Raw genomic sequence first — 144,179 nt, 5'->3', positions numbered from 1 at the left:
TAATTTTGATAGTACACCAATTTTCGGACACCCAGTGGCTGTATTGCCGTTTTGCTACCCGAGCTTATTGGTCTCCCTACTTTTCTCATACATTGCCAATCCACTGAGCGAGATTATTCTTAATACCTCTCCTATCTAGAGTGCTGTTTATGGCTTCCTGTGAAGAATTTTCAACCGCGCCTTCTATATCCAAAAAGGCACATATGGAGTTATGATTTCCCTCTTCTATACTATCTCGAAGCACATTGGTTAGTTGATACAGAGCAGTCTCCCGTTGTCACTTCAGTCATGGTGTCGTACATATTTCATTGGCAATAATCCAGTAGAGTAGCCTGGAAGAAGTGTTTAATGAAGTAGTCTAACTTCTTCACATTCACTTTCGGTGAAAGTGCCGTCTACTTTTTTGAGGTTGGCTGAGGATATATTATTCCTCTTAGCAGACATTTTATACAGTCTAGAAATCTTGTTTTCGCAAAAACTTATGAAGCTATTACGTTTCGCTTTCCTAATCCCCTCATTGTAAATAGTTAGAGGATGTTTGTCTCTGATTCTTTTAGACCTATTTTGAAGCCTGCGAACAGTGGTTTTCTGTTCATCTAGATCACTAATTTGTCAAGCAACTTCCTTGGCAAAATTTAATTTGCTTGTTGATCAACGCTCACGAGGGCGTTAGTTTTGACTTTATTATTATTCAAAACCTAAAGTGATCAAAGTTTTCAGCCTATATTCGCTCAATGTGGAGGGTAAGCAAATGTTTACCCCTTACACAAATGAAATTAAAAGTTCTGCGGCAACAGCAAAGCTGCGCTTATGGCCTTAGACAGCCCTCCAACCACTTCAGGGGTGGTTGAGTCCTGTAAATCCAGGCCGAACAATGTTGGTAGACATAATATCCTAATACTAACATGGGTCGCGAGGCTCGTGGGTATCGCGGGTAACGAAATCTCTGACTCTTTAGCTAGGATGGGCTCTGAGACCAACTTCTGTGGTCCGGGGCCTGTTCTGCCACTTCCTTCTGCGGCTATAAAAGTCGTGGTTAGGAAACGAGTTACACTAACCCACAACCGAGATTGGTGGGCTGAGAGAGGCTGCAGATGGACAAAACTCCGGTAACATCAATCCGATCGACTATTGCAGATCCCCCCGTTATTAAGCAGAAGGGACTATAGCCAGCTGGTTGAACTAATGACAGGCCATTTTCTATGGGCGAAGTACATGCGAAAGGTAAGCGTCTTAGACAGTGTACTCTGCCCTGTATGTGGGGAGAAGTATGAGACGGCGGACCACTTTCTGTGCGTCTGCCCGGCCTTCGGTCCATTCAGGTTCGAGGTCTTTGGCACTGATGTGTTAAGTAGCGACTACCTTTGCACCTTGGCACCAGAAAATCTACCCAGATCGTTTTTAAGAAAATTAAAAAGGGAGCCCGAGAGCAGTCCTAGTTGTCCCGGCAAAAAAAAACTCTCTCAACAAATTATAATCAACGATATCAAATATAGTAAATAATTTATTTATAACCTACAAAATTACTTTCAATTTGCATCTTTCAACCTCATTTTCGTCTCATAAAACTGAGGATTACCTATTTATTTATTATTATTTAATACATACGCCCTATCAAACTGAAGTACTCAGCTTTGAACAGTTGTAAAACAAGAATGATAGATTACAAGATTGCAAAATCCCCGAGAATACAACAAGAAAGAGAGCGGGGTAGTATGAGAAATTCTCTCGCTAATAAAATAAATAAAGCGGGATAGTAGTTCGCAAAGACCGCCACCTTCTTTATTCTTTCTACCGAGGCTGACCTGTGATAAATCTAATTTGTATTTAAACGTTTTTCGGGAACCAGCATGCCCAGTCTAATTCCACTTTACATGAAATACCATTAAATCATGTCAAAATTAGCTGCTCGTGATGTTTCTGGTACATGGAGAGCTTTTAGAAACTTTAGCTCTACATAATAATCCCAGCGACCGATTTTCCATAGGATTTGGATGGTTTACTTCTTGGGTGCCTTTTTTGTTTTTTTGCTGTAAACTATTGTTATCAATAATCAAAATTCAATAGCCTGCTTCTCACCAATTCATTTTAATTATAAATACTTTGGTATCATTACCTTTAATCCCATTTTAGATAAAATCAGAGTCACAAATAAAACCTTTCGCATTCATTTTATATACATTGTTTCACTCTCAGCTACTTAATTCCTCAATAAGTTTTTATTGAAGTTATTGCTGAACATTTACTTATCTTCATTGTTTTTGCTGGCATTGCGCGCCTCAACAACATCAACGCTGTCAGTTAGAACAAAACCACAACACAAATAATGATGCGTTGCTATATATTACGCATAAATCATACAGACAACACCTTCACAAAGCATTTGGCGAATGCAAATGTGCTGCAACATATACAATAATAACAACAGTAACAACAACAACGTCAATATCGTTGACAACAAACGCCACACGCTGCATGCTGATGATGATGATCAAAAGGCGTAGAGTCAGATGGACGGACAGCAAGCAGAAGGACGGCGATCATCAGAATCAAATCAAAATGCTGGCGCGCGACAAGTGCTGCCGAGAGTCAGTCACAGTGGCAGCGCAACAAACTCTCATCCAGTGGATAAGTCGGTCGGTGGGTCGGTCAGTTTTAGTAGCCAACTCCCGCTACCCCTAGTTGCCTTTATTGTTCCCATATTAAAGCGGGACCGCATTTTTATCGCGAAAAGCATTCAACGCATAATTAAAATTCATCACTGCAACTACGCGCGTATGTACTCGTACGTAGGCTGTCTCAGCCTCAAGGTGAGTGAATTGCTGGTGATGAAGCAAATACAAAAAAAGAGAATATCGAGAATTCTTGTAACGAAAAAGTCAACAAAATATGTATCCATCCATAATTCACTCAACCAACCAGTCCGTGTGGAAAATAATATTGTGCGCATTTGATTGCAAAATATTTTTTTATGAATTTTTATTTTTCTTTGTGGTGTTTTTGTTTTACACTCATACTGTTGACGACAATGATTATGTTGGTGATGAGTTGTCTCATCAAGCCGAGCGCACGTGGCAGGCTTCCTTCCATCATATTACGTACATGAAGCTGCTGAATTTACGCGATCGCCATCTCATCACATTAAATCTCATTGCGATGCATAAACACTTTGCATTTTGTGTGTAATTTTAAATCACTTAGAATGGCGAATTAAAGATCAAAAGACTTTGTGCAAAGACATTAACGAAATTCTCTGAAGTGACAACTGTCAGCAATATAACGGCATATTCGTCAGGAAGGGGAAATAAAGCAACACTTTGTGCTTTCGAATGAATTAGATAATGCAGTTTGAATTTGGGTCAATTACTCATACAAAATGAAGCATAACAGGGAAAAATTATTTGCCTATTTGCCCAAAATGTTATCACAACTTTTGGCCGATGAGAAGGTGCATTATCGAGCAAACGTAACCAGTTGTCAACTTATCGAAATGCCATACAAAGTTGCCTGAGGAACTCCCAGTCCCATTTCAATGATTTCCACAGACGACTGACTACTTCGATGTTTTTTGGGAATAATCCTGTTTGTGGGATTTGGTTATTAATATACCATAAATATAACTGGCGCTTACACCCTTTATTGGGTGTTGGGTCGAGCTCCTACTCCAATTTGTGGTGCGCGTCTTAATGCTTTCCCACAAATGGATGGACCTGAAGTTTTATGTCGCGTCCGAACGGCAGATAGTTTTTTTATGACGAGCTTTTTGCATGGCAGGATTCTGGGTTTGGTACAAACTTTGAAAGTGTGATTTGTATATGGGTTTAGTTAAGGTATGAACAATTTTTTTTTTAATTACAAGAAAAATTTTAACTCGACAACATTGAATCAATGAAAATGAGGTTTGCACTTCGCTCTCATAGCATTTTATCCCCTCTACTCGTCACAGTACCACATCCAAACCCAGTTCATCTCTTAAACTTAAGATAAAGCTGGTTACGGCTGAGTGTACGAGCCTTTCTTTAGGTCGTATTCGCCCAAAGTATCCCAACCTTCTTTGCCCTATAGCATCACATTTGAGAATAAAATACACTGGGGTCACCGGGGACTGGCCCCATAAGCGAATGCAATTAGTGGACCGTATCCTAATCCTGTGCAGATGAATCCGCAATTCGCAATGGCCTGTTATAATGTCCGTGAGGATTCTCAGTTTATCCTTAGGGGGGTTATGAATTGCCTAAACCTCCTTTGATTATAACCCTCGAATAAGGGCTTCGCTTGACGTATCCCGATAATTTGGTTCCAGCTTACATTTCGTAGTCTTAGCTTTTCGCTTCTAAGCTCTATCTTGAGGGTGTGTAGCTTCTCGTAGCCTTAGCTTTTCGCTTCTAAGTTCTATCTTGATGGTGTGTAGCCTCTCGTAGCCTTCGCTTTTCGCTTTTAAGTTCTAACTTAATGATGTGCAGTCTCTCTAGCCAAGGTTTCCGCTACGTGGTTCCATTTATACCCCAGTATTCTGGGACCCAAGTGAGTCGGATGCGATTGTGCATTCTCAGCAAGTTCAGTTTCTCAATACACCCAAGGACTAATGAGAACTTAACCTCAAAGGATGAATGCGACCTGACTGTCGCTCAAAAGTCCAATCCACTCATCCCGAGATTTCCGTCTAAATTGATATCTGCACATAGACAGATAGCAAAGACTTCCGTTGGGAAGATCATGAGAAAACTACCCATAGGCACATTCTGCTTTGTTTTGTGGCCATATATAATATTCTGGCGTGACTTGTAGCGCTTAGATGTGGATGTGGTAATGTCCCACTCTTCCCAAGATATGCCACGCCCAGCACCCTGCGTGATTTTTTCTTTCAACCATAGCAATGCTCTGCAAAATCCAAAACCCTTCAGCCGATTTTTATCCAAAGGAAATTCAAATACTTGTACTATCAACTATATTAAAAAGAGGGTGGACTGTGGATCAGCAGTATTTTTAAGATAAATTTCAAAGAGTGATCCAAATGTATAACGCCAGTTCTTTACCTTCACGTGTCCATGTACCTTTATGTTCAGCACAAAATTATACTTACGCTTATTAATTTTATGAATATTCAATTTGGAGGCAATAACAAATTTTTTCATATTGGGATATGCCCTTCGCACCAGAAAATCCACTGCATTTGCGCACAAGTTCGTATATATTCAATCCACGAAAGCTTCTGTGGGCCCCACAAATTAATGCAAATTAATTAAATATTTAATTTATTGTATTTTTCACAAGCAAAAATGGCAACGTAGCTTGCTTTTAGATGCAGTAAGAGTTAAAAAAAATATCTACAAGTTCTGTCTCAACAAAAGAGTAGTAATAAAATACTAAATATGCACTTTGCTATCGGAATGTTTAATGTGTGTCGTTTATGAAAACAATATAAATTTTGCATAAATTCATAAACATTCAAGGCCTTAGAGTGCATGCATCCAGTACTCAAAAGATTATTTATTGAAAAGTATTCATTTAAGTTAGCACAAAAGTTTTGATTCCATTTCATTACAAAAGTAGAGAGAATGAAATATGTAAATGTTATTTAGTTTAAAACTTTGACTACCACCTCAACTGATTCAAATTTTTCCCCTGATGGATGGGCCTTTTCGCAATATGCGGTGTGCAATATGTTAGTTTTGTGAGAAATTTCGAAAGCGTACGTTGTGTTTCTCACCCTAAAGGTGCAAAAATGTCACTTGCATTTGTAGCAAAATATTTGAAGTCAAAGGCGTTCATAAATTAATGGGTGGAATGATATACCAAAATTAACAACATTGACGAATTCCTTGTCGCCTCTCCAAAGCAAGAACTCATGGATTTGCTTGCAACAAGGCCGAGCTTATCGTTAGGTTAGGTTAAATGGCTGCCCTTGCGAGGGGCCCACTTGGACAACAATTTAAAATTTGCCCGTTGTGATACCATTCAGCGGGAGTGGAGCGGAACAGAAGAGGGGAGGAACCAGAGAGGTGGAAAAAAGAAAGAAGGGACTAGGATTAGAGAATGGCGACCAACAGTGGCGATTTACGTTCGTATTAACCGCTTCAAGCTACTGATGAATTTCACCAGATGTGTGATATTTAAACCCGCAATACCCGCCGCGGTAGCGAAAAAGTGAGAGCCCAGATGTTTAAACCTGAGATCGACAAGAGCAGGGCAGCTAAGAAGAAGGTACTGAGATAATTCCACATCGTTGTCCAGACAGCTTCTGCAGAAAGTGCCTGAAGCAATGCAAGCAATCACTGCATGGACATCTAACCGACAATGTCCGGTGAGGATATCTCCCAAATTCGCTGTGGCTTTGTTAGCCTTAGAAGTGCTAGCCGGCAGTGAAGAAACACTAGAATTACTAATGCAGACGCACTTTCCAGGTTGTCTCTGCAACGAAGACAGTAGAACCCACCCTATAGTTCATTACGAGAATCCCCCAACAGATTTTATAACGGAGGACAACATAAAATTTGCCATTGGCAGCTTCAAACCTTACAAATCACCGGGACCTGATGGAATCATTCCTGCTGATTTGCAACACACAAAAGATATGATTGCACCTACACTCGCCTTAATTTATGAGGCCCCAAGAAATGGGCAGAAGTAAAAGTGGTATTCATTCTCAAAGGAGGGAAAACCACACATACGAAACCGAAGGGCTTCAGGTCAATTAGCCTATCATCCTTTTTGTTAAAATCTTTAGAGCGTTTGCTAGATGTGCATATCAAAGGAAGGATTAGCGACAAACTATCACCTTCCCAACATGCATACAGCAAAGGCAAATCAGTGGAAACAGCTCTCCATGAGCTAGTTCACACAGTCGAGAAATCACTTCACTACAAAGAATTTACCCTCGCTGCCTTTCTAGACATCGAGGGTGCTTTGAATAACATATATCCGGATGCAATTACCACTTCGCTAACGGAAATGGGAGTAAGCAATGCAATAGTCAGGTTTACTATTCTGGGTAGACAATTTTTTAATGAGCTAGAAGACCTCAGTACTATAGAAATCAGAGATATTTTAAAATTTTTGAAAAACACACACTGGTTTTGGGAGAGATAGGGACAAGCTCCCCACGCGGCATCACAATGGGCTATGAGCCTGAGTGTGTCCCACAGGACAACCGCTTCAACCTAACCTAGCCTAGCCTTAGAAGTTCTTTCGAGCGTCCCTGATCTACACGTTGGCAAAAGAATCTCTTTCAAGTAGCAGAACACAGCTTCTCAAGCGAACTCCAATCCTCTCATATACGTTGCGTGACGCTGAATTCAGAACGGCATTGGACAAACGTAATATTCACGGGCGTAATATTCATTTTGAGCGAATAGTTGCATACGCCGGTCTTGGCGTACTGCTGATAATCGAAAACTTCAACGAACTGTTAACCACCCAGTTAAGGTTTATGCTTGCGGCTGCTTCTCCGAAAAGGAGTATTCCGTTTATTTGTGTTTACCGCCCATTAGAATTTCTTCTCACAATGACCTTAAGCATATATTTTTGATGGGCCTTATTCATGTCTCTCCACGAGGTTGTTGAAATAATTTAAATTTCCCGGAAAAGAAGGCGCGATCTTTTCATGGTTGATGTGAAATGTGTTGCGAGTGTTAAGCTTCAAATTACTTCCAGGTACATGCCGCCAAACTTAATAGAGGTGGGTTAAAAGTGGTGGCGTACGTTGATGACGTGGTGCTAATGGTGTCCGGACTGTGTCTCAATACGATTAGTGGGATCATCCAAAGGGCGTTAGGCGAGCTTAACTCTTGGGCCACAGGATGTGGCTTAAGTTTAAACCCACGTAAAACAGAACTTATGCTTTTTAGCACCAGATACAAGGTACCAACTTTTACCCTACCAAATATCAACGGACAAACTCTTTCACTTTCACCCAGTGCAAAGTACTTAGGGTAATTTTGGACTCCAAACTTAGCTGGAAATTAAACATCAAAGAACGGGTAAGGAAAGCAGAAATTGCTTTATATGCCTGTAACCGCATGCTTGGAAGAAGATAGGGTATTCAACCTAAGCACACATTATGGCTGTATAAGGCGGTTATACGACCTATTTTATCGTATGGTTCTCAAGTTTGGTGGAAAGCTCTAGGGAGAGAGTACAATACCAAATTACTCGGCAGAATACAAAGGTCAGCCTGTGCAATAACAGTCGGTGCAATCAGATCATGTCCTAGACAGGCTCTCAGTGCACTGACACACGTTATTCAATATACCTACATATTAAGACGGCAACCATTGGGTGCATTTAGGTTAAATGAAGTGAAAAGAAAACACTTATAGTCACGCTAGTCTATTATTGCGACAAACTCAGTTAATCTCGGTGAGGACCGACTACATCGTCGGTAGTCGGTAATATTCAATAGGAATTTTGCCACTCTCTGTCCATCTAAGGAAAAATGGGAAAGGGATTCTCTCTAAACAACTTCGTCACTACAGTCTATACAGATGGCAGTAAAATGGATTGTGGTGTTCGAGCTGGTATATATTCTCATAGACTTGGAATTCAAAAATCTGTGCGTCTTCCTAATACCAGCAGTGTCTTCCAGGCGGAAGTACTAGCAATTGGGGAAGCTTGTAGGTTACTAATCGCAGATTTCTCTTTTAAGGGCAATATCGCTATTCTTTCGGATAGCCAAGCTGCAATCCAGGCACTGGACGCGGCTATAACAACGTCTAAAGTGGTGGAGCAAAGTAGGAACAACCTCACCACCTTGAGGGAAGACCATTAAGTAACCTTAGTTTGGGTCCCGGGACACCGGAACATAGAAAGTAACGAAAAGGCAGATGAACTGGCAAGAGGGGGATCTGCCATGAGTAGCGTTCTTGCAGTACCAGTATACACACCATTAGGTGCGGTTAAAAATGCAATTTCCCTAAAATACCATTGAATCGCAAATTGTAGATAGAGAGACCAGACGAAGTGCAAAATCAGCAGGACGTTATGGCCCACCTACAACTTCAAGCAATCGTCGGCATTGATAAACATGAAACGACGGGACGCCTGTAGACTAACGGCAGTCATAACTGGCTTTTGGTCTATCGGAGAACAAGCCGCCAAAATGGGCATCCCTCACCACACATACTGTCATAGTTGTAAACAACTTGAGAAAAAGGAAGCAATCTTCCATTTCCTCTGCGAATGCCCTGCCTTATGGAAAGATAAAATGTTAACCCTGGGCACACCGCTATTCGAGAGTCTCGAGTAACTGTCTGGCTTAGACGTCAACAGCCTAATAAGGTTCCTGAACCGCACAAACTGGATATAATCTTGCTGTAAATAACTGTTAAACAAGTTGGTAACGCCGATCTGGCAATAAAATGGTGCGGAAGCGCTAGTTGGATTCTGGATGAATCACCACTCTAACCAACCAACTAACTAACATGCCAATGGACTCGAAATCCAAGTTCAAATAAAATGTGAGAACACACGAATTTGCTTATGCGTGAATTTCCATAATTAATTTTGGTGAAAAATTTCACTGCAGTTGAGGTTTTTGTAGTTTAATTGTTGTGCGTATGTTTCTGATACTTATGCATGTGTGTGTGTGTGTGAGTATACATACATATATGTTCATGTTGCGTAGGTGTTTTATGTAGTCAAATGTATGTAGTTGCTTGTTCCTTGTTGCGGCGTATACAAAAATACAAAAATCAAGGCAAAAAAATTAAAAGCGCAACAAAGCACTTACAAAAACTACGTCCCTATTTTATCAGAACGACAAATCGAAAATTGCTGCAAAATCGCTGACGACGGCACACTTTCGGTTGCACAATTTTGGCAGTGCAAACGGGTTCATAACGGCTATTAGCGGTGGGTCAGTTATATTTTTTCCCTCAGTTCCCCTGAATGTTTCTTGTAAGTAGGTTTTTGTAATTTTTTTCCAACTTTTTTTTCCTTTTTTTCAGGTAATTCACTTTTGCACTTATCGCAATTATTGTTAAGTTTTACGACACACCAGCAGTGAATAAAAGAAAGCCAGCGATTTTGTAGTCAACCGACGAAATATCCAGTTTTTTTGTGGCTTAATTTCCATTTCCATTCACTAATTGCTGCGATCATTGCGGTCGCGCTAAATTTTGCGCTTTTCAATTGCCATTTTCATTCATTCATGCATTTCTGCCAATCTGCTACTTTCTTGTGACTGCGTGAAGTGTTGTTGCTTTTGCTTACTTTTTTCTTGGTTTTTCTGTTTTTTGTAACTAGCACTTTTTCGTGTGTTTCCGGTCGCTGACATCGAAAGACACAGGAAAACACGTTTCCACGTTGCTTTTTCGCTTGCAATAACTTTTAATATTCTGTTTTACTGAAGGCAACAACTACAAAAAGCATTTATTATGCACACTTTTCCCTCCCGTTGCTCCCTCCTTGCCGTTTATCAGCACCAGCAGCAGCAGTAGCAATTGCTTACTATGCATTCAACCTTCCGTTCACCAGTTTGTGCTGCGCTTACTCACCTCATTACAGTTTCATAAATTTTTATGTAATAATATTGTTGCCGATTGATTGTCAATTTGTGTCAATATTGTGTGGCAATATATTGCAGCCAAACATAGCACACTCGTCATACACCAAACTGCCCAACGACTTCGGTTGATTTGACAGTCAGCAGTCAGCGCTAACAACTCACTTGGCTGTTGTTGTTGGCGTTGCTAGTGCTGGTACTGTGCCTATTGTGCCGCTAAGGAGCAAAGACGATCAGCAAGGCTTGCATGGAGTTGTCGAAGCTGCTGCTAAATGCCGCTCTCTGCTTTCCACATGTACATATGTACAACGACATATATGATAATCAGCGCACATTACATACACACACATATATATGTATATACCTATGTTGATGCGTGCTTCTTACAAGATTACAGCCACAACATTCGAAGCCGCTCTTTTCCCATTAGTCCCATGGTATCCCTGTACTGCCACTTTGAACAGGAATGATTTATGCAAGCTTATGCGTGTTGTTACTGTCCATCAGGCAAGCTGGTTTCGGCCTCCAATTGACTAGCGCGCTAGAACTGATCGCTTTATGTCCCAATTAATGTCAAAATCGAATAAATACTACAATTGCAATTACCGTTTTAAGTTATTTTGCTTTGAATTTGTTGATGCTTCTGAAACGGATTGTTCGGCTTTTTTTCTCTGTTCCTGCAGAAAGTAAATGTAACGGCTGCTGCATCTGCGAGTGGATTAGTGCAGGGTGTGGGCTAGTATTTACTTTGCTGGCCATAGCTACTAAGGACATGAAATATCAAAATGGGAATAAACCAATTTTCCAATACTCGTAGTGGTGGCCCCTCAGCAGGCAATCGCTAACATTTGTTCCAAATGCGTTTCTACCATGAACGGGTTTCTCATAAAAGGCACTTGTTTTTGGTAGGCATCGTAAAATTATAGTAGACCCCATAAAGCAAGAACCCAAGTCTTACTCTACAGCATGCGAGAAAGAAAATGCTGCTTGGGCGCAAAGCTAATCTATTATCAGGTTGATGTCAGTAGAACAGCAGTTTTTTTTTCGCCGTGCATATTAGGATGTCGAAAGAGATACACAAAAGGATGCCTGGAACTGACATGTTAATAGTCATGCATACCGTGCATTTCACCGTAAATTACTGAAACGAACAAAGAATAATACGAATTGTCGGCAAGTCGTGCCTTATACCGGAAATATATAGAAAGGGTTGAAAAATGGTTTCTCTATGCCCAATGTGCAAGAAGATGAAGATGAGAAGAACCTACATATTTGCAAGGAAATGATATAGCAGAGCTAAAGGGAAGCTCGCCAAGGCCAGCAACCCGACTAAAAATTTTGGTAAGGCGGTGATTAGGCGAAAATAAGGCAGACCGCATTCCAAATTTGCGCCTCATAAGACAGCCAAACTAGGCCCAAGTCACGAAAGGTATCGCCACACATCTGCCTCATTGGGCGCAGGTTCGAAAAACCGAACTTCGGTAATACTCCGGATGCCCTTCTACAAATCAGTTAGGGATTCCAATTTATGCCTAAGTGAGACACTGCCACAGATTTTCGTGACCACAACCAAATTTTGTATTGTTCTGGCATGCCAATCTTTGCTTTGCCTAACGTGGGCCTGGTAAGGTAATAGAGAGGCGTGTCTCAGTAAGGCCTGCCTAATTCGGGCCGAACGATTCTTCGGCATGCCTCACTGTAATTATAGCCGGGAAACTTTGATCAAAATAAGACCAGTTCGAAGCGAACATGAGATAGAATTTTAACTAAATAAATAAATAAATAATTGGAACGTATATTCCTGTTAGGTGTTTGGACGAGCTCCTCCTCCTATTCGTCGTGTGCGTCTTGATGTTGTTCCTTAATTGGAGGTGGCTGTAGTTGTAAGCCGACGAACGGCAAATTGTTTTTATGAGGAGCTTTTTTATGACAGAAATACATTCGGAGGTTTGCTAGTGCCTGTCGAGGGGCGGCCGTTATTAAAGAACACATTTTCTATTGTTTGATGAACAACTTGCAGTAGAATTGCAAAATACACTAGCAATGAAGAGGTAAGAATAAGTGAGCGGAAGAAGCGCAGCAACAAGCAGCGTATCAATCTAAACCAATGAACTGTGAACGGGCGCGAGCGTTTGAGCAGTAAAGCTAGAACTTCACACCAATCCTTGTCGAAACTGTGGCTTTCGAAGATGTTCAGACATTGCAGGCATTAGAAGTAGACAACTCCATATGATAATTTGCAGGCGTGCCATTTACTCACAATATTTATGTCCTAGATGACTAGATGCAATCCTCTCTCATTTTATGTGGAGGCGCGCTTAGGAACTCGTTCCAGTACGGCCAATACCTGGGCAAATAAACAAGGCGGGTTGGTAGAAATAAGACACCAAAAAAAGTGACTAAGACTAAGTTAAAGTAGCGATATTCATATTTTGCAGGAATTTATATTCAAATAAGAGGGAAAAATGAGCACGAAGAAGGTAGTTAGGCAAAGTTAGTGCAAGGTTGATGCTCTAAATTATTAAATTATATTGTAATACAGTTCTTTTCAGCAAGAAAATGTCAAAAATAAAGAGTAAGTGAATATGAGTTTTGAACTTCTCAAGCCAGGAGAAGAGGCTAATTGAATTGTGATCTATCGAATTTGTGGTATTTTACAAAAGAAATAATTTTTTTTTTAATTTTTTTGTTGTTTAGCAAACTAGTTTTTATTATTAACTTTTTATTTTAAAATTATATAAAATATAAAATTATATACAATATTAAAATATTACAATATTTTTTAACCCTAGACGGACATTCTTCGTCGTTTCGACGACGCTCGATTGCATTTAACTGCTTATCTTATTATCTTCCGTTCATTGTTTTTCTTTAATTTTTCGTACAGCTTTAGTCGTTGCTGAGCTTTAGTTGTGAGCGTACGTTCATCTGTGCTAGTTGCTTGTAAGTACCATTTTAAAAAAATTGCGTCGTCGAAACGACGAAGAATGTCTTTTGTGTGACTTTTGCAACAAAATAATATATCGCTTTTAGGATTTTTTTTTTGTCTTAAAAACTTTTATACATATAATTCAATTCGACATGACAAAACAAGCCTTTTTAAATGACAAGGAAATTGAAAAGTTTCTTGCTGAAGACGATGACTTAATAGATTCGGATGAAGATGATTATGCCATTGGCGAGCTTGAGACAGACTTGGGAGAGCTAAGGGACGAAGAAAATTCTTCTGAAGAGGTTCCTGCAGACGAAGACGGTGTCCCGTTGAATCTGTTGCTTGAAGAGACTGATATAATTACTTTCTCAAAAACCATATTACGTGGAAAAAAAGTCATAAGTGGTCGTCTCATAGATATGGACAAAATATTGTACATCAAGTACGTGGTCCCGCTCGCTTGTGCAAAAATATTGTGGATCCACTAAAAGTTTTCAGACTTTTTATAACATACGCCATAATCGAAGAAATTGTTGAGTGGACCAACGTCGAAATCAGCGCACGATCGTGTATTAATTCCACTGAATCGGTGGGAAGAAAAGAAACAAACAGTGAGGAAATTGAAGCTGTGATCGGTATGTTGCAGAGTTATTTGATCTGTCCTACTCTGGATCAAAATACCTATCCACAATGACTCACAACCGATTCAAATTTCTAATGTCCTGCTTGCGGTTTGATGTTAAGGCAGTACGCGTAGGTCTGATAGCAGACAAATTTGTTCCGATAAGAAAGGTATAGGATATTTTTATTCAAAAATGTCGAGAGAATTACACTCCAGGGTCCTATATGACCATTGAGGAGCAGTTAGTTCCATTCAGAGGTAGATGTGGTTTTAAAATGTACATACCGAACAAGCCTGCGAAAAATGGGCTCAAAATAGTAATGATGTGTGGCAGTGGAACAAAATACGTGGTAGACGCTAAGCCATATTTAGGAAAAGGATCAAGCGATTATAATTTACCTCTTGCAGAAAACTTTGTTAAAGAGCTAACGAAAAGCATCTACGGCACAAATCGAAATGTAACCATGGATAATTGGTTCACTTCAGTCTTCTGGGCTAAATCTCTTTTTAAAAGAACCATATAAATTAACATTGGTTGAAACATTCCGATCGAACAAAAGAGAGATACCTCCAGAGATGAAAGTCAGCAAAGGTCGAAAATGTAGCACTTCAAAACCGAATAAAATAATTTACTTGTTGTCGACGCCACATATGATCGAGTTCTACAATTCAACAAAAGGTGGTGTAGACACCTTCGACCAAATGTGCAGCGTAATGAGTTGCGCTCGAAAAACCAACCGCTGGCCAATGGCAGTATTTTTTGGTATACTCAATATGGCTTATATAAATAGTTATGTTATATACACCCATAATATGTTCCAATTAGGACAGAAACCACTTAGTCGCAGAAAATTTATGAAAGGTTTACACTCTGCTCTCATTCAAAAACACTTATATAAAAGACTTAATGTGTTAACTTTAAAAACGGCAGCTCGGCAAAATATACAAAGCGGACTAGTTCAACATGATGAGAATGCAGAAAACAGTGGAGAGGTATCAGCAAGCAAAAAAAGAAATATTTGGGCGATTTGTCCATCATCCAAACGTCGAATGACCAAATCTTCATGCGCCAAATGCCAAAAAAGCTTGTGTGGGGAGCATACAATTGATCTCTGTGCCTCATTTGCAAAATAAAGTTAAAGTCCTAAAACAGAGTTTTATTTTTAGTTTTAAGCATAAAATGTACCTTTTTAAAGTATTAATGAATTTTGATTTGATTAATATTACTTTTTTGTTGAAGTTTGTCAGAGGCTATGAGCTAAAAAAAATTTTTTTATTGAATATGAATATTTTTAATTTTAAGTTTTATATTATATTAAAATAAATAAACAAGCGTTAAAACTAATATATTAAATAAATATTTAGAGTAAAATACTGCATTTATATTTTATTCTTTTCGGGTGTAGGTGCAATCTGAAGAAAGCTTAAAAACAGTGGTCGTCGTTTCGACGAAGAATGTCTTTAGTGTACTAAAAATATGAATGTCCTTCTAGGGTTAAATATCTTTATAAGCATGGTTTTCATTTTCATTTTCAAAAAGGTAGTCTGGCTGGAGATATCCAATAAGTTTAGTCTCCAAAGCTGAGACCAAGAATGTTTCTACTGTATAGTGAAATCCAATGAAATTTTCTTTTACAATATATAAGTCTAGTTAAGTTATGTAAATCTAGATTGAATTTAATTTTATTTAGATCCGTAACTTTGCTTACCGTACACCAATTCGAAGTAGGAAATTTGAGGAATGATAAGCGCTTTCACTTATTTGAACTTGGTACTGATTGGTAGGTAATAACAAGTGCGCCATAGATTTTGTAATGTATCTGGTCAGTCCATAAGTTCGTGCGTTTTTTAAAGGTAGTTTTAATTTTAATAAAAAAGATGTTTAAAGTATTTATTAATCAATAATATATTTTCCTTCATTATTTACAATGTCTTCCCAACGTTAGGCAAATTTTTAATTCCCTACTCAAAAAATTGTTTGTCCTTGGAGCCAAAATATGCTTCGATATCCCTTTTTATAGCTTCTTTTGAGGAGTAGGTAATAATCACAAGGTGCAATATCCGGAGAGTATAGTGGCTGCGGCATTACCTCCCATCCGAGCTCGGTCAGCTTGCATAATGTTTGCCTTGCGGTATGCGGTCTTGCGTTGCCGTGGTAAAACAAAACTTTCACTAAAGACGGTCGATTTTTATTAAGTGCCTCATTCAGGTTTGATAGCTGATGGGAATAATAATCAGCAGTTATCGTCTGGTTTGGTTCAAGAAGTTCATAACAAACAATACCGGCCATATCCCACCAAATAGACAGGAGAATCCTGGGTGAAGGCCATCTCTAGGGGTCGGTTCTGGTGTTTCATATTTATCTAACCATTGGCGTTTGCGAACAAGATTATTGTAAAGGACCCATTTTTCATCACCAGTAACGATACGGTTCAAAAAACTTTCATTTTCAAGCCGTTGCAGCAGCTGAGAACACATTTTACATTTACATACGTTTACAGTCTGTGTCAGAGGAAAAGAACCGGTTTTTTCTTGTAACTTCTCCTTCAAGGGCTACGGCGCCAGTGCTAACTCAGGCTAGTGTCGTTCGAAACTTTTCCGTAAGTGCAACCAAACAGAAATTAGTGAGAAGTACGCGAAGCGTTTCGAGACGGTATTTTTTTGCAGGCATTCGAAAAAGCCGAAATTATCTTACGCCGCGGCTGCAAAAGTGATTAAAAATCAAAAAAGTTGGTTGTGATAGCGCTGAAAGTGTATGAAAATGTTGATGGCTTTTCCGAGCGTGGCTTGAAGCGAGTGACGACGAAAAAGCAGGATAAAGTGATGGTCCAACTTTTTAAACGGAACTCTTCGTCAATTCTTGCCAAAAAGGAAATAGTTGTGAGTCTCAACATCATCGAACGGCGACTGTAGGAGGCGAACATATTCTACCGTCCCACATCATCAAATCCACTGCTCTCAGAAAAACACATTGAAAAACAACAAAACAAGAAAATGGTGTCACAGTAATGGACTGACCTTCGCAGTCGCCAGACGCCAGCCCCATTGAAAATGTGTGGGGAATTATGAACGCGCATTTGGCCGGAAAACCAGTCCATTATTTAAAGCAACTCAAGTTCACAAAATCTGGTGCTCTTTGTCGACGAGCTACGCATGAAAGCTTGTTCAAGCATGCCGAGAAGATGCCAGGGTATACTCTAACGATAGACTCTACACGATTTATTGAGTAACTGCGACTCGTAGTTTTGTACATACTTTCAGGTAAAAAAATTTATATAATATATATAATATATTTTATACTTCATGAATAATCGCCGTTCTTTTTTTCAGAAATAGACTGTAATTGGATTTATCAAAAAATTGGGAGCCTGGGTGTCTCACGAGCTGAAAACAAAGAAAGTCGCCTTCAAATTGGTGCATTGGGAAAAGCTCGAACAGAATGCCACGGTCAATGAGGAGCTTTACATGGCCCAGCTATACCACGTGAATGACGCTATTCGACTGAAAAGACCTGATCGACATGGTCAAACCATACTCCTTCACGACAACGCCAGGCCCCATGTTGCACAAGTCGTGAAATTCGCACTCCAAGAGCTTTAACGGGAAGTCCTTCAGCATCCGCCGTGTTCTCCGGAGCTTGCACCGACCGATTACCATCTTTTCGGCTCCCTGTCAAACCATATGAAGGGCGTTACCTTCGAAAACAAAGAGGTCCTTAAAAACTGGCTCAAAAACTTCTTTGACACCATTCCAGGCGATTTTTGGTAGAACGGCACTAACGAATTGCTCGAGAAGTGGGAAGAAGTTGTGAACAGCAACGGCATATATATAAATTAATTGCTTCCAGACTAAATATTTGATGGAATGGGATGGACAAATGGAGAGCAGGAAATTTTTTCGCGTCAAAATCCCATATTTCTGTGCGATGGCTCCGATACTTATTCTGCGAATAAATCTATAGCAATCAAACTTTGGTAGCCTCAATACTTTATTGTTGTTTTGCTGTAAGTCGCTCTTGCGGTTGCTCTTATATTTGCTCTTACTCAATTACTAGCTTCAGTTTCACATTATTAACGTCAGAAATTTTTGCAGTTTCCATTTTCTCTTTAAGTGAATTATAATCGTTCGTTTGTGCAGCTGAAATGTTGGAGCTGGATCGGAGCTTAACAAGTTTATTAAAAGAATTACTATTAACCTGATGTTGTTATTAATGTTTGCTATGTTGCAATATGTTGTTGTACGCACGCAAAAGGACATGAAATGTTACATGTCATACACGCACAATTACCAGCACATTCATATTCAAGCACAATAAACACATACATTGAAGCTGCATATTAATGCACGCACGAACTGTCTTAGCCGCCCAACCTCCTACTTACCTCCAATCGCCTAGCCGCAATGGCCAGCGCCAACAAGTCGAAACAAGCGCAAACATACTGCAAAACAACCTGGGAACAAGCAATGACAAGACAACATACATCGAATGTTTTTCTGTCATAAACGTGACTTTGGCATGTCGTACCTATTGGCAACTTCATCTACGCCAAAGTTGGCCTGCTGGCTGGTTGCCCCTCATGCGGTCCGATCGTTGGCCGAACGTTCAAACGCGTATTCTCACACTGCCATAGCTCGAGATGAAGATAGAAGCCACCCACCGAAGTTGCTGAGAAAAAGCCGAAAGCAGAAAAAAGCCACCTTTATATGCTGAAAACCACAATCAACCCATTGCCTTTCGATTCTTTAAGTCATCTTCAACATCCGATCCTCGCGTCAGTGTCATCTGGTCATATCAGCGCATCAATTGCGCCATGAAATATGACAATTACAATCGTTCGTGCTGATGCGGAGTGACGAGCGTCTGTCAAACATTCCGGCGGGCATTAGCTCATGAACTGTGCGCGCTTTCTACAAGGCGATCTTCATAAATCAAAACATGCTGCAGAGTTACTTGTGTTCACTCTGCAATTTTATTAGTGTTTTTATAGTTGTTGGCCTTTTGAAAATTTCGCGTCATGTTTCTCTGTAGCATTCGGATATTCCCAACGCGATCTCCTGATATTCGATTCTGTCGCTTTCGTCTTTTTGTGAATTTGCTAAGTTTTTTTTTTTTTTTTTTGTCATTTGATGTTATCTTGTTCATGTCATTTGTTCGGAGCAAGTACCATGTTGCTCATTGGTTTCGATTAATAGTAAATATGAGTTGACTTTTGTCATAACATGTACGAGTACGTATGTAGAACTTCGCGAGGTATAAAATATGGGGAATATGAAATATGAGGAAACGGCAGAAAGTCGAATAGTTGTGCATTTGGAGAATTTATTCGAAGGACAAAGTCTCTTGGGAGTCAATATCAGCTGTTTTAATTACATATATATATATATACGAGGAGGATGGTTCCATGTGTAGAAGTCCACGCAAGTGGGGAAAGTTACTGATCGCCATTCACTTGGGAGTGGCCAGGACGATCCTTCTACATATGGTTCAAGCAGCTCACAACGTCCGGGATTAGCCCACGTATCCTCTGGTTAGCTTCCGAACACCCGTTCGGGAGTGAGCTAACGTGAGAAGGCGAAGCATCCCAGCATAGCTGGTTGTGCGCTGGGTTTGGGACCCGCCACTTAAAAAGCCCCCCCAATGAAAATAGCAACAAAGCCTCGGATGAGAACTTCCAACACTGATGACGACCCCTGCAAACGAAATAAGGAATACGATTTGAGGGCATGCACCTGGAATGTCCGGTCCCTTAATGGGGAAGGTGCCCCTGCCCGGCTGGTTGATGTCCTCGTGAGAGTAAAGGCTGACATCACTGCCATCCAAGAGATGCGATGGACGGGGCAAGGTAAGAAAAACATAGGACCTTGCGACGTCTACTACAGCTGCCATGTAAAGGAGCGCAAATTCGGTGTCGGATTTGTTGTGGGAGAGAGACTTCGTCGCCAAGTACTGTCGTTCACTCCGGTGGACGAGCGTCTTGCAATAATCCGCATCAAAGCGCGATTTTTTAACATATCGCTAATTTGCGCCCACGCCCCGACGGAAGAGAAGGACGATGCGACCAAGGATTGCTTTTATGAGCGCTTGGAACGTTCCTATGAGCGCTGCCCCCGCCACGACATAAAAATCGTGCTTGGCGACTTCAACGCCAGGGTGGGCAAGGAGGGAATTTTTGGTCCCACAGTCGGAAAATTCAGCCTGCACAACGAAACATCCGGTAACGGACAGAGGCTGATTGACTTCGCCGGGGCCCGAAACATGGTAGTCTGCAGCACCAGATTCCAGCATAAAAAGATACACCAAGCAACCTGGCTGTCTCCTGATCGAAAAACGCGAAACCAGATCGATCATGTTGTGATAGATGGAAGACACGCTTCTAGTGTATTAGATGTAATGGAGCAACATTTCTCGTTCCCTACGTACTGCCGCCGAAGAAGAAATCGGATTCCGGCGAGCCCGAAAAAACAATTGGTACGACGAGGAATGTCATGCTGCCGCCGAAAGAAAAGATGCCGCCTATAGAGCCACGCTGCGATCGGGCGCAACGCGAGCCATGTGGGATCGCTACAGAGAGCTGAAAAAGGAAGAGAGACGTATTATCCGACAGAAGAAACGAGAGGCCGAAATACGTGAGTGCGAGGAGCTTGAGACGCTGGCTAATAGGAACAACGCCCGAAAATTCTACCAGAAAGTTCGGCGGCTTACAGAAGGTTTTAAGACCGGGGCGTTTTCCTGTAAGAACAAAGACGGCGATCTGGTGACTGACGTACAGAGCAATCTTAAATTATGGAGGGAACACCTCTCGAACCTGTTAAACAGTGACAGCTGCGCATGTCATAGAGAATGTGAAGATCCCGATACCCCAATCGTTGACGACGGAATTATCGTTCCGTTACCCGACCATGACGAGGTGAGAATAGCAATATCACGGCTAAAGAACAACAAAGCCGCGGGCGCCGACGGACTGCCGGTTGAGCTATTCAAACATGGCGGCGAGGAGCTGGTAAGGTGCATGCATCAGCTCCTATGCAAAATATGGTCGGATGAAAGCATGCCTGCCGATTGGAATTTAAGTGTGCTCTGCCCAATCCATAAGAAGGGCGATCCTGCAATTTGTGCCAATTACCGTGGGATTAGTCTTCTAAATATCGCCTATAAGGTTTTTTGTGTGAAAGGCTGAAGCCCACCGTCAACCAACTGATTGGACCTTATCAGTGTGGCTTCAGACCTGGAAAGTCTACCATCGACCAAATATTCACAATACGCCAAATCTTGGAAAAGACCCATGAAAGGAGAATCGACACACACCATCTTTTCGTCGACTTCAAAGCTGCATTCGACAGTACGGAAAGGAGTTACCTGTATGCCGCGATGTCTGAATTTGGTATCCCCGCAAAACTAATACGGCTATGTAAGATGACGTTGCTCAACACCAGCAGCGCCGTCAGAATTGGGAAGGACCTCTCCGAGCCGTTTGATACCAAACGAGGTTTCAGACAGGGTGACTCGCTGTCGTGTGACTTCTTTAACCTGATGTTGGAGAGCATCGTACGAGCCGCAGAACTTAATCGCTCAGGCACAATATTTTATAAGAGCGTACAATTGTTGGCGTATGCCGATGATATTGATATCATCGGCCTTAACAACCGCGCTGTTAGTTCTGCCTTCTCCAAACTGGATAAAGAGGCAAAGCGAATGGGTTTGGTGGTGAACGAGGACAAAACGAAGTACCTCCTGCCTTCAAACAAACAGTCGGCGCACTCGCGTATCGGCACTCACGTCACTGTAGACAGTTATAATTTCGAGGTTGTAAAAGACTTTGTTTATTTAGTAACCAGCATTAACACCGATAACAATGTCAGCCTTGAAATCCAACGTAGAATCTCTCTTGCCAACAAGTGCTACTTTGGACTAAGTAGGCAACTGAGCAGTAAAGTCCTCTCTCGACGAACAAAACTAACACTTTACAAGACTCTCATCATGCCCGTCCTAACGTATGGCGCAGAAGCTTGGACGATGACAACATCCCATGAAGCGACGCTTGGAGTGTTCGAGAGAAAGATTCTGCGTAAGATTTTTGGACCTTTGCACGTTGGCAACGGCGAATATCGCAGACGATGGAACGATGAGCTGTATGAGCTTTACGGCGACATAGACATAGCGCAGCGAATAAAGATCCAGCGGCTTCGTTGGCTGGGTCATGTCGTCCGAATGGATACAAACGCTCCGGCTTTGAAAGTATTCGATGCGGTACCAGCTGGTGGTAGCAGAGGAAGAGGAAGGCCTCCTCTGCGTTGGAAAGATCAGGTGGAGAAGGACTTGGCTTCACTTGGTGTGTCCAATTGGCGCCGGTTAGCACGAGAAAGAAACGACTGGCGCGCTTTGTTAAGCTCGGCCAAAATCGCGTAAGCGGTTATCGCGCCAATTAAGAAGAAGATATATACGAGGGGTGCCTTTTATATTTCGGGATTTGGCAACCCTGGTGTTGCAATCTGGCAACTGACAGCTGTATCGCAAAGTTTGACATTTTTTGGCTTTTACGTACTCAGAACGTTTTGAAATACCAGCGCTATTTATGTTGTTTACAGTAACTTAAAAGATTCATCTAGGTCCAAAAATGGAATTAAATCGTGAACATTTTCGTGCGATTATTTTTTACAACTTTCGACGTGGATTAACTCAGCAACATTGCATGGATGAACTTAATTCATTCTTTGGCGATGAAGATCCATCAAAGACCAGTGTTTATCGATGGTATGGTGAATTCAATCATGGTCGTAGTTCACTCCAAGACGAATTTCGTGAAGGTCGTTCAAAATCAGCCGTTGTTCCGAAAACCATGGATGCTGTGCGCGAACTGATATTGCAAGATCGTCATGTGACCTATCGTGAGATTGAGACAATCTTAGGCATTAGTGGGACCAGCATACATTCAATATTGCATAAACATTTGACTGTCAATTTGTTCGCGTTGGATAGCACACAATTTGTCAATTGCTCAAAAAAAGGCTCGTGTCGATTGGTGGAAGGAAATGCTCAAAAAATACGATCGCTGGGCTTCGAAATACGTCTATGGCATCGTGACAGGTGACGAATCATGAATTTATGCGTATGAGCCCGAAAGTAAACAGCAGTCGACTGTAGGGGTGTTTCAAGATGAGCCAAATCCAACAAAAGTTGTTCGCGCACGAAGCACTTCCAAGCAAATGGTCGCCTGTTTTTTCGGAAAAACTGGACATGTCGCAACCGTACCACTAGAACAACGCAGAACAGTGAATTCTGAGTGGTACACAACCATTTGTTTGCCAGTTGTCTTCCTAGAAATTAGGAAAACCAATCGCCAAAGACGGATCACTCTTCACCAGGACAATGCGAGCTCTCACACATCGGCTCAAACAACTGCATTTTTGAGTACCCAAAACATCGAATTAAAGAGTCATCCGCCGTATAGTCCTGACTTGGCACCGAATGACTTCTTTTTATTCCAGTGCGTAAAAAACAAACTGAGAGGTCAACGTTTTTCGACACCTGAAGAAGCGGTTGCGGTATTCAGAATGCATGTTTTGGAGGTACCTCATTCAGAGCGGCCAAAGTGCTTCGACAATTGGTTCAAACGCATGCAAAAGTGTATAGATCTTCATTTGAATATTTTGAAAAACAATAAAGTGATTTTCGATTATTAAAATTTGTTTTTGTTCTCTAATCCCGACATATAAAAGGCACCCCTCGTATTTGATCCTTTTATTCCGGTTTTTAGTATATGGCCTCACTAGCGGAGGTTGACATAATGTTGAATACAAGGCAGGCAGGTTATTGGCTTACCGCACCCGAGTCTATGCATCCTCTATGCGTTTATAAGTTATACCACCTAGTCTCGGTCGTCAGAGCCTCGTTTGCCTTAGCAGGATGCACCATGTGCAAGTGAGGTTGACAGTTGCAAAGTGGTGGCTGTGTTCTACGCATATCATTGCCATTGACACTCTCATTTAAATTACGTCTTACACAGCAAAACATTTTTATCAATTCTTTATACGTTAGGGTATTTTTAGGGTGTATAGGGATTTTCGAATTAGTTTTGGTGTGATTATCATTCACCACATTCTTAGTTTGATGTCCACTGGAGATGTGAAACTTTTATATAAAGGGTAGAAGTTTTTTCAAATAAAATATGCAAAAATTTAAATTCTTTCTGGTTTCACTAGTTTTATTCAAAATAAGGCTTTTGAGAGTTGTGTGAAAAGTTACATCATTTAAATGCCCACCGTAAGTACGTCTACAGGCAAAATTCGCCAAACAGTCAAATCATGAATGCTTAACTGTTGAGAACGTCGAGATATCGATGTTGAAGGTTCTTCAGCAACACTTTGCGCTACAGCAACAACACTCTCAGCAGAACGTACAGTTTTTGGTCTGCCTGTCCTTTTTCTATCCTGCATAGAACCAGTCCTTGAAATTTGTTTACCAACCTTTGAATAGTCGACTCATTCGGCCGTTTATTTACGCCAAAAAATTTTGAAAATTTTGCGATATGCTCTTCTTGGTTCTTGTGAAATAGTCGATTTCCATAAAAATTTTAATGATTTCAAAGTGTTGTTGTATCGTGTAAAACTGAGTCATCTAGTGTACAAATGTCAAAGATGACATAAAAAAAGTTACCGTCTAAGAATTATTTACTACTGAAATCTAGGAGTCACTCTTGAAAGACGCTCTTTAATAATGAGAGAATTAAAATGAACAATACAATAATAATAAAATTGAAATATCAAATACAACATTAAAATTAAAAGAATTGTCCAATTATTACGTCAGCAAATCAGCTGATTCTGTCGAATTCACTGAGAGCCTGAGAGCAGTTGGCAGATTTCGCTACCTTCTGTATTCTCTCTACCATGGCAGTAAAGCATAGCGTCCGCCCAATCTGTCAGTTCGTTTACCCGAGGTGGCCTACCGGTGCCCAAAAATGTCTATTTTGTGTTTTTTTTATCTTTAATGTTTTCGGTTCTCGGTCTGTTCATAGCTACTTTGAGAGAATAGTTTGAGAAAAATCCGTATGAGTTTGTAAAACCAGTAAAATTGAGTAGTCTCCGTTTTGCGTATGAAGAAGAGGAACTAAGAATAATAAAAAACAAATAACTTTGACGTTTTGTATCGGTCAAGAAGTAATGATTTTTGTGTTTCTGGGTTGTTTATGCCCCATTGAAAGGATATTTTGTTCTTGCATTTATTTGCTCGAAACTTTTTTGAAAATGAAAGAAGCGGACCAAATAATGTTCGGCGCAAGTTTCTTGTCAAACAATTGGAACGTAGACGAAATTTGAACACGTATCCAGCCCTTAAGTTTAAACAAACATTCTCAGCTCGATGTCAGGTCATAAATAAGCCTTTAATAGGGAATCCATCAATTTCACATAACTTCTTTTCAAGGGTGGTGTGCATTTTTTTACCAATATATGGGATCGTAGTGACGAAAGTGGAGTTTCTTGATTTGAATTTTCTCTTCATTCCTTATAAGACGGATTTTCTAGCACGTATCTTTTAGAAACTTCATGTCAATCAGACTTTCATCCTTCATTGGGAGAGGGAAACTTTGCACTATATTCTCCACGAGTTGATGCCGGTTAGCCCAAACGCAGTAGTCAATTAGACCGCCGGAAACATAAAATATCCCGAGCTTAACTCCCGACAACGGGGGTAATACGTAAGCGCTTTCTGATAAGTAAGAAACCACGGCCTAATCCTTCAAATCCGAATTCTTTAATATTAGACTAATCTGGGTACCTGTGTACAGCGACATTGCACGTAACTGCTGGGAGGATGACCCTTGACCTGTATTGTTCTACTACTGGAAAAGTTGGATTGGAATGGAGCAAATACAAACCTGTAGGGTCACTAGTTTCATCTGGCCACGTATGAATCGAAGGCGAGCGAGGTAGATTCTAAGCTTAACAAAGCCGCAGCTGTCCAATTTTGTCGGTCTCCATACCAGCCGCTGTTCGCGAGGTATGCATGCAAGGTATCCTCGGCATCGCTTTGGGGAGAATGTATGCAGGATGAGGTGGAATCATCTCGGCACGTGCTTTCACGGAACTAAGATTTAGGCATCTTGCCTCCCACTTCGTTGCTATGCGTGCTGATATAGCTGGTGCATGAATATCAAGTAATAGAAAAAAATTGTTTCTAAGGGCGATCTCCCCTCGGCATATAATGGCAATACCTCCTTATAGTTCTGCCATGAAAAAGCTCCTCATAAAAACTATTTGCTATTCGGAGTCGGCTTAAAACTGTGAAACAACATCAACAGCTCGGCCAAACACCTAACAGAAGTGTACGCGCCAATTATTTATTTTATTTATTGGGTATGGGAATAAGTTTCCGCCCTCGTAAAAGAGGTGTCGCTGTTGTTACTATTTTTGTGTTCGCTTTAGTAATATACCAGTGATTTGTATGTGAGGTCTCGATCGTAGTAGTAGGCATTCGTTTGAAGCGTAAAGATCGGTTTTTATGTGACGTCAAAAATGTCTCCGTTCATCCCGAAAAAACAGCATTTGCGGTAAGTCACTTCTTCACTTCTGACGAGAGCATCGCAAACTGGCTCAATGAATAGATCAAGTCAAAAAAACTCGAATTTTTCGCCAGAGGAATCCGTATACTGCCTGAAAGATGGAGTAATAATTCGTAGCTTTGGCTCAGAAAGAACGGAAACTTATTTCCATACCCATATTTTATTAATTTTTTTTAATTTAACCATCCTTAGGCCGCCGTAGCCGAGTGGATTGGTGCGTGGCCACCATTTAATTTAATTTTAGACGAACTCAATTTGAACCATGGAAAGATACACAATCGAGCAACGCGTTAAAGTTATTCAGGCTTGTTATGAAAACGGGCGTTCAAATCAATATGCATATCGAAGAAAATCGTTTTCAGTGACGAGGACCTTTTCACCTCAATGGATTCGTCAATAAGCAGAATTGCCGCATTTGGGCGAATGATAATCCAAGAGTGATTGCCGAAAAACCAATGCACCCACAAAGAGTAACTGTTTGGTGCGGTTTCTGGGCCAGCGGCATCATTGGGCCGTATTTTTTCCAAAATGAGGCCGGTCAGGCAGTTACTGTGTATAGTGTTTGCTATCGTGAGATGATAACGAACTTTTTATGGCCCGAATTAGAAGATATGGATGTGGACGATATGTGGTTTCAACAGGTTGTTGTATGGTTTCAACAAGTGGCACCTTGTCACACAGCTAACGAAACAATGGCTCTTTTGCGCGAAAAATTTGATGGCCGAATAATCTCACGTAACGGCGATGTCAATTGGCCGCCTAGATCATGTGATTTGACCCCGTTGGACTTCTTTCTTTGGGGTTATTTGAAAGAAAAAGTGTACGTCGATAAGCCAGCAACAATTCAAGAGCTAAAGGAAGAGATGATTCGGCACATTAACGGCATAGAACCTCAATTATGCCTCAGTGTCATCGAAAATTTGGACCATCGGATGGAGGTGTGCCGCCGAGGCTGCGGCGGCCATTTGGCCGATATTTTGTTTTACACATATTTGAGTCATACCAATATTATCATAATAAAGCGAAATGCCAATAATTTCTTAGAAAAATTGTATTTTATTCAAAATCAACACCGGCCCTTGAAACTTAACCCCCCTTTATAGCGTTCGGCCGTCAGCCTCCACAGGCGAACGAAAATCAATAATTCTTTTCAACATTTCCAAGAAAAAGAAAACAACAGGTAAATTTAAATTTTTTCATATCTGTTTTATTTATTATTTTTGATTTATTTTTTATTTATTTCTTTATTTTGGGATTAATTTTTATATTGCAACTAATTACTGCATTTCATTGCCATTGCGCTTCCATTGCTTAACCGTCACTCACTGTGTGCGTGTGCGTTTGTGGGAGGGTATGTGTTCTTGCGCGTGCGTTTTCATACATACATATATGTGCCTGTGCTTTACATAGGCGTACCGCTGCTGACACAATACTCAGAAAACAAAATTTGCCATTTCCCGCACTGAACAAATGAGCGAATGAACAACTGATAACGACGCTGCGGCGGCTTAACAATCAATCAGCTAATAAATATTTGCTTTGTTTTCAATTTGTTTTTGCGATTTCACAATTCGATTTGCAGCGTCGCAACGTTTGACATGTCTGCTACAACTAACAGTTCTTCGCTCCCTTCGTTTGTTTTGTTTGCTTTTTTCCACACTTTTGCGCATTTTACTTTCCGTTATTGCTAATGCAAAATGTAATTAAATTATAGTTACTACAATTACAATGGTACAATGCGTTGAATGTTCAACTGTATTTCTTTAATATATTTATTTATTAATTTTTAGTTCTGGTTTTTTTGTTTTACTTTCTGCATTAGAGTAATTATTTTTAATACATACTGCACTGCTTGGTTCTGTTTGAAAGTACGTACTATTAATTACATTACATTCCATTACGATTAAGTTTGCTTTATGACTATTTTTATTTTAATACATTACATACATTTTCACTAAATGCTATTCACTTATTTACGGTAACTCTCCGCTATGTCTAAATATGTAATTATTGTATAAGTAGATGTATGTGCTAAATAAAACACAAATCTGTATACATGCGATTATTTACAATTTACAAAAAAATATACACTTTTACCGTTTTTTTCTGATTTCAATGGGTTTGTAACTCTCAGGGGATTTCACACTTTTCTTTAATATTTTTTGTATTGTAAATATTTTTTTTTTTTCAAAATTGTGCACGGTATTTTTTGTTTGCTCTATCAACATGAAAGTTGCAAATAAATATTTTTTTATTAATTAATAAATTATTTTACAAACGACAGGAACAAAAACGTTTAAGACTTAAAACAATACAAAACAACCTAAGTGACTATACAGTGTTAGAGTATACCATACATTGAAAAAAAAAAAAACAAAAAAAAAAAATCTTACAGCTATTGAAAATTTTTCTGCACGCTTTACTGCCTTTCTGCACTCTGATATGTTTTTTTTTTTGTGTTTTTGTTTGTTATCTTGCAAAACTAAAATAAATCTTGTGGCGCAAATTTTTCACTGATACTCAGTTTGTGTCTGGACTATGTGTGTGAATACAATATTTGAATACTTTTACTTCATATTACATCTGAAATGACAGTTTGGAAATCCTTCTTCTTTACACCTCAAATGCTACTCTCCCTATTCATCTTCTAAGGTACTTCCTTTACAATTTTTTTCTTCAATCGGTGTATCTCTTGCTTTTTACAATTTCTTTTATTAACTGTTACTTTCTATAAGCTCTGTTTGCATAAGTTGTATTTCTATGAATTTCATTTTTATTTCTCAGTGTATTTTTCATTAATTTCGTTTTCTTCGCTTCCCTGTTATTTACAAAGAAATAAAAAAGAAATAGAAAAAGAGAAATTTCGACCAGCTTAGTACTGTTTGAGTGGTTCCCGAAAGTGTTTAATGCTGTTAACTTAATATTTATTTTCGCTGAATATTTCTCGGCTAATCAAATACTTTTTGGTGTAAACGTCTTCAAGTGGGCTGTACTCACCGCTTGCTCTCAATTAAAAATTATCAAATCACATGTAAATTATTGTCCGATAGTACAAATTCTCAATTTCAATGCGCCCACAGCACTGCGCTCACCTTTCATCCACTACTACATACATAGCACACAACGCAGTCATTTACAGTCGCAGTTACGTCGCTCGAATTACGGCCGTAGCGTTACTTTGGGCGCTTGCTGTTGCAAATGCTGTTCGCGGAAAGCGATCAACGAACGAAAGGCGGACATTGGCGAGGAAGCGGCTGCTGCTGCGGCCGCTGCCGCCGCCGGTATCACATGTGTCAATGTGTGCGTGTGCGTATGGGTATGTGTGTGTGTGAGCGCAGGCGATGGTGTGCTGACGAGCAGCATCGAGGTCGACATGGGCGCTGTCGACCGTGGCGGTGGCTGTGACGTATTCACACCGGTCAACATAGCCGTCGTTGTAGTGGCTGTGGCTGCCGGCGGTGTTGGTGATACCGTCAACTGTCATGGTTTGCCTGGCGACAGCTTACCCGAATTGGAGGAGTTCGATGAGGAGTTCGAATTGCCCGATATGGGTCCTATATGGTGTGATTGTGCTAGACTCATGGATGTGGGAGGCTGCACGACATCACATCCAATTGACGAGGAGGTGCTAGAGGCCGATGGCGATGCACCCGCTGGTGGCGGCACATGTTGTGGTGTATGATGGTTGCCGGTCGTAGTTAGGCTTAGTGGCGCGAATGGCGTACCGCCAGCGACTGCTGCCTTCCACAGTAGCGGATTCATGCTGAGGCCATTGTGCGCGGCCAGACTGGCGCCGAAATTGCGCTGATGCTCGAGAAATTCCTGAGACGGACCGGTTAGGCCAGCGGGCCCATAGAAACCGCGATAGAGGTCGGGTCGCACATAAGGCGAATAGTTTGGTATGCGCGCCGCCAGTGGCGATAGAATCTTACCTGGGGAGGCGTGTTGCGCGGGATGGCCGTAGAGAGCAGGATGTGTGGGTGGTAGTTCGCCGAGGCCGACACTTGCCAAGCCCATACTGCCGGGGGGACTGTCTTTTGACGATGAGTCTTTGCCGTCCTTGGAGGCCATATCCGCTAGTGACCATATGCGCGGTTTCGCTGCTAAACTGGCGCTTGTGCTGCCGCCACCGACACCGCCCGCGGATTGCAATGAGTTCTGTTGTGCCTGTTGATGCTGCTGCAGCAACTGTTGCTGATGATGGTGGTACGCGGCGATGTCGGGTGGTGAACCGGCTGGCGGGCGGAAGTGATGATGCAATGCGGCGGGATGGAAAAGTGGATGGCCACCGCCTGGCATGCCGACGGGGCGATCGTAAAGGTCGGGCGAGCCATTAGGTGAGCCGGTACGCGAACCAGACCATTCGCTGTTGTTGCTCTCACCAGGACGATCACCCAGGTCACCAAGGCGATTCGAGCGATCTTTGTCGTCATTTGAGCCGAGACCAGAGTCTTTAGCATCTGTAAGTTGCAAGGAAAAAAGGAAGCAAACAATAAAGGTTAAATTAATAGAATGAAATTGAAGTACAGTTTAGGATACAAATGAAGTACAGTGATGCGGTTATAAATTGGTGAAATGCGCAAGTGGTAATGGTTTTTGTTTTTTGGTATGGTCAATAACAACTTACCTAGCAAATCATTGTCATCGGTGCTCTTGTGATCGTCATCATCGATATTGGCGTCATCGTCATCGACGCGATTTCTAGGCTCCCACGTCATTTTATTTTCCTTTTTCAGTCTTCTTCTCGCATTCGCGAACCATGTCGACACCTGCGTCAACGTCATTTTCGTAATTATTGCCAGCATGATTTTCTCCCCCTTGGTGGGGTATGGGTTCTTTTTGTGTTCGTTCAGCCAGGCCTTCAGCGTAGATGTGGTCTCACGTGTGGCATTTTTGCGACGCGCTCCATTCAAGTCGACACCATAACTGCAAGCACACGTAAAAAAAGGCAAAAGAGGAAAGGTTAATACTGTCGAGGTTTAACGGAAGAGGTGGTATGTGTGCAACAAAATCTGCTCTAAGTTATGTTACACCATTAGAGTGGCGTAGTGGTAATGGTTTGGGCAAGGGTGGGTTTTAGTGTTGTCGACATGGCTGAGTGCAGGTGATTACAATTAAATATAATGCGGCATAAGGCGATTAAAAAATGGGCGACATGGCAAATTTCAGGCGCCAAGTTATTAAGACATCATTTAAATTCTATGCCAACGCATTGGAAAAGGGGTTAAGAAGGTGTAAAGTAAGTGAGGTGGATATGGAAAGCCGTTAACTGCAAGTAATGGCTATTTGGTAAATGGTTTACATATCTGCGTGCTTTTTAAATAAGACTTTGCCTTAAATATGAGTACTGATGTAAGGGGTTTATAAGGAAACATTAGGGCAGTTATTTGGTAATAATGGACTAAGCGATAGTATCACTTTTGCAGTTTTCAGCGCTTTCTTCTGCATGGCCTTAGTGAACCAAGATCTACACATCACATTAGACCACACTATACGGCGACTTAAAACTGATGTTAAGCTTTGAAGAAAAGTTGTCTTTTGTGTCTCGAGAAAATTGCACAGAATTCTAAAATAAGCGCAAGCAAATAAGGAAGTGCTAAATTCGGTCTGAACCAAACTTCGAACTTAGAAATGACAAGAACTCAGAGGCAGTGAGAATAATATGTTGCTTGTAACATCAGACAGATTGAAGGAAATTTAATCTCAACACAGAAAAAGTGGGCGTGATTTTTATCCCATCTCAATAATACTTATGTCGCATACAAATGAGATGGGGGCAATGGTTGTGCTAAGTTTGGGTGAGCTTTTACAGAGACACACACATTTACCCAAATGAAGGCTTGGCACCAGACATGTTTTTTGTAAGTAATTTGGTCTTATTTATAACAGAGATATCAAGTTGTTTTTCTCTTTTGAAAATTGCCGTTACACGTAAGACAAGAGTGGTTATGAACTGCTTTCGTCCATTTTCAATACCAAACTAGCCTGACCAAAGAGTAATAAATGTAGCAAATTCTCTTGAAATCTATTAATTTTGCACGAGATATTGCGTACACATGCGGGAGTACAAACAAACCTGGTGAAATCGAATCTTCCTGTGTGAAAATTAAATGGTGAGGCTTTTGTTTGCTTCAGCAGCCACATTTATTCTGACTTCATGCCACTTCTTAAACTTAAGCAAAACCTGCCTAGCCTACATAAGGTAAGTAGAGGAAACTTTCCAGAAGTTTCGTTACCGCAAAACTCAAGGTTTCTGTTACTTAGTGTGCCGTGTGCAAAGCGCTTGTCATTATCACTGCTTCTTCAATGACTTTCTTCAATAAAAGCCATTCGCGCTATTACAGTGCCGACTTCATTCATTTGTTGTTGTTGTAGAGTTACATTTACAACAGTTATAATATACTTTATCAATCTGAGCGTGGTTAGACTAGGTTTTAGTGGCAGTCGGCTTAGAGTAGCCAACTCAGTGTGTGACATGTGAAGTTTACTGTTTATTTATTATGAAGCGATTTAGACTCTCTTATGAAGCGTGAACGGCGGCCGCCGTAGCCGAATGGGTTGGTGCGTGACTACCATTCGGAACTCACAGAGAGAACGTCGGTTCGAATCTCGGTGAAACACCAAAATTAAGAAAAAGTTAGTTCTAATATCGGTCGCCCCTCGGTAGGCAATGGCAAACCTCTGAGTGTTTTTCTGCCATGAAAAAGCTCCTCATAATAATATTTGCCGTTTGGAGTCGGCTTGAAACTGTAGGTCCCTCCATTTGTAGAACAACATCAAGACGCACACCACAAATAGGAGGAGGAGCTCGCCCAAACACCCAAAAAGGGTGTAAGTGCCAATTATAAATATAGATATATAAAGCGTAGGATAGGTGTTATCCCGACGTCGGTTAAAACCAAAAATAAATTAAATTAGCTTGAAGTTACTTTTTGTAAGGAAGTTAATTTTTTAAATTTTTTAAATTAAGTTTAAAATTTAGATTTACAATTTTTTTTAAATATTATTATTTTTATTGAATATTTCAGCTAAACTAATACCGAACCATTGGAGCAGAAAAATTTTACTGCCAACACTGAAATAATACGCACTAAGTTTCTATTATAATCGTGAAATTTCGCCGTTGCAATCAAAATTGCAACGTTTCGCTGAACGAACGTTAAAAGCAGCAGTTGCCGCATGCAGACAAAACAAATAACCCAGCCCCCCTCGCACATGCTTACATCCTACTTCAAAACAAAAAAAACTTGTTATGCATTGCATTAACGGCAGCTTGCTGCTGCTACACTTATTAAATTACATAACAACAACAAAAAGCAGTAACAACACACACAACACAGTTAACAGACAACATGATTCACAGCGATTTTTTAATTGATTTTACGCACAAAGCGCGACTCAACGCAACGCAATGCAACGCCACACTACACAAATGTCACACATACCGCACACAATGTGGCAGCGCTCCAACAACCAGCCGCGCGCCACACCTTAGGCGGACAAGCCACAAAATTTGGTGGTGCCCGACATAGACGCTTTTGCGTGGCGGCCAGGTCGGCGGCTAGCATTTACGCGCAATTTGTGGTATTTTAATAGGCGCCACAACAAAAAATAATATGGATTTAATAAAGAAAGAGAAAAAAAAGATAAAACTCTACAACAGATCAAATAAACTGCAAAAAATGGGGGAAAAGGCTGCAACAAAAAAAGCTACAACAAAGCATAAATTAACACAACTGATGAACCGGCTTTATTGGACCGCAATGGGAGCGGTTGATTGGTTATTTGGTGCACACCCACTAACGCGCTTGAGAGTCGGCTTTATTTGGCGCTCTCTGTTTGTTGCGATACGCAATTTGTGTGTGTTTGCAAACAAGAGCAAAATAAAAGCAATAACAACCACTGCACATCTACGAGTATTTTTTTGGTCGCTGACGCACATTTGCTTATTATGGCATTTTGTGGTTTTGCGAACAGCTGGTCAGTCAGTCAGTGAACTAACAGTGGGCTGTTCAGTTTGCATAGCCGTCGGCGAAACCACCACTCAGAGCGTACAGCCACACATACACAACGTGCGTACACTCAATGCATACTCGCATACGAGTACAAACATTGTATGGGCGTTCGCCACATTGTGGGCTGTGCTTTTTAACATACACACGTATGTATGTATGTGCACATGAGCTCGTATATATTCACAGTTACTTTTGTGTACATGTTGTTTGAAAGTAGCTTAATTTTCCGGCTTGTTGCAAGGCTTTCGTAAATGTATGCGTTACATTGTTGGTGGACACAGTATGTGCATGTGGGTTCACCGCTGTTATGGCAATATTGGCTACGCTTCAACCACATAATTGCTGTTTGAACATGAAAATGGGCTGCTACCGATGCTGCTGTTGCACATATATATGTGTATGTATGCGTGTAGCACCGTCTGAACTACAGCATAACATTTCGCTTTGTAGAGTTGCTGATTGATTAAAGAGATTACTAGTACATTAGACATTTTTGAGGTATTCTTCACATCAATTTCGCATTTTTTTCTATTTATTAGAGAAAGAAATCATAAGAAATTGTAAAAAAATATGTTCAATGGATATTTCTCAGCAAACCGCATTTTCTTTATGAATTGAATTTAAAGAATGATTTTCAAAAACTTATTTTTGTTTAATTAATTAATCAATTAAAAAATTAAGGTATTAATATTGATTATTAATTTCTAAGAAGTATTGGATAAAATGTTTTGAACGCATTTGAAAATTTGGTGGTGCCACCGGGAGAATTTGATAAAAGCGAAACATTTAAATATATGGAAATTGTATGAAAGTCGTTTTTTCCTCAAATAGACTCGAAAAGTGTTAGAGGTTGGATTGAAATATTTATACAAAATGTTTTACAGTTAACGGTAACGTATAAGGGTATATTTAACATCCCTATACACGCACTTTGGCTTGTGAGACCGATTAGCAACACTCGTGCCTTTCGTTTGACGGCGAAAGAACAAAAAAAAACAAATCAGCTGGCCTATTGCTTGCACCTTTAATTAATAAATTTAGATTCGCTTTGATATCGCATGAGCAGAATTTATGAGCTATGTTGATAAGAATTGCGTTTGAAAGGAAAAGTTGTGAAACAGATACTGAGTAGATTCCATGCCATCTGCTTCCATATAACTGCCGAAAAAGGCACTCTAAACTTTATCGAGAGTTCGGAGAGGTGACTCGAGGGTGAGAAGAGAGCCAGAAGAGCCAGAAAAATGAAATTTTTAATAGCTTCCCTATTCTTGGCAAACGAGCCGTAATCTCCGCGAAACACATGATTGCGAAGAGCTTTGACAAGAAAAACGGTCGAGCATTCCACCAAAAAGTGCATTGTTGACTGGAGCGATTTCCTGAAGGAACAGATACATCGACACAGTACATTTAATATATGGAGAGACCACTGCTGCGCGTTACTGCTTGATAAGTAACTGCAGTAAAAAATATGGAGAAAATTATAAATGTCACGGTTAAACAAATAACAAAACCGCTTGCGCCGCCGAACTATCAGCTGAACTATACAAGCATGGCAGCGTGGAACTGTTAAGGTGCATGCACTGGCATGCTTGCCAACTGGAACTTAAGCGTACTCTGCATAATCCACAAATATAGTAATACTGCAATAGGCGTCAATTTCCGAGGGTTCAGTATTTTTAATATCTCATATAGGATTCCATCGAATGTACTGTGAGAAAGACGAAAGCGCACCATCAATAAACTAATTGGGCCTTATCAGTGCGGTTTAATGTATACCTAGTAAATCAACCATCGACCAGATGTCCTCCAAATCTTGGAGAAGAGCCGCCAGAAGACACTCGACATATACCAGCTTTTTGTCGATTTGAAAGCCGCTTTCAATAGCACGAAAATAAGTTGCCTATATGTCGCGATGTATGAATTTGGTATTCCTTCAAAACTAATACAACAATGCAAGTTTTTTTCAAAACTAATACAATTATGTAGGAACTGCGACTTCTTCGAGTCGTTCGTTTGATGCTAAATGAGATTTCAGAATCGCCCGATTTCTCTAATGTAGGAGAAGATAGTGAGAGCGTCAGTACTGAACCGAGCTGGCACAATCGACATCGTTGCTGGTTCTGTCTTTTCCAATGTGGATAAAGAAGCAAGGTGAGTACGTCTGCAGATGAGCGAGGGCAATACGTAATCACACATTAAGTCAATGCATTTGCGCCTTAGCAACCCTAACACTGTTGTTATAAATTTGAAAAAGTAGGGAACTTTGTCTACTTAGGCCAGCATTAAAAGTAATAACAGCGCCAGCATTGAAAGCCAATAAGTAATAAATAAAGAAATCTATCTCTCTCCCCAACAAGTGCTACTTTAGACTGAGTAGGCAATTGTACAGTTCACTCCTCACTCGGCGGAATAAAACCACACTCTACTATTATATAATATTTACAGCGCAGAAGAATGGATGATAGCAACATCAAAAGCGACGGCCCTTGGAGTGTTCGTGTGAAAGATTATGCGGATGAACTTTTGCGCATTGGCGCCGGAAGAGGAGTGAGCTAATAGTATTGATAGGATTAATTGCGGGGCCCAATCCATATGACATCAGGTCTCGATGAACATCAGCGGCTATCAACTTGCTTGAAGGATGTGCATAATAGTGGATGTTGGATTTAGATGGTACATCTTTGAGTCGGTTGTATTAAGAAAGGATGAACTACATTTTCTTACACTCGACACAATGCTAAGGCTCAGTAAAAAATATCAGCAGTTAAATCGTTCTCTATCATTTTAAATGTTATCTATTGGCTTTAAGAGAAACATTATTAAACGGCTAATATTGCCTGAGTGCTTGGCAACAATTTGTAGACATCCACAATTCCATTCCACGTGCAACGTGGCACAAAATGAATCATCCAATTATGTGTTTGAATAAGTTTTTTACTGAAGTTATTTCGAGTGATGGAAATCTTAAATATGAGCTTTAAGTGGTTAGGGTTGGTCAGTATTTTCAAAAAAAAAAAGGTTTATTTTTGCATATTCTTAAAGTATAATATCTTAAAAATATTGTGTGAAAATTTAAAGTGAATCCGACAAAAAATTTTCGATTTTTCTTAACAATTAATTTTCGGTTTTTTTTTCTCGAAAATCTGAAAAATATTTCCTGAGACCGCCATTAAGTTAATTTTTCAAAAAACTGCTTCGATCAGGCACATTTTATCTATTAATAAAACTTATTTCTCTTGTCCGATTGACTTTAGATGAATCTCCAAGGAAACGGGCTCCACACAAACATCGATAACTTTTACAATTATTAATTTTTTATTATTGAAATTTTGCTAATATTAAGTCGAAATATGATGTATTAATGCTATGTTTTTATTTTTGTGAAATAAAGCAATTGACTAGCAAAACAAAATTTTTGAAAATCAACATATTTTCGGGCGACTGACTACCCTAACCTCTTAAGCATTCCATTGCTTGTAGTATGTTGAGGTCTAGTTCACAAGTGTCAAATATGGTTGACCTACGATGCCATTTGCAAAAAGTATAAGACTTCCGATGGGGTGATTAATTTTGCGCCATCTTCTATATACTACATACAAAGTATTAGTACTTGGAAGAAATATCAATGGATAATTAAATATTTACAAATAAATACTTATTTCAAAAGAAACATACGTTCATGTGTAAGCACGCATTTGTGTGCGACGAGGCTATATGTACCTATGTAAGCGCGTGTCTGTGCCCATATTTAGGCATATGTACGCATGTACGTATCCACAACTTTTAGCACCTATATTATCAACTTTCAGCAAAATATGTCGCATAGGCCGTCACAATGTCTAGATTCACAAACAGAAATTATTGAAACACCTGCACTCAACTGACCGAAATCGGAAGCGAGCTCAGGGCTAACCTTTTTTGCTTGGCTACTCTAAAATCAGACGCGTGTCTTTGCTTGTCAATTCCTATAGTGGCGTAGTACCTTCATATCTAAATACCTACAGTCATACAAGTATTATGACAGCATTTAAAAGGTGTTACTTGTGCTGTGACGTTTTTCATTTAGCTTAGCTTAGGCCATTTTTTTTTTTACAAATAGCACAAGACGTTTTCGATTTGTAAAATTTGTGTTAACACCTGACAGGAAAACACAAATGCATAGTTGGGCGCACATACATACACACATATCGTACATATATATAATTACAAATCTTTTCCACTAATATGCAATAATTTGCTACAAAAGGTCGGTGCGACTTGGATGGTTTCGGGTGCAAACAACACGTAGCCGAAAGCTAGAATTCAGCGAAAACATTTATATAAAAAAATATTTAACATGACTTTGACTTTGCTATGCGTTCATTTCCTGCAGAAACACGAAGTTTTTTGTTTTTTGTTTTTTTTTTTTTTAATTTTCAATATTTCATTTTTACTGAATTTGCTTGCGGAAACACATATCTACATATGCGTATATACAGTTTACATACATATTTATGTATGTATGTGAGATAAGTGCGCGTAGGGCGTAGTGCATTACGTGACGGGATGTTTTCAATTGTCTACCTGGCGTGTGTTGAGGTGAGAATTAGTGTCAAGTAAAATGAAGATATCTTCCAGGTATGCAAATAAAACATGATTTTGATTTACAATGCTACTTGTGTACATATTTGTACATATAAATGTTAACACATCCAGATAATTACTTTTCCGTTTGTTTCACTGCATGCCAGCACTTCATTGCACGCTTTTATTTTATTTGAATTTCCTCATTTTCTTCATATGCATCAATTATAAAGGGTGATCAGATTGGGGTTAGTTTTTCCAAACAGGATTTTTTTTTTGAAAGTTCACGCGTGACTACTGTCAAATTAAATGCATAATTTACTTCAGTATTTATTGACATTTCATCATGCAAAGACTTACGCCTCAACAACGATTACAAATCGCCCAATTGTAATACGAAAATCGACGCTATGTGCGAAGTGTTCATGGAGCGCTCAAGTCCACTTAGGGCGATTAGCGATGAGACCCATTTTTGGCTTTATGGCTACGTCAATAAACCAAATTGCTGCATTTGGGCTAAAAAGCAATCCGAAGCCACTCAAGAACACACAATACATCCATTGATGAAAACCGTATTGAAAACTACTGTTTTGTGAGGCCTGTGGGCTGGAGGAATTATCGGCCCATATTTCTTCAACGGCGGGGCTGACGCTAATCATCATTGGCACAGTGAATAGCGAACGCTATCGCTCTATGGTAAACGCCATTTTGATGCTGGAAATTTAAGCCCCTGGTCTCCACAACATTTGGTTCCATCAAGACGGCGGACGGCACTAACTCCCACACAGCCCGTGAAACAATGGTTTTAATGCATCGTCGTTTCGGTGCGCGATTTATCTCTCATCTTGCACCAATGGATTGACCATCAAGAACGTGTGATATCACACTTTTGTACATTTATTTGTTGAGGTGTGTAAAGTCCAAATGCTTTGTGGGTGTACCAGCTTCGATTGAAACATTTAATGTCAACATTACTACAGTTATTCGCGAAATACTGAACGCAGACCTCCAGCGAGTCATTCGAAATTGGCGTTTACGGATAGCTGAATTACGGCGCAGTTTCGGCCAACATTTAGACAGAGATTAACTTTAAAAAATAAATGTCATTAATGATTCTACACAAAAATAACAAATATTGTCCCATCAATTAGAATTTTTCAATTTTTTTTATTTCAATTTGAAATCCGATACCTCTAAATTCAGCACCCTTTGTCATATTTTAATATTTATGTGCCATATCTTTACACCTCCACACTTAATTTTTATTTCTTTATATTTCGCTTCTGCTCCACTTGATTTGCTACTTTGTTTGTAATTCATCATCATCTTTACGAGCTTGACTGCTTGTGAGGCTTGTACGAACGTAAATTGCATTTTACTCGCATTGCATTCAAACGCTACAGCTGCTCTTCGATTTGTTCAAATTCTCGGGTATTATTGTTGAATTTTTATTCAATTGATTTTTTCCACTTGCCGGCGTGCATGCCCCTTGCCGTTCGCGGCCGTTGATTAGCGCATCAGCCATGCCAGGCACGCAGGCGCAGCCAACACTGTGCGCCTGGGCATATGTATGTGATATACATAATATGATTTTGCTTTGTGTGCATCTGTGTGCGTGAATTTGCATTTATGCGCTTTTATCGTTGCTTGCCAGTGCATTTAATAGTCACTTGGCGGCAGGAAATTATGCACTGCAGAACAACAACAACAACGACTTCAATTGAACGTGCGCCAGCCGCGTTCTCTTTTTGAGTGCCAGCTACTGCTGGCGGGCGACAAAGCTAACACAACAACATGACTGCTGGAGTAGGCCGCCTTCGTGCGCTTCCTTATTTTGGTTGACTTCTTTTCGCTTTAACCCACACACACGCACTATGTGCATATTCAAGGCAAAGCTTTGGAGTTTTTCTTTATTTGCACTGACGAGGCATTCACTTCCCTGCTGGTGCGCGTTGTGCCATATTTTGCTGCCAACTTAACGTGTTTCATTAAAAAAACAAAACAAATATTTATTATTTAATTTTATATTCCACCTTTATGCTTATCGACAAATTGCTGGCGCTGGGGATCTTTGCAGAGGCACCTTCAGAGGCATGCCGAGTCTGCTGTGGTGGGTGGGTGGCAGTGTGTGGGCGCGCATGCGCAATTGCTACAAAAAAGCAATAATAATGCATAGTTGGGAATTATTCATTTCTTCTGCCGCTACTTTGCTTGTTCGTACGGATTTCTATGATTTTTATCTATTGGCGCCGTCTACCAAGAAGTCGCCGCCATTGGCTTGGTTATTGTTTTTTTTTTTATCGTAAAAAGTTGTTGACGCTAGCATTTGCATCAGTTAAGTGTCTCTATTTGTATGTTATTCGAATGCGTGTAATTACATGCGTATATTTCTGCGTAATTGACATATCTTATACAGTGCTTTGTTAGGCGGAATTACATGAAAATATGACTCGCATGTGATTGCAATCTCTTCAAAAACAATAGAGAGCCACTGACTCAGTGAAAGGAATTGGAAAAATACCAAAAAATATGATTAATCTTCCCCACGCTACCGTCTATCTGTCATGTGCTGTTAATTTTCATCATATTTTTTTTCTACACTGCCTGTCATTCCAAGCTTATTAAGATTTACAGCTTTAAAACAATAAAATCATCTGCTCAAATTCACTGCTTAATAATCAAACTTAACAAATGCGACTTGCCACACAAAATAAGGGATGCCACATGCGCGAGGAAAAATGTATATGTAAGTGTTAGTGGCATAAGAGCACCCGCTAAAGCTTCTTGCATATTCAATGCGTGCATTTGTCCATTAAAAGCAAAATGTTGTCACACAATTTGTACCCATCGACTTCATTGGGTTAGGAGTTGGGCGAGTGTTGCCCACTGAGCTGACGCAGTAACCCCAGGATGATTTACCCTCCTCGAAGAGCATAGATTTATTTAATTGAAATATGTCGTTGGTTGCAGGCTGCTGTTTTCATTTTCATTTGTACTAGCTTCGCTTGATGTATCACATTAAATTGTTGTTGTAAATGTAAGCTATACGTAAATGGGAATTGAAATTTAAGCGTGTGGAGAAAAGTGGGCGTTACCATATAGAGTTTGCTTGTTGGCGTATGAGGTATTAGATATCCATTAGAGACGCCAAAATAGCAGGATACCGGCTTTTTACAAATACCGGCAAGTTCGGGATTTGCTGTTCGGCATTCAGGTTTTTTTAAAACCCGCGAAATTCGGATCTATTTGCAACAATTCCGGGATTTTCGGGATTTGTTATTTCCGGCGAAGCATACAAATTTTTCAGCAATATTCGCGAATAGGCTGGACTGAGGACGCTTGGAGAACTCATTCGTACTACACAAGATAGAGAAACGTTTTCAAACTATTTATATTGCAAATTTTTCTTAGTGTAGTTAAATTCGTAGTTATATGTATTTTTGTAATTTATGTAATATAGGTATGTAGGTTCATCTAAATCTGAAGCGGGTCTAGGCATTTAAATCAATAAACGTGAACGCCAGGGGATAGACTCGTGAGGTTGTTAAAAAAATATGACCGTACCGAGCGTTGTAAGGCCTCCAACTTTGTTGAGGACACAAAATCCCACATTCTGTACCCAGAAAAGTATTGAATTTACTCTCATCGGTGAAGAGTATATTATTAAGAAATTGGACTGGCTTTTTCACGTGGTATTTTAGGTTGTGAAGAACAACTAAAAAAATATTAGGGGTTGGTAGGTTGTGTACTTTTTTTAATTTTTGGGTCTGGTATTATTTTTGTTCATAAAATACTTTAAGAGTTATTGAATTTGCCAGTTGTACCTAAAATTCTGTGTCCCTTGTAATTGTCCCAATTTTTTCCATAATTGTTGAACTTTTTTTTAAAGTTTGTTTTTTGTATTTTTGTTTTGTATTTTTGTTTGTATTTTAGTTTTTTTTTTTGTACTTTTTTCTTTGTATTTTGTTTTTTGTACTTTTGTTTTTTTTGTGCTATTTTTCACATATTTGACCAGTTTTTTATACATATTTTTATTTTCATTTCCATTTATTTCGTACTCACCTATTGAATGGATAGCCGAACGCCGCATCGTAGGGATGATACACTGATGGATATGGCCAAGGCGCGCCACTAGCTACTAAATTCTCTTTTAAATCCAAGCCGGCCTATAACGATATAGAAAAAGGAAAGAAAGAAAGATTGTAGTTTTTCCGGAAAGCCATTAAACTTAATAGAAATAATAGAAACGGGAAAATAGAAAACAAAAATAATATTAAAAATTTCACAAAGTTATATACAGCTAAACTTCCATAACTCGAACTTCTACAACTCGAATTCTCTTCAACTCGAATTCTCTACACCTCGAAATCTCTACAACTTGAACTAAATCGAGTGGCAATAACGTTTCGAAAGCAATATGCATTAAATTTTAGTTTCATAACTCGAACTTCTCTAATTCGAAATTCTTCAAAACTCGAATAAACATTTTTACACTTTTCTAAGTCGAGTTCTTTAAGGGGGGATTCTACTGTAAAAATCAAATTCTCATGGATTTTGATTTCATACTTGTATTAATTTAATTAGTAAAAAAAAGTTTAGGGTTACATAAACACAGGTCTTGAGTGTACAAAAAAATTTTTTAAATTTATTTTCATTTCAAAATGGCAGCTGTACAGCCGCTCCCCCGAAACGCCTTTTGAAATCTGCCCACACTGTCGCGCATTTAAAAAAAATCTGAAATGAAAAAAACCAATTTTTTTTTATTACATATCATTATTTTTAGTTGTTAAGCCTATTACTTGCAAAAAAAAATTTTTTTTGTAATATAAAATTTTTGAAGTTTTTTAAAAAATCGACATTTTTTTGTTGTCATTTTGTTATTAAAAAAGAGGTTATAAATAATAAATTTTTTCCCACCATAGCTTTAAAAACTAGTAAATATTGTTAAAAATATACTATCAAAGTTTGAGCTTGATATGTTAATTTTTCACGGAGATGTGATGTGGGCAATTTTGAAAACGTGGTTTCGAGAAAAACACGCTTAAACAATGTTTCATACTTACAGCATATGACCGTAAACCGCTCGAGCGCTCAGTTTATACCTGCTTTGCTAAAACTTTTATAACTTGAAAACTATTCAAGATTTCTTTTTAAGATTTTCATGGAACATTCTGGAGTTGTTTCTGAGTATGTTTCAACAAAAAGTAAAAAATCGATTTTTTTTAAGTTTTACAGTAGAGGCCCCCCTTAAAGGAAATCTCAAAATATATAATTATTATACGCTTTTTCGCAGAGTTCTTTTTAGACTTCCCCAAAACTCTCAAAACAGATTTTTACCATGTCACAGTACACACCACGCAAGCGCTCCCAAATTGTTGAAATTTACATTCAACAAAAGAAGTCAAATATGAAAAGTGCGCCTTCTAAGAACGCAAAACATTTGTACGAAAGGTTTTCGACTGGTCGAGAGGCCAAATAAAAGCCGACCAAGGCGTCGCCAAGGACATCCTAAAATCGCCGTTCTCAGCAGTTGGGCATTGCTCGGACCTCTTTACAACGAATTATCCGCATTGATTTGCATTTACTCCCGTATAAGATTCAATTGACGCACAGATTGTTGCCTGCGGACAAGCCTCGTCGATTAGAATGGGCCCAAAGAGTCAACGAAATCCGTCGGGTCTGTCGAATATGGGCAACCCTGTATGTGTCAGGACTGGGATTTTTCAGCCCATGTGTTAATTCTTTTCTTGACGTTTTGGGTTTTTTTTTTTGAAAAAAAGAAAAGAATATTCTATAACTCGAGATTTAAATGAGGCGAATATTTGCATTGGTTAATGCAGATTCGAGTTATAGAAGTTTCACTGTAAATTTTTAAAAATAATAGAAATTTCCCAAATATGTTTGGCAAGTCATCCAATGAGCTAAAATATCAACATAAACGTTTCGAAGCCGTGATAAGCAACGTCAACATCAGCGTAAGAACTTAGGTATTTCATTCACAAGAAATTTCCAAACAAAGATCAGCAATTTTATTTGTTGTTATACATTTTTTATATTTTGTCAAACCTTGATCTCAACATGCTAAGGTTCCATGTTTAACAAATTAACAAATTTTTATGTTGTTTATTTCTTAAAATAAGCTACTGTGAAGTTCTTTTGACAATCTTATACTATTCATATATACATACACATGTACATGCCCATGAGGTTATAGATTTTATAAACCACGCATTTTGTTCGAGCTGAGCGATAACTTCGTCAGTGGCCGATAGTGCGGGGCAGTGCTGCTGCATTGGGGCGCGTACGTCATTCGCTTGACCCCCATAAATGTGACAATAATAAATTGGCGCGACTGTCAAAAGCTTACGACTTTTTGTTTTGTTTTTATTTCATACACACACAAACACATATATATACATCAATATTTATAATTGCACAATCTAATAATGTACTGAATTTTATTAAACGACGGTACGCGTACACTTCGCAAGTGATAATTTAAATCAAATAATGAGTACATAAATTCTAACAAGGCAATTAACCACACTTGTTTGTTATTTGCTACCCCGCAATTTATTAAATCTTGAATATGGGAGCGTAATTCAAGTGCGAGAGGCGGTGAGCTGAAGTGGCGCGGGCGATTTTCATATGAATTGTTAGGACAAGCATTTATTCTTAAAATAACGTCGCGCTTGTTCAATATACTAATGTATGTAAATTTAATTGTATGGCTACTTATTGAATTATCGAGACAGTTTATTGTTTTCATTGTTTCAAAGCAACCTTTGCGTATGCATGTGTGCATGTGTGAGTACACACATACATACATGTGTGGTTGATCATTTGCTAATTACAATTTGACAAACTAACAAATAAATTAATGCGGGCTACAAATGGCGCACTTCTCGCTGAATGTGAGTAAGCAGTTTTGTCTTATTAGTAAAATATTTAGCTGAGCAACAGACTGCCCGACTACGTGACTGTTTGTGTGCCGCAGTGGCTTTTGTCATTCACGCATTCGCGCAGCTGATAACCATAGCCAATGTAATAATAGTTGACATTTGACGCATAGAATTCATAAAAAATAGCGCATACCTATAAAAGTATACGGACGTTAATGTAAGAATTTCAACACTGTTACGCACATAGGCACTTTGGTTTCATTGAATCGTTTGCCCAAGAGAAGCACAAACTCTGATAAGAAGTGGAAGCTTTTGAAGCATTTATGAAAAAAAAAATTCTATCTTAGAATAAATTCATTTTTGCAAATCACTGGCCCTTTGCATTGCATGCATTCGCGAGCAGCTGCCAGTGAGGCTTTGTGTGTGTGTGTGCCTGAAAGCGTGTATTCATAACAAGCATCCAACAACAACAATAACAGCAAACAATATTAACAACACGTTGAACACATTTATTGCGTGATTTGATTTTAATGCGTCGATATAAATTTCGCCACATGTATAAATGTGTGTGGATGTGTAAAAGTATGGAGTGGTTGTTGTTGCTGCTGTTGCTATTTGTGCTGTTGCCACTGCAACCGTTCACCGTAGCTACGCATGCACAGCAACATAAACTGTGCGCACCAATAACACATGCAGCTAGTGTAACAACAGCTACTGGTTACTGTTGCACGTCCTTCAAGCGACACGCAGCGTTGCTACGCTTACAACAATAACTACGCCAATGCAGAATGCATGGGTGCTGCTGTCTTCTCATGACTCGATTTTGTTAGAGTCTCTGGAGACCCCTATGTTGGCAAACAACAACAACAACAACAACACCTGAATCGCAACAACAACAACTACTACAACAACTGCAAAGCACTAAATACTCAAGTCTGTGATAAACATTAACAACTTTCGACATGTTTCTGCTGCTGCTTTTGTTGGCTCATCTGTATGCTGCCATGCGCAGCTACCTCTGTGGGGTTTTATTCTGCTGGCAACAACAATGTGCTAGTAATAACTATACTAACCTTTCGAAAACATCGACAACAATGATCAGCAACTAACAAATGTGGCATGTTGTTAGTTGTTGTGTTTGCTGCTTTTCTCTTATTGCTTGTTAAAATATTGAGTTACTTTGAACGCGTTAAGCAAGGCAAAGGAGCGCAGCAACAACAATGCCTGCCTGCTAAAAACGCTTAACAACAACCCAAGCACACTTAGCTTTGTGTGTAGCTATAGTATGTTTTAAAACATATCCGCACGGCATATACACATATATATACATATGTAGTTGCTACCAGCATGTTGCAACAGTGGCATCAGCTGCACCAGATTGCTGCTGGCTGATATTCGCGCGCGCGCTCAAAATTTATTTGCTGCAAATGTGATAAATTTCGCATAAATACTGCTGCTGCTGTTGTAACTGTGACTGTGACTCTGACTTCTGCTGGTATTGTTGGAATTTTGTTGTTGCACACGCACTGCGACTCCAATGGTATCGGATTTATGAATGGGTAAACGACAAGCTGCCAGATGCATTTGTGTACATACATATATATGTGTGTGTATGTGTGGCTGGGCGTGCGTGTATGTGCAACGCTTGGCACGCAGTGCTAGAAGGCATTTCATTGTTGTCCAAACTCGTTTACACCTCTTTATGCAAGGGACAATTTTGTTGCTTATTTTGTTTTTGTCTTGTGCGGTACTGTTCGCATTTCGACACTTTCAGTGGTCAGCAGCTTTTTACCTTTAGCTTATCGCTAAAACATTTCAAATTAATTTATTCAAATAAAATGCTGCTGTCCTTTTCTGTAATCGCCACAGCTACAGCTCTTCCCCCACTCGGCAATGGATTTCACATTTAAGCATTTCTGCAATATTAACATTTCGCTGTCGCTGCTTACGGCTCACGAACTCCATCGAACTCTCTTCATTCATCCATGCACATACAAGCATATGTATGTATGTATGTATGCTCAGATTACATTTTCTTCCTCTGTTTTCTTTGTTGTTCTTGCACACTCTTTTTATTGGTTTTATTTATTTGCTGTGCGCTGGAATGAATGGAACTTAGTAAAACTGCAATTCGTTTTATTGCTACTTTTGCTGACGTCGTGTGCCGCTGTGTGGTCCAGCAGTGTTATATAACACTCTGTATCTTTTGTTTCTGTTTCATATAACATATGTATGTACATTCCGCTGCTGTTAATATTAATACTGTACGTAAACAAATCCGCCAGGCTTATCAGCAATTTGATTTGCTAAGCAAGCGAATTGGCATTCCTTCTAAAATTACTGCTAATGTTGACATATTTTTTATTGATTATACTTTGGATGAAAATGCAGAAATTAAAATGGCAATAAAAGGCAACATTTACGTAAATAGAAAAATTTCCACAGATTTATTTATATTAATATTGGAAAAATGTTAAGTAGATATTTTGCAAGAAAAAGCAAATTAATTGAAGAAATATATATTTTTTTTCTAGAACTGCTTTAAGAATGTTTTAGGCCTTATGCAGTGGAGTAGAAATTTGAAATTTCCGAATATAAGCAAATAAATGGTTCGAACCGAATTTCCCTGCTATATTTTTTTGTATGCTTGTTTAAGGGGTTATATACCTTGTGAGCCCGAAAAAATGGACGATTGGCATAATTTTTTTTTTAAATATGTTTTAGAACTTTTATTCAAATGAGGCATATATCATACTGAAGGGTAACTCTCGAAGAATACATTTTGGTGTTTTTAATTTAAATGTTATTATCTATTTATTGTTGATATCGCCCCTCCCCCGAAACGCCGTTTTTTAGAAGAGGCTTGCGGTGATCACGGTAACGCATGAGCAGCTCAACTGAAATCAAAAAAAATTATATGATTATTGTATAAAAATGTTTTTTAGTGAATCTGAACGGTTTATTTACCCAAAAAAAAATTTTCTCGATATGAAAACCGCTTTGCACCAAAAAAACGATTTTTGAGGGGTCGAAAAATTAAAAAAATTAGTTCCAGCGAACTATGCAAATATTTATAAAAAGTGAAACGTTCAGATTTACGAGTTGTAACTTCGAATAATTAAAAAAAAAGTTTATGCAAATCGGTCAAATAGTTTTTGATAAATAATGATCACCGCGACGGTAAACAAAACACGATATCGAGATAATCGCGTCTAAAGTTTTGCGTGCACTTCATTTATGAATAATTTGGGCGCTTTCACGGTCTGTAACTTTCGTTCTAGTGCTCCGATCTTTATGATTTTTTGAATTTATATTTTTAAGATAATGTACTTTTTGAATATTGCTTGCTATTGGCATGAAAATGCAAATATTGTTAACTGTAATAAAGACCATCAGAGGACCATCTCAATACCTCAATACCACAATTTACATTTCAATTTCGTAAAAAAAATCGCTGTTTAATTAAAATTTAAGTTTGTGGTGCCAAGTGGCAAAAAAAGTTATTTAGCAGAAAACATAAATTATACTGCAATTGCAAGCAGCTCCAGTTCCATCAATTTAAGTACTTTATTCAAAGAATAAATGCAATTTGATTCAAAAAGGTTTTGCGTTTCTTTTTACTTTTTGTTTGTTTTCCCCAAGACGTAGCATTTCGACATTTCCTAACATGAAGTTTTCACTTCAGCTAATTCTAAGTGAATGCCCTGCCGTTGACTTAGGATAAAGCATTGGGGTCATGGCATGTTGCATGTTGCAAGATACTAGTTGCTAGTTGCTAGTTATAAGTACGTACATACCTACTAGCATTGAATTTGGCTATAATTGTATTTTTGCCACTTGCTACACAAATGCCAACAACAAAATACTCATAAAATCGACCGGAAATCGAAACCCGTTTTCCTCAGACACAGCAAAACAAAGAAGGAGAGGCATAAACAGACAAATCCGCAGTGCCGCAATCCAGCAATCCGACAATCCGGCAATCGTACCTTGCAGACACAGCCACCACCACAGTCACAATTACAATCGCAGACGAACTAGAGGACAGAGACGCACAACCGAGATGCCACCAAAGCTGATAAGGTGCAAAAGCAATGCATTGAAATGCCAGTTGCACCAATGATTTTGCAGTCGCACACATTCATTCAGAATTCCAGTGAGCCGCTTGCACAGTAGAAGGTGCAGTAGAGGAATAGCACAACAACTACGCCGCCAAAGTTAGTGATTGTATTAGTTTTGAGTACAGCATCGTATTGACTGGTTCGCTGGCGATTAGACGAGACATTTTTGATGCGCCACACAGATACAGCGACGGTAACAACATGTTGCAGGCACATTTTTTGAGGAGCGCTGCAAGACGAATTATGTGTGCGCAAATGTATGTACGTGTGTGGGTTACAAAGCCACGGCGTGCCAGTGATTTGCTAAATGACTTGTAGTACTTGTATAATAGCTTCGGTCAAACGGTATTGTGTGTCAACTTTTCAATTTTAGGTGCATTGTGTTTTTTGGTTTTTTTTTTAATGTTTTTTTTTTGCTCTGCGACACAATCGTAGTGCGGTGTCGCCGCCACACGCTGTGCCACTTTGACCATGCGCTTATGAGATATGCGTTTTTGTTTTACTTTTTGTATACACTTACAAACATTCATACATACATACATGTGTATGCTTTCAGCGTTGCGTCAAATATTTTACTGCATTGGCAGCTTGGTCTGTCTGCCTGCGTATGCGACTTCTGCGATTAACTGCAGCGATATGAAGCGAGCAAAAGTGAGACAAGTAAGAAAAACGAAGGTAAAACCAACCATGACAAATAAAAAATTTTGTCAGCGGTGACACAAGCTTGCGAAAAATTACAAAAAAAAAAAACCAAAGATTATAAAAACAGAGAAAAATTAAGAAAAAAGTAAAAGTGATGGAAAAAAATAAATAAATAAAGAATATTTCATTTTGGTAAACGTTTAATGTTTTACATGCATCGAGCATAGTTTTCATGCCCACCGCCGCCGGCCCGCATTGACTCTGCGCCGCGAACAATGCAATGTTGGTCAAAAGTACAGCAATGCAATGCTTTGGCTCACTATAAAGGCGGTTGGTGTTGCTAGTGCGTCTTGTCGATTTATATCTAAGTATTTTTATGCTATTGTAGAATATACGAATGTCTGTGTATTGGTATTTGTATTTCGATGTACATGCATTTTTGGTCATGCTTATGTTCGGTATGAAGTGTCAAAGTAAAGGTTATATTTACATTTACCTTTACTTTATTTTTAAGCTAAAGGTTTTTATTTCTTCAATTCTTTGGTATGACTCGATACAAAATTTAGTCTGCGTGCTTCACACATAAATGAAGAAACTAACAAAAGTTTGCTGCACGGATTTCTTTTGCAATTTGTTAACATAATAATAACCATTATCTGATCAGTCCCGAATTGATTTTTACTAATCGAACCAATAAACTATTTATTCCTAACTTTATACTCTTCTGCAATCCATTTCGCTGCGTTGGTAGAAGTCCGCTATTTCCTTCAACTATTTTCAAGGCTAGTAATTCCGGTAAGCGAAGGTAACTGTTCCTTACTTACATAAAACGCAGTAGTTAAAATTTCACTCCATTTTAACTTGAACTACAAATTTCAAAAGGAGCATCAACTAGGAGTTAAATACTTAATATCATAGGTGTACTACTTTTTTTTTCCTTGTTCACTCCACTCGGGAGCAAAGGGCCTCAATAAAACTCAGTCTTGCGTTGATTTCGTTAATCTATTTGCTTACTGACATCATAGGTGATTACGTGGGATTCGAACCCACAACCTCTGGGGTGGCAGGCTAGTGCACTTTCGCTAGACTATCGAGGCCGCCCTACTATTTTCAGTAAATTCGTCAAAACCACCTTGTTTTATGATAACTATCAAAACCACTTTTTTTATGGTAACTTTGAATTTTAGAGTGTGTCTAACATTAGTAACTAAATCTATCTCTATCTCTATCTCTATCTCTATCTCTATCTCTATCTCTATCTCTATCTCTATCTCTATCTCTATCTCTATCTCCATCTCTATCTCTATCTCTATCTCTATCTCTAACTCTATCTCTATCTCTATCTCTGTCTCTATATCTATCTCTATCTCTATCTTGAATTTTTGTTTATAACTAGATTAGCAGACCAGCTAAGGTGGCGGATCACAAGCGATTGCCAAATACGTGTAAAAAACTGCCAAGAATATTGGAATGCCAAATTTTATTATGTTCGACATATTTTGACAGTTTAATCTGATTAGGGTGCACATACCCAAATGTAAATAAAACTGCAACAACAATGGCGTCATGTGAATGCAAAGTTCATCAATGATACTCTTTTTAATGCAAACGACACAATTTGTCAACAAAGAGACTAAATTGAGTTAATGGTGATAGACATAAAATCTCGGCTCTACCAACCTTAGTACCCATTAATGTGAAAGTATGTTGGCTTACATACATACACAAAAAATAATGCCGAATTCTTTGTTGTTGCATACCCTAAAATTTTTGAAACACATACACACATGTTAGCATACAAGTACACACATTTGCTCACCCGGTAACTGAACCTACTTCAAGTGGTTGGTGCAGCTGTCGCACAGCCTAGCAGAGAGCGACGTAAAACACCAGTTTCCACACAACTTTTGGCGCAAGGCAAGCAAACTAAACAAGCAAAAACTTTGAGAAAATTTTTGATAACAACAACAGAGAAACAGCAATAATACCAAGTTTTCAGCACAACAAAAACTTTCGGTTTGAAAGAGCGAGTCCAAAAAGCCATCAAGCTAAGTAAAAGCTGATATGGTTCAAAACTTTTCAGCACAAGCAACGAGAAAGATTTGTAGGAAAAAACAAAAAGTAAAAAAAATGTACGAGTAAGTATGTATGTATGCATGTAGGTATACAGAACGGCAAAATAACAAATCTATATTCCCAATTTTGTTGTCAAAACCACTGTTTGTTTTTTCTTGCCTTCTGCTGGCTGGGGTTGCTTTGTGCCAAACATGGTGAAAAGTTGACAAATCAGTGCAGAGCTTCAGAGAAAAGCCATTAGCGGTGGGTGGGCTCCGAGAGCGCTGCCGCAATGTGTGTAGTGGAATGTATGTGCATATGTTTATGTGTATATGTACATGTAAATATTTGTACTCCCTCCTGTGAATATACAAGTGTTCTTTTGCACTTGGTTATTGTGTAAGTACATACATACGTATGTAGATGCCTACGAGTATACTTTTTTTGTTGCTGTTAGTGTTGTAACTGCTTGTTGGGAAATACTGCTAGCATGAAAGCCCTTGGCCGAAGGAAAGCCCGGGTCGTTACATTAGCTGATACTTCGCTGCCGTGTTGAACGGTTGTGGTTGAAACGAAATACATCAAATATTCTTTGAAAACATTTATACATATTCACAAAGTACAGAACGATATATTTTATGTAAATCTATACTACTATACATATATATTTGTATAACGGGTGTTTTTTTAGAGAGCTATCGATAACGATAACTATGGTTTGATAGCTCAGAATGGCAAAGTGTGTTGACATTTCTGTTCAGTAAGGTTGGGCAAGTCATCATGAATCGTTTAACACCAGAAAAATTCTTCCAAATTGTCGAAGTTTTCTTTGAAAACATAAATCCGTCGCGAAGTTCATAGAGCGAAGTGTTGAAGAAAATGCCGAAATGTTGATTTGTCGTCGTTCTCAACTTGTTGGCCTTTGCCCTTCAGCTAAGTGGAAGATTTTGCGTGAGGATCTTGGCTCATGTGCCTATAAAGAATGGAAGTCACGCGCAAGAATTGAAGCCAAATGGCTATCCTTTGCGTTCTATTTTTGTTGATTGGGCTCATTTGAAATAATTATTCAGATTTATTGGAGGAAGTAGTCAAAAATTGGACTGATCGTGTGTAATTCGCAGCCACGTTGGATATATGCCGGATGTCATATTCAAAAAATAAATCCCATGAAAAATTTAATTCCAGGAGCATTTCCGTTTTTATTATCTTTTTAAACTCTCAAGCTCATAAAAAACACCCGATATAAGTGTATGAATACATTATATTCAAACACAAATATATATGTATTAAGCAGGCTTACAACTATTTGATGATTTTTTTATTTTTTTACTTATAAACCAGATCATCCAAATCGGTTGCTGAGTGCTAAAATCCACACCATTTTTTCTGCCATTTAGCTTTCCCGGCATCGCCACGGTTTTAAATTAATGAAAGGGCGGCAGAACACAAAACCTACTAATATCTGGATATTTCGCTGACCGATCAAAGCAAGTGATATCTCAAATCAAAGGTGATGAAATTTGCTATATTTTTCCTTTATTGCTTAATTTTTCATTAAAATTAAATATATTATTTCGAATATGCTCACTAAGTTTGAAAAATTGTTTTTTTTGCACGAATATGAAAGTTTTTGATTTACAAGTATACAAGATGGCGCAAAATTAATCATCCTATCGGAAGATTTATAATTTTTGCAAACATACATCCACTGGAGCGCGTAAAGGGCACAATAAAGATTTCTAGCACTCAAAAGAATTTTTTTTAAATTTCTATAAATTCAAAGTTATTCAAAAACACTATTGGTAATTAATTGTGCGTCGCTTGTATTAGAAAATTATTTTCGAAAATATGCAGTCTCATAATACAAATTTATTACACTAAGCAACTATTAGGAAAACCAACTACTGATATCACAAAAATCTATACTGCATCGGCCACTTGTTAAGCTTTACATCTTCTGCTTCTTGATTGGCGCGATAATCGCTTAAGCGATTTTAGCCGAGTTCAAGAAAGCGCGTCAGTCGTTTCGTTTCCGTGCTAACCGGCGCACTTTTAACTTAAATCATGCGAAAATGGGTGTTTCTATTATCTTGCGAATAGCTTTATTGATTGGAGTAGTTTTTTTTTTCATTTATATCTGAAATTATTTGAAGATGTCAGATTTAACAAATGAAAAAAAAAGAATTTCGAGTTAAAGTCCAATATTGGCTGTTTGAACGAGCAATTGTTTTTTAAGAACTTTTTTCTATGCAGAAATACACTTGGGGATACGAGCCTGTACACTCCCGAATGGTAATCACGCACCAAGCCTTTCGGATATCGCGGCTGCCTATTAATATAAAGGGTGGTTGAGCTTCAAGGGCCGGCGTTGATTTTGAATAAAATACAATTTTTTTAAGGAAGTTATTATCATTTCTCTTTATTATGATAAAATTGGTATGGCTCAATTACGTATGGAACAAAATATCGATGGTCCAAATTTTCGATGACACTGAGGCATAATTGAGGTTCTATGTCGTTAATGTGCCAAATTATCTCATCTTTTAGCTCTTGAATTGTTGCTGGCTTATCGACGTACACCTTTTCTTTCAAATAATCCCAAAGAAAGAAGTCCAACGGTGTCGTTGACGTTTAGGTGTGGTTCACATTCAACATCGGCCCTTGAAATTTAACCGCCCATAAAACCTCTTTGTTTTCTTTTAAAAATGCCTGCGGTTAAATTATTTAGGGGATAAACTTTGTAAATACTTTGAGAACGTAAAATTTTAATGATTTTAGACATAAAACATTTTTATGATCTACTTTTTTTTCTTGAATCCAAGACCATTAAAAGGCGATATCTAGAAAGATACATGACAAAAAAAAAAGAAAAATTATTTGGATGTTCGGATTCAGCGGCCATTCATAGGAATTAGAAAGAAATTGGAAGGTTTCATTCTTGAGTTTCTTTGGCTGTAAACTAATATTTCTAACCAGTCACTGTCCGAAAAGTAAGTAGTTTTCCAGTAAACGAAGTTTTCCAGTAGCCAATTTATACCTTTAAAAAGTGTTTAAAATTTTAAAATTCCTAGTTCTGTGAGAAATGAAATATTTAAAGCTGCAATGTGAGGGAGACGACTAATTTTTCAGACATCATAAAAATTGCATAAATTCAGGTGGCACTCCCCGAAATGGAACAACTCGAAAATACCTGGAAACATGACCCGCTGAAAATCTTTCACATATTTTCGTGAGAGCGACTATGTACCTATATACATGCCTATGCACATACGTTTGTACTTATATATCCCCATATATATATATATATATATATATATACGCTTTTGTAGCACTTTCTAATTTATACTCGCCACAACTTTATAGCAATTTAATGGAGCCTTGTTGTTGTTCTATGAACTATATTAATGCCAGTTCGCCATTTCATCACAATAAATTCTGTACGAAAGGGTGCGAATTTGGAAGCAACTCAGTGCCAATTGGAGTTGTTGCTACTTCGACGCGAACAAACAAAACAATCGAACTATCCCGGAAGGAAATAATTCTACAACAAAAAACGGACGTTTTATAAATACACATAGTAGGATTAACTACCAAGAAATTATACACACAAAAAAAAAAAAAAAACTATTATAAATATATAAAAAAATTTTTATAAAATTTTATTTTTGTTATTTAAGTTTTCTATATAAAATTTATTTATTTTTTTTCTAATTTCCTATAAAAAAATTAATTTTTTTTTTAAGTTTTCTATATTTATTTACTACAAAAATTTATTGCTGCATGAGGTAGTAGCGGCCGCCGTAGCCGAATGGGTTGGTGCATAACTACCATTCGGAATTCGCAGAGCGAACGTAGGTTCGAATCCCGGTGAAACACCAAAATTAAGAAAATGGAATTGGCAAACTTCCGAGTGTATTTCTGCCTTGAAAAAAAGCTAAAAAAATATCTGCCGTTCGGAGTCAAAAAAAAACAAAAAATACAAGGTGTACGCGCCATATACATATATATAATTAATTAGATTTTCCACTGCAGCTCGCAAGTGTTAACTTATGCCGATACCATTGCCGAGATTTCGAGAAATGAACAAGAGCTTAAAAAAGTATGTATGTATATAAAAAAATATTCAGCTTTAGAAGTGGACTCACGTGTAAGCATAGAAAAAAAGAAATATATGCACTTCGCAAAGGAACTAAGAGATGATGCACACATTGAAATTGATGGCGAATGCATTCATTCAAATTCATTCAAATTTAAATACTTAGATCTCTTCATCAGCAGTAATTCTAATACGTGCGTGGCAAAAAAATTACCGAGCGGAAAATAAGGCATTCTTTGCATACCTACATAAAATTATTCAAGTCTGGACTGCTATCAAAACCTGAAAAGATGACGAAGTATGGGTCGATATACATAAATATCGACCAAATACTGAGCTTTGAAAGAAAGATACTGTAAAGAATGTATGGTTCCTTCCGCCGGAAAGACAAAACATATCGGATAAGATACGATCACGAGCTCGATGCATTGATTCAAAACGGAAACGCACTACGATTTATAAAAAGTCAAGGAATCAGATGTCTGGGACACATCTACAGAATGCCCAAATGGAGAGCTGCCAGTATAGCGTTCCATAGGCAAGTGGTTGGACGGAGAGGTCGAGTGAGACCAAACAAACGCTGGATTGATGAAGTCAGAGCCGACTCGCAGAAAATGGGGAACGCAAAATGGAAAGGCGTAGCAGAGAATCGATCGGAGTGGAGAACTGTAGTTGTGGAAGTAATGGTCTGCACGAGACCGTAGTACTATTGATGATGAAGTTTTCTATAAAAAATATAATTTTTTTTATAAAATTAATTATAATTAATATATAATTATTATTTTTTTTATAAAATTTAATTTTTTTTATAAAGTTTTTTTTTTTAAGTTTTCTACATAAAATAAAATTTTGTTTTATAAAAATTAATTCTTTATAAAATTTTTTAAATAAAAATAAAATTTTGTTGCATTAAAATTTTTTTTTATAAAATTAATTTTTCATAAAATTTTTTAAATAAAAATAAAATTTTGTTTCTAAAAACTTTTTTTTATAAAATTAATTTTTTATAAAATTTTTTTCCATTAAATTTTACTTTACTTTGTAGATTTATAAGATGTATAACTTTTTTTTAAGTTTTTATATAAATTTTGCTTTTATAAATTTTTTTATATAAAATTTTATTTTATTTAAAATGAGATATATATATCTTTTAGTTTTGTTTGTTTAAATGGGTTCAATACCCAGTTAATTTTTTCAAATCTTAATGCCGTTTTTGGTTAGTTTGTTTCATTAATGTATGAAATGTGTTTCTTGTATAAGAAGCGACGCACTCGCATGTAATTAGTGGCAACTGAATTTTCGAGTGTCAGCTGTTCATCGTGACTTTGATGAAGTTCGGTTGTCAACCAAAAAACTACATAAAGGCTGAGGTGAGCGCTTCCCATTAACTTTTACATAGAGAGAGGTGATGGAGAGAAACAGGCTCAGCCTGGTTTCAGAAGGCCACTTGAGGGTACCACAATGCCAAACAAAAAACAAAAAAAACATATAGGTACATGAAATGAAAAAATCCGATTGCAGTTATGTCTTCAACTAAGTCAAGGATTTATTTATTTAATCGCTATTTCATAATTTATTAAATTGATAAATGAGTGCATACCACCAAACTAGTACCTTGATCTGACCTCAATTTTGCTGAAATCGAGCTTTGTCCGTTTCAAGAAATTCTCCATAAAAAAATGGCATATCAACACATCAATGTTTGTAGCAAATATTTTCTAATGGAGTTCTCAATTAATGCAATAAAAATGTACTATTTATTGTACAAAGGATATAGGAATCAAAGCCGAATTATATAACGAGATTTTCCGTAAATATTTGAATTGTCTATAGAAAGGTTTCCTTCATTTCCTTAATTCGTTCGCTGGATTTTTTTTTTTATATTCATTGATTGTGTTTTTCCTGCAGGGTATAATCACAAATATCACCCTTTCAGTATCATAGTCCTCCACTTTACTCACACTCTGTTCTACTCGACAGTGACGTATGAAGCACAGTGCGGCGCCTTGCTTGCTCTCAAGTGCAGTTGAAAAGTTCAGAAGTGTAAATTTCACAAAACACATATTTCTGTATGTACATACATACATGCAATGTAGTAGTAACCTACGTATGTATATTTGTAAATACTCGTACTAACTCATGAACTCTGTCGTACTGGGAGTGCGAAAGAGTGTAGTAGCTGAGAACTTAAGTATTAGACGCTGAAAGAAATACGATTTGTTAGGAAAAATTAACAATACAACCCTTAAGCAGCAACTACATAGAAATGTAGTTGTTGTTGTAAAAAAAAGTTAGCTTGTTGTTGATGTGCGAGCAACAATGACAAGCAACAAGCCCATACATATGAGTATGTGTGCATGTATGTATGTATTTACCGACCTACTGCAGCTATGTATGCCAAATTAAAATTGCCTGTATGTATGTATGTATACCTGTGTACGTGCTTTAGTATATATGCCACAACTACTCAAACATAAACTTATGTTGCAAAGTGGATTTTTAGATAAACACAAGGCGGCTAAGAGGGCGCCATTGGGCGTACATTCGCACCCACTTGGCAGAATGAGCTGTGCCACATTGAGGCAAATCACTCAGCCACTTGATATGCGTACGATTGTGCTGAAAATTTCATTTTATTTAGTTGGTGGAATTTCAAAATATTTTCATGCCACAAAAGCAATTTGATGGTGACTAAGTAAACAAATTAGCAACAAGAAATAAGTTTGTATGTATCTCTGTATCATTGTGAATACTCATACATACATACATACATACGAGTATTTGTGCATATGTGTTTATACCTTAATGCCGTTGTACTAAAAATAAGTTCATTCAAATGTCGCTTCAGAATTACTATCGCACTTTTATCCAAATTTTTTCACTACAATTTTTCGTCCTTACTTCCTTCTCATCTTAGAATTGCCTTTACGTGTATTTCTTTGAGGTATTGCCTTTTTTGCTTTGCAACATCTGCGCTCATTTCGGATTTCAAGTGAGCTGTCATCCGCGTGTTGACAAATTTATTAATAAGGCAATAATAAGATGTGGCAAATATACACAAACAGAAACGCACAACAAAGCAAGTGTATGGCAACTGCGGCAGCGGCGGTACCTTTGAAATTCACCCCCACACAAAAAAGAGCAATGCCATCAAGAGGGAATACGGGAAAAAGCCGCGAGTGTCAAGGGAAATTTCAATGTGTCTTATGGGTATTTTAACGTTGCATTATGATCCAGAAATGCTTATACATTTTTGTATAAAAACCTTGTTTGGGTGTGTGTGTGTGTGTATTCGTGATATATGCATATCGCCTTGGCTGCTATGTAATTGCGTGGCAGCAGCAAGTGACAGCCACTTGACAGCCTGTGTCAAAGTAATGATTTCCCTGCGACAATTTGACACTTTTTCTCTTGCCGCTGCGTAGTCTTGTTAACCATTTCATATAGTTGTTTGTTGTTGTTACTCTTAGAGCTCAAGAAAAATTATGCGCGTTTAAAGGTGCGCTTGCTTCCTTGAAAGGGAAAGTCAATGCCGCATAAATGACTAATTACATTTGGATGATTTATGCTGCAGAATGGAGTTGCATGATGGAGCTACATACATACATACATACATATATATGTACGCACACTCAGGGATATATACATATATTTGCGTTGCTAACTAATTAGAGGCAGTCAGCCACGTCCGAGGTAGTGAGTTGTCAGTTTGGTAATCAGCAGTCGGCAGACACCAAGCGTAGCGTGTCTACAGCTGTCAACTAAGCTTAACAGCTGCGCGCCGCGAAAAGTGTGATGTTGTCATGGGGGGCAGAATTTCGCAAGTGGTGGTATATTAAAAGGATTTTTGATTTGAGTGATTTTGAGGCGGCAGATTTGTGGACTTTTGCACGTTGGCGACACCGAGTTCCGTAGGCGATGGAACAAAGAGTGGTATGAGCTTTACGACGGCATAGGCAAAGCGCACGAGTAAAGATCAAGCGGCTTCGTTTGCTGGGTCATGTAGTCCGAAGCGATATCATACAAGCACTCGGGCTCTGAAAGAATTCGATGTTGTATCTGCTGGTGGTAGCAGATGAAGAGGAAATCCTCCTCTGCGCTGGAAAGATAAGGTAGAGAAGGACTTGTCCGCTCTCTTGGCTGGTTAGCATGAGAAAGAAACAACTGGCGCGCTTTGTTAAACTCGACCAAAATCGTTGAAGCCATTATAGCGCTATTCAGTAAGAAGACAATTTTGAGGCAAATTGGTGGCAAAGTGAATCAAAGTGCAGTACGAACACGGCAGTCGCAAATCATAGAAATCATGGCAATTACATTTATGGAGATGGTTATTTTAGGGAGGAAAAGAATTTGCAAAAAAAAGTAAAAACAAATAATAAAATCAAGAAGCTAACGAAAACTAATGAAACCAAAACATTCAAACTACTCAACAGATAATGCAAATTGATTCTGTACAAGACCATCATCGGACTAGTCTTATGCTATGGAGCTGAATCGTGAACACTAATTGAAGCAGATAATGCAAAAGTGCGAACCTTGGAATGAAAAGCAATTAGAAAAATTTTTGAAGCAATCAAAGATCACGGCGAGTGGCGTATGAGATGGAACTAGCTCGTCGGCCAGCTTATAAATAGCGAAAATATTAAAAGTTTCATCAAAGCGCACCGGTTAAGATGGCTGGGTCATATGACAAGAAGGGACGGTACAAGAGCGCAAAAGAAAATTGTAGAACCCAAAGCGTTCACCACTAGAGCGAGAAGAAGACCGCGAACAAAAAAGGCCGACGAACTAGAGAAGAACATCAATAAACTTAACATAAAGAATTGGAAAAATTCGCAAACGATCGAGATGTCCCACGTGCAGCAGGCCAAAGCTCAAGAAAAGCTGGCACTACAGCTGATGATGATGATGACTACATATATTACACCCTCTGTTGGGTTTTATTAGCTTATATTGCGAATAAAGACATGTAAATAAATACTACACAGTTAGAATAGTAGTGGCTTATAAATAACGATACCGTCGCTGCTTTAGAAGAAGTGCTCACGCACCAAAAAGCCAGCGACTGCCAGCTGTAAAGCCTGAAGCCTCTTTTGAAAGCAGGCCCCTTTCGTTACAGTAAACCAATTATTGTAGCTACCATGGAATAATATTTTCTTTTGACAGAAAAGATATTAAGTGTAGCTCTAAAGCAGCGCAATACGCGTCGCTTCATGCCACATACAAGAGCTTTCTCGCCAAGTGCGTGAAGAATCCCTTTGTTAGACTATCCGCCCTTTTCGCTAAATATTGCGCCGCGTGACTGCTATCTGCTTCCCAAGGTGAAATGTGTATCAAATGGAATAAGAAATGAAGATCCATGAAAAGGAAATAGAAACTGACAAGGGATCTGACAAGAGAATACTTCCAATACCCGAACAATGGAGCGCTTAGCACCAGTCCTACTGAAGCGCTCAATGTACTAACACATCTATTTCCATTAGATTTACACATTAAAACAATAGCTACTTGCCGCGCGGTGAGACTCAGAGACATAGGAAGCTGGACAACAAGGTCGTACGGTCACAGTAAGATCCTCCTACAGGGACCCTCGCTGCTCAAAAACAGATCAGACTACACAGTCCGCGACCTTAACTTCAAGGAAGGCTTTACGGTATGTTTTCCACCGAGAGCCGAATGGAGCAAAGGGAAGGTGATTGGAAGATACGATATTGAAATCTATAGCGATGGTTCTAACATGAACTGTGGTGTGGGAGCTGGCTTCCATTCGGAGCCACTCAACCTATCTCAGTAAATTCGTCTTCCTGACTATGCAAGCGTGTTCCAGGCAGAACTTTTAGCGATCAGAGAAGCATGCAAGTCCCTAGAGCTCTATAAGGAAGTTGGTGCAAGAGTAGCTATCTTCTCAGCCAGCCAAGCAGCTATAAAGGCCTTAGACTCCAACTCCACTTCATCCAAACAGATCTTACAGTGTAGAGAGGAGCTGGAATTGCTTAGCCATTGGCTTGAAATTACTCTGATATGGGTTTCTGGTCATAGGAACATACGGGGTAATGAGATAGCGGATGAACTAGCAAGAAAACGTTTGACACTAGACTTAGCAGAGGCGGTGGCAGTCTCCACCCCACTGAACACATTAAAAACATCCATTGCTTCACCCTATATTGCTTTAGCCGAAAGAAGATGGAAGCAATTAACTGCATGTATTACAACAAAAAACTCATGGTCGTCATACAAAATCCAAAGGACGAATGACCTGTTAGGATGTTCTCGGCCAAACATTGCACGAATCACTGCAACCCTTGCAGATCATTGGAAAGTAGGGGATCATGCAGCTAGACTCAATCTACCCTTCAATCCTATCTGCAGAAGCTGTCAAGCGGAAGGGTCTTTTCCACTGTTTATGTGAATGTCAGGGGCTAGCCAGGGCACGACTCCGCTCCTTCGTTAAGCCTTTCCTACAGCAAATTAAGGAGATCTCAGTCATCGAGATAAAGGATTTACTGTTATACTTGGACCTCACTAAATGGATCTGACTGGGAAACCAAAAAAAAAAAAAATCGTCACACGAGACAGTGGTAGTAAAACGGCGCTGGTCACTAATTAGGAGTATTTCAGTGGAAATATTTAAGCACCTCAACAACAACAACAAACCGAACAATGGAAATTTCGGGTACAGCTATGTGGGGCTGGATAAAGAAGGTATATTGCAGTTGAAAATATGTATAAAGTTAAAATAATCAAAATAAAACGTATGAATCTCCGTAAATCTCATTGCCTAATAACATTACCTCGTTCGTTTGCTTATTTTTTAGCATGAAATAATAAAGTGGCTTCTGATCGGCTAAATGCTTGAGCGCCCATATAAGAATGCTTTCTAACCGCAACAAACGCAGGGCAATTAGGGAAAAAGTTACAGAATCGAGTATACAAAATCTTAAATCAAGCATAAACAGTCGTGTTTTCCCGGTAAGCTGAAAATTCTTAGTCGAAGTTCTACGAATAGGAGGAGGAGCTCGGACAAACATCGAACAAAGGCTGATTTCTTTTGAAAGAATTTTCTTTGATTCTGAAAATTCTAAAAATTCTAAAAATTAACAGCCAGAATAAATTCAATTTTACTAAAGTGCTGGTATAAAAAAATTAATCTGGACCATTCCATTAATGTAGTCATATCAGTCGCTTTTATCGTTGCTAGTAGTGAAGTTTTGCTTTACTATTTTACTAATATTACTTTCACATAAAATAAATATTAGCATTTATTTCCTCAAACCGGGACATCTCGAGTAGAATGCTTTATTTTATGACAGGGCTGTTCTTTTTTAATTTTTTTTATATAGAAGCGTAGGTAGTTCAAGTTTTAATATTCGCTTAGGAGATCAAGGAATGGCTACGACGATTAATTTTTTACTTCTAACACGTATAATGCTTGTTAAGCTCATAAATATATGCGTGATCACGGCAAATGACTACTGGAGCGCGAACTCATATTTTTCACATTTGCCTACTGCACAAAATCTACATATACTCGTATGTATGTATATATGGATGTGTGTACAGATACAGATACTTGTGCATGTCTATATTTAATTTTATGCGATTTGCGGCATAATTTATTATTCACAATTAAGTATCGAACTAATCGCCATGATTGTTAATATCATTTAAAACCGCAAATGGTATGGTTCAGCGCATTAACATGACCGCCAACTGATCGTGTTAGCAAAAGCGGTGACAAACGCCCCCGTTCATCGACCGAACGCTGGCATGCATCAGCTGAGCTCGTAAACTTTCTGGCTTCGAGTTGGCGTGCAGCGTTTCAACCGTTAGGTATTAGTACACAGCGGGCTATGGGTACAACTTTTCAAATTGAATTAATGGATATGTGGCTTTTTCGGTCGAAATTGTCGCCTTATATGCAGGTAAATGGGCAACATATTGACTACCACTCTTTTATGCCACTCGGCTGCTGCAAAAATTCTTTGGCAACAAAGAAGCAACTGAGGCGAGGAAAGGTATTACAAAAAAATGTGTTTTTAAAATAAATCAGTCGAAGATAAGAAACTCAAGTTCCTACTTACATACATAGATGGAAGAGATTGAAGAAGCATCACTTAAAAATATATTTAAGGGGGGAAGCTGGTCTAGAGCGCAAAAAATGGGCATATTTTATGAATTTATTTTGACTCAACAAAGGAATCAATCGAAAATCTGTGAAATAGGTTTAATAATATAGCTTTCATGGTACAAATACAAAATTTTTCGTCTGAATTAATTTCAAAATGGCCGCTGTCCAGCAGTTCTCCTAAGGCGCCTTTTTTCTAGTGGGTCCATTGCCGAAGACGTAAACTCCTTAATTTTTGTCCTGGATCAAAAAATAAAATTTTTTTAGTTTCTATATAACAACAGAAAGAGACGTACGTAGGATTTTTTCGATATTTTGTTTTTTCGCGAAATGGTGCACGTTTGAACAAAAAGTTACAATTTTCACTATAAAGAACGACATAAAATTGTTGAGTAAAAAAAAAACTATGTAATATAAATAAAAAATCCTACGTACGTCTCCGGAGAAAGGTATTTCGAATGTATTGTCAAAATTTCGTAAGAATCGGTAAAGATTTGTTCGAGTTATGTCTTCGGCCAGTTTAAAAAAAGTGATTTCGAGAAAAACGCGTTTAAAGTTGTAAGTAGTGTTCGGGGCATACCTGCGAGGCACTGCCGTCGAATGAAAAATTTGGGCATTTAGACATTTTTGCTGGCATCCCTCATTTGGTATATTATTTCTAAGACCCTAAAGCACCTTTTAAGACAAAAAAAAATTTTTCGATTTTTTCAAAATTCTAGACCAGCTTCCCCCCTTAATGCATTAAATGCTTATTTTCGAAAGAGTTACACCTAGATGTCAGTAGTGAATAATTCCGAGACGGTACCTTTTTCTATGTCATCTCATTTATCAAGTAGACAGGCGCACAATTTTACACGATAGAGCAACGAGTTAACCAATCCAAATGGGGCAACTCCTGTAAGAACGACATCAAATCTCTGAGGAGCGCAGGTAACATTTCTCTGATCTGGGTTTCAGGACTTCGGAACATAAAGGGAAATGAAATTGCTAATGAGCTTGCCAGGTCCCCTTCCTGAATTGGCCTCAGAGACCTCCTACCCAGTCATCGGCATCCTCCTCTCAGTTGTTAAAGAGGAATTGCACAACTTATTTCTCAGGAAAGTGCAGAAGAGATGGAGCCCCATTTTTTGTGCGCTATTTCGAAAACCCTGTGGCCCCAGTACAATACACGCATTCTCAGAAAGTGCTGAGGACTCCACGCCATTAAATTTCCTAACTTGTAGCTGTGTTTACCGATCATTGGACATAGAGCTAGGTTTATCATTTAACCCTAATTGCAGCAGCTGTGGAAACCTTTCAGGGAAGGAGACTGTAGAGCACTTTCTCTCTAAATGTCCGGGTTTGGCAGCTAATTGATTAAGGCCACTCGACACTCTTTTCTTCGACAGTCCGGGACAGTGCTCCAATCTAAGCCCCATCAACCTTCCCAATTACACCAACAGCTCTGGTTGGCTGTAGAAAGCTCTTCTTTAGAGGTCTCATAATGGTATCGAAACGTCGCTTTAGTGCTACTTGGGAGTGCCAGACTGGTATTTCAACCATTTCATCTCCATACCTACAACGAGTTAAAGTTATTGAAACTTATTATGAAAATGGTTAGTCCGTAAGAACAAGACTTGGCAAAACTCGTAAATTTTGTTGTGGTGAAAATAATCGTACACATGAATGGCGAATTGAAAAGCTGGTGAACAAATTTAAAAAACTGGTTTTATGCAGAATAGAGAAAGTACTGGCCGACCAAAAACTGGACGTTCGGTTGAGAATATTGCCGCTGTAGCGCAAAGAAGTAGCTGCACAACCTTCAGCAACATAGGCATTCATGAGTCGACTGTTTGGCGGATTTTACCTGTGGATGGATGTTGATGATGGATATTTAAATTATACCATTTTTTTACATATAATTATAAAAATCCTTATTTTGAATAAAAATAGAGAAATTCAAAAGAATCTAAATTTTTACATGTTTTTTTAAAACAGCTCCTAGGCGACCCTTTGGCTTTCATATTGCAAAATTTTAAATCATCTGTTGCACAATAAACAGTAGCCAAGCAAAAAAGAAAACCAGACAGTCTGTGGTAGACGTTGATTGCAGCTCTGTAATTCGATTCGACTCGAAAATTAACCGCTGGCTACTTCACTGGCCTATTGACCGGGTTAAGAAGTGTCAGCTTCGCCTAATAGCGCTACCTAAAATATCTCAAACATTTTGACCGAAATCGCTTGTGAAATAAATGTCTGGCGGCTGTTAGCGAAGCCGACTAGCGATTTACTGCTTAGCAAAGGGTGACTGAGTAGGTAAGTAGTAAATCTGGTGGCCACTTCATACCCGCAGTTCTACACCTAAACTGAGCAAATTGTATGACTTGTTGCACAAAATGTATCACCTTGTAAGTATCGACTTGCTTAGTATGGTTTATGTAGCTTAGCCGCATTGTTGTTTTTGCTTCTGCTGTAGACGCGGAGGTGTACTTATTTGCATTTCAAATTCCAAACAGCAAGCGCACAAAATATTGGAATTAAATGAGGGAAAATACATACCAATATCGATCGCCAACAAACGATTACCGCCGATCGTGCTACCAACTGCTGCGACTCAGCGCACCCGCAACTAAGTGAGTACTTGCTTGGCTTGTACGGCAGTTAATGTGCGTGTGTATGTACACATTGCGCTGCTCGTTCGTTTAAGGCTGAATAGGGCTTTCAAAAAAGCATTTAACTCGATATTTACTGGCTCAAAATTAAACGCTACAATAGCCACAAGCCGCCATGCAAGCGAGCCAATAATGCGCACAACAACACCAAACCGCAATCACCCGCAACCGATTGAACAGAAGAAGAAGAAAAAAAGACAGAATTTAACTCACGGCACAAAATGAAAATGCTCATAAACATTAAAATTAATGTCACTGGTGTGTGTTTTGGCATTTTCGTTTGGATTTGAGTCAAATGCTGGCGTAGGGTCCAACGGTTTGGACGATCAGTCGATTGGTTAGCTACTGCTGCCGCTGCCGTCTGTGTATTGCCTGTTGCTGTTGTCGTTGTTGTTGTACGTATTTTGCTGTTTCGGCGTTTTTTTCTTAACTTGTTTTACTTTTTTCTTCAATTTTGTTGCTTGCTACTTTGTTTTTGTAGTGTTTTCTTCCTACATTATTATCAAGTCACCCATCACCCAGCCAAAGCTGCTGACGAATTTATGGATCAATTTAAGTTGAAAAGAAATTAGAGATCGTTAAGAATTCAAGCGTAGTAAAACAAATTTATTTATTGTTGTATTAAGATCGTCGCCGTTATTGCTGTTGCTATTGGCGTTGTTGTTTCAACTTTTTGTTGATTGTTGCTTGTTGACGAACAAAGCAATTGTTGCTGCTGTTTCTTTGAGTGGTTGCAGTTATGCGACTTTTATTTTGTATATGCATATTCCTAGTTGCTGTTGTTGTAGCTTTTTCTTCGCTTTTATTTAACGACATTGTATGTATGGCTAGCAAACTTGTTATTTATGTCGTTAACGAGCAAGTCATAAAATATTTGTTTTTTGGTTTTTTTTTGTGTTTTTTGGTCTCCAAAGCGCCAAAGTGAAACAAAACTCCTTCCAAGTCACAAAAAGCCATTAAAAATGCCGAAATGTTTTAATTTTCAATTCGTCGATTTTTATTATATTGAAATAAAATGCATGTTATGCAAAGAACATTTCCATTTTTTAAAAGTCGATCAATTTGTGCGATCAGCGCCCCTTAAGTTAATGAAATATGTAGTTCGTCGCTTGATTAAGCTTCAGCATTTTTGTTGCTTTCTGTTATTTTCATAGTTGACGGATTTGTTTGGGATTTTTATTGATTTCTTCTAAAAACAAGAAATATGTGTGCTAATAAAAATATATGCACATACCTGTGTATGCATGTATATTGGATTTTTTGGGTCAGCAATTCTTTTATTTGGAATTTTATGAATTTCAATTTTATGAGTTTTCATACAAGCGATATTTGGTTGTGGTGATAATATCTCGATTGAGTGGACAAAATTTGTGTACCATTGACAATTTTTCGCTTTGCTTCGTGTCATTTAATTACACCTGAACATGAAATTATGAATCTGCCATTTGCATGCTGAGTTCCGTGCCAAGTTTCTTATACAAGGTGGCACCAAATTAGTCATCCAATTTTTTATTAATTAATTTTTTACTAATTAAAGAAAATTAAATCTTTATTTTGAGCTTTATGCGCTCCATTGCTTCGTTGTTTGTATACTTCGGCTGTTCACAAGTGTCAAAAATGATTGGTGTACGACATTTGACGCCAAAAATTATAAATTTTCCGAAAAGGTGTTTAATTTTGTGCCACTTTGTATATACACACATGTACTAGGCTGGGCCAGCTTGTTTGGCACGATTTTTCTCAACATCCTTCCTAGCAGATGCGGATTTTACATGAAATTCGAAGACAAAAATCCACTAGAGCATAGCTTTAAAATCAATTTCGAAAATTTTACTAGAAACTACCTTTAATGAATACGCAAATTGAGTGGCAATTATGACGATGAAAATAGGGAGTAGGAAAAATGTTACTCCTGTTGAACGTAGAAAGCATCTAAACGCCAAATAATTGTAAGTATGTTATTAATTGTAAAAAAAAAAACTTCATAATTTGTAAAAAAAATGTTAAAAATTAGTTGTGTAAAATATTGTAAAATTGATTTTTGTTTTTGCAAGTTTTAGTTTGTTTCACAAATAAAAAAAATTCATACAGTCACTATTTTTGTTGCAATATTTAGGGGGGAGCCTGGTTTATGAGGTCTAAAAATTGCATCTCTTTGCGATTTGTTTTTTGAGGAAAAATTTAATTTAGCACTGCAAAGTTTTTTCAATCTTTTAATGAACATTTAAAAAGTATAAAAAAATTTTGTACTGGTTAAAATAAGTTGAAAAAAATGTTTAACATAGAAATTAGTAGAGCGCTGCAGCGCTGGAGTTTCCAACTGGCGTACAAGATACAGCTCGTAATTATTATCTAAAGCAAAAAATTAAAATGGATTTCTAATTATCATGACTTTTTATTTTAGATGAAGTAAGAAAACTGAGAGAAATTCCAAAATTTCAACTTTTTGGAGGTTTTAAAGAAAAAATGCCTTTCTATAAAAAAAAAATTCACTTCAACTTGGTATAAAAATCTTGAAAAAAAATTGTATATCTTTTTGTTAAATTGTTCAAATAGAAGAGAATTTAATACTGAAGGGAACAAGCTATGATTCATTTCAAAACGTTCATTAGTTTTTTTTTCATTCATGTACGCCAATTCAAAGAAATCATAAAAATGAAAAGTCGAGAAAAGAAGATAAAGTTTGTACTATAGCTGTCCGGTCACAGCGTAACTACCTAACGCTCGCCTACCTTTGGCTTTGTATCTACGGAAATATTGAGAATTAGGCTCTGTAACATTGTGTGAATATTCTGAAATATATTAGGAATCGCTTAAAACGAAAAAAAAAAATTGATTTTTTTGACTTTATAAACCAGGCTCCCCCCTTAATAAATTACATGCAATTTTCTTTGTAGCACCCCATGAATAAAACTAAAAATAAAAAATAATAAAAATAAAAGTGTCAAAAAAAAAATTTCGATAGGAAAAACTCTAAATACTTAAATAATTAAATAAAAAATTAAGAATTGAATAAAAAAATAAAAATATATAAAATAATTAAATAAAAAAAATATCGAAAGTAAATTCTTCGTACTCATAAAAACCACAAGCACAGAATTGTATTAAATAATTATATAAAAAATAAGTCCAAAAAAAAATTTTAAAGTAAAATGTCAAAAATAAATTATTCAGGCATACATAAGTATCCCTAAATACAAGTTTTATAAAATAATTAAATATAAAATAAATACAGAAAAAGCATCAAAAATAAATTCTTCATACCGAAAAATTCACAAACGCAAGTTTGTATTAAATGATAAAATAAAAATTAAATACAAAAAAAAAAAATTAAATGCAACTAAAAATGTCAAAAATAAGTTCTTCATACAGAAATATCCCAAATACAAGTTTTATAAAAAATTAAATAAAAACAAAAAAACAAAAAAAAAATCATCAAAAGTAAAAAAAAAAATATCAAAAATAAATGCTTCATACCGAAAACCCACAAACGCAAGTTTGTATTAAGTAATTAAATGAAAACTACATAAAAAATATATATAAAAATAAAAATGTCAAAAATAAATTCTTCATACAAAAATATCTTTACATTCAAAAAATAACATTCTTGATACTTTGGTCAGTTTTTATATTTACTTCGGCTTACTTGAATATATATTTAAAATTTGGGTGGGTCGAAATTTACTTTAGAGCTGTGCCCTAGTGGATTTTATTTCTTAGAATATTATTTAGAATTCAATTCTGCTAGACAAATTTCAAAACGAAAATTGATCCGCTTTAATTTATATGAGCACATGTTATTGGCGCGTAAGCCCTTTTTTGGAAATTTGCCCGAAATTCTTCTCACATTTGTGGCGTGAGTCTGTATGTTATTTTACAAAGGAAGGGACCTACAGTTATATGCTACCTCGGAATAAGAATAAGTTGGTTTTTATAAGAAGCTTTTTTATGGCAGAACTGCACTCAGATGTTTACTCTTGTCTGCCGATGGGCAGCTACTTCCAGAAAACACATCTATCATTTCATGCTTCATGCCCACAGAGGATTTAGAACTTGTGCTATAACGTAGTCACACACAAATCCACGCACTACGGCGACCGCTAAGCTTCTTATTCAGAGAAAAAATCGACACTTCGCAGAGTTTGAATGCTGAATTGCATGCTCCCCATTCCGTCCGTTGTAGCCTTTTCATTGACAAGTATTCCATAAAAACGCTTAGCAGAGCGCTTGATTTCTTCACTTAAAAACACATTTAGTAATAAGTAAAAAGTGGCATCGGTCTCATTATGCCCTTTACACTCCATAATGCCCTTTACACTACCGAAATCAATTTTTCCATTTTTTGAATGTGCTCGTAGGTTTATATTTAAAGGAACATAATTCCTAATTTCAAATATTTTTGGATCCATGCTCGTATGCTTGGGAAACTAAGTGTCTCAGACTTGTCAGTTAGTTTAAGTAGTGGATCGTGTAAAGCCCTAATAATAGAGATACAATCGATTAGACCAATTCACCATTAGTTTACTCAATTTCGGTGTGGTATCAGCAAAAGTCTGACATAAAATGGATATACCAAGGAATAGTTGAAAAAATGAACTTTTCGCGATGAACCTGTTGGATCTTGGCGAACAAGGCTGTGACGGTAGTTTTTATGAGCTATAAGCGATGTCATTCAAATGGATTATCATAAGAAGAGTAGCGCGATTACGGTTGTTTATTATAAGTCCCTCGAGAAATCGTTCTATTCAAAAGGTATCAAAAAATAGAAGAACCGTTGTTAAAATTACTTCGAAGAAAGAAGAGAACTGTGTTGAAAAATAAAACATTTTTGGCCGATTAGTATATGTTTTATTCCATTTTTCAAGAATGTATTGAATCACCGTCGTATTGCTGCATCATCTAATCTCCTAGATATATGGCAGATGGCTATTGAGAAACCTGATTGATTATTCGAATTTCTGCATGAAAACTGGTTCGAAGTTATTTAGCATGAAGACAGTTTGGCTGTCAAGCCTGATACGAAATAATTACGCTGCTCTGAAATATAAAGTTCTATTGAGAAATGGAGTTTTTATCAAAAATCTTTGTGCCAACTCATAGCACTCCTAAGAATTTTCAAAAAAGTTTGAAACCTTTTCGCTGAATACAAAATAGCAAAGATATTAGCGGTTAGAGGGAATGAAGCATGGCTAGTTCAACATGCGGCAGTATTTCTCTAAGTTTTTAGGCGAGTGTTCTAGGATTTTCCCGTTGTTCTTGTAGCCGATAGTACGGAATAAACGTAGACACGACTCTCATGGGCACTGAGGTAATCGAGCTCAACAAAATCACTGGCAGCTTTCAATTATCATTACCAAATACCATTTGGCTAAATAAAGACATACAAAAGGAAGCGTACGAGTTCAACCAACTCAAATCATGGACAAATAAGTGGATAAATTAATAACTGCAATTTGATCTATTCCCTCAAAAGCAATTTAGACACAATTTAATAATGCACTCAAGCTAAATAAAATTTAAAAAACACAAAAATGCATTTAAACATTTACATTTTTTTTGTCCATTGCGTGGCCGGAAGTCAACGCGCGCATTAACCCATTCAACGCCAATGTTGTCAGAGAACAATTTTGCATGTTTATGGGTCTCCTGGTAAACCAAACATTCTTTTGGTATTTCTGTGATGATCCATAGTGATAACCATTATTATTTTGACCAGCATTGCCCAAACTTTCTCACAAGCAGAAGATGGGCGAGCCGCATTTCGTTTTTCATAGACACTTCTAGAATAAATATAAAGTGAAAAAAATGCAACTCAAAGCAAAAAAATCGGGGTCGAAATGGTTAAACATTTGGCAAGGCATAAAAGATGCCACAAATGTGAACACAGCGCATATGCCACATACCAGTGTTCTTGGGCAGTGACCACAGCGAGCAACGATTGCCAACAACATAACAACAAACACATGAGTGTCCTTATATCGCCAATTGTATTACGGCTGTTGTTGTGCATAGCCGACAAATGTTTGTCCGGATGCGTTGGCGTTGCATGGCATGTTGCATGCCACAAAAGGTCACCGTGCAAATACGCTGCAAACACTATTTCATTTGGATGGAAAAATATTTATTCCTAGGCATTCACTATTTCCACTTCTTCAATGGCACAGACAAGTCTGCAAAGCACATGAAATATCACTAAACCCAGATAGAGGGGTCAAGGAGCGCTGCTTGGCTGATGCTGTAGCAACAAAGCGGGTTAGGAGTTGTGCGACCACCCTCGGCGCTATGGTGAAAAAATATTGCAAACAAAGTAGGAAAATATATTGTTGAGGCGGCTATTGTTGTCGGTAGCTACTTTGTTGTTGCTGTTCGGATAGAGTAAATTTGTCGTAGACTGCGCACTTTAAAATATGACATCAAATATGCCACGACAACAATAACACATGTATTTTATAGCTTTGTTGCAAATGTGTTACGGGTTCTTTGCTGTTTCAATATTTATATGCCTCCACATACAAACACTTATACAAATGCATATACGTGTAAAACATTATTGATTACTGCTACTTACCGGATTCGCATAGAATGGCGGCTGTTCGGCCGCTATGCCCGACAAATACGCAGACATGCCCTCCGGATAGACGCCAATCGGCACACCACCCGGTCCTGTGACAAGTCCGCCAGCGGCCGCCAAACGCTGATAACTGAGCATATCATATTGACACGAGCACAGCGTCTGACCGCTAACGGGATCCGTGTAGATTGTCCGTCCAGTATCACAGCAACGATTTGAACCCGGAGTACCCGGAGGCGGAGGCACACCACCCGCGCCCGGTGGTCCGCCTGTCAAACTTGGTGGCAAGCCCGGCAGCCCACTACCAGGTGGTCCTATCACCGAAACTGTAACGCCACTACCAGGCCCACTTGCATTGAGGCTAGCTCCACCCTGTATACTGCTGCTGCCATAAGGCGTGGCAGCTGCTGAACACGGCGATATCGAGCGTGCGCCCGGCGGCACTGTAGATGTTACCGCCATTGGATTGCTGGCGCTGTGGTGATGGGCGGCTGCTGCAGCAGCGGCAGCGGCGGCGGCGGAGGTGATGGTTAGCGGCGTTGCTGATGTGGACGTGCTGCCTTTCGGTGGCACGACGCTGACGTTCGCGTGACTGTGATGACCGGTGGTGGTGGGTGGTGGTAATACAGCGCCAGCTGCGGCAGCAGCGGCAGCGGCGGCGGCAGCAGCTGCGACAGCGGACGCAACCGATGCGGTGAGTGTGGGTTGCGGCGCGTTAGCAGCGGCGGCGGTGTGTGCGGTGGTGCTGAGGTTCGTTGGGTGTTGCTGGATCGGTGCGACGGGCTGTGCGGTGGCGGCTGTGGGCGATGCAGTCAGTCGAGTTGAAACGGCGTTCTGAAAGAAAGAAAGTGTGGCATAAGTAAAACAACGTTGAGTGTTAGGATCAGAGAAGAGGCTTATGTTTGCAACTTCAGAGCGCAAATATAAATAGGAAAACAAATAAAAAAACAAACGCAAATACAATTACAAAATTTAATTAAAAATGCATGTATTATTATCAGCGGTACGCGGAGCGCACTGATAAGCGCCTCGGTTGCCTAAGTAGCGCTAACTATTTTTTCTACATATTTTTTCCTTTGTCACTGCTGCAGTTATTTGTGAAGTTGTCGCTTTGGAATCAACAAATCAACGCTAAGTACACAACGCCACACAAACGCGCTTGACACTCACGGGTGCTTAAGACTCTGATAGGCCTTCAAAGGCATAACCACTTGCCGACAAATCATGTAATAGATTGGCAACACTGATTTAAATTACACGTTTCGAAGGGCTCAATAACAACAGCAATAAAACGGAGTACCAATAACGAGCACTCCACTGCACGTTTAAGTGCAGTGAACCGGCTGCAACCGAGAACAAGCTGAAAATACTGGTATCACCCAGGAGTTCACTTTCGAAGTGTGCGAAGTGGGAAAACAGGGGGCTTTCAAATGATATTTCAATGATGACCACGTGGCTAACTGAGAGTTGAGACACCACCAAAGACAAAATAGCAACAAATAAATTGGCAAAACATAAGCAATTGAAATCGTCCATTCGATTTGCAAACGGGGTTTTAAAACAAGCAACTTTACTTCTTCCATCAAACAGCACAAGCGACACAAAAACAAGTTTCATAGATCGAATTTATAGCTTTAAAAGCTTAGTGTGACCTGCAGTCAGTGTTAAAGGTTCACTACTGACAAACAATCACAAAGAAAAAAAACGTGATCGCAGAAAGCGCTTTTGTAATGAAGCTATCTGACGTAAATAAAGTGATTTTAAGCTCTGAAAAATTTTGCTAAATGTTAGTTTGTAAATAGTGAAAAAAAAATACATACGTAAATATATAATATAATCAATTATAATAAATTCATTAAGAGTTTTCAAATAGAGACGAGGGTCGATTCTGACAGCCCGTGTGCGCCATACTTTCTTGGTGGTGTCAGTCAAATCTTTTGTGTTTAGTCACTGATGCCAAGTCCATAACAAGTAACACGATTAGACGATCATGGCACATCCTCGCTGGGTCCGAGCGGCGCTTTTTCCATTCTTATTGCAGCATTTAGAGACAGGGCGTGGTAAACATATTTACGGATGGTTCGAGGTTAGATGGAAGGGTCGGTGAAAGAATATTTTGCGAGGAACTCCCTATTAAGTTCAAATTCATGGTACCGGACCACAGTAGTGGTTTCCAAGTGCAGGTAGTAGCAGTCAAAGAAGAAGTGGATTGGTTGCTTATTTCGGTCACAACTGTGAGGGAGACACCCACATTTACTCTAACAGCCAAGCGGCAATGAGGATACCGAGCTTGTTACTCGGCGATTACCTGACTGCCCGCTCAACTGCTAATACTTCGATAGTAGGCTCATTTAGGTTCACGATCATAGGGAGATAGCGGAGAACTGCTGGGCGGATGAGCTTGCTAAATAGGGTACGCTTGAGATGGTTTTTCCCCCGCAATATGAAAGGATTGCGGTTCCCTTGAAAACTTGGGGCCTGCTCCTGAAAGCGTAGGCGTCGCGTCAACTCAGCGCGCGCTGGGTTGGTGCGCAAACTGGGGAAATCGCGAGATCCTTCTGGCTACGGGTAGATTGAAGGCACTCGAGGGTGAACTTCTAAGGTGAAAAAAGACACAGCCATATTTTAAATTCCGACATTTCTTCGATTGCGTTGTAAAGGCTATTTTATCTGCATACAGTGCGTCCCAAAGTTATGCGGAAATATTTTTTCAAGGTTATAAAATATCAGAAACTCCTTTCATTTTTTATTTATTGGTCAAAAACTAGTTCAGTAATTTCATTGTAGTTCAAGCTTTAATTTAAATATAAAATTATTTTTTTTTCAAGCAAAAGCGTAAGTGTTTTCACAGCTCATTTCTCTACCCACTCTTTGAGAATCGCTGCTTCAAGGCTGTCCTTTGACGTAATTTCGTATTTCCGAATGCCACGCTTCATAACTGCCTAAAAGTGCTCGAACGGATCTAGATCCGGCGACTTAGGTGGTGTTTCCAAGAGATTCGGGGTGTGATATAATATCCAGGGCTTCGAATTGCGAGCTGTATGCTTTGGGTCGTTATCTTGCTAGAAGATAGAATGACCTAAAGGGCCAAGTTTGTTGGCGTTAGCACACAAATTCCACTTTGAGATTTTAATATAAAGCCGAAGGTACATTTTATCACCAATAAATTGCATGTTCAGACACCGTTTGCACTCGTGCATACCCCTGACTTTAAGATATAAGCGGCTTATAAGCGATTTGATGCGTGGAGTTCGCCCATTGCACCCAACGGCTCAAAGCGTTCTTCGCCCAGTTTCTTCACTAACTTTAATTCTGCTTATCTCAGTGAGACTCCTATTAATTTCTGAGGCAGAAGTGCGTGGCTGGTGCTTGATTGTTCTAAAAATAACGACCGTTTAGGAGAGCTTAAATTTTTCAGGCCTTCCTGATCGCTGTTCTAAGTTTAAAGAATTTCTCGGCAAAGTGCTGGAAATGGTCGAAATGCTGCCTTTTGTGGATTTTTTTTTTTTATTTCCATCATAAATTACAATCTGTTACTATTACCAATAAATAATTTGCCGCCGTAGCCGAATGGGTTGGTGCGTGATTACCATTCGGAATTCACAGAGAGGTAGTTGGTTCGAATCTCAGTGAAAGCAAAATTAATAAAAAACATTTTTCTAATAGCGGTCGCCCCTCGGCAGGCAATGGCAAACCTCTGAGTATATTTCTGCCATGAAAAAGCTTCTCATAAAAATATCTACCGTTCGGAGTCGGCTTGAAACTGTAAGTCCCTCCATTTGTGGAACAACATCAAGACGCACACCACAAATAGGAGGAGGAGCTCGGCCAAACACCTAACAGAAGTGTACGCGCCAATTATTTATTTTTTATTTTTTTAATTTGTGTTAGGGTGTGGAATTAAAATGTCGCTTCCCTTTGAAAGAGGACATCATTATCTTTGGTGACATTTAGTTACAATTTTACTAAAACCACATAGTTTTCTATAATTTTATTTTATTTTATTTTATATTACAGTACGAGCAAGATCTATGGGTGTTTTGCGCTTTAGTCGTCTTGGTTGAAGTTCCATTTCCGGTATCAGTCTCGTTTCATAGTTTTTGTGCTCTAATAGTCGCAAGATATGCTTACTGCTGCTTCTTTTTACTGTTTCAGTGACAGTATCTATACCGAGGTCGCGGTGAATATCGTGATTTTTTAAGTACCAATTTGCGTTTGTGATTGTCCTTAGCATCTTAGATGGACTTCTCTGTATGATTTGTAGGTTTGATTTACTCGCAGTCCCCCAAATTTCTAGTCCGTAGGTCCATGTCGGTCTGATTATCGATTTGTATATCATTTGTTTATTAAATAAGCTTAGGATTGATTGCTTTCCTAGTAGCCAGTAGAGTTGTCGGAATTTGCTTTTCATCTCGTTTCTCTTGTTCAGTATATATTGTATGTTTTTTCAATGTGAGTTTTGAGTCAATCGTTATGCCTAAATATTTTGTACTTGAGTGTATTTTTATGTTTTCTCCGTTAATTTGGATTAGATATCTTGCAGATTTTCTCTTCGCGTATACTACATGTTGTGTTTTGTCTTTATTGACTTCAATGCGCCCTCAAACCCCCATTTTCAAACCATTGGGTTGTAGCTGATAGCGTATCTTGCAGTGTTTTTGTTGGAATTTGATATCTCTTTGAATGTATTTTCTTCAAATAGTAAATTGAATATACTTTGCTTTCCTCCAAAGTAGATTCCTTTAACTTTCTACCCATATTTGAACCACTTTAGTATATTTCGCATTAAGTGAAAACGGCCGAACCCATCGAATTTCACTAACAGAACGAATGTTAAATTCTACCAACAGCGACGCTTTTTTATGTGGGTAACAGTGCCTCTGCAAAGTATTTTACTATTAAAATTCTGAATATCTATGTATGTGATGTGAATTCAAGTCAGTTCATGTTTATAGCGGTTTTCTCTCATCATTTTTGTTTTGAAACGTTGATTTATTTCTTTCAAGGGAGAGCAAAGTGTATATATGTATCAAAAAATGGGTTTCTGAATGTGAACCCGAGAAAAAAAATTATTTTTTGGGTTTTCTGCTAAAAACAATAGATTTCCGAATATTTTGCGAGACACTGTGTATTTATAAAAGAAACCACATTTGAGCTTTGAACTTAGTTTTGGGTAAAAAAATTGTATGCAATAATTTCATTAATAGCATTAAATAAAAAAAAAAATAAATAATTGGCGCGTACACTTCTGTTAGGTGTTTGGCCGAGCTCCTCCTACTATTTGTGGTGTGCGTCTTGATGTTGTTCCACAAATGGAGGGACCTACAGTTTCAAGCCGACTCCGAACGGCAGATATTTTTTATGAGGAGCTTTTTCATGGCAGAAATACACTCGGAGGTTTGCCATTGCCTGCCGAGGGGCGACCGCTATTAGAAAAATGTTTTTTTTTTTTTTTTATTAATTTTGCTTTCACCGAGATTCGAACCAACGACCTCTCTGTGAATTCCGAATGGTAATCACGCACCAACCCATTCGGCTACGGCGGCCGCCAGCATTAATTATCATATTTTAAGGGGGAACACCACAAAAAATCGATTTTTTTTTTGCATTCTCTCAAAGTCCACCCTGTACTGCGCCAAATAAGACCTACTAATGTTAAGCACAAGTACCTTTTTTATTTTTTGACATATTTATTTTTCTCTTTTTGTAGGTTATAATTGAATTGTTGGAAATTTATAATGGAGCCCTACAGTACAACACAACGCGTTAAAATTATCGAGTTTTTCTATTCTTACACAACGGACCCATTTCGTGGTCTATGTGGCATCGTTGTCTCTATGTGCGCCACACAAATTGATTTTTTTACTAATGTTTTGATGTCGGATGAAGCGCATTTCCATTTTAGTTATATCAACAAACAAAACTGTAGATTGTGTGGCTTTGAAAATCCAAGGGCAACACACCAACATCAGTTGCGCCCATCTAAATGTACTGTTTGGTGCGGTGTTATGGCCACTAGAGTTATCGGTCCATATTTCTTCGAAAATGAGGATGAAACGCCGGAATCGATTTCAAAAGCTTCTTACAGTACATTGATTGAAAACTTCTTGCGGCCAATGGCTCTTAATTTGAGGTTTCAACAAAATGAAGCAACTGCGCATACTGCTAGTAGTAGTAGTAGTAGCATTAGTAGGTCTTATTTGGCCCACCCTGTAGATATATTCAAAAATATGTAAAAAAAAGTTTAACTTAAAATCTTGAAAATTGCCGAAGTTATACCCAATACAATAAGTGGAGGTAGTGAGTTACAACAGCCAATGAAAACTTTAAACGCGTTTTTCTCAAAACGACTTTTCTGAACACGGTGGCCTCGATTTCTTGAAGACTTATGAACCGTTTTTAATTTTTTTTTTTTAAGTTGTGTACATGCATTGGCTACAGTCGTACATAGCCGTCTTTAAAAATTCCAAAAGTTAAAACTTTTTTAAGCCTTTCGAAAGCAAAAAAAGTGTAAAAACACAAACTCATTTTTCAAACCTGCACCCTTTTCTCAAAAAAAAAAAAATAAAAAATTAAAAAAAACCGCCACGTACGACGATAACCATTGATGTATAGATAAAGAATATTTTTGGTTTTTTGCTTTCAAATGATTTTTCACCGCTGTATCGTGGCCACCAGGGTGCATCAGTTTTTTATGACGTCATAATAACAATTGTAATTTTTAATATTTTTTAATAAAAATGTGTATCAATATAGTCGAATATAGGTTAAATAAATTATAATTTGTCCGATTCTCAAAAAAAAAAATCAAAATCACTTAGTTTTAGTGGTGTTCCCCCTTAAACGGACAAGCTCAGCTTTCAACTCAACAAACTTAAACAAATTCCAAACAATTCCTACATTTGCTCGCTTTTTTGCAAGTAATGTTGACAAATGTTGACTGTATTTAAATACAGTGCCGCACACTGAAATCCAGACAATTAGTTCGCATACCTTTTTTTGTCATTATTGGAAAGTGCGACGTGAAAAAAAGGCTCATAAAAGAAAACTACGCTCTTTGCGTAAATAGTGATAAAAACAGACTAAGTAAGGCCATAGATTTTCTTCAAATTAATTTCAACTTCCAAGTAGCAAAACTATTTCTATAAAAAAATTGCATTTGAAGGCAACTAAATTTTTTTAAAATTTGTTTTATAAATGAATTGCAATTTCTACCAAACGCAAGGAATTTCATATTAAAACAGCTAAGAAATAATAATATTTAGACGCGCCTAGAATTGTTTTAAAATAAAACATGTAAAAATTGAGGCTTTCAGGTTGCACTATTTTTATACAAAACCCTCAAATACCTTTATGAAAAGTTAAGATTGATGAAATAAAACAGCTAAGCAATAATAATTTTTCAAATAAGTTTCGTCATAGATTCGGCCGTGCAAAAATACAATAAAAATTGTCTGGATTTTGAATTGTCCGGATTTTAGTGTCCGCTACTGTATGCGGCTCAATAAATAATGTTGACATCGTAGATATGTAGCACTGGCAATATCAGTGTGCCATTGTAACTGGCGGAAATATTTTTGTTGTTAGTGTTCAAATTCTTGATACGCATTTTACTCTACCGTAGTGTTTGACTTGGTGGCTTTTGTTGACGCTGAAGTTGAAGTTTACTTGTTTCAAGTGACAACTGAAAGTGTTTGATTTGTTATTATTTGTAATATTACAGCTCATGCTTTCTACGCTATTTATTTATTTATTTACTTATTTGCCATGTCCTTTATTTATCTAATAAATAATATCGACTCACACACACACACACACACACAAGTGTTTTAGTATGCGTGCATATGTATGTGTTGGGAGATATTTCTTTTCTAAGCAACAACTACTATTACGCTTGTTGTTGACACAACAAAAGCGAAAACATATGCAACATAAAATGAAAAATTATATTACAAAAAAACAAAAAAACAAAATATAAATAAAAATAATCAAAATCAAATACAAACAAATTCACCAATCATGGCCGGCAATCAGTTTGATTGAACACGCTTTGAATCTGCCGCTTTTGCTTATTTGCTTGGAGCGCTGCCATTACGTTATCGGCAAGCAACTTCGTCGCTGCAGTCCCCCATATCGCCGTAATCTCTGCAAGCGGCTCAACCACTTCAATGCGATATGTGGCCCCTGTGTGGCTGTTTGTTGTTCTTTTGCCATTACTGTCGCCCATTTTACTTTCCAATCGAACTGCGCTGAGTTGCTGCACCAATTGTTTGAAATTATTATTTTTTAATCGCACATCACCACTTGAATACGTCACATTTGCTTGCGCGAGTAACTGCTTAAGTTTGTCCGAAGGCCTCTGATAAGCAATGAATTTTGCGCTTTACTCTTATTGTAAGGCCACTCATTTGTTGATACTAAGAGACATTAAAACAAATGCAATTGGAGACTCGGTAGTTCAAATATCTGGAACCGATCGTTTTATACGTTTTCAAAGCTCATTTTTTTGCTTACAATCGAAAATTTGTCGGTGACCTGACTAAAATTAACAAAAAACTGGAAAACGATTTTTATGAAATTGATTGTTTTTTTACTCTAATTTCATTCAATTCATTTTCTTTACTCAGTTTATTCGTTTCGGTTTCAGTAAACCACAAGTTTAAGATGAGTAGGCGATTAGGCTTCTGCATTTGATCCTGGTTTTTAGACTGCCGGCTTTGCTACCCGCTGTCAAGGCGTAAGTATTTCTTCCACGCTGATGGAAAGGTTACACCGCCTTGACTCGATTGACAGAACCGCGTTAGCAGCCGCAGGGGGCACGAGTTATTGTAGCAGCATAAACTTTCCCCATTCATATATGGGGAATGCTGCTGAAGTGACAGTCCTTGGCCGGATATGAATCCGGGTGGTTCCGGTAACGTAGAACCGACTGTCGTGGGAACGAGGGCAAACAGTCTAGATCAGTGGGTGAAGGTTGTCGTTTACAGAGGAGTGGCTGTGTTATTCGCATTCCATTCCCAAACCCTATGCTCCAACTACGCACCACGGGGAAAAATATATGGATACACTAAGTTTAAGGTGCCTTCAATCACGTCCGGAGAGGAATCACTCTCAACCACTCTGGGTCCAATGCGATGAATTGTTGCACTTACGCCTCAAAACTTTGAATATTAATTTTTACAAGGCTTCTTTTTATAAACACAGCGCAAGTAAAGATTTGGAATAACCGACTTTGAACATTTCATATTCGCAAGACCAATAAAAATCGGAACCTTCTTTTATGAAGATTTGAATATTTTGATGGTCAAATTGCGGACATGCTGAAAGAACATCATTTTTTAGAAAAAAAAATAAAAAATTGAAAAAAGCTGCTCATGAAAAACCATTTGCCTTTCCGAGTCAGCTTAAAACTGTAGGTCCCTCCATTTGTTCAAAAATATCAAGACGCACACCACAAATAGGAAGAGGAGCTCGGCGAAAGACCTAACAAAGAGTAAGTAAGCGCCAATTATACACATAAAAGTGTTAGCAAAGACACATTTTTTCGTGTAAAATGGTACGTCTGCCTACTTGGGAACTGTCAAAGATGACTTAAAAAAGGTGTCGCCTAGAAATTATTCACTATTGACATCTAGGAGTCACTTTTGAAAGACCCTTTATTAATTAGTTAAATATATACGACCATCTACAAAAGTATGTATGTATAATACCGAGGTTTCGCAAGACCCGTTAAAATACAGAGTGGGTATTTCAAAGGACAAATTTTTACTTCACGTATTGCGATTTTGGACGAAAGGGAAAGGCTTAAGCGCAATATCTTTAAGCAAACTTCGCCATGTGGTGGAAACAGTTGGGGTCAATAGCAGTGGATGACCCTAAACAGTTTTAATCTTCATCTTCAGGCTAGGACTCCCTTACTACGATTTCTATAGAAGCTGTCTAAACACACAAAGGAGAAGAGGAAACAGTCTGACACTTTTTATGTGAGTATTCGCACTCTTGTTATGCATTCTTAACTGATGTAGCGCACATCTAAAACTAACGAAGCTTTGGTCGTTTATTAAAGCTATAAGTTCCAGTGGTATCACAATGAATCAATGACAGGTCTAAATGTGTCATAGCTTGAGGCACCCTACCTACCTAAACCCTTTGGATACATTTGGCGTATCACCTTAGGTCAGGTTGAACTGGTTGATTTGCAGTTACGCATAAACCGGTGCGGTCCACAGCGATACCTGATGGAGTTCATTGGTTATGAAATAGTCCACCCGCATAAAGCATATTTTGAAATAGTCCACCCGCATGATGCATATTTCAATTGCGAATTAAGACGATATTTCCCAGCCACCACTGAGATGTCTTCCACTTCATCGAACAGTGGGGCTCCCCAAATATTTTAAGCGTGTTTTGAACAACGCCCTTGGGCCAAGTTGCCTACATTTCCTGCATTTCTGGTTGTCCGAGACTCCTTTGCTATCTTACCGTTAGTCCACCCGCATGGAACGTATTGCAAATTAAATGAATTGGACGTATCAGAACGTCACGCATTTATTTGACCAAATTCGCACAGGACGTTCTGGCACGTCATTGAAATGGAGTAATATTTGGCATGTTCGTGGTTGTTTATTTTTAAAGTATTTTGTATCAGTTTCAACAACGCAAATAATTTGAGTATAGAGGTGAACCTGATTTGGAATACACAGCCGCATAATGGCAGAATATAGAGTATGTTTTATGAAAGTGTGAGCGACAGTTCTAAAGAAAGTAGTGGTTTTGAAGAAGTTTTTAGTAATCCTTTCAAACACCTTGGAAAATATCATACGCTTAAAAATTATTGATAATTTTCTTTTGTTACAAATTCCTAAGGAGCTGGTTCGATTCCTCGGTATACTAAATAATTATAATTAAGTAATTAGGGACGCACAATAGATCAATCTGGTCGCAGTGCTTAAACGCCTTAGCCAAACCCGTACAACCATTACCATTTGTTACAAATTGGAATTTTTTGTTTTAATTTTTTTTTAATTTTTAATTTTTTGTAATGGTTAAAGTTACTTAAATATAATCTAGGAGCAAATCAATGAAACAACATGAAATAAATGAATTCTGGCATAAGATTTACTGCTTTTAATTCCGCACAAAATCGAGTGCGCTCCAAGCGCAAATTTCAATCAAATAAATGTGTATTTTAAGGATTAAAGTCCACTGAAAAGGAAACGCGAACTTGAAAGACCCTGCAGATGCGTTTAATTCTGCTCACTTATCGCAAGAAAAATTGTTGGTTAATGTCATTATGCCAGCACAAAAGCGATTTGGTCTTCAGCGCAATTTTATTCGCATAAATTAATAGCTGGAAACTTTGCGCTATTACTTTTTAGATTTTTTATTACAATAATATTTGTATTTAATACTAAAATTATTTTAAATAAAATTAAAATCAAAATTTCACTTGATACCCATTTTTATACTCTAAATTTCTTAAATACAATTAAATATTTCACTTGATACCCATTTTTATACGCCAAATTTTTTTTGCCTCAACAAAAATTTTGCCATTAGTCATATTAAATCGTAATATGTTTTTAACTTTCCTGATAAAAACCGAAAAAAAAAACAAATGTATTTAATGACAGTCACTAATCGCCATATTTTCTACACTGCATAAAGGCAATACAATTATTTGTGCTAATTTATGAAAAAAAAAATTAAAGCAGAAAACAGAACATTTTTTCACTGATTATTCCCAGAGAGATTAGCGAATGTGGCAGAAACAAATGTTTCGTAACTTTTCACTTTATCGAACGTTAAAAAAAAACCAATTCTATTTTTAAATACCAATTCCAATACAACCAACATTTGCCACATTAATGTGCCACAAAATCAAAGAATCAATTTAAGCGAACCACCAAAGAAATTCAGTCGAAATTCAACGGCAACGAAAAACCAAAGGCCATTCATAGAGCAAGGAAAAGCAATTTACAACAAACATACATGCATGCCCACATACATATGTACTAGGTTGGCATAGAATGCCTTTACATGTGACTACATAACATATGTAGCAACGTTGCCACTACGTTTAAGTAAACATACATTAAACATCTTTAAAAAATGCAACAAATTTTAATCAACTCAACGTTGGCAGTAACATCAATTGAACAGAAATAAAGAATAGACACGGCTACGGCGGCAGACTGATAAGCGATACATGCGCGCTGGCACGGTAGCGCGAGCCAGTGGGTGGAGCGCGCCAGTGCCGGCGGACGGGCGACGCTCGGCATCAAATCATGTCAGGCAGCCAACACTTGTACTTGAACGCCTGAACGCTGTTTTCGCCACTGATACCGCCACATACAAAAACACATACATATGCACGTGTACATATGTACATGTATATAAATACATATATACATACGTGCCTACATACCTACACATCAAGATAGCAAGCGAGATATCGCTGCACAAGCTGACAAAACAGTAGCGCATGTTTTTCGCCATGTCAATGGCGGATATGTTGTTGCACACAGATTGTGGCAACAATGCCAGCAGCTGTTGTACTACATGAAAGTTGTAATTAAAAATCAATTCGAATTGCTGTGCCAAAAGACAAAAAAAACAAACAAAAAAAGAACAGAAAAAACCCAAAGAAAAAAAACACAAACGAGAAAAAAAACAATCAAAGTGAAGAAGAGCTAAAAAAGAAAATCAAAATTAAAATTGCGCAACTGTAAGCTTACTTGAAAACATACGCAAAAAACAAAAAAAGAGAGGAATTTTCTTTATAATTTCGCACATTTGAGTTAAATGCAATCGGTTTGGCCATCAAAGTTGGCTCGTATTTAATTGAAAATGTGGCATTGCCGTGAATGTGCGCATATGTAATGTTTGTATGTATGTATGCATGCAAGTAAATATGTATTTTGTTGAAGTGCAACAGACACAAGACGACACATAAGCATTTACGCGACATTGCTACATTTTGCTCCACTGTGTCAGCCGTGATTTATTGCTGCTCGATTATTTAAATGACACTCTCCGTGTATGTGTATGCATACATTAAGCTGTGTGTGTGTGTGTGAGTGTGTGTGCTTAAAATAAATATTGTAATTGGCAATATTCAGCACAGCTTTAATGCAAGTTAAGTTAAAATTACGCCCGGTTCTGATGAACACACGCATGTGCATATGTATGCTTATGTATGTTTATGTATCTATGTGTGAATGCATGTATGTATTCTTATGTTTGTATGCATGCATGCAAATTATCATCACACACAGTTCAGCCTTTGTATCGTAAACTAATCTTCACTACCCATTTTTATAGTTTGCTCATATTCTTGTTTAAAGTTTATTAAAATACTCATTTAGCGTTTAAGGCCGGCTTTAATTTTAATGCCCATTGAAGCACTTCGCTATCAAATCCATTTGCTTTGTGTTAAATTCAAACTTTTTCATGCGCGAAATCGACAGTTTTTCTGCAAAAATAACTCTTTTATTTGAGTCTGCAACCAGAGAAGTGGCATAAGGTCTCTCTGCAAGGCGGCTGAATCGGAGCGATTCTACAAACCCGAAGTAATACATCACCAGAAGCCGATAAAGTAATATCAGTTTTAATATTTTTTAACTTAGCTTTTGGCGAAGACTATTGCTATGACAATTTGTTTTTTTATTTAGCTTAATTAATGAACGTTGATGGAGCTTAAACGGATGGTCACTTAATTTGTCAGAAAAACCTGAAAGGCGTTAATTGCCACTTCGCTTGAAGAGTTCAAATAGCTCAACTTTCGCCAATGGGCCCTAAAGCCGGAAGAAAATTTACACGAAGATCTTTGTACCCTGGATCACTGCAGTTCTGTGAATTCGACATATACGGGGTTGCCCATATTCGACGGATCCATCTGGCAACCCTGCACCTTTTGACAGAGACGTCAGATCGCTTAATGACATACCGCGTTGGAAGCGTCAGTCCAAGCAGATTTTTACCATGGAACAGTACACGCCACGCGAGCGCTCCCAAATTGTTGAAATTTACATTCAACAAAAGAAGTCAACTGTGAAAAAAAGAAGAAGAACAAGAAAAGAAGAAAATTGTGATGCCAATTAATCGTCGATAGCGTATGAGGCAGTTCTGGTTTCAATAAGACGGCGCTCCACCCCACACAGCTCGCACCACAATCAATTTTTTAAAGAAATTGTTTCCTCGTCGTTTGATGTCGAAAAATGGCGATTTTGACTGGGGATCTGACTTCTTCTTGTGGGGATATTTAAAATCATAGGTTTATATTAATAAGGCAAAGACCATGGAAGAGCTCAAGAACAACATCCGTGAGGAAATAGCCGCTATTCCAGCCGAAATGTTAGCTAAAACTGTGGAGAATGCTACAAAACGGGCACAATACGCCGTACAGGCTCAAGGCGGCCATTTGAGAGATCTCATATTCAAAAAGTGATGCCAACAAATCTGCTTGAACCAAATAAAATAATTATTATCCTCAACATCAAAGAAATTGTGTTTTTCTTTGATTTATAAAAAAACACATGGGCCCGTCGAATATGGGCAACCCAGTAACCGTCACACCACCTCACTAACAAACCTTTCATAAATAATTAAATAGAAATAATATAAGACTTAGTTTAATTTACACTGAAATTTACAATGTGAAATAAAAAAGGAAATATAAAAATATACTTTTTTTGTACTTTGCAGTCTGTGAGACAAGAATCGTTGAACACCAGTACAACGCTTTTAAACTGTGAAGATTTGCTTTCAAAAAAAAAAAAAAACAACAAATCTGAGCGGAAAGTTCATTCAAAACCAAAAAACAAACCTTAAAGAAGACGTCGAAATGTCGCTTCGTCATCGTTCTCAACTTGTTGGTCTCTATCCTTCAACTGCGTGGAAAATTCACAAAAATTTTACGCAAAGATCTTGGCTTATGTGCCTATAAAATACAGCTCATGTAAGAGTTGACGTTTGGGACGCATTTTTGCTTATTGGGCTCATTTACATTTATTATTCAAATTTATTGGGAAAAATAGTCAAAAATTTGACTGAGTGAAGGGGATATATACAGTTAGAATTTCCAAAAAATCGAGTTTGTTTTTATTTTATTTTCTTAATGTACATAAATTTAAGAATGCACACAGAAAATTTAATATCGTTCCGGTGGATGATTTCGAAATTACACGCAAATTTGAAAAAGCGTTTCAAAGAATTTTTACACTATGTAAAGTGCTTTTCAAACTTTAAACGCGTTTTTCTCAAAACCGTGTTTTCGAAGTCGGTGGACACGATTTCTCAAAAACGGCTGAACCGATCGTCGAAGGAATAAGAATTCTTATGATTTTTTCTATTTTTTGTAGGCAATTTTTCGCAAATTTTTGTAGAAAACTCGATTTTTTTCCTATAGCCGCCATTTTATCAAAAATTTTGACTATTCCTTCGATCAATACCTAGCTTTATCTATAGACAAAAATAATCTAATTGGTTTTTCGATTTCAGATAATCATCCAAGAAATCAATGCTATGCAATTATCTACCAGATTATAATAAAAAAATAATAATTTCAAGAAAATTTCTGTTTTAAATAGTTCTCAAGCTCTTAAAAAACATTGGATAGATAAAGATTTCCGTGAAGTGTTGAATGAGTCGAAATCCAACGGAGAATCTGTATTGCCAAAAAGTGCTAGTTTAAGAGATTAAGTAGGCAATTGACTATTGAACGCTTCCCTCGACGAGCAAAGCTAACGCTTGATAAGACTCCCATCATGCCAGTCCTAACGTATGGCACAGAAACTAGGACGATAACAACATTCGATGAGGAGTTACTTGGAGTGTTTGAGAGAAACATTCTGCGGAAGATTTTTGAACGTTGGCGACGGCGAATATCGCACGAAAGCGATGGAATAATGAGCTGTATGCGCTTTACGATGGCATAGCCGTAGACATAACACAACGAATAAAGATCCAGCGGCTACAGGTCATGGGTCATATCGTCCGAATAGATACAAACGCTCCGGTTCTGAAAGTATGCGATGTGGTACCAGCTGGTGGCCATCAGAGGAAGAGGAAGGCCTCCTTTGCGTTGGAAAGTTCAGGCCTTGGCTGCTCTTGGTGTGTCCAACTGGCGCCGGTTAGCACGAGAAGGAAATGACTGGTGCGCTTTGTTAAGCTCGGCCAAAAATCGCGTAAGTGGTTATCGGGCCAAGAAGAAGAGAAGTGTCGAAGTTGACTTCAAATGGTGACTTCAATGATTGCTGTCTTAGGACTTGCTTAATTTAAGTAAAGGTCTCGGTTATGCTGACTTTGAGGACAAAGACTAATTGCGGCTGTTTGCTCTAATCCTCAGGCATCAAAAAACTGCACCGCAATGACCAAATAAATGATGACAAAGGCGAAAAAGTGTATTGGGATCAAATCACACGAGTTTGGCAGCCAATTTATGTCACCAACGCCAGATATAACCATACAATACACTCAATAAATAATAATAAAGTTTTTTCATTTGCATTTGCTGCTCAATCGTACAACTTGTCAGCTTGATTTGGCATTAACATATTTGGGAGACGTCTGAGCAACAATATGACCGCCACAAACTATCAACCAGGGTTAGGTATAGCGCACTAAATAATTAATGCAATAAGCGGAATGTTAAAACACTGAAAAATAGTTATACTGAAATTTTTATTTTAACTATCACTAAAAAATTATTGATAGTGCAATTAAGTGGTAGTGCTAAATGCCCAACCCTGCTATCAACCCATCGCTCCAACCCACGACGTACATAAATCGAAGGTGGCGCCCATCTCATACCACTATTCTCATCTCATACCACTATTTCTCCCTCAATGAATTTTACAGAATTTTTCACGCAACTGCACCTCTGTGACGTTACGCTTCTCAGATGGGCGGCATCTTATATCCTATCATTCTTGGGTTCGACCCTATACGAGTACGTGTAAGGAAAGGCGCGTAGAAAAAATTTTTCAAACCAGGTTGCATATTTAAAGAGCGCTTTGTTTTTTTTAAGAACGCAAGCAAGGAATTTAATTCACTAAAGAATTTGTCAATACGCTGCATTTGTGAATACCTGCTATGCTTTTATATTGAACAAAATTTAATTTTCTGCTATCAGCGAGTAATCCAGCGCAATTATTTAAATATGCAGTTACACAACTTTTTTATAAATATTGATTTGTGCTCAGCAGCGCAAAGTATTCATGCCAATACGAGTTCACTGTGTTCACTTATAATTCATTCGTGTGCCAAAATGGTAATTTGAAATCGCAAGAAATCGAAAACAAATATATAAATAATGATGAACGTGAACTTCTCGCTGTGCTAAATTTAGTAATCGCACTCACTGAAATTGCTTAATCACAAATCAATCAACAAATTTGTATATAATTTAGCCAAACATTGGCGATTACCAATGACGACACAACGTTTGAATAACCCAGAGATAAGAAATGCTACTCACTGGCTCATTCTTGAAATTTGAGTTCATTCATTTGTTTGACGTTCAAACTGAAACTCAAATATTATAAATAAAATATTTGGTGATATAATAGCATAACGCATGTACTTAAGACTGTCTTGAGTGGTAATTTCCTTAGCAACTATACAACCAGATAATTTAAAAGGAAGAATTATGTAGCCTTCCAATATTTCAAATACATATCTTGGATCTTACATTATATGCAGACGCAACAGCCCAACAATTCATGTGTACGCGACTAAAGTGGAAAACGTGGTCTTCTTTTCGCTATTCTAGGCTCTTGGTTCTTCGTTTCTTTCTAAGCGATCGAAGTTGAAACTCTATGAAATAGTAGTTAGGCCTTTTAACGAAAGGCCTTTTGAAGCCTGGAAAATGCGTGGGGCGCATGAAGGAAATCTTAACATATTTGAACGAAAAATTCTACGCCGCATTCTTAAATCCTGTTAACTGTCGCCTATTCTACAAAAATTAAAGCCTAGCTGAGCTAAACGACTTCCACAGCGTCGACTAAATCAAGTTTGAGCGTCTTAAGTGGACTGGACGTGTGCTGAGGATAGACCCAAAGGGAATTGCAAAGAAAAATCTACTATACAATACTAAGCTCTATATATAGTATGCCTTATAAAACGGGCCACCCAAGGAAAACCTGGATTGATGCAGTTAATGACGACACCAGGATCTTTGGACTGAGAAACTGTAGAATGTTTGCATAGATCGAGATTCTTGGTCAGAGTTATTGAGAGAGACCAAAGTTCAAACCCGGATGTCACCTCCGAATAGTAGATTATTTCATGAAAAGCTTTTTTATTTCAGAAAAACACTCAAACGCCATTAACTGCTTTTGCATAATTTTATATTTGATGCCCACACTGAGACGCAAATTCGGGCCAATAAACTCACCCGGCCGGGAATTTAAAAATAAGTTGCTAATTATAATGCCCACATTTTACGAATAGCAAAGAAAGAAGAAGAAGAAGAAGTGTTTTGAGTAGAGAAGATGCATATTGGAGAGAATTTTGTTCTTCTGTAGGCGGCGACTCCCCCTTCAAATCTACAAAAACAGCTCTCTCTCTGAGAAAAAAAACAAACAGCTACGCATAAATTCTAGTTCATTGAGCTTTTGTTGTTGATCGAATGTCGATTTCATATTAGTTGGTTCAAAATGAGAATTGGAAAAAGTAACAACAGTTAGCGTAAAGCTCCACTTCACTCAAAACCATGCATTATTGCATTCACCGCATGACTTCTTTCCAGAGGGGATGGGTTTTGAATAACACAAAAAAATTTGAAGAAGAAAAAGGAGAAAAAAATGTATTTAAATGAAACAAAAAAATGCACAAAATATTTGGGGAAAAATAAAAACAATAAATAAAAAAACACAGTTGAACAAAAATAGAAAAAAACAGACACTTGGAATAGCAAAAAATAATATAATTTGATTCGACTCGTCGCTTGTTTTCAGCAATTTTTTTAAATCTTTCCACCGTGGGAATTTAAGTTTCTAAGGTGGCGCAAAATTAATCATCCAATTTTATTTTTAAATAACATTTTTACTAAATAAAAAAATATTTCATTTAAATGTCAAAAAAATCCACAAAATATTCGAAAAAAATAACAACAAAAATTTATACATATATATAAAGGGTGGTTAAGTTTCAAGGGCCGGTGTTGATTTTGAATAAAATACTATTGTTTTAAGAAGTTATTGTCATTTCTCTTTATTATGATAGTATTGGTACGGCTCAATTACGAATGGAACAAAATATCGGCCAAATGGCCGCCGCGGCCTCGGCGACACACCTCAAAATTTTCGATGACGCTGAGGTAATTGAGGTTCTATGCCGTTAATGTGCCGAATCATCTTATCCTTTAGCTCTTGAATTGTTGCTGGCTTATCAACCTTTTCTTTCAAATAACCCCAAAGAAAGAAGTCCCACGGTGTCGTTGACGTTTAGGTGTGCTTCACATTCAACATCGGCCCTTGAAATTTAACCACCCTTTACATTTATAAGCATATTTAAATGAAAACAAATTTAATAAATCAAAATCTGAGTTGAAAAAAATAGGAAAAACAAGACATTTGAAATAACAAAAAATAATATAATTTGATTCCAATCGCCGCTTGCTTTTAGCAAATATTTTTACATTTTTTTCCACCGTGCGAATTCAAGTTTCTAAGGGGGCGAAAAATCAATCATCCAATTTTAAATAACTTATTTTTTAAATAATTTTTTTACTAAATAAAAAAATATTTTGAGTATTCGAAATTTTCGGTGCCCCATTGCTTGTCTCTTTGTATACGGCAGCTGCCTAGTTCACAAGTGCTTAATTGACGTACGATGCCTTTTGCAAAAATGTGCGCCACCTTGTATAAAGAGGCGCTACCCCATTCAACCGCTCTTGCGACATCGTACTTCATATCTCTCACTGGATTAAAGCCAAATATTTTTCGTTTGCTTTTGTATCAAAAAAATTCTTTTAGAGTTGTCTAAAAAAGAAGCGAAAAAAGCGTCTGAGTAGCTAAATCATTACAACGTGGTTACACATCAGTACAGTTGGTGTAAAAACTCGGCGGTAAGCTGCACAATCTGGCCGACACTATTTTATATTTTTTGGAGTATAATCTTCGACCAATGAATGTATATTTAAATTGTACTTGTCGCGCTAATTATAATGAAAAGTGACATCCTTTATTGGTATAGATATTTGGAAGGGGGGTCTTAGCAATACGGGGGTGGTGCAATAAGTTTTTCGTTTTACAATCCATTCTTAATTCCAAATATTTTATCCAATATTTTCTGCCATTTTTAAAACTTTGCCAACTTTCCTCTGACTAAGAAACTTGGCAGCCGCCGCATGGAATGGATTTGTGTGTGACTACGTTATGGCACGGTTTCGAAATCCACTGTGGGCATGAAACATGAAATAATGGATGTGTATTCTAATTGCGACCACCCGTCGGCAGGCAATGCTCAAAAACGTGTGAGTGCATTTCTGCCATGAAAAAGCTTGTAATAAAAGCAAGATTATTCTTACTTGGAGGTAGCGTAAAACTGTAGGTCGCACCATTTACAAAATAACATTAAGATGCATACCACAAATATTAGAAGAAGCAAAAATGCGTGTCAATTTTTGTTTCGATATCGTTCCTAGGATTTCTCTTTCATAGGAAAAAAAGTTACCTTGGTTGCGTGTACGAGTATACACCACACATTAAAAAGAGAGGCTTTCATCTCCTATCAAAAGTGACTTAAAGATTTAATACTTAGATCTGTTTATAGCGAATGTAGGCAGAAATGGCACTGAAGTCTGAAGAGAATATCTGCGAAATAACAGTTATAATATCTACGACTCATGGAATAGTATTTCATTTTGCTTTAAAAATTGTTTTTAATTATAATTAAAATAATTTATATTATTTAAATTGGCGATTTTCTTGGCTTGTTAATCATTTAGAAGCTCCAAGTGTTTCACATTTTTTAAAGAATACCAAATGGTTCAACGTCTATGTAGTTTCAGAAATCCTACTTTCAAAGTCCAAACATACTTCATTGAATACCAACAACATATGAATTTGCAATAATCATTTATCACATGAGGAATTTTTACAAAATGAATAACGCAGCGCATTCAACCTATACTGGTTTATATACCGGTCTACACGCCACAATTTTTAGCAAACATTTTTCATTTTTTTTGCAAATGACGGCGATTTTCTAAAGAGAATCGAAGACAACAAGCAAATATTCACTTCTATACAGTTACAAGCTTTTAGGAGCGTAAGCGCTCTTATAAAAATTTAATGTAATTGCAATCATATTTTTGATAAATATGACTAATAAGATGTAGGCACTCGCAACTGCGTTTTATGGAGCATAAAATGCTATGAAAGCCAATACAAATTTCGTAAATAAACATTCAAAAATCTACAAATCACAGTTGTGTTAAATTTTATTAAAAGCCTTAATAACAAGTCACTTAAACCGCATAAATATGGACTAGCTTGGACAACTTTCATCGCAATAATATACAGCGAAGCCTGCTAGAGGCGATTGGGCTCTTATAGTTCCTGTGCTACTTTTGCTCGGCTATGACGGTAGTTCGCCAATTTGTGCCAGAATTGTAACAAATGCAAATTATTTATGCATGTATAAGAGATTGCAGATTATTTAACGCAAAAAGAACTTTTCCTGTGTCTTACAAAATTAATCATCCAACATTTTTTTTTTTTTTGTTTTTTTCTCATTATGAAGTTCAAAAAATGCTTTTAAGCCATGAAAATCTTCGTTTTGACATTTACGCGTTCTATTGCTTGTCTGTTTATTAATATACGGCAGTTGTTTAGTTCACAAGTGTCAAATTTGATTGATGTACGATGTCTTTTGCAACAAATTAAAATCTTCCGATAGGGTAGTTAATTTTGCGCCACCTCGTTTAGACTAAAATTTTACAAATAAATCAAATTTTGCATTTAAAATTTAATATTTTTTCATCACTAATCTATGTAGCTCAGGTGACAGATGCATGGTTTATAGTCAATAAATTTCCCTTGAGCTTTAGGTACTGTGATAAAAAGTCATCATCGTATAGACACTCCCCACTTTTTAGAGGAAGGATTACAAATAATTTTTGCTATTAATGTATACCATTCGGAAACGAATCAACGGGCGCTAAGAACTACATAAATAGTAGGAAAAGTTCTTTCTAATAGCGTTTGCCCCTCGGCAGGCAGTGGCGAAACCTACGAGTGTACATATTTCTGTCATGGAAAAGCTTCTTATAAAAACCTTATAGCAACCATCTGCCGTTCGGAGCCGGCATAAAACAGTAGGTCCCTCTGTTTGTGAAAGAACACCAAGCCACACACACCACAAATTGATGTGTGGACAAATATGAGGAGGCGCTCAGCTGAATAGCCAATAAAAGCAGTAAGCGCCAATTACATATCAAATATTATTAAAATACAATCAGCAAGTGATTATGGGTATTATTTCCGTCAAAGGAGAAAAGCATTTTATAGTAATTATGTTGCCGCATTATTTTGCAAGTCGAGTTTCGCTAAATATTTAAAAAATCCTCAGCATATGAAAAATTATTTATGGCACACCTTTTTTAGTTATGGAAGCATACATATGTAGGTAGACTTTATCCTGGCAACGCGCAAAGCCGTTCAATGTAAACTTTTTGGGGCTTTATTGAAATTAATAAATAAAAAATTATTTATATAAGTTGGCTGTGGCTCGAAAAAATCAAAATCATGACGCTAATTTTATAGTCTTAAAAGCGTTTCGGAGTGTTAAATTCGAAAATAACAAATAATAAATTCGAAAAAAAAAAAAATTATAAAAATAAAGGGAAAAAATTATTTAGCGGAAGAAACACGCAGACATAAGAACGCATTAGCATTGCACGCCAGTGTAATTGTAAAATAAGTACATTTCAGCTTTTGAACTTTTCGTCCTCTTTTACTATGCTTTTGCCATTTAAGCACGCAAAGTTACTGCACACTTGACAAAAAAAAAATCAATTGCGCTTTTTCATACCGCCATTGATTTAAATAAAAAAATTAAAATTAATTTAAGTTTCTAGCATACTTCTAATATTATATTATGCGCTACGATTTAATGCGGAAAATTAATTAAATTAAAAGTATACGCACCATTACTAAACACACACCACTGTCATTACTGTGCACTGTCATTTAATGTTGTGATTTGACGAAATTAAAAAAAAATTAAAGCTATTTCGTTTTTCTATGCAAGCATCGGCACAAGACCGCAAACAATTATTCAATTCAATTTTTTGCTTGCATTAGTTTTGCTTAACATGCACGCTTTCGGCTGATTGTTATAGAAAACTGCATTTTTATCACACAATTAACGATCGGCGTGGCATAAGTGGGAAATCACCGATCACTTTTTTGCACTTATTGTATAAGAGTGTGTATTTTTTGTTTTATTGCTGGATTTATTCTATTTTAATTAATGCAAATCACTGCACTTTCCAATTAGTTAATCCCATTTAAAGCCGATAGTTTTGCGGTCAAATCGTGAGTTTTTAAAGCTGTTGGTGCTGCTGCACCTTTCCAATTTTTCTTTCTTACACTTTTGCCGACGCAAATTCAAAATTTTGTTGCTCACGCGCGATTTTTCTGTTTTTTTTTTTTTTTTTGTATACAGGCGAGTTTTTTTTGTTTTGTGTCGCAAGAATTTCGTTGTCCTCACTAAAAAGTCGCGTAAATATGTAGTTTTATAAATTTATTAAATCTATCACTTTTTTGTTTTCAGCTCAAATTAATTGAACACTTCGAATCGTTCCGTGCGTACGCGAATTGATAAACTAAACCAGTGAGTGGTGAAACTTGCTGACAACACTGATTGACGACGGCGGGCCGGTGGGTGAGTGTACTACGAGTAACTCAACAGCAGCAGGCGGCTACTAGCTAACATACTAAAACAACTGGCATTTCGATCGAACGTACGGCGGAGCAAGCGAGCGTGCGAACGTACGAGCGACACAGTAAGACGATGCAAACAATCGGCGTAACAGTCAAAAGTAGACTAACATGAATTTCCAACATGAGCAACTACAAAGTTGTACAACAAATGGGAATTACAACACGACGACACGACGATGATGACGACGACAACAACTCCAACAGCAAAGCCATGCCATGCCATGCAATGTACAACGCCGCCAACGACAACGAACTACGACATCAACATCAACAACGACACGATGTACAGCCACAATAACAATAACAACACCAACAACAACATTACGCAGAACAAGTAAAGCAACGATAATGGTGATGGCAAGGCTGTATGGCTGGCTGCCTGCAGCGCAGTAGCTCTGATGGCCACAGTGGTGGTAGTGGTGCCTCTGGTTGTGGTGGTGGTGGGTTCAGTGCTACTATGGCAATGCTCGTAGCAATGAGTGTTAAACAACAACAGCAACCACCACTACATGAGAGTACATCAAGAAAACATCAGGCAATCCCAGCAATGAGATATACAAATATGTACATGACTGCACACTCACACTTATACATTTATTGTACTGAATGCCCGCTGCAAGGGATAAACGTTAGAGGAAGGAAGCAAGCAAGTTCACATACATACACAGTTAAACAAACACTTGCAAAGAAATATTCATTTGAGCTCGTGCAATAGGAACTGGGAGAGCACACACACGGAGCGAATTGAGAGCGAATGAAAATCCAATATGAATTGCATGAAAACTGTGTGTAAAAGCGTAGAGCGCTAAAATGCAGTTGAGCGGTAAGTAATATCGTTGGAGAACTGTTGTATCGTTAAAAAATCGTGTGAGGCAAGTATAGGGGTAGAGCACGGTGCGCTAAGAGAGTTATAAGAAAAGTTAAATACAGCACATGTAATAAGAGTAACAACAATCAAAAGCAAATTGAAGAACAAGAAGTGGATAAAATACAAAAACAAAAACAACTCAAATAACACTAAATGATGATAGTGGTAAATGAGTGCGCTGCAGAGTAGAGTTGTACAAGGAGTTCAAAAACATACAACAACAGCAGCAATAAACATGTTGTGCAACGACAGGGGAATCAGCAAGCAGTGTTACGCCGTATTGGGTGTGCTGCAAGAGGGTGAGAAAGCAGTATACTAGTAAAATCCAAAGCACTCGTAGGAATAACCGCAGTGGTAGCTAGGAGAAGCGTTCGAATATTTCATGGAGTTGGGAACAGGAGTAAAATGAGATTAAATGATCATTTAGGGAAAAGATGTTTGTAGTTTTTCGCATACATAGATGCATATGTACATTTGTACTTACATAATCACCTACATACCTAAATATATTAAATACATAACTATTTTCACCTTACAAAGCAGAACTATATTGGCAAGATCTGTGAAGTCATTACCGCACATAATTTCAATGTGAAATATTTACAATTTATTTATTGACATTAATACAAAAAAAAAAAAAATTAAAACTAATTACTATAATTACGAAAAAACAACAACTTTCAATTTTCTACCAAAAATCAAAAATCAAGGTCAAAATAAGTAATATCTTTACATGTAAAATACAGTTTACATTTATACAGCTTCGTCTCTGATGCATGACAGAATAAAAACTAATATTGGGCAGCTGATACATTGCATACGTAGAGATAGATGTGCTGATGTGCCCCACGACTTACATATAAGCATTTGGTATCACGAATCTTAATTCAGTTTTGACGGCTATTACTGCATTTGATTTTCCTTCAGTTAATACTCTTGAAACAGTTTTCTGCAATTCATATGCGAAAAGTTATTTTAAGGGTATGCACATTGTGAGAGTTTAAAGGTTGTGATTAATTTTCAAGCGTTATTTGCGGAGTCGCGAAACAGAAGATCTGCTCTATCACAAAGAAGTCGTAATTCAATATTGCGAATAAGTTCATAGCAAATGAAGAAGAAATCGCTCTATAAAAACGCCATGTTAATTTGGTCCGAGTTCGTGCTCTATTTACAAAAGAACAAAGAAAAACAAACTGTGAGAAATTGGCGGACTTATTGCGCAGATCAAGTGCGTGATAATCTTCGACGCGCAAAAACCAAAATGTTTGAAGTGTTGATTTGAATCGGGTAGCGATTGCACAATTCGCTACAGGTACAACTTTTGGTTAAAATTAAGCCATTGGAAGTTGTGCGCGTCCATTACCGTACGTTGAAGTTCGCTGGAGAATCGCCTGGGTTGTGCTGTAGCAAGGTGAAATATGCCATTATTGCCAGCACAACCTGAATCTCTATACTCTGCGTTTATTGGTGAAACACCGCAATCGCAATATTTTCTATCGAATACTCAAAGATTCAATTGAGGTTTTCAAATTACTTCCTTTGGCGCAGACGTTATCGAAGAAAGCGACATTCAAGGTAATTTATTCGCGAAAGCTTGAATGTTAATTTCCTTTTGGTGATTGTGGTGATCTGTAATTTGGCTTCGCTTTCAACTATACAGAACCAAAGCCCAACTCAGCATGCCATTAGGTCATTGCAACGACAAAAGCGACAAGCAAAGCACAAATTCAGCCAAATTTACTTCATGGAAAATTTGAAGAACTAACTGGATTAGCGTTAAACGATCAATACGGTAATGCAGATAGCGATTATTCAAGATCTGCAGCAACTACAGATTCATTCTCCGATTTGTCGAGCATTCGCCATGACGATCAACAAATGAGAAGGGAAATGCTTGAGTATTTATGACTTAAATTCACGGTCAACTATACGTTGAATGTTCACGTAAAGAAAAAATACTCGCCTTGTTCGTTCTCGCATCTAACATAAAGTGAAAAATGTCGCATATCGCGTTGTGCTTCAATGAAGTGAGTCGACCTGAGTGCGGCCAATCTAGGAATTTGGGGTTTTGTACAAATGTTTGTATATTGAACTTAATTCATTGTATGTAAGTATTATTTTTTTCATAATAAAAAACTCAATGTAATTCAGTAAAAGAGTTAATGTAAAATTTACTGATTCGGCGGTGGTAAGAGGTTCGCTGGGTTAGCTAGTAAAGATTAATTTTGACAAGAAAAAACCCACAAAAACAGCTAATTTTTTAAATATTTATTAGTTAAAGATTTTACAATTTAATTATGTGAAATATACAAAAACCATTTTTTTTTTTCTCTGGACTTATTGGATCAGAGGAGCGTTATTTTCTATTGCAATTATAGGATGTATCTCTTCACGCCATAACTAAACAATGAACTCGAAATTGTTTTATTACAAGATATGTTAATTTAGAATTTTTTGTTTTATTTAATAATAATCAATGTTATTTTATTTTAACAAAAATATCATAAAAATATGAGATCTGCAATTTAGCCAATGCAGTTATTATGAAAACTTGTCTATTAAAAATCATAGGGCCATCTGAAAAAGGCTACTTAACACTCCCTTAATCCGTATAGAGTAATTAAAAAAAAATGCAAAATTGAATATCAGAATTTCTTCTGAGGTAACGCCAGAATAAAGCTACGCGCACCCATACATATCGGAATCCTTGAATGCATTCACAGCCGACGGCGAGTTCGACTTTTACACTCAATTGCCAATACAGAATTTTAGAAAACGATGTCGAAAAGGTGGATATATGTAAATTACCTAGCTTGGAAAACATTAGAAGAAAAAAACAAACAGTAAAATATATGTCCAAATATGTTAATCTTGAATTCACTCTCTCACCACCCCTCTACACTTTGAAAGCTTGATGCTCGCCACTCATTTCTATGCACTATGCTCTCTTAAATTTTTTTTTTTATTTTTTTATTTTCCTGTTTTATTTGCCTTCGCCGCTGCTTTTGCTTTTGTTGTTATATTATATCTCGGATTTTGTCAGTGTGAGTGGCAACCGGCAACCGTTCGCCTGTTCGTACATTCGCTCATTCATGCTCACCACGAGAATGTACCTACAAGATATGTACTCGTACAACAGCAGCACCAACAACAACAGCAAGGGCATGTGAACAACATGCATACATACATATAAACAACATTGGTAGGTACAACAAACAGCGACAGCAGCGTAACATCGACAATAATGATAATCATTAAAGTGGGCAGGCTGCTGCTACTTCTGCTGCCTCGCCACAGATACAAGTAAGGCCAACAACAAACACAGTCAATTGTACTGAATGGTTGAACGGACAGCGGGCAAATAGTAATAGTTGATACGAAGAGCCAGCGGTGAACCGGTTAGCTTAGTGTTCGTAAATATGTGTGTGTTTCTGTGTGTTGTGTCCACGATATAAAACTGTATCTACAAGATACAACAGTGCCGTCGTAGCCGTCGACTCATATCAACTGCGGCCATAAATAAAATATCTGCAGGCAGGCAGGGACACGCAACAGCAGCAAAACACCGATTGAGTATGCAATGAGTGCGAGTGAGATGTGAGAGTTGACAAGGAAAAATCGACAACGCGAATCAAAAGAAGCGTTAAATGTTCAAAAGAGAGGTAAGGCGGCAGGGGAAGTGGTGGTACTTGGTGGTGTTTTAAAGGAGTGCCTGTGCGTGTGTGATCGCGCTGGGCGTTGAGAAGCAGAGGCAAGCAAGCAAAAGGAAACAAAACGTATGACTGGTCGCGGCTTTGGTTGGGGCGGTGGTTGAGTGAGCGAACGTACGGAATGTGAGTATGCGGGGCGGCGCGGTGACGTGAGGCGCAGCGCTGCAGCGTGGTATAGTGATACGAGTATCGTGCAAGTGAGCGAGTGAAAAAGAGAAGAACATGGAAAAAATTAACTTAACAACTAGAAAAATGGCTGTTATTGCATGTTGCGCTGTAAATGCCGCTGCCACTGCGGGCGCGGTAGCATAAGCACCAGGGCAACAAAACATGACAACAATAACTACAACATGAATTCATACACACTCACTCACACACACTCACGGATGGTGGTATGTATGCATGTTGTTGGTTGTTGGTTGTTGTAAGCGCAATTGAGTTGACTATGCAGCGCTTAGTCGCGTTTTTCTAATTTTATTCGGTTACTCCAGCTGCTGCTTATTTTACTTTTCAGGGGAGCAACCGCGCGCGAAATGAAATGAGAAACAAGAAAAATTAGAAACAGCAACAACAAGTAAGAACAACAGTAGCTACAACTTACACATATTTACGAGTTCATACAACCGCACAGACACACAAGTTAATGCATACATATGTATGTCTGTGTCTACACACAAGCACAAAAAGGGGTGGGCCACCGCGTTTTGGCAGCTCAAATCGTGCACTGATGCGTCCTCCTCCCAGCGCCACCAGTCGTCGAATTTGTCCTAACAGCTGGCAGGGGGCAGTGGCTCGCGCGCGCTTAAGCAATCGCTGACAAGCACTGAGTGAATTTCATACTTTTTTCTAGCGCAGCAATACCTACTAAGCGATGATGTTGTTGTTGATGTAAAGTGTGCATGTATGAATTTTTTTATGCGTTCTCACTTGTAGTAACTCTTGTTATTATTTGTTACTTTGGGGTTATGCTGCTGCCACACGCTGAGCACTTGAATAGCTTGCTATGTATTTGCTAGTTATGTTTTTGTTGTACCCAGCTGAAATATATTTTGAGTTTGCTACTTCTGTCAAATTAATTGATATGCCAAGTAGCAAGCAATCTGTGTGCATGTGTGTGTGTGCTCGTGAGCGAGATGGCGAATAGCACAAGAGTAAGGCTATTGCTTATGCAGCCTCTGCTGCTGGTGCAAAAACGATTGTTGTTAATGAGTTAAGAGCTGTGAGCCAAGTGGTAATTCCATTGCTTGTCACTGTTATCCTCCACTCCTTGGAATCACAGACAGCATTTTGTGGCTATCCCATAAAGTAGGCAACATACATACAAGTGTATACATATGCATGCTTGTAGAAATGTATGTATCTGTGGTTATGGCAATAACAAATAGTAATATGATATGATAAATAAGTGACAATAATGTTTGATATAAAACTTCGTAAATCCAGTTTTTGTACAATGCATATTTAGGTATGTCTGTATGTGTGTTTTGTAGTGTGGCCAACACTTTTTTATTCCCTCGTCTAATTGCAATTGTAAGTATTTATAAAATAGCAATTAATAGTGTTTAAAAAATGCATTCTTGATATCTGCCAGTTCTACTTCGTATACCTACCCGCTGAAAAAACGCGCATAGCTTGACCGCTAGATGTCAGATAGACGAGTCGCAAACTTCAGTTTGGCACAATTTTAACGAGGTTCACAATCCAAAAGAACGCATTGGAATTGTTCAACTTCATTTACAGAAAAGTTCTTCCTCTTTTACTCTAACGAATATGCAAATAAATATCATTGCCGATATGGACCAACACCGACAATAAATCTTAAAGGGTCCTGGTGGGCTAGAACTGGAACATTTAGAATATTTTCAGGAGTGTTTTTTACAATAAAAAATGAAAAACGATATTTAAATTTGTTAGGCTTTTTATGTAACTTCTTTTACATACCTATAAAAATTAAAACAAAACAAATTCTTTTTAGTTTTAATAATTTTAAAATAAAAGCGCTGAAGTTGACCCTCTCGAAAAATTTAACCCGGACGGTGTTGTCCATTTTGGCTCTTCTATTTCTCCGAAACACAAAAACCAAAAACAAAAAATATTAATCAGTATGACCATAGCTATGGCCCGCTAGTAGAATAAAAAAAGACAAAATGGCGCGGTTTTGAATTTGGCACTCTAAAAATCGGGTTTTTCAGTTTTTTATTCAAAAAGATACGAAAGAATTGAAGTAATAATATGATTCTAGTACGGGAGATAGTTGTGACTATCATATTAAAATTTCAGACGATTCGGTTGAATATTTTTTTTTATAAAACCAGGCCGAAAAAAGTCGCTTCGAGATAAATGAGTTTAAAATTTGAGGTACAGGTGCGCGCGGACCACTCTCTATAAGTTATAATATTTGGAATTCTCGCATGATAATTTCACAGTATATTCCTAAAATACCATACGCTCGAAATATCGAAAAACCAAAAAATCGATTTTTTTAAATTTCTTGATCACCGGGTCCCCTTAAGGATAAAACCTGTCTGGCGGAAGGTCGGGCAGTGGTAAGCGATTTTTTTGCAAATTAAATGATTGTAAATCATATGAAGAACATCTGGTTCCAGCAAAATGGTACTATGTGCGAGCAGTTGAATGTTCCCAGAACGATTTAAAATGATTTTTTAAATATTTTAAAAAATTGGAGATTTTGGCTAACCATCAGATTCAATTGCGCCCCACTTTTTTTTTTAATAATAATAAAAATAGTTTTTTTTTTTGATAATAATAATAATAAATCATAATAGCAAATTTATTACCCACAGTTATGCTAGGGAATCATCCAAATTTTATAGGAAATGTTTTAAGAAGCGTAGGAAAATTACGGAAAAAAGTCGATTTGTTGCTGATGGTGGCCGTTTTGACTATGGCCTTGAGACGGTCCACAAACGAATTGCAAGCTGCCCGAATGTGACTTGCAGATATTTTGGCCCACTCGCGTCAATGGCTTTTTTTAGCGCCTCGAGACGGGTGAATCTTTTAGTTCGGCCCGTACTCTCCAAAACGGCCGTAAGAGAACAATCCATCGCATTCGCATCTGGTGCATTTGAGAGCAATTGTGTGGACGCTATGAAGTACGGAACGTTATTTTTTAGCCACTATTGGTTCACTATAGTTTTGTGAGCTGGTGCCGAGTCCTGTTGAAATGTCCATGACCTGCCACTGAAGTAGCACATCCAACGAATAGAAGCATCATTTTAAAATATAAACCAGCTGAATTTCTGGAGATGACGGGAGAAATCTGCCTTATTACTTCACCTTTATTACTACGCCATGATTCAAGTTGCGGAACAGCAATTTACCAATTTCACTGGAATGCCCCACTCTCAGACTAAATATCAAGGCGGATTTATTACAGGTAATGGCATCCGCACAGCTGATTTTTTCGCCATAGATATGAATAACGTCAAATTATGATTTGTTTCTATTTGCGTATTTACTTCGCCATTTATGTATAGTGGGAATTTATAGTTGGCGATTCAAATAATAATCCAAATGAAAGTGAAATATAAAAAAAAAACACAAGAAAAAGTTCGTATTGTGCGTGAAAAAAGTTAAGCGGGGAAATGTACCCTTTTTTGATGTTCTTGTAGGGGAACCGAAACGGCAAAAGTGGAGGAGAGCATGCTGATTTAGACATGATGGAATTCAAAGAGCAAAAACCAAATACACGTATAGTTTTACTTAGACGCGGATGCCATCACCTGTAATAAATTCGTCTTGCTAGAGATGTTGTTTTCAGTGTGCCTTTGCAGTGATCTAATGTTACAGCGACGCAGCTAAGTCAGTATTTTAATGTCATTATTTGAACACTGAAAGAGTGAGATTCCATAACAGGAATGAGCGGGAATGCGGTTGAGAGAATACAGAAGATTGCGTATGCCGAGGTACTGATACTCGGTTCTCAGTGATTTGGACTGAATTAGTTGTTGAGCGGATGTAATTTTACCTCGTTTTTTTTTCTATTTACAAACTACTCTTCTAATTTTTCTGTTTATGGTCTCATTGACATTCATTTATACAGATGTTTACAGAAATCTCAACTTCTCATTCATTTTTAAATTTTTTGCTTAAATTTTTTTTAATATTTTGGTACTTTGTTCTGCGCTCTCACTCGTAGCTGCTGTAAAATAACACCACGGCAAAATTTATATAAAATTCAGCTTTAATCGCCGTACTAATTAAATAAAAAATATCTGAATTGGGAACTTGCACAGCATAGCAGTGATGTAATGAGGAGTCTAAGAATAGTCTTAAGTCTTAAGAAAAGTTGTAAAATATTTCTTATGGTTCGTAAAATTAAGCACCTAGAGAAAAAATTGAGGGAATTAAATTTCTTGAAAGCTCATTAATTACACTGTGCGACAGTGATTTTATACTTTTATGGAGACCTAGTACAACTTGTAGGTATAGTAAAACTAAGAAAAATGGTATAGGAGAAATTTCCAATACACCCCCAAAATCTCGTTTTATGGCCATAAAACCGTTTTTCAGTAGGTTGATGTGAAGAATCACTCCTAACTTCGCCAATTTCTATCCGATTTCGAATTTGTTTTTTTAGTTCGAAAGAACAAAAACAAGCCTTTTTGACAGTGTGTTGACAATTTTCCTGAAATGACAACTGACGAGACTGTAGACGGAAGTATTTGGAATTTTTTTATTTTTTTTCTATTTTTTCAACTTTGACATAATTTTTACGATATTATCCGTTATTGAGGATTTTTTTTTAGTACATTACTGTTATAGTAAATTTAATTTTGCGTCGAATGAGTCATATTTGACTGGTATTTCTATAGAAAAAAACGAAAAATAACAAAAAAAAAGTTTACTATATTATATTCTAAGACTTTGCATTCTTGTTCTTCTTGATTGGCGCGATAACAGCTTAAGCGATTTTGGCTTAATTCAACAAAATCGTTTCTTTCTCGTGCTAACCGGCACCAGTTGGACACCCCAGGGGAAGCCATGTCCCTCACCACCTGATCTTTCCAACGCCGAGGATACCTACCTCTTCCTCTGCTATCACCAGCTGGTACCACTTCGAATACTTTTAGAGCTGGGGCGTTTGTATCCATTCGGTCGACATGACCCAGCCAACGTAGCCGCTGGGTCTTTATTCGCTGAGTTAGGCCTATAGCGTCTTCAAGCTCGTACAGCTTATTGTTCCACCGCTTACGATACTCCCCGTCACCAACCTTTGCAGGTCCAAAAATCTCCGGCAGAATCTTTCTCTCAAACACGTCAACGGGCGCCTCATCGGATGTTGTCATCGCCTAAGCTTCTGAGCCATACTTTACGAGGGGCATGATGAGAGATTTACAGAGTGTTGGTTTTGTTCGCCGAGAGAAGACTTTCAATTATATACTTCCAAATTCACCTTTTCCCCCTACCTTGTCCCACCCAACAATCCGTTGTCAATTACATCGCCTTGCAATAACTGTAAGTGGTTTAGCTAATTCACATTACGCTGAGCTTAACGAAAGCTTAGACGCATGCCAAAAACAACAACCGGGGGTATAGAAGAAAGCAAATACGAGTATATTAAACGGTTACATTCATACATACATACATATGTACATATGAATTTTGACGCGATTAAGTGGCTGCCTGTTCAGCATTAAATGAACGCCAGCAGTTAAAATAAAATCAAAAGTCTGATTGCGAAAATGTAAATATGTTTTTGTTACTTCAGACCCAGGTACTTAACGCGCACATAATTGCTAAAAGATGTTGCAACAAATGCGTACAACAATTGCACGAGAGTCATGGCAACACTGGCTGCTGCAGTGGCAATGCTTCTAATTGAGTGGAGCGTCGTCGGCGAGTGATTCCATTACCAATTTTTAAATAAATTTTCTTTTTCTTTTAGCTTACTTGCCCCACAGGACCTGAGCTACATACGTATGTATATGCATATATGTATGACTGCAAGTATATGCACGTAGACTATGTAATTGCTGGTGCAACATGAATGCCTGGCGTCGCGTGTTGATCGCTAGTCTCTTAGCTGGTTGGTGGGTTGTTGCCACAGCTGCATGACAGAGCGAGAGAGCAACATGTGTACTTATGTAAAACACGAAGTGACGTCCATGAGATGCATACATGCACATGTGCTGTGTGTTGTATCCACTACAAATCCACTAACAGCGCCAAATACATCCCAACAACAGCAACTGGAAAACAAAGACTGCAAAATTCAAGGGATATAAATGCACTTTCAAAGTCCGCCTGTATTGTTCAGCAACTCGTTTAACAAAAAAAAAAAAAAAATACTCTACTTATTGTTGCTTTATTCTAAAAGGTCTGCACGTACATTTATTGGTTTGTAGCGCTCAGATATTTCGGATACATTTGTAATTTCTGGCTTAACTGTGTGGCTGAGTTGAACGGCAGCAGCAGTTGTCGGTTTCAGAGAATTTCAGCTTACTTGAAGCTTTCTTCTAATATTCTTATACGCAAATTTGGGTTAACTAATTTTAGATTTATTATTTTGAGATTTATTAGATTTATTTTCATATACCTATGAATGGAGACTTTTTTCAATTTCAAACGTTTATTAACAAACAATGGTTACAAATTCAATCTTCAAAACAATAGCCAACGCTAGCGACACATTTTTCCAATCTCTCAGGCAATTTGTGAATGCCACGCCAAAAAAATTGGCCGTCTTTGGCCGCAAACCAATCAACGAGCCATTTTTTGGCTTCTTCGTGAGAATTGAAGCGCTGCTCGGAAATGCGTGGCCCATCGAGGCAAACAAATGATAATCGGAGGGCGCCAAGTCTGGTGAGTAAGCCGCATGCACCAGCGGTTCGCAATCGTACGTCTCCATCAATTCCCGGGTCGCTCTTGTTCGACGTGGCGGTGCATTGTCATAAAGAAAAATTACTTTGTGCGCCGATCGGCATATTCTGGGCGTTTTCGGTGTATAGAGCGGTTCAAATCGGCCAATTGTCGTTGGTAGCGTGCACCGTCAACTGTTTCACCTAGTTTTAATAGCTCGTACCAAATCATACCACGCTGATCCCAGAAAACACACAGCATTGCCTTGCGGCCAAAGCGAATTGGTTTGGCCGTTATTTTTGGCTTGTGGCCGGGCAGACCGTACGATCGTTTACGCTTGGGATTGGAGAAATACACCCATTTTTCATCACCCGTAACGATTCGATGCAAAAAAGACCTCATTTTGAAACGTTAGAGCAGCATTTCACAAGTGGTTTTTCGGTTCTTTTGCTGCCTTTCAGTCAGTTCATGCGGCACCCAACTTCCGACCTTTAAAATCATGTCCATGCCTTTCAAACGTTTGGAAATGGTTTTTTGGGTCACTCCCAACTGCTCTGCCTTAATATCTTGCAATTGACCATGATCTTCATTCAACAATGCTTGCAATTCGGCGTCCGCAAACTTTTTCGGTGGCCGGCCACGGTCCTCGTTCACACGCTAAAATCACCACTTCGGAATTTTTCAAACCACCTGAAGCACTGTGCTCTACTTAGAGCATGTCCACCATAAGCTTCTATAAGCATTTGATGAGCTTGAGAAGCTTTTTTCTTCAATTGATAACAGAAAATCAACGATATCGGCAAATCGTAGTTTAAAGGCACGAAATTCGACATTTGCAAGAGCGACAAAAATGAATTGTTGTATGAAACGTAACAAACAATGAAGTGAATACTGTTGACAGATGACAGACGAAAAAACAAGAGATTTGGGAAGGTTTAAAAATACTCCTAGCGACACCTATGGACTAATAGCTGAAATTCTCATTTCATAGGTATACACCGGAATATGGATGAGCTTTTGACAAACTCAACTATTTGGTTTCATTTTTATAAAACTAGTTTTTTCCGTCTTTTTTTAATATTTTTTATGTGTTTGGAGATAAGTCACTTTGTGTGAAAAAAGTTTGTTCACAATCCATACGAATTTCAACATTTCTCAGCAGCTCGTTGCTATAGCAAAAGAATACAGCGTGGCATCTGGCAGCTGTCTGCGATTCCGTAAAGTAGTATATTAAATAAATAACAAAATCACAATTTTTAGAATAAAACTTTTATTTTCTATCAAAAATTACACAGTCCAACAAAAATATTTCTCTACTCGAACGTGAACGCTAAAAATTATGAACGAATAGATCTCACAGACCAACGCAGTCGATTACTAGTCCACTCGTCATGCTCCTCCAGAAGGTCGAAGGTTTCAACGGGCTAAAGTTTCAACACCTTACCCGAAAGTGAGATCAAATTTTCAAAAATATTTTTGCATAAAACGACTTCAAATAAACTGTTCTCAGTCTTCTACAGTACAATTTAAGGACACATTTTTTGTAGTAGATTTACATATATAATTTTGAGTGTTTGGCCTAGCTCCCCCTCCTATTTGTGGAGTGCGTCTTGATGTTGTTCCGCAAATGCGGGGACCTACAGTTTCAAGCCGACTCCGAGCGGCAAATGGCTTTTATGAGGAGCTTTTTCATGGCAGAAAAACGCTCAGAGGTTTGCCATTGCCTACCGAGGGCGACCGGTGTTAGAACTAACTTTTTCTTCATTTTGGTATTTCACTGCGATTCGAACCTACGTTCTTTCTTTAAACTCCGAATGTTAGTCACGCACCAACCCATTCGGCTACGGCGTCCGTCATCTAACTCCTACTTGAATGTGCATTTTTGACTTATTCTCAAAACTGCTACAAATAATGGTCTTCAAAAAATAAAATTATTTGATTTAAATGTTCTACTAAAGCTTTAGGCAGACAATTTTGTAGAGACTTCCCGAGGGTAAAAAACTCGTACAGGTAAAAACTCGTAAGATAAGCGCGTAAGGAAGCTTTGTTCAAGCTATTGCTCCACATTGGCTTACTTTGCCAAGTCGAATACCTTTGTGGTGAAATTTTGTCAACCGAGAATGCGTCAATGCTCCTTACACGCATGCATTTGCTTATGTATGTGTGTATGTATGCATGTATGCATATTAATCCCCTCATTCTAATTTTTTATTCGAGCGCCATTCACTCATCTCCTCTCTGCTTCATATGTCACCCTACACTCCTCTCCACATGCCATCCTTGCATTTTCACTTTGACTGCCCTGCCCCGTCATACCAATAAGACTGGAGTTGCTCCAGCAATTGTTGTTATATTTCTACGTGTTACTTTTTATTATTCCCTACCGCCCTATTGCTGTCTACATTTGTCTTAGTCGGTTTACATTCTCCCTACTCATTCTCTACATTAAGTTTGTGCATTTTGTTTTTTTTTTTTGGTTATGGTAATCTCTACGCTCCCCTGAGGCTGGGTGCCAATGCCTTCACTTATTTTGTTATTTTCGTTTTTTGTGCGCTTCCTTCCGTTTCTGGTTTCCTTTTTTTCCTAACACTTCTTATTTGTGGTATTTTTCGCCTTTCAAGATTGATTTTGTGTGGTTTTGCTTATCGACATGATTCCAGTGGCTAATGTGCTCCCGCACCCAAGAATCTTCCCCATTTTATCGCTGCTCATTTCATATGTATAGTTGTGTGCTGTTTATTTATTGTCTCAATTGCTTGAAATTGCTTTTCTTTTCAATGTAATTGATGCATGTAAATGATTTTCAATGGTTTTAATAAAAGTATTACTTCATTGTTTTTTCTCCTTTTTTCGGGGTGCTTGTGCATGAAAGTCTAAACGTTGATCGCCTGTTTTTAGTATGAATAGGTACAGCCATATACATATATATGAATGTGTTTGTTTGCAGCAACATTTTTTTTTGTTTTAGAAATACTTGTAATTACTCGACGGTACCGTGAAGCTTAAGTAACTTTTGTTCCTTTGTCACTCTCTTTCGTAATTGCACACCGTTTGTGTTTAGTCTCAAAGGCGCACAATCGTATGGTGCTAAAGATTCGGAAATAGAAAAATCTTAAGAGTTTTTGTACCCAATCACCTCCTTAGAGAGCCTAAGATCAGTGTTTGATTGTTCTGCCATTGATCGCATGGCTCTAAAACGTTATGTAGACAGTCAAATGAGAGTCTGCAAAAATTTCGATAATGAAATATGTTCACAAAGTCATGTAACTGAAAAGGACTGTGACTGAGGTATTGTGCTCATAAAGTGATGATGATGATGATGATGATGATTATTTGCTTTCGCCGCGCACTGGGCGCATAGTGGAAATGCTATTTCTCGCTCATACAGTAGGCCTTTATTAACTCATTTGTTTAAAATATCAGGTAAATACCAGAGTATTCCTTATAATACAATTTTTCTATATGTATGGACAATCCCACTTAAATACAATTTTGGTTTGTTAAATAAAAAATAAAACAAAATCTTTTTATTATTGCTTTATTAGAAAGAGCAATGAATGGTTTTTATTTTGGAATACGACTTCATTAAAGCTTCTCTATTAATATATTTTTTCCAAGACCTTGATAACGGCCTCTAGTTCTATTCTCAGAATAGCTCTAACGATATTACACTCTCCATCTGTTGACGCATTGCTTTTGTTTTTTTGCATTCGGTGCAGTTTTCTCAATCCCATGATCCAGATATTTTGTCTCAGGTATTCAATTCACTTTGTGATTGACCCAGATCGTTGGCGAGTTGATGTTACTGGAAGCAGTTGCACATAGCGATGTGATCTTTGAGGTGCCAATAATAACATTCTCTCCGATAGTCAAGCAGCTCTAAAATCACTGGACAGCTTCTCATTCCAATCAAAGTTGGTTGTGAAAGTTTCAAAATCCTCAACACCCTAGCAACAAGAAACTTTGTTATCTTGATGTGAGCTCCGAGACATAAGGGTCACAAAGGGAATGAAATTGCGGACACTTTAGCCAAAAAGGGGGCAAACACTCCCTTCATAGGTCCTGAATCTTTCTGCGGGGTAAACAACAGCTTCAAAAGTGGCTTCCTACGTGAGCAGGAACAACGAGGCCTAATCGATTACTGGAGAGCCCAATCGGGCATGCGACAATCGAAAAGGCTCATAAATCCGGAACGGATAAAGGCAGAAGCAATCCTTAACTTAAGCAGAAAGGACATACAACTTTACACTGAACTACTAACAGGACACTGTAAACTTAATTATCACATGAGAAAGATATGTGTGATAGAAAACGATTCTTGAGGACTCTGCAAAGAGGCACAAGAAATAGTAGAACACGTTCTATGCGACTGCCCAGCAGTGGCACGACGCAGATTAAATTACCTGGGAAATGGGGCTATAAATCCAAACCTCCTGGTAGAAATTAAGCTTACAGCAGTTTTAGGACTTATTAATAGCCGGAAACTGTTCGAGTAGGCTACATGACTGCACAATAGATCTATTCAGGTCGCAGTGCACAAATACCCAATAAATAATAATAAAGAATTCGAAATATTTTCAATAATCCAATTATCCCCCAAAGTAACGTCAGAAAATATCTCGGCATACATTTTGTTAGCAAACTTACATGGAAAACCCATATTTTCACCAAACGGAAGGCCCTGGGAATAGAATTCAGAAGCTTATATTGGCTACTATATCGAAATTCTCAAGTATCTCTCGAAAGCAAGCTCACACTTTACTCAACTGCCTTGAAACCGATATGGGCATATGGCATTAAACTTTAGGCCAACAACGAAACACTTTAAAAACTCCAGTCGAAAATCTCACTAATGCATAAGTTAACCATGACTTCAAAGTTCACGCACTCAAATCCTCTCTTCACAGAAATAATTTCAATAATCTTCAACAGACTCACGAGAAAATCTATCCTAGTCTTAATTAGTCTAAATTATTTTGTATTATAAAATTTGTAAATGGTTGCATCACTGGGTGTATACCATAAATGTTTTTTCTCTTAAATAAATTAAACAGCTTTAAGTAAAATATTGCTTAATGTTGAAAAGAAGATCACAATAAAGAAATGATTTGAAAAAAAGGAGGGCCTGAATTGGATAATGAATTATGGTCTTGAAGTGCGCGACCAGTGAAGGCATTAATCGCAAATTTAGTCTGAAAGGTTTCCTATAAAAAGCATAACAAATTGAGAAGACTTCTTTGTGGAACATTAAAGCTTATACGACTTGTGCGGTAGGTAAATAAATTTTTGGCCGTTTAAAGCTTACAACATTCAGAGAGTAGCAAAATATCGCTTTACACTACTGCAGTGCTGTTTCAACACAATTAAAGGTTTCAAAAACGATGTTTTTTAATGCTTTGAAATATTTTTCTAAGTATAAAACTGTAAAAAATGATTCCAGATAAAAGAAATCTCGAAAGACTGCTGGCCAGACTGATGGGATGAACGTTAGTTTATCAATACAGCATCCCATGAAGAGTGCTGCTGCCATCCAACGATAAATTTTTGTTCACCTGGAAAAGCCAATAATGAAAGGAACAGTTGCGCTTCGATTAACAGAAGCAGGGCTTCGCGATCAACTGGCACTTAAACAGCCATTAGTAACAGCATAGCAACGACAACACCGAATTGAGTTTACTCGAGAGCACATTGAAGCATCCTGGACTCAAAATCAGTGGCGTAATATATTTAATTCAGCGTTGAAACGAAAATAAATAGAGTTGGTCCAGATGGTAGGCAGTATGTGCGGCGGCCAAAACGTGCAGAATTCGACCCCAACTTCGTCTCACCAATCATGAAACACAGGGGAGGCTCAATAATGATGTGCGACTGCTTTTCATGGAACCGTGTTGGGCCAAATAGAATTACTACAGATTATATGAATGCGGTCAAGTACGTTCAGCTACTTCAAAATGTAATGGTACCTTACGCGGCAGAGAATTTTGCGATGATTTGGATGTTTCAGCAAGACAATGAACCGGAGCACACTTGCAGTGTGGCAACAAACCTTTTCGAATTTAATTCGATCACTATTCTGTATTGGGCATTTTCGAATGCCGTCTTAAAGGCTATAGGACATCTTGAGAATGACGTAAAAATGCACTCCGTACGCAGAATATCACAAACTTGGTTGAGTTATTTGAAAAGGCTAAGACAGCATGGGAATCCATTTCTGTCGAGCGTTGTGGAGGTTTATCAATGTCAATACAAAGGCGGGGGGGCAGCTATAATAAAGCAAAAAAGATTTTCAACAAAATATTAATGCATGCTTTGCCATTTCACCTGCATTTCACTTGCATTTTTTATGATTTGACTATTTTTTTGCTTCGTTCTTAAGTAAAAAATACAGCGCGACATTTTTCAGGTCATCAGCTTGGGCCCAAACCAAATCAATTGCAAATGAAAATACTTATGTAGGCTAGCAAAATCCCAACTGGGTTTTGGTCTACACATATTTTTTCGTTAACGTTTTCGTTACATTTTCTTCAAGCACGTTTAACCCATAGGTGCTCAATGTCAAGTACTTCTATGCCACAGTACAATTGGCCATGGTATTCCTTACGGAAGTCTATGCCATCTTGAATGTGGCGTGCTGGCTAACTGAGAAAAAGTGGCGGGGCAACAGTATTGGAATTTGTAGTGACAGTCAAGCTGCACTGAAATCCCTTGCTGACCCACGCTGCTCTTCGAAGTTAGTCGGTGAATATAAGACAAAACTGAACAGTGCTGCAAAACACAACAAAGTTAGTCTTATTTGGGTGCCTGGACATTGTGGTATTGCAGAGAACGAGTTAGCTGATAAATTGGCAAATGAAGGCACTGCAAATATGAAACTAGGACCTGACCCCTTTCTAGGTGTCAATTCCGCATCGATTCAACTATGGATTGAGGATTTCATGAGGTCTACCTACAGAGGTCGTTGGTCTGAGTTGAACTCGTGCAGAGTTGCCAAGTGCTTTGTGAAAGAACCAAATAGGAAAACAGCGACCTTTCTCCTCAAACTCAGCAGGAAGGACCTAAGAGTACTGGTGGGTGTAATCACAGGGCACAACGTCTGTGGTCAGCATATGGTTACCATAGGGGTCGTGGACAGTTCGATATGCCTATCCTGTCTTGAAGATGACGACTCTGTAGCTGTCCTGCATTTTCCAGAATCAGACTTAGGATATTGGGTTGCGATATACTGAGTATGGATAAAGATTCAAGAGATTTATGGAAGAGTGACCTCAAACTATTTTTGCCGTCTTCCCACTCATATTTTATCTTTCCTATCTCTATTCGTTCTACTGATATCTATCCGAGTGTAGTGCAATGGTCTCCTGAATAAGTGTTTGGACTTGTCCAGCTCCCCACAAATCTAATCTAATCTAATCTAATCTAATTGGTTTGCGCCCAAAAATTGCTCTCGCACAGTGGAATTTATGTTTTTCTAGACTACTACAGATTGAAAACATTTTAGATTTATAAAAAAAACCTAATATGCAAAATATTTAAGTGATTATATTGAAAAAAGTCACCATTGAAGAGAACTGGATATTGTTCTTAAGTATTTTCAAAGGCTGTTAAGCGGCTCCTCTCATCATTTCGAACATTTTCCTATACAAAGACAATAAAGTTGTCAAAGCCGTCGGCGTTCCATGGAAATTTTACAGCGATTCCCAGAAGTGTTTTTATTCATTGTGTATTGGGTATTTATAAAATTTAAAAATAGAGGCAAAATGAAATTTCAAATACAAAATTTAAGTTTAAGCTTCGTTGATGTTATCGTGTAACACAAAGGTTATCACAAAGGTAATATTAGCATTTAAACAGGAACGTTAAAGTTACTTTAGTTGCTAATGGAAATCACAGCAAAAACCCATAGCCAGGCAACCAACCAACCAACCAAGTATCGACTTTTCACTTAATAACTTCATTAATGCATTTACGATTACCTAACTTTTTTGTTGCAGAGACGTAGACTATTGCGAAGCAAATGAATGTGAAATGTGCATAGTACATACGTACACACATACATGCATAGGTATGCACATATATATCTACGTATATATACCCAGGTATGTGGCAGAAAAGCATGGCTTACAAGAGCTACTGAACCGAAAGAACGAGAAACCTGCGAAAATGCTGTAAACGAGCGAAACAGTTACACTGTAGATAGTAGCAACAAAACAAAAACAACAAGCGTTAATAATATTAAGCATTTGTAGCAGTAACATCAACAACGAATATCTTTGAGATACTAAAATGCATGTTCACATGTTGCCAACAAGCAACTACCAAGCAACTGGGTTGCACCGAAAAGAACAAGGCAGCTTCACGCACACAAGCAAACGCGACATGAATACAGCGTAACATGCAAGAGCACAGATACTCCAGCTTGTTTATACTCGTCCATACATACATCAAAAACGAAGAGAGCGACCAAGGGAGGGGAGCGCTGCAGTGCCAGCTACAAGCCAGCAAACAAGTCAGGCAGCCATGCGAGCCAAATGTATCTGCAAGATGTTGATACGAATATGCGCGAGCAGGATAGCAAGTGCTAATAAAATGCTGAGTGTACGTTTCGAAGTGCAAGCACACACACACACACAAATATTTAGGAGGGAGGTGTTGGTTATAGAGGCGCTGTAGATGCTGAGTATCTTTTAGATAGCAGTGAGCATCTATTCGTATACATGTGGCTCTCTGCAACTACACCTGAACTCAGGCATATGTATGTGTGTGAGTAGACATATATACGGCACTGCTTGGTGGGGTGTGCAATGCTGTGTTTTGTATCTATGTGAAATGGCTGCATTTGTAGTTATTGCGTCGATTGGGGAGTGAATTATTTAGATTTGTTTTGACGTCAGTTTGTTTTTCTCGCTTATTTATTATTATCGGCGAACAACTTGTACTGTGTAAAGCGCATAATGGCTACTATAACAATCGAATAAAATAACAACAAAAGCGATCAATATGGAAAATACTCAGGTATTACTTACGCTGTCCGCCGCAGCCGAGTGGGTTTTTCAAAGATTACCATCCGTGGTTGATCGCGGATTCGTAGTCCACTAGGGGTATGAAAACGCACATCAAAGTTGGAAGATAGGCTCAGGAAAATAGGTAGACAGGAATACACAATTTTTATTAAAGTAGCGGGAATTCATAATTTAAAAAATTTGCGCAAAAGAATTTGGTAAATTCATAAACAAAGGTCAAACAGTTAATAAAACACTTTATCTAAGTATTATACAAATAAATAAATAATTTTGTTATTTGTTTGGTCGAGCTCCTCCTCCTATTTGTGGTGTGCGTCTTGATGTTGTTCCACAAATGGAGGGACCTACACTTTCAAGCCGATTCCTAATGGCAGATGTTTTTATGAGGGGCTTTTTCATGGCAAAACTACACTCGGAGGTTTGCCATTGCTTGCCGAGGGGCGACCGGTATTAGAAAAACTTGTTCTTCATTTTGTTGTTTCATGCACGGAGATTCGAACCTATTCACTTCCGAACGGTAGTAACGTAGCAGAGGCACCCTTTTCGGTCAATAAAAGATGCTAAATAAAATTAGCAAACAGAACTGAAGTCAATTCTTGAAAATGCATTTAAAAAATATTTTGATGATTGAATTATTTCTTGCATTATTTGGGAAAGGGCTAACTTTGGAGGCAATACAATATTATGGATAAATAATTTGGGGTACTTTTTTCACAGGATGCATTTATACATACCGCGGCGGCCGCCGTAGCTGAATGGGTTGTTGCCCGATTAGGAATTAAGAATTTCTGTTTGAACCGGCTTCAAAGTGGCCTCCTCAGGCATCAGCTTAGAGCTTTAAAGGGACAAATACTTGTAAACGGCCATATTTTCCCCGACTTTCAATATAAATTTTTCAAAACTGGGTTTGGACAAAAATCAGTTTATTTATACATTAAAGCAATACAGTCGCAGCGGGGCTTCTCAATCGGCGGGCATTGTAGCATCGGCGCCAGTGTCGTGAATACAAAAAACCAAACATTTTTTTGTTTATTAATGTCATAATTTCTATATGAATTTAAAAGAAATGAAAAAAAAAAAATCGCAGAATAAAATGCTTGAAAAAAAAATGAATTTTGGGGCGAATTTTCCTACTATTTTGGCTTCGAAAAAATTATTTTTTTGAAAAATTTTCGAAAACTTGTAAATTCGCATAGAAAGTAATATCATAAAAAAGATGTGTGCAAAATTTCAGGGAGATCGGTCAATAACTTTTCGAGTTATCGTGTACGCCAATTCGAAAAATATAGTTTTGAGCAAAACGCGTCTAAAGTTTAAATACAACGTAACTATACCTCTCCCTTTTTTTGACATATGCATAAAGGATTATATTAACATTTTATAAAAAAAAAATTTTTTTTCGAAATTTTACAGGCATCTGTCCCTTTAAACTTTTTGTAAAATTTGCAGTCACACGCCGCAGCTTTGCTAGAGAATTTCGATTCAATTCATGTCGAATTGATTGTTTTAGCGACCCCATACTTCTGTGTGGCTTCGCATAAGTCCTCGTGTTTAAAATTGACCAAATACTGTAACCCATGAAACTCAGATCTGATGAGTGCGGTGGCCACTCTACAGTTGTTATAACATCTTGGAAGTGATCTTTCCACGAACGGTGAACTTCTGATGCCCTATGAGCGCGAACGGAGAGCTCATGAAATACCCATTGCTGTTTATCAAAATATTGATGAATTTAAAGAAGTATCACAACCTCTAAAATATTACGATGTTCAACTTTTCTGTTGCATTCGATAGTGCTCGGATTTGAGCCTTAAAACAGGAAACACCAAATGATAGAACGACTTTTTTCTAATAGATGTCACCTCTCGACAGACAATTACAAAACACTCGAAGTTTTCTTTTCGCGCAAAAAGCTCCTCATAAAAAACTATCTGCCGCTTGAAGGCGGCACACAACTTTAGCTCTATCCATTTGCGCGGAAACATAGCGCACACATTTATGACGCTACCGAAATTTTAAGTTTTTCTTCTTATTTATTTAGTGGTTTGTTTTTTTACCGTAGTGGTTTGTTTTTCCAATGAGGCTCATAATACCACATATTAGCCAAATCAATCATGAGTTTCAAGGTATCAGTAATAAAGTGTCACATAACATAAACAGTTAGTTAATTTTTTCATTGATTACACTCTGCTCCAGTTCGACCAGCTTGGCCAGCAGCCAACATATTCGCGCTGAATGATGCCGCTGATATTGAAAAATTGTCAAAAATACCTTTGGTGAGAGGGATCTGCCATGAATAGTCCACTTGCAGAATCGGTTTTCACACCATTAGGTGCAGTCAAGAACACAATTTCCCTAAAATTCCTCCGAATTGCGGATTGTAGATGGAGAGACCAGACGAAATGCAAAATTAACAGAACGTTGGGGACCATCTACAACCTCAAGCAATTGACGACATTGTTAAAGATGAAACGACGGGACGCTTGTAGAGTAGCGCCAGTCATAACTGGCTTTTGGTTTATCGGAGAACAAGCAGCCAAAATGGGCATCCCTCACAACACAAACCGTCATATTTGTAAAGAACCGGAGAAAAAGGAGACAATCTTCTATTTCTTCTGTGAATGCCCTGCCCTGTGGAAGGACAGTCAACCGTTGTTGACTTGCGCTAGAAGTGCTAATCAATTTCCCTGCACTAAATCTCGTAGGCAAAAACGTGTTCACCTCCGCGGCGCTTAGACTCAAAAGTATGGCGCTATGGAAAGAACGGTGGTTTGGCGACGCCTGTATTTTGCACACTCTGAACAGTCACAAACAAGAAATAGACTATTCTACTCTTAGACTTACCTTCAACAAGCTCTTCAAGACAAGTATACCGTCAAGAAGGTAGTGGCAGACACCAAGGCCATGGAGAACAGGGGAATTAAATTTTTATACAGATGGTTCCGAGCTAGACGATAAGGTTGGGTATGGAGTTTTCTCGAAGGAATTAGGACTGGAACTATCCGTTCTACTACCAGACTACTGCAGGGTCTGTGAGGCAGAGGTTCCAGCGATAAAAGAAGGGGCTACATATCTAAATACGCTTGCCATAACAAAAACGACTATAAATATATTCTCGGATAGCCAAGCGGCGGCCATTAAATCAATGATTGCGGCTATACTAAGATCAAAGGTTACAGAGGAATACCAGGCCGCCCTAAATGATATTAGCGTCGTATCCAAGGTCAGGGTTCTGGGGCACAGGGATGTTGAAGGAAACTGTAAAGCCAATGAGCTAGCTAGGAAAGGTACTGTTCTACAACTGCTCAGTGACAAAAGTAACATTGGGATGCCTATGACCACGAGTAAATTAATAATGAAAAGCAAAATTACCGAAGAGGCCAATATGTCATGGGAAGATGTAGATACATGCGTAATAGTTAAGCTACTATGATCGCATATAAACAAGAAAAGGACAAAGTAACTGCTTAGCCTCTCAAGAGCTAATATCTCGAAGATCGTGGCTTGTGTATTCGGTCATTGGCTATTTGGCAGGCATCCCATGAGACTAGAAGTATTCTCCCACGAATATTTTAGAAGTTGTAGAGATGAGAAAGAGGAAGAAACGGTTGAGCACTTCCTTTGAAATTGTCCAGCCTTAGCTAAAATCAGAGCAGGTTGTCTAGGTAAACACTTTTTCAATTCTCTTATGAAACTGTGTTGCGTGTGGATCGGATCGCTTCTGCTTTTCATAAGAGCCACAAAATGATTCCACGAAGAAAATTACAACGGATTTGCAAGATCTAAGTGAGTTGGTCATACGGGCCGACTACCACAATAACCTAACCTACGCAGTATTGATAAATCCCCGAAACAAAATTACTTCTTCTCGTATTACTTTCAGTTGAGCTACTATCTACAATATTGCCTAAAACTGCAGGCTGGTGTGCGAAGCCTAGGCCAGTGATGTCTACTGCGGTTTGAATTCTGATTTAGCTATATATCTCAAAGCGTGATCTGTATCAAATCGCAAAATGTCTGCTAGGGTGTGCCTCTTTAGACCACAAAGTGTTAAGATTCATGAACTGACTGGACGCTACAACGGAATTTTTGCTTTTTTATTAGAAAAAAAACGTACATACATACATAATTGGCGCTTACACTTCTGTTCGGTTTTTGGCCGAGCTCCTCCTTCTATTTGTGGCGTGCGTCTTGATGTTGCTCCACAAATGGGGGGTCCTACTGTTTCAATCCGACTCCGAACGCCAAATGGTTTTTTATGAGGAAATTTTTCATGGCAGAAATATACTCTTAAGTTTGTCATTATCCGCCAAAGGGGCAATCGCAATTAGAAAAAACTTTCTGTTATTTAGCTATTTCTTGCGCGCTTCGCTTTACTTGGCCGAAAACGCGAAAGCGGTTATCGCACCAATAAAGAAGAAGAAGCTGCCAACTGAGTCGGGAATGTATAGGATGCAGTATATTTAGAAAGCAACCCCATACTGATATGGGTTTTCAGTAAGATTTGGCATAACTCCAATTTAAAATTTTTTATGTGCCAAATTTGTATGTATGTATGTACGTATGTATTGGTGCCAGGTAAGTATTTAAGGAGCTTTTAAAGTTCATAATAAAATAATTGGTCCATTACTCGCGAATTACTTGCTTATAAGTAAATTAAAGATACTCTAATAAAATTGTTTATTCGATACACAGCACGCGTGAAAACAGTTTTGCAAAATGGATTCACAGCCAAGTTTATGCACACACACACACATGCACCGGCGCGCTTATGTGCCATATTCGATATGTAGGTTCAATTATTTTTATCGTTCGTAAATATGTATGTACATATGTCTGCCCTCGTAATTAAGTTAATTGGAATGTTAAGTGGTGCGGAAAGTTGTCGTAGCTTTATAGTTTTGTTGTTGCCCATATTGATGCCACGATAACAATCTCGACTGTTAGGTATCCGTAATCGCGACAAAAAATTAAATACAACAATAAAAATGTGTGCAATCATCGCACAGCAGACGCTGGCAAATATTTCTACACGCGCACATATTTAAGTTTTTTTTTGGCCGGATTATATAAAGGGTGGTTAAATTTTAAGAGTCGATGTTGAATGTGAACCGCACCTAAACGCCAAGTTCTTTTCTGCATTTCATTTAACATTTTTCAATTTGAGTCTAACTCAATTTGAACCATGGAAAGATACATAACCGAGCAACGCGTTAAAGTTATGCAGGCCTATTATGAAAACGGGCGTTCAAATGAAAATGCATATCGCGCACTTCGTGAGTTTTTCAGTCAATTTAATCGTCCAAATGTGCATATGATCGGAAAAATTGTGCAAAAGTTTGAGCAAACCGGGTCTGTAGGAGATGTGAAAACAGCAGTGCATGCTCGTACAGCTCGTACTGCAGAACATATTGCTGCTGTTCGCGATAATGTGGTTGAAGAGCCGTCCACCGCAACTCGTCGTCGTGCCCAACAATTGCACCTCTCACGCTCGGCGTTGATGAACATAATGCATAAAGACTTGCATTTACACGCTTACAAGGTGCAATTGACTCAAGAACTAAAGCCTCTTGACCATTTCAAGCGACGTCAATAGTCAGAATGGTGGCAGGAAATGGCAACAGTGAATGACCGATTTTCGAAGAAAATCATCTTCAGTGATGAGACACATTTGCACCTCAGTGGATTCGTCAATAAGCAGAATTGCCGCATTTGGGCGAATGATAATCCAAGAGTGATTACCGAAAAACCAATGCACCCACAAAGAGTGACTGTTTGGTGCGGTTTATGGAGCGCCGGCATCATTAGCCCGTATTTTTTCCAAAATGAGGCCGGTCAGGCAGTTACTGTGAATAGTGTTCGCTATCGTGAGATGACTACGAACTTTTTATGGCCGGAATTGCAAGATATGGATGTGGACGATACGTGGTTTCAACAGGACGATGCCACTTGTCACACAGCTAACGAAACAATGGCTCTTTTGCGGGAAAAATTTGATGGCCGAATAATCTCACGTCGCGGCGATGTCAATTGGTCGCCAAGATCATGTGACTTGACACCGTTGGACTTCTTTCTTTGGGGTTTTTGGAAAAAAAGGTGTACGTCGATAAGCCAGCAACAATTCAAGAGCTAAAGGATGAGATAATTCGGCACATTAACGGCATAGAACCGCAATTATGCCTCAGCGTCATCGAAAATTTAGACCATCGGATGGAGGTGTGGCCAATATTTTGTTGCATACATAATTGAACTATCCCAATATTATCATAATAAAGAGAAATGACAACAATTTCCTAAAAAAACTGTACTTTATTCAAAATCAATACCGGCCCTTGAAACTTAACCACCCTTTATATACACATACATACATATACATATATACATAGTTTGCAATGCTGCGTGTGCGGTCATCTACACTGCCCCGCCGCTTCTTTATAACACCAAAATCAAATGAGGCCCAACGCACAATAATAGTTAAATAAAAATAAATTTTATAACATTTCCAATAAAAGAGTACCAATTTTTCCTTTATATTTTTTCAGTTGCAAAATAAAATAATAAAACGAGGAAAAAAACTAGCATAGCACGAACGTCTTTTGAGCTGCTCTCCTTTGAATCTGCCAGTCAGATTTCTTCCAGCTCTAACGTCATCATCAGTGCCATTACGTCGCTATGTTGTTATTGTTGTTGTTACTGGTTTAGTTAATTTGATGATTTATGGCTGCTCGCGGCGGCTGTGATGCTAACAGAAACAACGAAAAGTAGATTTTTTAGATTCGGTCGATTGCTGGTATGGAATTTCATTTACTGTTGATTGCAGGCGCAAATATTCCTGCTTACTGAGCAATATTTGCCAGATTCTAGCTGCCGAGTACAGTACCCGCTCGAGTATGTGAATTAATTAGACGGCAGCCGCATTTACGAGTTCTTCCTATTTTTGCATATAAGAAAGAAAAACACGAAGTATACGAATAAATAAATAAGAATCATTTAATATTTTCTTTTATTTATTAGTCAATTATTCTAATAGATGCGCTACTTGTGTGTGTGCTTGTTCTGCGCGTGTAAATTGCAAACATTTTTCCATAATCAAAGCCGCTTCATTGCAAATTGTATTGGAATGGATATGGAATATGGTGGCGATTTGAAGATTGAGGGTTATAAGAACACAGAAGACCGAACGTTGAGCTCACTTTTTCCGCGGGATTAGCAAAGAAATGAGAGCAAAGGCGCCTAAGTAGCCCCTTAGCCCACGAGAATAGAACAACTAAGGAGAAGGAGCTGCGGTGAGAGGATTTCACCTCATACTCCAGATAGCTGCGGACTGCGGAGGCTCACAGCATGCATAACTTGCGGACGATTCTAGCTTAGGTAAGCGACAATATTCGAGAGTTGCGGTTATGATAACTTCATATGCTCTCTAAAGCGCCACAGATTCACACGTGGCTAAGTGGATCTCGCGACCTAGCACGTTTGAGTACCTACCCAGCGCTCGTTGCAATGACGTGATGCCCCTCCTTTGCAAGAGTAGGCCACAATTAGTCAAGGGAATCCCAATACTTTCATTGCAACCTGTCAATTAATCCTTTCGAATGATCTAATTTTTCTCGCGGTGTTTCCGTGAGCAGATCCCGCAGTATAGATCCCAGTTCATACTCCTCAGGTTTGTTTAGTAGGCTCTTTTTGGTTGGGTTTCGTTGAGATAGAACTGAATATACCAGTGATCTGAAAAGGAGTGAACATGAAGCATCTTCCAACCCGAGATCCCATACATGAGTTAGGAAGAGGACAAAGTGGGGTCAAACACCTCTCCCCTGAGCGCAGTAGTGGGAGATAGAGATCTTTAACTATGTTGCAAATAATCAAATCTTCGTTCCTCTTGCATCACTATCAGAACTTATTAAACAGGTATGATGGCAAATTGATTATGACTTTTCGTCCTGATTTCAGGCACAGCTTGTGGATCAGGATTAGATCAGCTCCACCTTGTTCAAAATGAAGTAGTCCATTGGCCGATGAAGTGCTGATCATCCTCAATAATCCTCTACGGCGCTTTCAAGTCCACATTCTCGCTCTCCGAAGCTTGAAGCCTTCCTCCCTTCGTCAAGTCGAAGTACATATCCCGCCCGATTCTGAGGACGAACCTCGCTAACGAGTGTGTGTCATCAGCACTGCCAAATGCCTGCCTCAGAATGACAGAATCTTCGTCCGTACCTATTGGTGCTTGTTCTAATGTAGGTCCATCTCCTCCTAGCTTCGTCAGATTTGCAGGGGCATCCTCCCTGGCATCGGTTGAAGTTTGGCTCCCTTTCAAATCCCCCCTCCACAGCCATTGCCGGTCTGTACATAGAAGAATACGTCAGTGCAGATAGTCTGTTTTCGTGTCCTAGAAAGCCACTCGACGCTTTCACAGCAAGTACGAGATTCATAAAACACCACGCAGATGGCAGACCATACCTTCTTGGAAATGATGTCGTCTTCCCTGCCTTTATCGACCTCGCAAGAAACAATGAGGCCTGCCTGTTTAGTGATTTCGCTAATCAATTCAGATAGTTCGCTACTAATTTTGCAGCTTCCTCTTCTCGGGAGCGGTGTTTTGAATCCCCGATTTCGCTCGAGTTGCACACACAACCGCCCCTTCTTCGTTGCCGAGACCCCAGAGTCCAGGAAAACTAAGGTGGAATCCCTTACTGGTGGTGGCCATTCCGTCCGGCCCCACTAAACCAGGAGCGGAAAACGGTTGCGCGTGCGATATCCGACGTAAATAATGAAGATTAAATTTTACACCTCTCAGGTCAGTATTCTAAGTCGGTTCCGATTTATTAATAGCTGCCGCTGGGTTTTCAACGGATTGACTTGTAATCTTCATTTTTTCACCACCATACAGTCATTAAATTAAAAAAATAGAGGAACCTACAGTTTTAAGCCGACTCCGAACGGCAAATAGTTTTTTATGAATAGCTTTTTCATGGCAGAAACACATTCGGAGGATTGCTATTGCCTGCCGAGGTGCAACCGCTTTTACAAGGTCCGAAGTGTAACCGATTAAAAAGGCCATACGTTTAGTTAGGAAAGTTATTTTTATTCAATTCAAAGTAAAAAATGCGTGAAAAGAATACAACATTAAAAATCAATTTACTTTTTCTCGATATGATCACCTTTTGACTTGACTATTCGCCTCAGAAACGAATCGCGAGCTGCCCGAATGTGACTTGCAGGTATTCTGGCACACTCGTGGACAATGACTTTTTCAGCGCCTAGAGACTGGATAATCTTTTAGTTCGGACCATGCTCTCCAAAATGACCGAAAGAGAATAATCCATCGGATACGCGTCAGATGAATTTGATAACCATTGTGTGAACGCTATGAAGTTCGGAACGTTGTTTTTTAGCCATTCTTGGTTCGCTCAAGCTTTGTGAGACAGTGTTGAGTCCTGTTGAAAAGTACATGGTTTGCTACTGAAATGTTGGTCTGCCCTCGGCTTCAAAGCAACCTCCAGAATACTTTTCTGATAATATTTCGCATTTACCTGGACGCTAGGCTCGATAAAACCTATTTGAGAGCGCCCCTCTGCGGTTACAGGGGTCCAAACCATTACTTGTGGCGACTGCTTTCTCCTGATGGCCAATCGATGACTCAAATTCTCGTATGAATGGTTGGTCAAATAAACTCTATCGTTTTGGTAGTTTACGAATTGAAAAATTTCAAAAATTTTCCCGTCAGAAAACACAATGTTTGGACCGCGCGAGCGGTCTGAAGTTGGTTACACTTCGAGTGTCGGAAGCTGTAGAAAAAAACTGCTTCTATTGTATCATTTTGCTGTTTCATGCATGGAGAGTTCGAACTCTCGCAGTCTTTCCTTTGTTATTTAACTAACCGTTACCATTCACAGTGGACCTCTACTTTTTATTTCACTTAGAGACGATCAATTCAGCCTAGCCTACCAAAGACATTAGCCGAAGCAACTACTTTGCTCCAATTTATTAATTCTTCACTATAAAAAGTAGGATTCAGATTCTTAATTTACTAATTTATGAACTACAAGGCTTGGGCGTGGTTTGCACATAGCAAAGAAGTGAGAAAAGTAAAAAACAAAATTTTCTTAAGAAAGGCATGCAGTGGAAAAAATAGCCAGCAAACTATTACTAGCTCAACCACTGACAGGTGACTATTACCAACAACACCCAACATGCAGCATTCCGCATTTCTTCTAGTCAGAATAGCAATAAAAAATAACTGTAGCTGCAACAATGTATGTATGTATGTATGTGTGTATGTAACAGCCAAGTTCTTTTTTAGTGTTATCGAGGGATGGAAATGTGGGAAAATTCGCTATATAAGCTGCACACACATACATACATACACATACATGCATATGTATGTGCTTATGGTACGAAGAGCACGAAAATACAATAAAAAATGTAGGAAGAAAATTATGAGTGACACGATAAAAAAAAAAACAAACCAAAAAAAGTATTTTTCGTAACAGTTGTTGTTGCTTTCGAACTGCCTTGCTGAGTTCATAATGAAGTTTTATGCAAACAACTAATATATTTATGTATGTATGTACGTGCAACTCGCAATTGCTATACACATCGACTATAGGGGCTCGCTCGCCTTTCTTTATTTTCGTACACTGACATCGTATAAACTGTTATTACACGAAACTAGCGTATGACACGAAAAAATTACAAAGTAAAAACCCTCCAACCAGCAGCCAACTTTCCAATGCATTGCCCCACTCTGCGTCCCTCGCTTCGGCGTTTCTGGTATCTGACTCGTTGGCGCGACCAGCGAGCTGATGTCCTTGTTTGTCGTTACATAAGTAAAACATATCACAGTGTGATACAAAACTTTTATGACAACTTTTTTGCAAACTTGTTACTGTTTTTTTCTCTCCACTTGCTTGTTCATTTTTTCGTTACTTAGCTTAGCCACCACCCAACATGGCTTCCGTGGCTCGCCTGTTACATCCTGTGTGACATTGCTTGCCCCGCTTGCTCATCGTTCTGCCACCAGAGTACGTCCTTTTTTACTTGTAGCAGGTTGAAAAAACACCGAATGCCTCAGATCCTGCCCGTTTCGCTCACTTCAAACAACTTTTGCCTGTCGCTGTCGCGGTTTGAGTTGATTCAGTTTCGTTTTTTTTTTGTGATTCTTTCTTCAGTCATTTCGCCGTCTTTTATGTTCATCGCACATTTTCTCGTTTTAGGAAAATTTATGAAATTCGTGGCGTGAATCCTTGCCATGCAGCCATACATAGATATATAAAAATAAATTATATTATATGTGCATACATTTTCCCATGTACATATTTTTATCTCTGTGTCGCTTGTGGGTGCGTTTACGAAGTGTATCATTGAGAAATTTGTGTATCCTTTGAAGCATAAAATGAGCTGTGTATATTTGTAAATGCCACGCTTCACACTGTTCATGAAAATGAAGAAAGCAAAATAAACGATGTGCACTTTTACGATGCTTACATTTGTTCAGTAGCGAGTGAGCGTTTGTTTGGGTTGGGGCGTTGGGGTGAAATTTTTCAAAATGTCAGCATTTTAAAATTCAAATATCGAGATTAATCTTACTTTTTCTTGAATGCACGTTTAATATATATGTAAATGCAAGCAAAAATGTACTTTTATTTACTTTTAAAATAGGAAGTGTATGTACATACATACATACAAACAGGGTGCGCTAACTTTTATGTCGGTATGAAAACATTGAATAACTTTGAAAAAAAAACAGCTGAATTGTAGAAGGTGGCGCAAAAGTAACCTTGCGATGTTTTTCGGCTGTAATTTAAAAAAAAATGAAAAACTTTGATTCTTCTTGTGGATTATTTTTATTTGGTCTTTAATTGGCCCGCGACGTCTTCGAAGAAAAAAGGTCCGATGACTCCTCCAGCGAAAAAAGCACACCATACAGTGACTTTGAGCGGGTGTAATAGCTCTTCGTGGGTTACATGCGGATTTTCAGTGCCCCAGAAGCGTAAATTTTGCTTATTTACGTACCCCCTAAGATGGAAATGGGCCTCATCACTCATGATTATTTTTGATGAAAAATCATCTTCCTCTTGGTGGTGATTAAGGATGGCTTGAGCGTATGTTAGACGCGATTGGTGGTCAGCAGCTAATAGCTGATGCACCGTCTGGACTTTGTACGGAAACATCTTCAAATCTTGTACCAAAATTCGCTGTAAAGACCGTCGACTGATACCCATTTGCGTGGCACGTCGTCTGGTCGATGTCGACGGCGCTTCCATGACATCCTCGGCTACAGCAGCAATATTCTCTGCAGAACGGCTACTCCGGGGTCTGCCACGCCTGGCAGCATCTCGTGTTGTGCCAGTCTCTTCGAGGCGAGCGGCTAAACGTCGCAGTGTTTCACCAGTAGGCGTTGGACGGCGAGGAAATCTGCGACGAAATTCACGCTGTGCCAATGTCACCGACCGATTATTGGTCAAATAAATAGTCAGCAATATTCCGCGTTCTGGTGCAGTGTAGCGTAACATTGTTTCTTAACGTGTATTTCGCATGTGTTTACTACACAAATGTCAAAACAGAACTGACATTAGGGGCCAATCGCAAAATTTATAGCATTTTCTGATAGGAGGATTACTTTAGCGCCACCTGTTATAAGTGAGGTATTTTTATTTGGTTTGGTTATTTACAGTTTATTAAAACTATTTTTTGAATACAATATCAATCAAGTGGCCACCTTTATTAGCAATCATAAGCTGCGATCTTTTTTCTGCGTTTGTCATCACCTTGTCAAGCATATCGGGTTTTATAGCGTCGATTTCGGCACGAATGTTTGCCTTAAACTAATCAATACTCTGCGGCTTGTTGACGTAAATCTTACTTTTCAGATAACCCCACAAAAAGAAGTCTGGGAGCGAGGTTAAGTCAGGTGATCTGGGGAGCCAGTTATTGTCGCCTCTTTTTGACACTAGACGTCCCGGGAAACGGCTTGGCGCACCGTTTTGTTGAAACCACTAACCGTCTAAACCTTTCTCATGCATTTGCGGGCAGACATAATGAGCCAACATCCATCGATATCGGTTTACATCGACCGTTTCGTTCTCTCGCTAAAAATATGGTCCATTGATGGTTTTGGTGCAAATTCCGGCCCAAATAGTTACTTTTCGGTCATGCAATGGCGTTTCATGGATCTCGTATGGATTCTCAGTTCCCCAAATTTTGTTTATTCACGCTGCCAGAGAGGTTAAAATGTGGCTCGTCAGTCATTAAAATTTGGTACCACTGTTTAACATTGAAAACCATTGGAGCGACTCTTTGGCCGTATTCCAAGCGACGAAACAAATTTAAATCATCCTTTCACTGACACCAAAATGCTAAGCGCGACGACGATACGACACGGTTGGGTCCCTCACTGCTTCAACAAGTTCATTAGAACGTCTTGGTCCTTGATGAACAGCATACTGTCCCGTGCTTAAAAAAATTCGTCACCAAACGACGAATAGTATTGTCAGACGGTGCCTCTTTGCCGCGATACTTTTTGCGATATGCGCGTCTAGTTGGAACAATGAAACGACTATTTTCGACGTATAGCGTCACTATTTCAGCGCGATGTTTCGGTGTAAAGCGATCCCATTCTGAAATCATACCGAATTGACGTATCGAAAATATTATATGTATGTTGAAGTCGATCGGTTTTTTTTCACTTTATTGAGGTTTTCCTCAGTCTTTGAAGTCGAAGGCGTGACACTACCAACTCACTTTCGTCATCCTTCGACGGCTCGTTATCGAAACAGTTTCCCAACATTTCCAAGGTTTTCGTATAATTCAAATTTAATACAAACTCGTTGTTGCACATTTAAATCCAATTTTGAAACTGTAAGAAATCGAAGACCCAGAGAAGCAGAGATAGATTTACCCAAGCCGCCGTAACTTTTCGAAATAACAAGCAATGGCATTAAAATTTTAGCAGAAATGTGCCAACCTAACAAAAAAGAAAACGGATCCCAAATCAGTTGACTTAATATACGTCACCTGGCGGTTGTCCCGGAAACTTCTCGATCAAGGTTGTATTTATATGTTTGTCATCAGTCATTTGTAATTATTTACTTCCACATAAGTCGTTCGTTATACATATGTATGTACATGCATTTATATGTGCGTGTAAATCAAACGACCATCATTGGCTACAAGAACTTAGACGTATTTAGTAAACAAACGTTAAATCAAACATAATAAAACGACTGTGCCGGGGCCTACCACAGTTAATCGGCTTAGCGTGGCAGAAAACTCTGGGTAGGCAATAACGAAAAAAAAAAAATTATAATAACAAAGAAAAACAACAGCGTGTGACTGACCAGCCGCTGCTAGTTCCATCTCATAATAAAAAGTAATCATTACTTGCTGCTTTCGCTTATTTTTCATGTCTATCATAATTTCATTCACACCTTTCTGATGATAATCGCGCGAAAATGAAAAATCTGCTCAGCAGCAATTCACAATTCCCAGGAATGTGCCAAATTATTAGGGAAGCAGCGCTGCACACACACAAGCACATTGGTACGAGTGTGTTTGTATGCACATCTTTTCATAAATACATCGTATTAGTTATATTTATAGCCATGGCTGTTATAGCTGTAGAAAGTGCCTTCACGACGACGATGACAATGGCAATGGTGAAACGACAGAGACACCAATGGCAGGCGAATGACTGACTGATGCGTACACTCGTAAATTAGAGGATTTTCAAGCGCTGCTCCTGCTGCAGGCAGAATACACACACACACATACGTAGGTAGCTTACCCTCTAACAAGTTCATCTACTTTTGTGTGTGTGAAGCTACATGAAAGCGTTTTGCCATTTAAGTTGTTATCCTCGAGCAGCGTGTTCACAGTTATTCAAATTTGTAGAGCGAACAGGAAAAAAATGTAGCAGAGAATATGTACACAAAAAAAACAAGCAAAACGAAAGCGAAAGGAGAGTCAAGTCAAGTCATAATGGGCATTTGTGGGACGAGTTCCGCAATTTACTTTGTGAAAAATCGTTGTTGGCAAATTTCATAAATACATTCTTTTCATGGCCAAGCAACTTCTTTATATTTCGTCAGTGATAAAACGTCATCGAGCGAAAAGGGAGTGAAAATTGTGTGCTAATATGCAAAATTTTATGACGATGCAAAGGGTGGCGTTGAAAAAGTAGAAGCGAGAACGAAAAAGGAGGGCAAAGATAAAGAGACCACATCATACCATCAGCATAATTTAGCCACGAATAAGCACTCGGTGACTGGCAATACGGCTGGAGGTTGGGTAGAGTGAAAAATATGTATTTATGATGAAGAAGGCGATGATGTAGTAAAGTTTGGAGCAGGAGCTCAAAGTATTTATATAAATGTGCATACGTATGTATGCATACAAATACATAAACACATACAAATATTGGCGAGGGTTGTTGACTCGTTGCCATCATTTATTATAAGGACTTAGGAAGATTTTTTTTTTTTTTTGGGCCAAAACACACATTTTTTTCGAGTTATATTAACACAAGAGGAATTTAATTCACTTGTAAAATCGCTACTTCTCCGCATGTACGCACATGCATAGATATTTATGTTAATATTAGCATTACATTTAAGTGGGTGTGCGCCGTTTGCTGTGTTTATTTGTCTGCCAAACTGTTGATGTAAAAATGAAGTTAATGAGCAAAGAAAGTGATGATACTTATTTAGGAGTATAAAATTATAATTTACTAGAAACTGTGAAGTAGAAAAAAATACTGTCCATAAAACCAGTTTAACATCGGATTAGCTCGGTGAGTAATATTACCATGGCTTTAAGCGCTGCAATTTTGAACCTCACTCTTAAACATTCATGAAGTCAGCCACAACTTGCACATCACTTCGACCGTTGCAAAGACAAAAACTCCCAGAAAAGTATTGAATTAATCTAGGAAATATACAACCCTTGAGTAAGCACCTTTGGAAGTCCCACGTTGAAAGAAAAGCATCCAAAGCACTGACAGGGCAAACGTGTATTTGGGAAAACGTGGGGTCTTTCTTCTAGCAAGATCCTATGGATCTACCTATTATATACTTAGACCTATTATCATCTACGTATCAGTCGTCTGGATTAGTAGACTCTCTCTCGTGGGAGTCAAGGGAACCTTATCGAGACTACGACGCACTGTGGTCATCTGTTGCACCGGTGCATTTCTGTCTACATCACGACCGGCATTAGATGTTCTGGTTAGTCTGTCACCAAATGATGTGTTCATCCAGGAAGAGCCCTTGAAGGCCATCTGCAGGCTAAAACACAATGGGTACTAGTACGGCTCCAGTCCGTCACTGGTCAACAGAGAAGGCATGGACTTCGATCTAACGATCCTCATCGTGCCCCTTGACTCCATGCCATTAGGAGCCGCACTTGAAAAGAGATACAGTGTGGTGCTGCGAGAGGCTCAACTGTGGTAAACTCAGAAAATTAGCTCGGAAAACACTTTTTTCACATTTTCACGGATGGCTCCAGGACCGAGCACGGCCCCGGCTCTGGTGCCTACGTGGAATCCAGCGGGACAAAATCAAACTTTGCTATTGGATTGCACGCATCTGTGTTTCAAGCGGAGGTGCACGCTATTCAAGAAGCGATCAACTTTGTTGTGGAAAACAGATAGAGTGGCAGATCTGTATCTGTTTGCAGCGACAGCAAAGCAGCGCTAATGGCTTTAGAGGTGTTAGATGAGAACGTTTTAAAAGGCATGTGAGAAGGTGGTTAGTGTTGTGCGGGGTGCCTTCACATGCCGGACATATGTTTGGTATGTCGGGGTCAATTCTGAATAAGTAGGAGTTTAACCTGCTACAGTATCCAGAACGTAATTGTATTTTACGCGGGCCTCACGGGGAAGCTGGAACTATGAATTGCGCACATAAACATTCAACGGGATTTACCGAAAGATTGGGAGGCTGGGTGCCTCACGAGCTCAACGAAAAACCCAAAAAAGACGCATTGAAATTGCTTCTCAGTATTTCTCCCGCTATCGAGTAACACGGGGTGATAAATAGCGCTTTTTATACCGAAACATCACCGGAGATGAGAAGTGGTGCCCATACATTAATATGAAGCAAAGAAAGGAGTGAGTGGCTCCAGAAGATACGCCTAAGCCAAGAGTCAAGCCGGATCTTCATCCAGAGAAGATCACGATATGTGTTTGGTTGGACTGGGAGGGCAAGGTGCACTGGGAAATGCTTGAAAATAATGCCAAGGTCAACAAGGAGCTCTCCATAGTCCAGCTGCACCCCGTAAATGTGGCTATTCAACTGAAAATATTTGATTGACATGGTCAAACCATACTATTTCACGACAACGTCGGGCCAAATGTTGCACAGGTCGTCAAACCTGCACTGTAAGAGCTCGAATGGAAGGTTCTTTATCTGCCGTATTCTCCGGACCTTCCATCGACCGACTACCATCTGTTCCGCTTCTTGACAAACCATATGAAGGGCATTACCTTCTATAACAAAGAGGTCCTTACAAACTGGCTCAACAGTTTCTTGGACACCAGACCGGGCGATTTTTGGCGGAACGGCATCCACGAATTGGTCGAAAGATGGGAAGAGGTTGTAAACAGCAGCGGCGAATATATAAATGATTTACTTATTGATATAATTATTGTGTTTTGTTTAAATAAAAGTCTTCGGTAAAAGCGCGTTCGAATTTGTTCCTCAGCCTGATAAGTATGATTAACTTGTGGTTCTAGCAGCTTTAGGATTGTGCCGAGAAAATTCATATTGTCGATATGCTATTCTCTAAAATTCAAAATATTTAATTCTCATATCACTTTAATCGATTTACGCTAGCATGCTTCACTTTCTCGTAGAATAAAAGGGCAACAATCGAGTGAGAAATTTTAAAATTGATATCATTTACTGATTCACAAAAGCTTAGGTGCTAAGGCTTATCCGACGCAAATCAGTAATTAACAAGAATAGTCTCTATAAATGCGGAAATACATAGCTTGCGCCGTTTAAGCGTCATAATACTCGTACAACAACACAGGGATGTGTTCAAAAACTGGAAGCTCACTTTCACAGTTAAACAGATTAAATTGATGCACACTTGCCAGCTTAGCTACTATTTAAATGCTGAACTCATTATGGCTCACAACAAATACCAAACAAAAAGGAGTAGTTTGTTTTGACGAAAAAAGGTGCATATGTACATTTTGTTTTTTGTTTTTTTTTTTGTTTTTATACGTAGATACATACATACATACAGGCATATGTTGCATGCAAACCATCGAGCTACGCATCCAGATCTGAGTGGTTTAAATTATTTGCCAGGCATGATCAGATGCGCTTAACAGGATGAAGGATAAATGTCACAGACTGCAGGCTGAAGGATGCAGCAAAATGTGCAGGATGTGCTATATTGTTGACAACGTTGCTGGTACGAGCGCGCGTACGTGCACACATACATATGTATATACTCATATATGATGTCCTCCTCTGGTGTATGCATTCAAAGGGTGTGCGTGAATGCATGCATGTCGACTTATACATACTGCTGCGTGCATCTGTCTAGCTGTGTGACAATTTAACAGCCTGACATTGCCTGTAATGATCTATGCATATGTATTTTGTGTATGTGTGTGTGTGTGTAGAAACACAATGATCAGCCTGTGCTTAATTAGTGTATACCGCAGTTTTCATGCACGCAGGCGCATACACGCACACATACGCATACAACACGATGTGGCGGATGATTTAACCACTACAGCGTTACCCTGATTTCAAAGACCTCACATTTTAGTTGCACACGAAATAATAAAATCATATCAAAATTAGGTTTCATGGCAAAACAAAATTCAGCGCAGCAACGCTGACTGGTTCAACCCCCTTGTGGGCTGCCCGCTGTGTTGCTGCTCGTATCTACGCATGTATGTAGGGTTGTACCTTAGCAAACTTCCCAAGCAGCATCAAATGATCGTGTTGTTTCGGACCTACATATGTATGTACACACATACATATGAAAATATTTTCGAAACATGTGTTTCGGGATGAAAATGGCAAACAATCGAAGTGAACTCGAAAAGCGCAACCATTATTCTAGGTAACAAAATTAAAAAAAAAACTTGCCTTGGCATGTTAAAGGCAAATAGACAGCAATGACAACAACAAGGATAACAACTTGCATGCGAACAATTTAGCATCAAAACATCACGCTTAATAAAATAATGGTTGACAATTACGATTTGTTAGTATGTATGTATGTACGTGCATGTGTATATGTATGTCTGTTTGTATAGACATCACATTCATGTGTTTAAGGGGCGAGTGGCGCATTATAAATATTTCCAGTTCTTTTATTACTTTTTTTTCTACTCACAGGATCACATCCGGTTCGACTTTAGCTGCTTAGACTTTGGCTGCCTCACCCTACCACCAACAGCGCCGCTCAATTGGTAGTGCGTAATTTCGAGGCCATTGTTGCAAATGCGCGTAAACATTTTGTTTTAATTTTTTCTATGTGTGTGTATAATATGATTTTATCACAATTAATGGCACCACCAAAGACTGTTTGATCGATATTAGAACTTAGCGCATGAAAAGGACTAAAAGTATGTAGAAACATGTACGTACATAGGTATGCATGTATGTATGTATTTTGCACAGCAGTGTGAGAGATAACACATAACAATTCATAACTACAGGGTCCATCAAGTACGAGGCTCCAATTCGAAATATATTCGCGCATAATCGTAGATTGAAGATATGCCGGTTATTTATTTGTTAAAGAGAGGATTAAGAAAAACCGTAGCTTATTTTAATCATGAAGTTTTAATAGTCGAACTAGTATCCGGTTTTTAGCTTAGAACTGGGTTGAAACTTCAGCTGCCTCACAGAAATATGTGTATGTGCAAAGTTTTTTATACCGATATCTTTGTTGATAGTGACGGTACATTTTTGTTTGCTATGCCAAAGTCTGTATTTGCAGTCCAACTTAACTATTCGGATGCAAAATTCTTCTTTAGTCATTATTCTTAGTACGGTTATTACAAATTGGTGTGGGAGGCTTGGTTTTCATGTGAAATAAGTACATATACTACTGTGGGCAAAAGGTAAGGTGAATTTATTTGTCAAACTTCGCGGGATTAAAATTTCGCTCTAGTTATTTTTTTCATGAGTTGGCAGCACTGTTAATAACATCTGGGCCAACTTTCATGTGAATGTCATTATCAGTAATATATTTAAGCTTGTGTTTACCAAACGACCAAGAGTGCATTTTTCGATTTTTACAATGTCTGATTTGATTGAGCAGAGAAGTGCCATCAAATTTAGCATGTTGCAGAGGGCATTTGGTGATTCGACCATGTAGCAGAAAAATGTTTATAAGTGGTACAAAGACTTCAAAGTTGACTGTTAAAGACCTTACTGATATGATCGGAATATCAGAAGGATCTGTGAAAACCATTTTGAAAGACTATTTGGGCCTACGAAAAGTCAAATCTCGTTTGGTACCGAAAACTCTCAATTTCTTGGAAAAAAGCCGTCGCGTTGATGCGTGTGAAACAATGCTTTCAGACTATCAGGACAAGCTCAAATGCATCATTACGGGAGATGAGACTTGGATTTATGCTTACGACCCTGAAACAACCCACCAATCAAACGAATATCGTGCTAAAGGCGAGGCCAGACCGAAAAGAGCACGTCAAAGTCGTTCAAAAATAAAGGTCATGATGACATTTTTTTCGATTTTCGTGGTGTGGTGCACTATGAATTCCTTCCACCTGGCCAAACTGTTAATAAGGAATATTATTTGAGCGTTATGCGTCGTTTACGTGAAGCAATTCGTCTAAAAAGACCAGAATTATGGGCCAACAACTCTTGGTTTTTGCATCACGATAATGCACCGTCTCACACTGCACTCGTTCTTCGTGACCATTTCGCCAAAAATTCCACGCATATCGTTCCGCAACCACCGTATTCGCCTGATTTGGCTCCGTGTGACTTCTGGCTATTCCCAAAACTCAAGAGACCACTCCGGGGAACGCGTTTCGAGTCGATTGAGCAGATAAAAGCTGAATCGAAGAAGGTGCTGATGGCTATACCGGAAATGGACTATTTGGCATGTTTCGGGGATTGGAAAAATCGTTGACATAAGTGTATTTCATCGAGAGGGGATTATTTCGAAGGGGATGAAATTGATTTACAAGCATTTACGTATTGATTTGGCAAGCATGGAGAGCAAGTTATCAAACATTTTTGTGTTATTTGCATTGGTATCATAAAGAAAAATGTAAGTAAAATAGACAGCTTCTTTTGAACAAAGAGTAATTTAATTATTGATGGCTAAACCTGTAGAATGCCACGTGGAAGACATTTATCCGATGAAGAGCGTAGTCTGATTAAACACCATTTAAGTCTTAAGGTCAGCGATAGACGAATACATCAAATTTTGGTCGAGGACGGAACACTTAAATATTGTTTGCGGGAGTCGGTACCAAGACTATTAGTACGCCACGCTATTAGCAAATATAAATTTTGTACTAACAAATCCCGAAACGTTGTATTTTCGGACGAAAAAAAGTTCAACTTAGATGGTCCACATGGTTGCCAGAAATATTGGTGGGACCTAACCCAACCACGACAAACGCACCATAAGCGGAACCACTTTGACAGGTCTTTGATGATTTTGGCCGCTTTCGGACGTGGTAGAAGGTCTCCAATTTGTTTTATTCCGACAAGAATCAACGCAGAATTTTATGTTGAAATATTAGAGGATGTTCCCATTGAGTTTGCGGGAAACATATACGGAGACGACTCGACTTTCCAGCAAGACAAGGCCCCAATCCATACGGCTTGTTTAACTAAAGCCTTCCTATCGTCAAGAAAAAATTCAGTTCTGGGGATATTGTCGGGCACCTGAAAGGTGCTTTAGTGGAAGCGTGGGATAAGATAGGTGATTCCACACTTCTAAACTTGGCAGACTCTAAGCCTAAGCGTATAAATTTCTCTAAACGAAAAACATATTAATTATTAGACAATCGAAAGTTATAGAAACAATGAAAAAAAGTGTAAAGAAAGGCCAATGCACATATACATATTTACTTATTTCTTACGAAGTTATTTTAATTTCTTTTTTAATTTAATATGTTTAGAAATGTTCCGATTTTTCCTCAATATATATTAAAATTATTGGTTGAACCTTTCTCCTGCTTCTTTATAGTTTTTCATTTGAAAATATCCTCGCACATATACTTATTTCTGTGAGGTAGAGCGAGTTCTAAGCACCTAAAATTGCACCTAATATTAAAAACCTATAAAAGTGTTTCATTTTCAAGATATGGAAAGTGTGAAATTTTAAGTTAGCTTTTGATGTCAGATTCAGATACGGATGCTTTATGAGGTTTTCACTTCGGCTTCATGATATTTTGTGCTCTCTTCTCGTTGGTATTTTATCCAAGCCCAGTTCCCTTATTAAACTCAGGATAGAACTGGGGTGGATTGAGCGTATGTGCCCTTCCTCTGGCTGTACTTGGCTAAAATGTTTCAACCTTCTCCGCGCTATAGCGCTGCACTCCAGAAAAAAGTGCATTGGAGTCTCCTGAGATTGGTCTCAGAGACGGTAAGAGTCCGAAGAGACTAAATCCCAATCATGTGCAGATGACTACGCAGTCTATAGTGGCCTGTGAGGATGCCCGTGAGCATTATCAGCTTATCCTTGGAGAGGGTGATGAGTTTTTTAAACCTTTTTTGGTTGTAACCTCCCAGTGAGGATTTTACCTTATGGCGTAGCCCCATATTTTGGTGCACGCACACCTTCCTTAGCGCTAGCTCTTCACTTCTGAGCTTCTTCTTGGTGTGTTGTCCCATACCAAGGAAGTGCTCGGGTCCTATTAAAGGCGAGGTCGCAGCCTCTCTCGTCGTGCGTTATGCGTCGTGGGACCCATATTAGTCGGATGCAATTCTGCATTCTTAGTAGCTTAAGTTTTTCGATACATTCAAGTGCCAGTGAGGATTTGATCTCACAGGACGATAGGGCCATGAGTGCCGCCTGACTGTCACGTAGAATGGCAATTCGCTCTTGTTCTAGTATGAACTATATTTTTATGAAAAAAAAGTTTAACTAAATATGGCTTTCCAGTGGCACTATGGCCTTAGGCCTAATATAAGGACAGAACATGGAAAATAAAGTCACTTTTGAATTGTAATCGGACGTGTGCGGTGTTATTTCTTACGTTCTCATCCACAGGCAATTAATTTCGCCCCCTCTTTTGCCCCCGTATCTTTTAACAGAGACGTCAGATCGCTTACTGACATACCGCGTTGGAAGCATCAGTCCAAGCAGATTTTTACCATGGAACAGTACACACGCCAAGTTGCTGAAATTTACATTCAACAAAAGAAGTCAATTGTGAAAACTCAATGTGCGTATAAAAAATTAAATAATGTGAAAAGTGCGCCTTCTAAGAACACCATTAAACGTTTGTACGAAAGGTTTTCGACTGGTGATGCTCTTTTTAATCCAAAGAGGCCAAATCAGAGCCGACCAAGGCGTCGCCAAGGACACCCCAAAATCTCCGTTCTCAGCAGTTGGGCATTGCTCGGACCACTTTACAAAGAATTATACGCATTGATTTGCATTTATTCCCGTATAAGATTCAATTGACGCAAAAATTGTTGCCTGCGGACAAGCCTCGTCGATTGGAATGGGCCCAAAGAGTCATCGAAATCTGTCGGGTCCGTCGCATATGGGACACCCTGTATGTATAAAAAAAATTTTTTCAAAAACGATCGCCCCTCGAAAATCAATACCAAACCTACGAATGCATTTCAGCCATAGAAAAGCTTCTTATAAAAACCAGCTGTCTTTCGCTCCAATTGTAGAGCAACTTCAAGACACACAGCTAAATTGAATGAGAAGCTCGACGTACCAAAACTTCAGTACTTCGAGTACAAACTTTTAATTGAGTTCGTGCAAGAAATTTTACATGTTGTTAATACAAACTCTTTTCGAATCATTGCTGTTAATAAAGAAAATTTTTCAACTCACTATCGTTTGCTCATCATTTACCCTAAATATGTTATCCTCCCATGCGCCTGATCAGGCTATTTAATAAATACATTATTTGTTATTCGAATCACCCCATTCCATGTATAATACTCGTATGTATGAATGCTTAAATGGGTGAATTCGTATGAGATATACTCGCATGAGACATTTGTCTCACCTAACCTTCTTAGGGCATAGAAAGCAGCCACAATACAAAATGGTGTATGCCGCCGTTTGGGTGTTTCCCACTTACTTCTGCATTACATGCGAGTAAAATTCGCATATGGTATACACGTTTGTATGTATGTGTGATTGCCATCAATTTTACGCTTGTTCGAAAAATTAGTTGCCTAATGGATTTGATAACGCAAAGCGACAATGATGGCTACACAATGAAGATAGAAATAGCATAAACATGCAAAGTTACGCATACTACTTCATATATCGAATGAGAGGGGAATCGTTCGCTGCGGTACGTCCGCTCGTTGGGTGTGGGCTAACGGTTGAAAACAGCGTTGTCTTTGAAGTAATAAATGTGAGTTTATTTCGTTAGTTTTTCGATCAACCAACTATGAAAAGGTGGTCATGAAAGTAGGTATGTATGTACATATGCGAGTAGGAAAAACCTAATGTGACATATAATATAAAAAATACATACATACGTATACATATGTGTGCGTATTACGTTTGAAAATACTTAGTTTATTTTCCAAGGCGTAGCTTATTAAAACGCTATTGAAGGAAATGAACTTTTGATCCATTCGATTGGAGTTTTGCACTAATTTTGAATTAGTCAAATGACATTGTACTGTTGTAGACTTGCAGCTTTAAGACCGCCAGTTTTTCCATTAAGGCGCCTATCCTCGATTTACGCACATTTGTGTGTACATACATATACATACATACATGAATGAATAATTCAATGAGTAATGGCCGAGTTGAGAGACTCACCCTTTTCGGCTTTTTCTACGAGTTTGACGATACAAATTCGATTGTTAATTTAAGGGCGAAATTTTGAAATATTTTTAAATAGATTTTAATTAAGTTGATTAAACATCATTTAATACAATATAGATATTAGTAGAAGGATAAAAGTTTGGTTTGATACTGAAATTAATTAAAAATAATTTTAAATAGGATTCTAGGCTCTCTAAAAATTTAACATAAATAAGTTGAAATGCTTTTCTTTCAAAAAAAGTCTATTAGAGCATAAGTTTGGGCTGGATGACGCGCACGGATTTCATGGTTTTCTTCAAAACTTCGAATAAATATTCGTATAAGGAGCACTGGTAACACAATGCACCGCAGAGGTCTAAGTGAGATCTTTTTACTAATCAGCCAGCACTACCTACCTAACCTCCGCAAAAGTTCGCGCCTACATAAATATTTGGTGAAGTAAAAAGTTTTCAACTTTCCTCGCTTCGT

The 144,179-nt window shown here is 38.3% G+C and overlaps 1 protein-coding gene across 1 annotated transcript; it reads right to left on the bottom strand.

Moving 5' to 3' along the window:
• Positions 1 to 29,033: 29,033 nt before the first annotated feature.
• On the bottom strand, positions 29,034 to 98,453 carry LOC128860646 (homeobox protein araucan). Its single transcript, XM_054098289.1, has 5 exons — positions 97,513 to 98,453; positions 74,354 to 75,190; positions 43,256 to 43,359; positions 31,243 to 31,541; positions 29,034 to 31,075 (listed from the first exon to the last, which is right to left on the bottom strand). The coding sequence occupies exons 1-5, from the start codon at positions 97,552 to 97,554 to the stop codon at positions 30,096 to 30,098; spliced, it is 2,262 nt and encodes a 753-aa protein (XP_053954264.1). The 5' UTR covers positions 97,555 to 98,453; the 3' UTR covers positions 29,034 to 30,095.
• Positions 98,454 to 144,179: the final 45,726 nt, after the last annotated feature.

Source organism: Anastrepha ludens, chromosome 4 (genome assembly GCF_028408465.1).
Source record: "Anastrepha ludens isolate Willacy chromosome 4, idAnaLude1.1, whole genome shotgun sequence".
NCBI lineage: Eukaryota > Metazoa > Arthropoda > Insecta > Diptera > Tephritidae > Anastrepha > Anastrepha ludens.
Note: the sequence above shows the minus strand (reverse complement) of the source record. Positions and strands in the feature narration are given on the sequence as shown.

Excerpts from the sequence above, each read along its gene's own strand:
- LOC128860646 (XM_054098289.1), bottom strand. The coding sequence starts at position 97,554 with ATGACAGTGCACAGTAATGACAGTGGTGTGTGTTTAGTAATG. Across the intron at positions 43,360-74,353 it reads CGCCATTCTATGCGAATCCG|GCCGGCTTGGATTTAAAAGA; the intron begins GTAAGTAGCAGT and ends ATATCGTTATAG. Across the intron at positions 31,542-43,255 it reads TTCGGCTATCCATTCAATAG|TTATGGTGTCGACTTGAATG; the intron begins GTGAGTACGAAA and ends GTGTGCTTGCAG.